The 144,179-nt window shown below is 51.0% G+C and overlaps 2 protein-coding genes across 3 annotated transcripts; one reads left to right on the forward strand and one right to left on the reverse strand.

Moving 5' to 3' along the window:
* Positions 1-1,317: 1,317 nt before the first annotated feature.
* Positions 1,318-21,982, reverse strand: LOC139245653 (hepatitis A virus cellular receptor 1-like). Its single transcript, XM_070871232.1, has 5 exons — positions 21,804-21,982; positions 7,818-7,925; positions 3,884-3,991; positions 3,229-3,380; positions 1,318-1,326 (listed from the first exon to the last, which is right to left on the reverse strand). Exons 1-5 carry the CDS (start codon positions 21,865-21,867, stop codon positions 1,318-1,320), a joined length of 441 nt encoding a protein of 146 aa, XP_070727333.1. The 5' UTR covers positions 21,868-21,982.
* A 9,028-nt stretch (positions 21,983-31,010) lies between these two features.
* gapdhs (glyceraldehyde-3-phosphate dehydrogenase, spermatogenic) lies at positions 31,011-62,642 on the forward strand. Of its 2 annotated transcripts, none has more exons than XM_070871230.1 (11): positions 31,011-31,083; positions 38,522-38,581; positions 40,255-40,351; positions 43,820-43,926; positions 47,238-47,328; positions 48,604-48,722; positions 50,300-50,381; positions 51,885-52,036; positions 59,675-59,837; positions 60,315-60,412; positions 62,222-62,642. In XM_070871230.1, the coding sequence occupies exons 2-11, from the start codon at positions 38,553-38,555 to the stop codon at positions 62,292-62,294; spliced, it is 1,011 nt and encodes a 336-aa protein (XP_070727331.1). In that variant the 5' UTR covers positions 31,011-31,083; positions 38,522-38,552; the 3' UTR covers positions 62,295-62,642. The 2 variants fall into 2 exon arrangements, with proteins under 2 accessions (XP_070727331.1, XP_070727332.1); XM_070871231.1 differs by lacking the exon at positions 31,011-31,083 and adding an exon at positions 34,160-34,182.
* The last annotated feature ends 81,537 nt before the right edge of the window (positions 62,643-144,179 follow it).

Raw genomic sequence — 144,179 nt, forward strand, 5'->3', positions numbered from 1 at the left:
CTCCTCCAGCACCAACACCACTCCCTATTTCTGTAACCTCCTCCAAGGCCCTCGCCCCTCTCTATCTCTGTAACCTCCTCCAAGGCCCTCGCCCCTCCCTATCTCTGTAACCCCCTCCAGCCCCTACACCCCTCCCTATCTCTGTAACCTCCTCCAGCCCCTACACCCCTCCCTATATCTGTAACCTCCTCCAGCACCTACACCCCTCCCTATTTCTGTAACCTCCTCCAAGGCCCTCGCCCCTCTCTATCTCTGTAACCTCCTCCAAGGCCCTCGCCCCTCCCTATCTCTGTAACCCCCTCAAGCCCCTACACCCCTCCCTATCTCTATTACCCCCTCCAGCCCCTCCACCCCTCCCTATCTAAGTAACCTCCTCCAGCCCCAACACCCCTCCCTATCTAAGTAACCTCCTCCAACCCCTACAACACTTCCCTATCTCTTTAACCACCTCCAGTTCCAACACCTCTCCCTAGCTCTGTAACTCCCTCCAGCCCCTACACCCGTCCCTATCTCTGTCACCCCCTCGAGCCCCTACACCCCTCCCTATCTCTGTAACCTCCTCCAGCCCCTACACCCCTCCCTATCTCTGTAACCCCATCCAGCCCCTACACCCCTCCCTATCTCTGTAACCTCCTACAGCCCCAACACCCCTCCCTATCTCTGTAACCTGCACCAGCCCCTACACCCCTCCCTATCTTTGTAACATCCTCCAGCCCCAACACCCCTCCCTATCTCTGTAACCTCCTCCAGCCCCTACACCTCTCCCTATCTCTGTAACCTTCTCCAGCCCCTACACCCCTCCCCATCTCTGTAACCTCCTCCAGCCCCTACACCCCTCCCTATCTCTGTAACCCCCTCCAGACCCTACACCCCGCCCCATCTCTGTACCCTCCTCCAGCCCTTGCAACCCTCCCTATCTCTGTAACCTCCTGCAGCCCCTACACCCCTCCCTATCTCTGTAACCACCTCCAGCCCCTACCCCCCTCCCTATCTCTGTAACCCCCTCCAGCCCCGACACCCCTCCCTATCTCTGTAACCACCTCCAGCCCCTACCCCCCTCCCTATCCGCTCTCTCAGCTGGATGTAGAAGTTCTGGTCGCCAGGAAGGGCACTGTATAAATGGGAGTCTTATTTTCTTATCCTTCTGTCTGAGGGACTCCCAGACCCCTCCGACCCTGCAGCAGTGAACAAAGCAACAATGACCGAGGACGTGCTTACCCGGGAGGGTTCAATGGTCAGCAGCGAGTGTGGTCGGGACCCCAGGTGTACTGACAGCTGTCACTAAAGTTGTGTCACTGAGCACCGTCATTGGTGTGGTCATTGTACCTGAGGGGAGAGAGAAGCAGTTAGGTGAGGTCAATTTAATCCTCCTTGTTTTCAAATCCTCCATGGCCCTCGAACCCCGCTCCCTCCCTATCTCTGTAACCACCTCCAGCCCCTACACCACTCCCTATCTCTGTAACCCCCTCCAGCCCCTACACCCCTCCCTATCTCTGTAACCTCCTCCAGACCCTACACCCCACCCTATCTCTGTCACCTCCTCCAGACCCTACACCCCTCCCTATCTCTGTAACCTCCTCCAGACCCTACACCCCTCCCTATCTCTGTAACCCTCTCCAGTCGCTACACCCCTCCCTATCTCTGTAACCTCCTCCAGCCCCTACACACCTCCCTATCTCTGTAACCTCCTCCAGCACCAACACCACTCCCTATTTCTGTAACCTCCTCCAAGGCCCTCGCCCCTCTCTATCTCTGTAACCTCCTCCAAGGCCCTCGCCCCTCCCTATCTCTGTAACCCCCTCCAGCCCCTACACCCCTCCCTATCTCTGTAACCTCCTCCAGCCCCTACAACCCTCCCTATATCTGTAACCTCCTCCAGCACCTACACCCCTCCCTATTTCTGTAACCTCCTCCAAGGCCCTCGCCCCTCTCTATCTCTGTAACCTCCTCCAAGGCCCTCGCCCCTCCCTATCTCTGTAACCCCCTCAAGCCCCTGCACCCCTCCCTATCTCTATTACCCCCTCCAGCCCCTTCACCCCTCCCTATCTCTGTAACATCCTCCAGCCCCTAAATCCCTCCCTATCTCTGTAACCTCCTTCAGCCCCTACACCCCTCCCTATCTCTGTAACCTCCTTCAGCCCCTACACCCCTCCCTATCTCTGTAACCTCCTCCAGCCCCTACACCCGTCCCTATCTCTGTAACCTCCTCCAGCCCCTACACCCCTCCCTATCTCTCTAAACCCCTCCAGCCCCTACACCCCTCCCTATCACTGTAACCCCCTTCAGCCCCTACACCCCTCCCTATCTCTGTAACCCCCTCCAGCCCCTACACTTGTCCCGATCTCTGTAACCTCCTCCAGCCCCTACACCCCTCCGTATCTCAGTAACCGCCTCAGCCCCTACACCCCTCCCTATCTCTGTAACCTCCTCCAGCGCCTACACCCCTCCCTATATCTGTAACAACTCCAGCCCCTCCACCCCTCCCTATCTAAGTAACCTCCTCCAGCCCCTCCACCCCTCCCTATCTAAGTAACCTCCTCCAACCCCTACAACACTTCCCTATCTCTTTAACCACCTCCAGTTCCAACACCTCTCCCTAGCTCTGTAACTCCCTCCAGCCCCTACACCCCTCCCTATCTCTGTAACCTCCTCCAGCCCCTACACCCCTCCCTATCTCTGTAACACCATCCAGCCCCTACACCCCTCCCTATCTAAGTAACCTCCTCCAGCCCCTACACCCCTCCCTATCTCTGTAAACCCCTCCAGTCCCGACACCCCTCCCTATCTCTGTAACCTCCTCCAGGCCCTACACCCCTCCCTATCTCTGTAACCTCCTCCAGCCCCTACATCCCTCCCTATCTCTGTAACCTCCTACAGCCCCAATACCCCTCCCTATCTCTATAACCTCCTCCAGCCCCTACACCGCTCCCTATCTCTGTAACCTCCTCCAGCCCCTACACCCCTCCCTATCTAAGTAACCTCCTCCAACCCCTACAACCATCCCTATCTCTGTAACCTCCTCCAGACCCCTACACCCCTCCCTATCTCTGTAACCCCCTCCAACCCCTACACCCCTCCCTATCTCTGTAATCACCTCCAGCCCCGACCCCCCTCCCTATCCGCTCTCTCAGCTGGATGTAGAAGTTCCGGTCGTCAGGAAGGGCACTGTATAAATGGGAGTCTTATTTTCATATCCTTCTGTCTGAGGGACTCCCAGACCCCTCCGACCCTGCAGCAGTGAACAAAGCAACAATGACCGAGGTCGTGCTTACCCGGGAGGGTTGAATGGTCAGCAGTGAGTGTGGTCGAGACCCCAGGTGTACTGACAGCTGTCACTAAAGTTGTGTCACTGAGCACCGTCATTGGTGTGGTCATTGTACCTGAGGGGAGAGAGAAGCAGTTAGGTGAGGTCAATTTAATCCTCCTTGTTTTCAAATCCTCCATGGCCCTCGAACCCCGCTCCCTCCCTATCTCTGTAACCCCCTCCGGCCCCTACACCCCTCCCTATCTCTGTAACCTCCTCCAGCCACTACACCCCTCCCTATCTCTGTAAACCCCTCCAGCCACTCTACCCCTCGCTATCTCTGTAACCCCCTCCAGCCCCTACATCCCGCCCTATCTCTGTATCCCCCTCCAGCCCCTAAACCCCTCCCTATCTCTGTATCCCCCTCCAGCCCCTAAACCCCTCCCTATCTCTGTAACCCCCTCCAGTCCCTACACCCCTCCCTATCCGCTCTCTCAGCTGGATATAGAAGTTCTGGTTGCCAGGAAGGGCACTGTAAAAATGTGAGTCTTATTTTCATATCCTTCTGTCTGAGGGACTCCCAGACCCCTCCGACCCTGCAGCAGTGAACAAAGCAACAATGACCGAGGTCGTGCTTACCCGGGAGGGTTGAATGGTCAGCAGTGAGTGTGGTCGAGACCCCAGGTGTACTGACAGCTGTCACTAAAGTTGTGTCACTGAGCACCGTCATTGGTGTGGTCATTGTACCTGAGGGTAGAGAGAAGCAGTTAGGTGAGGTCAATTTAATCCTCCTTGTTTTCAAATCCTCCATGGCCCTCGACCCCGCTCCCTCCCTATCTCTGTAACCCCCTCCGGCCCCTACACCACTCCCTATCTCTGTAACCCCCTCCAGCCCCTACACCCCTCCCTATCTCTGTAACCCCCTCCAGCCCCTACACCCCTCCCTATCTCTGTAACCTCCTCCAGCCCCTACACTCCTCCCTATCTCTGTCACATCCTCCAGCCCCTACACCCCTCCCTATCTCTGTAACCACCTCCAGCCCCTACACCCCTCCCTATCTCTGTAACCTCATCCAGCCCCTACACCCCTCCCTATCTCTGTAACCTCCTCCAGCCCCTACACTCCTCCCTATCTCTGTCACATCCTCCAGCCCCTACACCCCTCCCTATCTCTGTAACCCCCTCCAGCCACTACACCCCTCCCTATCTCTGTAACCCCCTCCAGCCACTGGACCCCTCCCTATCTCTGTAAACCCCTCCAGCCCCTATACCCCTCGCTATCTCTGTAACCCCCTCCAGCCCCTACACACCTCCCTATCTCTGTAACCTCCTCCAGCCCCTACACCCCTCCCTATCTCTGTAACCCCCTCCAGCCACTAGACCCCTCCCTATCTCTGTAACCCCCTCCTACCGCTACACACCTCCCTCTCTCTGTAACCTCATCCAGCCCCTGCACACCTCCCTATCTCTGTAACCTCCTACAGCCCCAACACCCCTCCCTATCTCTGTAACCTCCTACAGCCCCTACACCCCTCCCTATCTCTGTAACCTCCTCCAGCTCCTACACCCCTCCCTATCTCTGTAACCTTCTCCAGCCCCTACACCCCTCCCTATCTTTGTAACCTCCTACAGCCCACCCCTCCCTATCTCTGGAAGCCCCTCCAGCTCCTACACCCCTCCCTATCTCTGTAACCTCCTCCAGCCACTACATCCCTCCCTATCTCTGTAACCCCTCCAGCCCCTAAACCCCTCCCTATCTCTGTAACCCCCTCCTACCGCTACACACCTCCCTCTCTCTGTAACCTCCTCCAGCACCTGCACCCCTCCCTATCTCTGTAACCTCATCCAGCCCCTACACCCCTCCCTATCTCTGTAACCTCCTCCAGCCCCGACACTCCTCCCCATCTCTGTCACATCCTCCAGCCCCGACACCCCTCCCTATCTCTGTAACCACCTCCAGCCCCTACACCCCTCCCTATCCCTGTAACCTCCTCCAGCCCCAACACCCCTCCCTATCTCTGTAATCTCTTCCAGCCCCTACACCCCTCCCTATCTCTGTAACCTCCTCCAGCCCCTACACTCTACCCTATCTCTGTAACCCCCTCCAGTCCCTACACCCCTCCCTATCTCTGTAACCTCCTCCAGCCCCTAAATCCCTCCCTATCTCTGTAACTCACTCTAGTCGCTACACCCCTCCCTATCTCGGTAACTTCCTCCAGCCCCTACACCCCTCCATATCTCTGTAACCCCCTCCAGCCCCTACACCCCTCCCTATCTCTGTAACCCCTTTCAGCCCCTACACCCCTCCCTATCTCTGTAATCTTCTCCTGCCCCTACACCTCTCCCTATCTCTGTAACCCCCTCCAGCCCCTACACCCCTCCCTATCTCTGTAACCCCCTCCAGCCCCTAAATCCCTCCCTATCTCTGTAACCCTCTCCAGTCGCTACACCCCTCCCGATCTCGGTAACCTCCTCCAGCACTTACACTCCTCCCTATCTCTATAACCTCCTCCAGCCCCGACTCCCCTCCCTACCTCTGTAACCTCCTCCAGCCCCTAAACCCCTCCTTATCTCTGTAACCCGCTCCTACCGCTACACCCCTCCCTATCTCTGCAACCTCCTCCAGCCCCTACACCCCTCCCTATCTCTGTAACCTCCTCCAGCCCCTACACCCCTCCCTATCTCTGTCACCTCCTGCAGCCCCTACACCCCTCCCGATATCTGTAACCTCCTCCAGCCCCACACCTCTCCCTATCTCTGTAACCTCCTCCAAGGCCCTCGCCCCTCCCTATCTCTGTAACCTCCTCCAGCCCCTACACCCCTCCCTATCTCTGTAACCTCCTCCAGACCCTACACCCGACCCTATCTCTGTAACCTCCTCCAGACCCTACACCCCTCCCTATCTCTGTAACCTCCTCCAGACCCTACACACCTCCCTATCTCTGTAACCTCCTCCAGACCCTACACCCCTCCCTATCTCTGTAACCCTCTCCAGTCGCTACACCCCTCCCTATCTCTGTACCGTCCTCCAGCCCCTACACCCCTCCCTATCTCTGTAACCTCCTCCAGCCCCTACACCCCTCCCTATCTCTGTAACCTCCTCCAGCACCTACACCCCTCCCTATTTCTGTAACCTCCTCCAAGGCCCTCGCCCCTCTCTATCTCTGTAACCTCCTCCAAGGCCCTCGCCCCTCCCTATCTCTGTAACCCCCTCCAGCCTCTACACCCCTCCCTATCTCTGTAACCTCCTCCAAGGCCCTCGCCCGTCCCTATCTCTGTAACCCCCTCAAGCCCCTACACCCCTCCCTATCTCTATAACCCCCTCCAGCCCCTTCACCCCTCCCTATCTCTGTAACATCCTCCAGCCCCTAAATCCCTCCCTATCTCTGTAACCTCCTTCAGCCCCTACACCCCTCCCTATCTCTGTAACCTCCTTCAGCCCCTACACCCGTCCCTATCTCTGTAGCATCCTCCAGCCCCTAAATCCCTCCCTATCTCTGTAACCTCCTCCAGCCCCTACACCCCTCCCTATCTCTGTAACCTCCTCCAGCCCCTACACCCCTCCCTATCTCTCTAAACCCCTCCAGCCCCTACACCCCTCCCTATCTCTGTAACCTCCTCCAGCTCCTACACCCCTGCCTATCTCTGTAACCTCCTCCAGCCCCTACATCCCTCCCTATCTCTGTAACCACCTTCGGCCCCTACACCCCTCCCTATCTCTGTAAACCCCTCCAGACACAACACCCCTCCCTATATCTGTAACAACTCCAGCCCCTCCACCCCTCCCTATCTCTGTAACCACCTCCAGCCCCTACACCCCTCCCTATCTCTGTAACCTCATCCAGCCCCTACACCCCTCCCTATCTCTGTAACCTCCTCCAGCCCCTACACTCCTCCCTAGCTCTGTAACTCCCTCCAGCCCCGACACCCGTCCCTATCTCTGTAAGCTCCTCCAGCCCCTACACCCCTCCCTATCTCTGTCACCCCCTCGAGCCCCTACACCCCTCCATATCTCTGTGCACTCCTCCAGCCCCTACACCTCTCCCTATCTCTGTAACCTCTTCCAGCCCCTACACCCCTCCCTATCTAAGTAACCTCCTCCAACCCCTACAACCATCCCTATCTCTGTAACCTCCTCCAGACCCCTACACCCCTCCCTATCTCTGTAACCCCCTCCAACCCCTACACCCCTCCCTATCTAAGTAACCTCCTCCAACCCCTACAACCATCCCTATCTCTGTAACCTCCTCCAGACCCCTACACCCCTCCCTATCTCTGTAACCCCTCCAACCCCTACACCCCTCCCTATCTCTGTAACCCCCTCCAACCCCTACACCCCTCCCTATCTCTGTAACCTCCTCCAGCCCCTAAACCCCTCCCTATCTCTGTAATCACCACCAGCCCCTACCCCCCTCCCTATCCGCTCTCTCAGCTGGATGTAGAAGTTCTGGTTGCCAGGAAGGGCACTGTAAAAATGCGAGTCTTATTTTCTTATCCTTCTGTCTGAGAGACTCCCAGACCCCTCCGACCCTGCAGCGGTGAAGGAAGCAACAATGACCGAGGTCGTGCTTACCCAGGAGGACTGAATGGTCAGCAGTGAGTGTGGTCGAGACCCCAGGTGTACTGACAGCTGTCACTAAAGTTGTGTCACTGAGCACCGTCATTGGTGTGGTCATTGTACCTGAGGGGAGAGAGAAGCAGTTAGGTGAGGTCAATTTAATCCTCCTTGTTTTCAAATCCTCCATGGCCCTCGAACCCCGCTCCCTCCCTATCTCTGTAACCTCCTCCAGCCCCGACACCCCTCCCCATCTCTGTAACCCCCTCCAGCCCCTACACCCCTCCCTATCTCTGTAACCACCTCCAGCCCCTACACCCCTCCCTATCTCTGTAACCTCATCCAGCCCCTACACCCCTCCCTATCTCTGTAACCTCCTCCAGCCCCTACACTCCTCCCTATCTCTGTCACATCCTCCAGCCCCTACACCCCTCCCTATCTCTGTAACCACCTCCAGCCCCTACACCCCTCCCTATCCCTGTAACCTCCTCCAGCCCCTACACCCCTCCCTATCTCTGTCACCACCTCCATCCCCTACACCCCTCCCTATCTCTGTATCCTCCTCCAGCCGCTACACCCCTCCCTATCTCTGTAACCCCCTCCAGCCCCTACACCCCTCCCTATCGCTGTAACCTCCTCCAGACCCCTACACCCCTCCGTATCTCTGTAACCTCCTCCAGCCACTACACCCTTCCCTATCTCTGTAACCCCTCCAGCCCCTAAACCCCTCCCTATCTCTGTAACCCCCTCCTACCGCTACACACCTCCCTCTCTCTGTAACCTCCTCCAGCCCCTGCACACCTCCCTATCTCTGTAACCTCCTCCAGCCCCTACACACCTCCCTATCTCTGTAACCCCCTCCAGCCACTACACCCCTCCCTATCTCTGTAACCCCTCCAGCCCCTAAACCCCTCCCTATCTCTGTAACCCCCTCCTACCGCTACACACCTCCCTCTCTCTGTAACCTCCTCCAGCCCCTGCACACCTCCCTATCTCTGTAACCTCCTCCAGCCCCTACACACCTCCCTATCTCTGTAACCTCCTACAGCCCCAACACACCTCCCTATCTCTGTAACCTCCCCCAGCCCCTATACCCCTCCCTATCTCTGTAACCTCCTCCAGCTCCTACACCCCTCCCTATCTCTGTAACCTTCTCCAGCCCCTACACCCCTCCCTATCTTTGTAACCTCCTAAAGCCCACCCCTCCCTATCTCTGGAACCCCCTCCAGCCCCGACACCCCTCCCTATCTCTGTAACCTCCTCCAGCCACTACATCCCTCCCTATCTCTGTAACCCCTCCAGCCCCTAAACCCCTCCCTATCTCTGTAACCCCCTCCTACCGCTACACACCTCCCTCTCTCTGTAACCTCCTCCAGCACCTGCACACCTCCCTATCTCTGTAACCTCCTCCAGCCCCTACACCCCTCCCTATCTCTGTAACCTCCTCCAGCCCCTACACCCCTCCCTATCTCTGTAACCACCTCCAGCCCCTACACCCCTCCCTATCTCTGCAACCTCATCCAGCCCCTACACCCCTCCCTATCTCTGTAACCTCCTCCAGCCCCTACACTCCTCCCTATCTCTATCACATCCTCCAGCCCCTACACCCCTCCCTATCTCTGTAACCACCTCCAGCCCCTACACCCCTCCCTATCCCTGTAACCTCCTCCAGCCGCTACACCCCTCCCTATCTCTGTAACCTCTTCCAGCCCCTACACCACACCCTATCTCTGTAACCTCCTCCAGCCCCTACACCCTACCCTATCTCTGTAACCCCCTCCAGTCCCTACACCCCTCCCTATCTCTGTAACCTCCTCCAGCCCCTAAATCCCTCCCTATCTCTGTAACTCACTCTAGTCGCTACACCCCTCCCTATCTCGGTAACTTCCTCCAGCCCCTACACCCCTCCCTATCTCTGTAACCCCCTCCAGCCCCTACACCCCTCCCTATCTCTGTAACCCCCTTCAGCCCCTACACCCCTCCCTATCTCTGTAATCTTCTCCTGCCCCTACACCTCTCCCTATCTCTGTAACCCCCTCCAGCCCCTACACCCCTCCCTATCTCTGTAACCCTCTCCAGTCGCTACACCCCTCCCGATCTCGGTAACCTCCTCCAGCACTTACACTCCTCCCTATCTCTGTAACCTCCTCCAGCCCCTACTCCCCTCCCTACCTCTGTAACCTCCTCCAGCCCCTAAACCCCTCCCTATCTCTGTAACCCGCTCCTACCGCTACTCCCATCCCTATCTCTGCAAGCTCCTCCAGCCCCTACACCCCTCCCTATCTCTGTAACCTCCTCCAGCCCCTACACCCCTCCCTATCTCTGTCACCTCCTACAGCCCCTACACCCCTTCCGATATCTGTAACCTCCTCCAGCCCCACACCTCTCCCTATCTCTGTAACCTCCTCCAAGGCCCTCGCCCCTCCCTATCTCTGTAACCTCCTCCAGCCCCTACACCCCTCCCTATCTCTGTAACCTCCTCCAGCCCCTACACCCCTCCCTATCTCTGTAACCCCATCCAGCCCCTTCACCCCTCCCTATCTCTGTACCCTCCTCCAGCCCCTACACCCCTCCCTATCTCTGTAACCCCCTCCAGCCCATACACCCCTCCCTATCTCTGTAACCCCCTCCAGTCCCTACACCCCTCCCTATCTCTGTAACCCACTCCAGCCCCTAAACACCTCCCTATCTCTGTAACCTCCTCCAGCCCCACACCTCTCCCTGTCTCTGTAACCTCCTCCAAGTCCCTCGCCCCTCCCTATCTCTGTAACCTCCTCCAGTCCCTACACCTCTCCCTATCTCTGTAACCTCCTCCAGTCCCTACACCTCTCCCTATCTCTGTAACCCCCTCCACCCCCTACACCCCTCCCTATCTCTGTACCCTTCTCCAGCCCCTGCACCCCACCCTATCTCTGTAACCCCCTCCAGTCCCTACAGCCCTCCCTATCTCTGTAACCCCCTCCAGCCCCTAAATCCCTCCCTATCTCTGTAACCCTCTCCAGTCACTACACCCCTCCCTATCTCTGTAACCTCCTCCAGCCCCTAAACCCCTCCCTATCTCTGTAACCCCCTCCTACCGCTACACCCCTCCCTCTCTCTGTAACCTCCTCCAGCACCTGCACCCCTCTCTATCTCTGTAACCTCCTCCAGCCCATACACCCCTCCCTATCTCTGTAACCCCCTCCAGCCCCGACACCCCTCCCTATCTCTGTATCCTTCTCCAGCCCCTACACCCCTCCCTATCTCTGTAAACAACTCCAGCCCCTAATACCCTCCCTATATCTGTAACCCCTTCTAGCCACTACGCCCCTCCCTATCTCTGCAACACCCTCTCACCGCTCAACCCCTCTAATTCTGCCCTCCTGACCATCCCTGATTAACATCGCTCCACCATCGGTGGCCGTACCGTCAGCTGCCTGGGCCCCAAGGTCTGGAACTCCCTCTCTAAACCTCTCCGTCTCTCTCTCCTCTCTAAGATGACGGGCAGTACTGAGGGAGCACCGCACTGTCGGAGGGGCAGTACTGAGGGAGCACCGCACTGTCGGAGGGGCAGTACTGAGGGAGCACCGCACTGTCGGAGGAGCAGTACTGAGGGAGCACCGCACTGTCGGAGGGGCAGTACTGAGGGAGCGCCGCACTGTCGGAGGGGCAGTACTGAGGGAGCACCGCACTGTCGGAGGAGCAGTACTGAGGGAGCACCGCACTGTCGGAGGGGCAGTACTGAGGGAGCGCCGCACTGTCGGAGGGGCAGTACTGAGGGAGCACCGCACTGTCGGAGGGGCAGTACTGAGGGAGCTCTCGGGTGGATGTAAAAGATCCCGGGGCCACTATTTGGAAGAAGAGCAGGGGGAGTTCTCCCCGGTGTCCTGGGGCCAATATTTATCCCTCAACCAAGATCACTAACACAGACGATCTGGGTCATTATCACATTGGCTGTGTGTGGAATCTTGCTGTGCGCAAATTGGCTTTTCCCACATTACAACAGCGAGCACACTTGGAAAAAGTGCTTCATTGGCTGTGAGGCGCTTTGGCACGTCCTGAGCTGATTGAAGGCTCTATATGAATGCAAGACTCTCTTTCGCTTCCTGATATTGGTGATATATCGTGTGCGTGAGCCTGTTTGAAATGTTGCGAAGTCGCCTTCAACCATCTGTGCATGGCTGACTCGATGAGAGGCCCCAGCCACTGGAACGTTTAGCAATCAGCCTGCCTTGTGTGATCAGGGCCTGTTGTTCCTTGCAACACTACGCTGTCTTACATTGGCGACAATTGCACAGACACAGGCCGGTGTTTAAGCTCCCCACGAGCCTTCTCCCTCACCCTCTCCATCTCCCTCCTTACCCACATCCTTCTATTCCTTTCTCCCCCGTGTGTTTCTATTCATAGGCAGTCCCTCGGAATCGAGGAAGACTTGCCTCCACTCTTAACACGAGTCCTGAGGTGGCTGAACAGTCCAATACGGGAACCACAGACCCTGTCACAGGTGGGACAGATAGACGTTGAGGGAAGGGGAGGGTGGGACAGATAGACGTTGAGGGAAGGGGAGGGTGGGACAGACAGACGTTGAGGGAAGGGGAGGGTGGGACAGATAGACGTTGAGGGAAGGGGAGGGTGGGACAGACAGACGTTGAGGGAAGGGGAGGGTGGGACAGACAGACATTGAGGGAAGGGGAGGGTGGGACAGATAGACGTTGAGGGAAGGGGAGGGTGGGACAGATAGACGTTGAGGAAAGGGGAGGGTGGGACTGGTTTGCCGCACGCTCCTTCCGCTGCCTGCGCTTGGTTTCTGCACGCTCTCGGCGACGAGACTCGAGGTGCTCAGCGCCCTCCCGGATGCACTCCCTCCACTTAGGGCGGACTGGTCTTTGGGCCCAGGGACTCCCAGGTGTCGGTGGGGATGTTGCACTTTATCAGGGGGGCTTTGAGGGTGGTCCCTTGTAACGTTTCCTCTGCCCACCTTTGGCCCGTTTGCCTGAGAAGGAGTTCCGAGTAGAGCGCTTGCTTTGGGGAGTCTCGTGTCTGGGGGACATGCGGACAATGTGGCCCTGCCCAGCGGGGCTGGTCGAGTGTGGTCAGTGCTTCGATGCTGGGGATGTTGGGCCTGGTCGAGGACGCTAATGTTGGTGCGTCTGTCCTCCCGGGAGATTTGCAGGATCTTGCGGAGACATCGTTGGTGGTATTTCTCCAGCGACTTGAGGTGTCTACTGTACATGGTCCATGTCTCTGAGCCATACAGGAGGGCGGGTATCACTACAGCCCTGTAGACCATGAGCTCAGTGGTGGATTTGAGGGCCTGGTCTTCAAACACTCTTATCCTCGAAGGCTGCACTGGCGCACTGGAGGCGGTGTTGGATCTCGTCATCAATGTCTGTTGAGAGGAGGCTTCTACAGTTTCCCCCTTAACTGCAGGTCTGCTGTCAACATCATTATTTAAGGAGGGATATACTTGCATTGGAGGCAGTTCAGAGAAGGTTCACTCGGTTGATTCCGGGGATGAGGTGGTTGACTTATGAGGAAAGGTTGAGGAGGTTGGGCCTCTACTCATTGGAATTCAGAAGAATGAGAGGTGATCTTATCGAAACGTATCAGATTATGAGGGGACTCGACAAGGAGGATGCAGAGAGGATGTTCCCACTGATGGGGGAGACTAGAACTAGGGGGCATGGTCTTAGAATAAGGGGCCGCCCATTTAAAACTGAGATGAGGAGGAATTTCTTCTCTCAGAGGGTTGTAAATCTGTGGAATTCTCTGCCCCAGAGAGCTGTGGAGGCCGGGACATTGAATATATTTAAGGTGGAGATAGACAGATTTTTGAGCGATAAGGGAGTGAAGGGTTATGGGGAGTGGGCAGGGAAGTGGAGCTGAGTCCATGATCGGATCAACCATGATCATATTAAATAGTGGAGCAGGCTCGAAGGGCCGAATGGCCAACTCCTGCTTCTATTTCTTATGTTCGTAAAAACCGATCTCTTCGACCAAGATTACTTGTCCAAAGATTAACATGTGGCTTGCTGTCAAAGTTTATTCGATAATTGCTTCTGTGAAGCATCTTGGGACGTTTCAGTACATTACAGGCTCCATATAAATTCAACTTGTTGTTGTAAAAGTCGGACAAGTGTTGGGGAGCGGCTGGAGTTGGAGAATTGGACTATGGTCTGAACCACCCGTGAACAGAGGAGGCTGAGGGGAGACCTGATTGAGGTGTATAAAATGATGAGGGGCCTGGATAGAGTGGATAGGACGGACCTGTTTCCCTGGGCAGAGGGGTCAACAACCAGGGGGCGTGGATTGAAAGTAATTGGGGGGAGGTTTAGAGGGGGTTTGAGGGGAAATGTCTTCACCCAGAGGGTGGTGAGGGTCTGGGGGGGAACTCACTGCCTGAAAGGGTGGTAGAGGCAGAAACCCTCACCACATTTGGATGTACACTTGAAGTGCTGTAACCTGCAGGGCTACGGACCGAGAGCTGGAAAGTGGGATTAGGCTGGGTAGCTCATGGTCGGCCGGCACAACACGAACACGATGGGCCGAATGGCCTCCCTCTGTGCTATAAATTTCTCTGGTTGTATATGGAGTATCGGTGTTAGAATGTGGTATCTGTCGTGTTGAATGTATCTATGCAGTGACTACATCAGTCAAAGTCTTGTCATTGAATGGGTAACTCAGACTGCTGGTTCGAAACTTCAATCCCATTCTTTGTGATTGTAACATTGGCTTTGCAATGTCATTGGATTTGGCTACCACTGGCTCCCAGATATTCCTGGGGATCGGGACACATGAATATTCCTGATACACTGTATCATCATAAAGCAATCACACGTCAGATACAAAGTAGTGAGATAGAGAGTAAAGCTCCCTCTACACTGTCCCATCAAACACTCCCAGGGCAGGTACAGGGGGTTAGATACAGAGTAAAGCTCCCTCTACACTGTCCCATCAAACACTCCCAGGGCAGGTACAGGGAGTTAGATACAGAGTAAAGCTCCCTCTACACTGTCCCATCAAACACTCCCAGGGCAGGTACAGGGGGTTAGATACAGAGTAAAGCTCCCTCTGCACTGTCCCATCAAACACTACCAGGGCAGGTACAGGGGGTTAGATACAGATTAAAGCTCCCTCTACATTGTCCCATCAAACACTCCCAGGGCAGGTACAGCACGGGATTAGATACAGAGTAAAGCTCCCTCTACACTGTCCCATCAAACACTCCCAGGGCAGGTACAGGGGGTTAGATACAGAGTAAAGCTCCCTCTACACTGTCCCATCAAAAACTCCCAGGGCAGGTACAGGGGGTTAGATACAGGGTAAAGCTCCCTCCACACTGTCCCATCAAACACTTCCAGGGCAGGTACAGGGGGTTAGATACAGAGTAAAGCTCCCTCTACACTGTCCCAGCAAACACTCCCAGGGCAGGTACAGCACGGGGTTAGATACAGAGTAAAGCTCCCTCTACACTGTCCCATCAAACACTCCCAGGGCAGGTACAGGAGGTTAGATACAGAGTAACGCTCCCTCTACACTGTCCCCATCAAACACTCCCAGGACAGGTACAGCACAGGGTTAGATACAGAGTTAAGCTCCCTCTACACTGTCCCCATCAAACACTCCCAGGGCAGGTACAGGGGGTTAGGTACAGAGTAAAGCTCCCTCTACACTGTCCCATCAAACACTCCCAGGGCAGGTACAGGGGGTTAGATACAGAGTAAAGCTCCCTCTACACTGTCCCATCAAACACTCCCAGGGCAGGTACAGGGGGTTAGATACAGAGTAATGCTCCCTCTACACTGTCCCATCAAACACTCCCAGGGCAGGTACAGGGGGTTAGATACAGAGTAAAGCTCCCTCTACACTGTCCCATCAAACACTCCCAGGGCAGGTACAGGGGGTTAGATACAGAGTAAAGCTCCCTCTACACTGTCCCATCAAACACTCCCAGGGCACTCCCCTCCACCCCCTACACCCCTCCCTATCTCTGTACCCTTCTCCAGCCCCTGCACCCCACCCTATCTCTGTAACCCCCTCCAGTCCCTACAGCCCTCCCTATCTCTGTAACCCCCTCCAGCCCCTAAACCCCGCCCTATCTCTGTAACCCTCTCCAGTCACTATACCACTCCCTATCTCTGTAACATCCTCCAGCCCCTAAACCCCTCCCTATCTTTGTAACCCCCTCCTACCGCTACACCCCTCCCTCTCTCTGTAACCTCCTCCAGCCCCTACACCCGTCCCTATCTCTGTAACCTCCTCCAGCCCCTACACCTCTCCCTATCTCTGTAACCCCCTCCAGCCCCTACACCCCTCCCTATCTCTGTAACCTCCTCCAGCCCCTACACCTCTCCCTATCTCTGTAACCCCCTCCAGCCCCGACACCCCTCCCTATCTCTGTAACCTCCTCCAGCCCCTACACCCCTCCCTATCTCTGTAACCCCCTCCAGCCCCGACACCCCTCCCTATCTCTGTAACCTCCTCCAGCCCCTACTACCCTCCCTATCTCTGCAACACCCTCTCACCGCTCAACCCCTCTAATTCTGCCCTCCTGACCATCCCTGATTCACATCGCTCCACCATCGGTGGCCGTACCGTCAGCTGCCTGGGCCCCAAGGTCTGGAACTCCCTCCCTAAACCTCTCCGCCTCTCTCTCCTCCCTAAGATGACGGGCAGTACTGAGGGAGCACCGCACTGTCAGAGGGGCAGTACTGAGGGAGTGCCGCACTGTCGGAGGGGCAGTACTGAGGGAGTGCCGCACTGTCGGAGGGGCAGTACTGAGGGAGCGCCACACTGTCGGAGGGGCAGTACTGAGGGAGCGCCGCAATGTCGGAGGGGCAGTACTGAGGGAGCGCCGCACTGTCGGAGGAGCAGTGCTGAGGGAGTGCCGCACTGTCGGAGGGGCAGTACTGAGGGAGCGTCGCACTGTCACAGGGGCAGTACTGAGGGAGCACCGCATTGTTGGAGGGGCAGTACTGAGGGAGTGCCGCACTGTCGGAGGGGCAGTACTGAGGGAGCGCCGCACTGTCGGAGGGGCAGTACTGAGGGAGTGCTGCACTGTCGGAGGGGCAGTACTGAAGGAGCGCCGCAATGTCGGAAGGGCAGTACTGAGGGAGTGCCGCACTGTCGGAGGGGCAGTACTGAGGGAGCGCCGCACTGTCGGAGGGGCAGTACTGAGGGAGTGCCGCACTGTCGGAGGGGCAGTACTGAGGGAGCACCGCACTGTCGGAGGGGCAGTACTGAGGGAGCACCGCACTGTTGGAGGGGCAGTACTGAGGGAGCACCGCACTGTCGGAGGGGCAGTACTGAGGGAGCGCCGCACTGTCGGAGGGGCAGTACTGAGGGAGCTCTCGGGTGGATGTAAAGGATCCCGGGGCCACTATTTGGAAGAAGAGCAGGGGGAGTTCTCCCCGGTGTCCTGGGGCCAATATTTATCCCACAACCAACATCACGAAAAACAGACGATCTGGGTCATTATCACATTGGCTGTGTGTGGAATCTTGCTGTGCGCAAATTGGCTTTTCCCACATTACAACAGCGAGCACACTTGGAAAAAGTGCTTCATTGGCTGTGAGGCGCTTTGGCACGTCCTGAGCTGATTGAAGGCTCTATATGAACGCAAGACTGTCTTTCGCTTCCTGATATTGGTGATATATCGTGTGCGTGAGCCTGTTTGAAATGTTGCGAAGTCGCCTTCAACCATCTGTGCATGGCTGACTCGATGAGAGGCCCCAGCCACTGGAACATTTAGCAATCAGCCTGCCTTGTGTGATCAGGGCCTGTTGTTCCTTGCAACACTACGCTGTCTTACATTGGCGACAATTGCACAGACACAGGCCGGTGTTTAAGCTCCCCACGAGCCTTCTCCCTCACCCTCTCCATCTCCCTCCTTCCCCATATCCTTCTATTCCTTTCTCCCCCGTGTGTTTCTATTCATAGGCAGTCCCTCGGAATCGAGGAAGACTTGCCTCCACTCTTAACACGAGTCCTGAGGTGGCTGAACAGTCCAATACGGGAACCACAGTCCCTGTCACAGGTGGGACAGACAGACGTTGAGGGAAGGGGAGGGTGGGACAGATAGACGTTGAGGGAAGGGGAGGGTGGGACAGATAGACGTTGAGGGAAGGGGAGGGTGGGACAGATAGACGTTGAGGGAAGGGGAGGGTGGGACTGGTTTGCCGCACGCTCCTTCCGCTGCCTGCGCTTGGTTTCTGCACGCTCTCGGCGACGAGACTCGAGGTGCTCAGCGCCCTCCCGGATGCACTCCCTCCACTTAGGGCGGACTGGTCTTTGGGCCCAGGGACTCCCAGGTGTCGGTGGGGATGTTGCACTTTATCAGGGAGGCTTTGAGGGTGGTCCCTTGTAACGTTTCCTCTGCCCACCTTTGGCCCGTTTGCCCGTGAAGGAGTTCCGAGTAGAGCGCTTGCTTTGGGGAGTCTCGTGTCTGGGGGACATGCGGAGCTGGTCGAGTGTGGTCAGTGCTTCGATACTGGGGATGTTGGCCTGGTCGAGGACGCTAACGTTGGTGCGTCTGTCCTCCCGGGGGATTTGCAGGATCTTGCGGAGACAGCGTTGGTGGTATTTCTCCAGCGACTTGAGGTGTCTACTGTACATGGTCCATGTCTCTGAGCCATACAGGAGGGCGGGTATTACTACAGCCCTGTAGACCAGGAGCTCGGTGGTGGATTTGAGGTACTGGTCTTCAAACACTCTTTTCCTCGAAGGCTGCACTGGCGCACTGGAGGCGGTGTTGGATCTCGTCATCAATGTCTGTTGAGAGGAGGCTTCTACAGTTTCCCCCTTAAATGCAGCTCTGCTGTCAACATCATTATTTAAGGAGGGATATACTTGCATTGGAGGCAGTTCAGAGAAGGTTCACTCAGTTGATTCCTGAGATAAAGGGGCTGACTTATGAGGAAAGGTTGAGGAGGTTGGGCCTCTACTCATTGGAGTTTAGAAGAATGAGAGGTGATCTTATCGAAATGTATCAGATTCTGAGGGGACTGGACAGGATATATGCAGATAGGATGTTTCCACTGATGGGGGAGACTAGAACTAGGGGGCACAGTCTCAGAATAAGGGGCTGCCCATTTAAAACTGAGATGAGGAGGAATTTCTTCTCTCTGAGAGTTGTAAATCTGTGGAATTCTCTGCCCCAGAGAGCTGTGGAGGCTGGGTCATTGAATATATTTAAGGTGGAGATAGACAGATTTTTGAGCGATAAGGGAGTGAAGGGTTATGGGGAGCAGGCGGGGAAGTGGAGCTGAGTCCATTATCGGATCAGCCATGATGGTATTAAATGGCGGAGCAGGCTCAAGGGGCCGAATGGCCAACTGCTGCTCCTATTTCTGATGTTCTTAAAAACCGATCTCTTCGACCAAGATTACCTGTCCAAAGATTAACATGTGGCTTGCTGTCAAAGTTTATTCGATAATTGCTTCTGTGAAGCATCTTGGGACGTTTCAGTACATTACAGGCTCCATATAAATTCAACTTGTTGTTGTAAAAGTCGGACAAGTGTTGGGGAGCGGCTGGAGTTGGAGAATTGGACTATGGTCTGAACCACCCGTGAACAGAGGAGGCTGAGGGGAGACCTGATTGAGGTGTATAAAATGATGAGGGGCCTGGATAGAGTGGATAGGACGGACCTGTTTCCCTGGGCAGAGGGGTCAACAACCAGGGGGCGTGGATTGAAAGTAATTGGGGGGAGGTTTAGAGGGGGTTTGAGGGGAAATGTCATCACCCAGAGGGTGGTGGGGGTCTGGGGGGGAACTCACTGCCTGAAAGGGGGGTAGAGGCAGAAACCCTCACCACATTTGGATGTACACTTGAAGTGCTGTAACCTGCAGGGCTACGGACCGAGAGCGGGAAAGTGGGATTAGGCTGGGTAGCTCTTGGTCGGCCGGCACAACACGAACACGATGGGACGAATGGCCTCCCTCTGTGCTGTAAATTTCTCTGGTTGTCTATGGAGTATCGGTGTTAGAATGTGGTATCTGTCATGTTGAATGTATCTATGCAGTGACTACATCAGTCAAAGTCTTGTCATTGAATGGGTAACTCAGACTGCTGGTTCCAAACTTCAATCCCATTCCTTGTGATTGTAACATTGGCTTTGCAATGTCATTGGATTTGGCTACCACTGGCTCCCAGATATTCCTGGGGATCGGGACACATGAATATTCCTGATACACTGTATCATCATAAAGCAATCACACGTCAGATACAAAGTAGTGAGATAGAGAGTAAAGCTCCCTCTACACTGTCCCATCAAACACTCCCAGGGCAGGTACAGGGGGTTAGATACAGAGTAAAGCTCCCTCTACACTGTCCCATCAAACACTCCCAGGGCAGGTACAGGGGGTTAGATACAGAGTAAAGCTCCCTCTACACTGTCCCATCAAACACTCCCAGGGCAGGTACAGGGGGTTAGATACAGAGTAAAGCTCCCTCTACACTGTCCCATCAAACACTCCCAGGGCAGGTACAGGGAGTTAGATACAGAGTAAAGCTCCCTCTACACTGTCCCATCAAACACTCCCAGGGCAGGTACAGGGGGTTAGATACAGAGTAAAGCTCCCTCTGCACTGTCCCATCAAACACTACCAGGGCAGGTACAGGGGGTTAGATACAGATTAAAGCTCCCAAACATTGTCCCATCAAACACTCCCAGGGCAGGTACAGCACGGGATTAGATACAGAGTAAAGCTCCCTCTACACTGTCCCATCAAACACTCCCAGGGCAGGTACAGGGGGTTAGATACAGAGTAAAGCTCCCTCTACACTGTCCCATCAAAAACTCTCAGGGCAGGTACAGGGGGTTAGATACAGAGTAAAGCTCCCTCCACACTGTCCCATCAAACACTCCCAGGGCAGGTACAGGGGGTTAGATACAGAATAAAGCTCCCTCTACACTGTCCCAGCAAACACTCCCAGGGCAGGTACAGCACGGGGTTAGATACAGAGTAAAGCTCCCTCTACACTGTCTCATCAAACACTCCCAGGGCAGGTACAGGGGGGTTAGATACAGAGTAACGCTCCCTCTACACTGTCCCCATCAAACACTCCCAGGACAGGTACAGCACAGGGTTAGATACAGAGTAAAGCTCCCTCTACACTGTCCCCATCAAACACTCCCAGGGCAGGTACAGGGGGTTAGGTACAGAGTAAAGCTCCCTCTACACTGTCCCATCAAACACTCCCAGGGCAGGTACAGGAGGTTAGATACAGAGTAAAGCTCCCTCTACACTTTCCCATCAAACACTCCCAGGGCAGGTACAGGGGGTTAGATACAGAGTAAAGCTCCCTCTACACTATCCCATCAAACACTCCCAGAGCAGGTACAGGGGGTTAGATACAGAGTAAAGCTCCCTCGACACTGTCCCCATCAAACACTCCCAGGACAGGTACAGCACAGGGTTAGATACAGAGTAAAGCTCCCTCTACACTGTCCCATCAAATACTCCCAGGGCAGGTACAGGGGGTTAGATACAGAGTAAAGCTCCCTCTACACTGTCCCATCAAACACTCCCAGGGCAGGTACAGGGGGTTAGATACAGAGTAAAGCTCCCTCTACACTGTCCCATCAAACACTCCCAGGGCAGGTACAGGGGGTTAGGTACAGAGTAAAGCTCCCTCTACACTGTCCCCATCAAACACTCCCAGGGCAGGTACAGGAGGTTAGATACAGAGTAAAGCTCCCTCTACACTGTCCCATCAAACACTCCCAGGGCAGGTACAGGGGGTTAGATACAGAGTAAAGCTCCCTCTGCACTGTCCCATCAAACACTCCCAGGGCAGGTACAGAGGGTTAGATACAGAGTAAAGCTCCCTCTACACTGTCCCATCAAACACTCCCAGGGCAGGTACAGGGGGTTAGATACAGAGTAAAGCTCCCTCTACACTGTCCCATCAAACACTCCCAGGGCAGGTACAGGTGGTTACATACAGAGTAAATGAGGAAGCTGACAATTACTGCACTCTGATACCCTGAGAACCTCACTCTGGTCAAGCTGACAATCTTACCAGCTCCCTCCATGGACACACATGTCACGATGATCGCCCAGATCAATCTCCTGGAGACCACCATGGCCTTGAGGTTATGAAGAGGCCCTGATCCTGACCCACGACCTTGCTGCACTCTCTCGGGTCTGATGCTCTGTCCTGCAATGGCTCCGTCGATGAATTGGAGTCCAGTGTGTGCACCAGAGCAGGTTCTCTCTCCAGTCCCTTATCAGTCTCCACCATGACATGGCAGCAGGCTTTCCTGGAAGGGTGTAACTCCTTAAAGCACTCTCCCCGATTCCTCAGTAATCACATTTCTCTCGCTAATATATTGCTCACAGCGTTTAAAAAACTTTCCCATTTCTGGTGCGCCTTTCAGCAGCTGGGCAAGTTCCAATGCGCTTCTCAGATAACGAAGTATTTTATTTTTAAGTGTGTTTGCTGTTAACAGAGAAACATAGACAATAGGTGCAGGAGCAGGCCATTCGGCCCTTCGAGCCTGCACCACCATTCAATAAGATCATGGCTGATCATTCCCTCAGTACCCCTTTCCTGCTTTCTCTCCATACCTCTTGATCCCTTTAGCCGTAAGGGCCACATCTAACTCCCTTTTAAATATATCTAACGAACTGGCCCCAACAACTTTCTGCGGTAGAGAATTCCACAGGTTCACCACTCTCTGGGTGAAGAAGTTTCTCCTCATCTCGGTCCTAAATATCTTACCCCTTATCCTTAGACTGTGACCTCTGGTTCTGGACTTCCCCAACATCAGGAACATTCTTCCTGCATCTAACCTGTCCAATCCCGTCATAATTTTATATGTTTCAATGAGATCCCTTCTCATCCTTCTAAATTCCAGTGAATACAAGCCCAGTCGATCCAGTCTTTCTTCATATGTCAGTCCTGCCATCCCGGGAATCAGTCTGGTGAACCTTCGCTGCACTCCTTCAATAGCAAGAATGTCCTTCCTCAGGTTAGGAGACCAAAACTGAACACAATATTCCAGGTGAGGTCTCACCAAGGTCCTGTACAACTGCAGTAAGATCTCCCTGCTCCTATACTCAAATCCTTTCGCTATGAAGGCCAACATATCATTTGCCTTCTTAACCGCCTGCTGTACCTGCATGCCAACTTTCAATGACTGATGTACCATGATACCCAGGTCTCGTTGTACCTCCCCTTTTCTTATTCCGTCGCCATTCAGATAATATTCTGCCTTCATGTTTTTGCCCCCAAAGTGGATAACCTCACATTTATCCACATTATACTGCATCTGCCATGCATTTGCCCACTCACCTAACCTGTCCAAGTCACCCTGCAGCCTCTGAGCATCCTCCTCACAGCTCACACCACCACCCAGCTTAGTGTCATCTGCAAACTTGGAGATATTTCTTCATCTAAATGATTGATGTATATTGTAAATAACTGGGGTCCCAGCACTGAACCCTGCGGCACTCCACTAGTCACTGTCTGCCATTCTGAAAAGGATCCATTTATCCCGATTCTTTGCTTCCTGTCTGCCAACCAGTTCTCTATCCATGTCAGTATATTACCCCCAATACCATGTGCTTTAATTTTGCATACCAATCTCTTGTGTGGGACCTTGTCAAAACCCTTTTGAAAGTCCAAATACACCACATCCACTGGTTCTCCCTAGTCCACTCTACTAGTTACATCCTCAAAAAATTCCAGAAGATTTGTCAAGCATGATTTCCCTTTCATAAATCCATGCTGACTTGGACCGATCCTGTCACGGTTTTCCAAATGCGTTGCTATTTCATCTTTAATAATTGATTCCAATATTTTCCCCACCACCTATGTCAGGCTAACCGGTCTATGAAAGAACATCAGAAATAGGAGCAGGAGTCCGCAATATGGCCCCTCGAGCCTGCTCCGCCTTTCAATGAGATCATGGCATTGACGACTTTTATGTATGTAAACATTGTAACTGTGTAAGACTTGCCACCAGAGGGCGCAACTGTTGGAGGCCCAAGGGTCACCTGCACGCCTCGTGCAAGGGACTATAAATGTTTGTCTGCCATGCTGCTTAGGCACTCTGGAGTTGTATTAAAGAGACTAAGGTCACATCAGTTTTAGCTCACAGTACTCAGTCTTGTTGAGTTCTTCCATACCTAACAATTGGCGACGAGGATGGGCTTACGAAATTTCACGCGGTGGTGGCTGCTGTTGGTATTTTAGAGAGATTTCTAGAGGGTGAAGATTGGGAAGCCTTCGTTGAGCATCTCAACGAGCTGGCTGGGAAGATTTGATGGAACTGGGACGACATCAAAGCACTATCTTCAGTGGATGATGCCTCGTGCGCCCAAGTGCTGAGTAAGTTTCCGTCGCTACTTGAACCAGGCATCGGCAACTTCACAGGCACCAAGGTGCAGATCCATCTAGTCCCCGATGCAAGGCGTGTTCGTCGCGAGCCTCGAGCGGTTCCATATATGATGAGGGAGAAAGTCGAGATCGAACTGGACAGTCTTCAACGAGAGAGAATCATATCGCCAGTCGAGTTCAACAAGTGGGCCAGTCCGATTGTTCCTGTGTTGAAAAGCGATGGCACGGTCAGAATCTGCGGAGACCACAAGGTAACGATCAACCGAGTCTCGATACAGGACCAGTATCCGCTACCCAAGGTGGATGACCTGTTCGCAACCTTAGCAGGGGGGAAGTCATTCACCAAGTTGGACCTAACCTCCGCCTACATGAAACAGGAGCTGGGTGAATCTTCGAAAAGTTTGGCGTATATCAACACGCACAAAGGACTGTTTATATACCACAGGTGCCCTTTTGGGATTCGCTCAGCTGCTGCCATCTTCCAGAGGAACATGGAGAGTTTGCTGAAATCGGTTCCGCGCACCGTTGTGTTTCAAGGCGACATCCTGATCACCGGTCGTGACACCATCGAACACCTGCACAACCTGGAAGAGGTTGTAAGTCGACTGGACAGAGTGGGACTCAGGCTGAAACGCTCCAAGTGTGTTTTCCTATCGGCAGAGGTCGAATTTTGGGGGAGAAAGATTGCGGCAGACGGCATCAGACCCACGGGCTCCAAGGCAGAGGCCATCAAGAATGCACCCAGACCACAGGATGTGACGGAGCTGTGTTCGTTCCTGGGACTCCTCAACTCTTTTGGTCACTTTCTACCGGGGTTAAGCACTTTGCTGGAACCGTTGCACATGTTGCTACGTAAGGGTGATGACTGGGTTTGGGGTAAATCTCAAGAGACTGCCTTTGAGAAGGCCAGAAACCTACTTTGTTCTAATAAGTTACTTGTACTGTATCATGTTTAACTAATTTACTGGAATTCTTTGAGGATATAACGAGCATGGTGGATAGAGGTGTACCGATGGATGTGGTGTATTTAGATTTCCAAAAGGCATTCGATAAGGTGCCACACAAAAGGTTACTGCAGAAGATAAAGGTACGCGGAGTCAGAGGAAATGTATTAGCATGGATAGAGAATTGGCTGGCTAACAGAAAGCAGAGAGTCGGGATAAATGGGTCCTTTTCGGGTTGGAAATCGGTGGTTAGTGGTGTGCCACAGGGATCGGTGCTGGGACCACAACTGTTTACAATATACAGAGATGACCTGGAAGAGGGGACAGAGTGTAGTGTAACAAAATTTGCAGATGACACAAAGATTAGTGGGAAAGCGGGTTGTGTAGAGGACACAGAGGCTGCAAAGAGATTTAGATAGGTTCAGCGAATGGGCTAAGGTTTGGCAGATGGAATACAATGTCGGAAAGTGTGAGGTCATCCACCTTGGGGAACAAAAACAGTAAGAGGGAATATTATTTGAATGGGGAGAAATTACAACATGCTGTGGTGCAGATGGACCTGGGGGTCCTTGTGCATGAAACTCTTTTGAGTTCCTTGTGCATGAATCCCAAAAAGTTAGTTTGCAGGTGCAGCAGGTAATCAGGAAGGCGAATGGGATGTTGGCCTTCATTGTGAGAGGGATGGAGTACAAAAGCAGGGAGGTCCTGCTGCAACTGTATAGGGTATTGGTGAGGCCGCACCTGGAGTACTGCGTGCAGTTTTGGTCACCTTACTTAAGGAAGGATATATTAGCTTTGGAGGGGGTACAGAGACGATTCACTAGGCTGATTCCGGAGATGAGGGGGTTACCTTATGATGATAGATTGAGTAGACTGGGTCTTTACTCCTTGGAGTTCAGAAGGATGAGGGGTGATCTTATAGAAACATTTAAAATAATGAAAGGGATAGACAAGATCGAGGCAGAGAGGTTGTTTCCACTGGTCGGGGAGACTAGAACTAGGGGGCACAGCCTCAAAATACGGGGGAGCCAATTTAAAACCGAGTTGAGAAGGAATTTATTTTGCCAGATGGTTGTGAATCTGTGGAATTCTCTGCCCAAGGAAGCAGTTGAGGCTAGCTCATTGAATGTATTCAAGTCACAGATAGATAGATTTTTAACCAATAAGGGAATTAAGGATTATGGGGAGCGGGCGGGTAAGTGGAGCTGAGTCCACGGCCAGATCAGCAAGGATCTTGTTGAATGGCGGAGCAGGCTCGAGGGGCTAGATGGCCTCCTCCTGTTCCTAATTCTTATGTTCTTATGTATGACCTGTGTAAACGACTAGTGCTAGCTTGTGATGCATCTTCGTACGGGGTTGGCTGTGTGTTACAGCAAACCAATGTATCGGGCAAACCTCTATCGGGTGCATACGTGTCTAGAAGTCTGTCTAAGGCTGAGAGAGCCTACAGTATGGTGGAGAAAGAGGCGTTAGCATGTGTATATGGGGTTCAGAAAATGCACCAGTACCTAATTGGACTTCGGTTTGAGCTTGAAACCGACCACAAACCACACATTTCGCTGTTTTCAGAAAGCAAAGGTATAAACACCAATGCTTCATCCCGCATCCAAAGATGGGCACTAACATTGTCCGCCTATGACTATGTTATCCGCCACAGACCAGGCACGGAGAACTGTGCCGATGCCCTCAGTCGGCTACCATTGCCCACGACCGGGCTGGAAATGGCACAGCCCGCAGTCTTGCTTCTGGTCACGGATGCTTTTGAGAGCGTAGGGGCCACCCGTCACTGCTCACCAGATCAGGACCTGGACCAGCCAGGATCCTGTGCTATCACTTGTAAAATGTTACGTTCTCAAGGGGAGCTGGTCGGCCGTTCCTGGGGAGATGGAAGACGAAATTAAGCCGTTTCACCGACGCAAAGATGAAATGTCCATCCAGTCGGATTGTGGGGTAATCGAGTGGTTTTGCCAAAAACAGGCAGGGAAATGTTCATACGCGACCTCCACAATACCCACCCAGGCATAGTCATGATGAAGGCTATAACCAGGTCGCATGTTTGGTGGCCCGGCATTGACTCGGACTTGGAGTCATGCATACACCAGTGCAACACGTGCTGGTAACTGAGCAATGCACCAAGGGAGGCCCCATTGAGTCTGTTGTCATGGCTCTCCAAACCACGGTCAAGGATCCACGTAGATTTTGCCGGCCCCTTTCGAGGAAAGATGTTTTTAGTTGTAGTGGAGGCTCACTCCAAATGGATTGAATGCGTAATCATGTCATCCAGCACATCCACTGCCACCATTGAAAGTCTCGGGGCCATGTTCACCACCCATGGCTTGCCCGACGTCCTTGTCAGTGACAATGGACCGTGTTTCACCAGCTCGGAATTCAGCGAGTTTATGACCCGCAGTGGCATCGAGCATGTCAGGTCTGCCCCGTTTAAGCCCGCATCCAACGGTCAAGCGGAGCGGGCAGTCCAAACTATCACGCAGAGCTTGAAACGCGTGATGGAAGGCTCCTTGCAGACCCGGTTATCTCGGGTTCTGCTCAGCTACTGGACGTGACCCCACTCGCTCACTGGGGCTCCCCCGGCAGAATTGTTAATGAAGCGAGCACTCAAAACCAGGCTCTCCCTAGTCCACCCGGATCTAAAGAATCATGTGGAAAGCCGGCGTCATCGGCAAAACATGGACCACGATCGCGCGGCTGTATCACGTGACATTGATGTTAACGGCCCTGTGTTTGTCCCGGATTAGGGTCATGGTCCCAAATGGGTTGCTGCCACTGTCTTGGCCAAGGAGGGGAACAGAGTGTTTAGAGTCAAACTACTGAATGGACAAACGTGCAGAAAGTATTTGGATCAGACCAAACTGCGGTTCACCAACAACCAGGACCAACCTGAAGAGGACATCACCATCATCGACCCACCAACACACACCCGACCAGCAATCGACCGCGCTGTCAATCACAAGGATGAAGCCACCATTCCCAACAGTCCCGTCAGACCAGCCGGGCCGCAGTGCAGCAATGGGCCGACCAACTCACCCAGGCCAGAGTTTGAACTCAGACGATCGACCAGGGAGCGTAGAGCCCCGGATCGTCTCAACTGGTAAATAATTTTGTATCAAAGACTTGGGGGGTGGTGGGGAGTGATGTTATGTATGTAAACATTGTAACTGTGCAAGACTTGCCACCAGAGGGCGCAACTGTTGGAGGCCCAAGGGTCACCTGCACGTCTCGTGCAAGGGAGTATCAAAGTTTGTCTGACATGCTGCTTAGGCACTCGAGTTGTATTAAAGAGACTAAGGTCACATCAGTTTCAGCTCACAGTACTCGGTCTTGTGGAGTTCTTCAATGCCTAACATTCACCAGACTGATTCCCGGGATGAACTGGACTGACATATGAGGAGAGACTGGATCGACTGGGCCTGTATTCACTGGAGTTTAGAAGGATGAGAGGGGATCTCATTGAAACATATAACATTCTGACGAGACTGGACAGGTTGGATGCGGGAAGATTGTTCCCGATGTTGGGGAAGTCCAGAACCAGGGGTCACAGTCGAAGGATAAGGGGTAAGCCATTTAGGACCGAGATGAGGAGAAACTTCTTCACTCAGAGAATTGTGAATCTGTGGAATTCCCTGCCGCAGAGAGTTGTGGAGCTCAGTTCGTTGGATATATTGAAGAGGGAGTTAGATGTGGGCCTTACGGCTAAAGGGATCAGGGGGTATGGAGAGAAAGTAGGAATGGGGTTCTGAGGGAATGATCAACCAATGATCTTATTGAATGGTGGTGCAGGCTCGAAGGGCCGAATGGCCTACTCCTGCACCTATTGTTTATGTTTCTATGTTTCTATCAATGGAAACATCCTCTCTGCATCCACCTTGTCAAGCCTCCTCATAATCTTATACGTTTTATACGTAGGAGGCTGAGGGGAGACCTGATTGAGGTGTATAAAAAGATGAGGGGCCTGGATAGAGTGGATAGGACATAAGAACATAAGAATTAGGAACAGGAGTAGGCCATTTAGCCCCTCGAGCCTGCTCCGCCATTCAACAAGATCATGGCTGATCTGGCCGTGGACTCAGCTCCACTTACCCACCCGCTCCCCGTAACCCTTAATTCCCTCATTGGTTAAAAATCTATCTATCCGTGACTTGAATACATTCAATGAGCTAGCCTCAACTGCTTCCTTGGGCAGAGAATTCCACAGATTCACAACCCTCTGGGAGAAGAAATTCCTTCTCAACTCGGTTTTAAATTGGCTCCTCCGTATTTTGAGGCTGTGCCCCCTAGTTCTAGTCTCCCCGACCAGTGGAAACAACCTCTCTGCCTCTATCTTGTCTATCCCTTTCATTATTTTAAATGTTTCTATAAGATCACCCCTCATCCTTCTGAACTCCAACGGGTAAAGACCCAGTCTACTCAATCTATCATCATAAGGTAACCCCCTCATCTCCGGAATCAGTCTAGTGAATCGTCTCTGTACCCCCTCCAAAGCTAGTATATCCTTCCTTAAGTAAGGTGACCAAAACTGCACGCAGTACTCCAGGTGCAGCCTCACCAATACCCTGTACAGTTGCAGCAGGACCTCCCTGCTTTTGTACTCCATCCCTCTCGCAATGAAGGCCAACATCCCATTCACCTTCCTGATTACCTGCTGCACCTGCAAACTAACTTTTTGGGATTCATGCACAAGGACCCCCAGGTCCCTCTGCACCGCAGCATGTTGTAATTTCTCCCCATTCAAATAATATTCCCTTTTACTGTTTTTTTTTCCAAGGTGGATGACCTCACACTTTCCGACATTGTATTCCATCTGCCAAACCTTAGCCCATTCGCTTAACCTATCCAAATCTCTTTGCAGCCTCTCTGTGTCCTCTACACAACCCGCTTTCTCACTAATCTTTGTGTCATCTGCAAATTTTGTTACACTACACTCTGTCCCCTCTTCCAGGTCATCTCTGTATATTGTAAACAGTTGTGGTCCCAGCACCGATCCCTGTGGCACACCACTAACCACAAGCGCAGGCAGCGGAAGGAGCGTGCGGCAAACCAGTCCCACCCTCCCCTTCCCTCAACGTCTGTCTGTCCCACCCTCCCCTTCCCTCAACGTCTGTCTGTCCCACCCTCCCCTTCCCTCAACGTCTATCTGTCCCACCCTCCCCTTCCCTCAACGTCTGTCTGTCCCACCTGTGACAGGGACTGTGGTTCCCGTATTGGGCTGTTCAGCCACCTCAGGACTCGTGTTAAGAGTGGAGGCAAGTCTTCCTCGATTCCGAGGGACTGCCTCTGGTGATATTGCATAAATAACGGTGGTAGAGGCAGAAACCCTCACCACATTTGGATGTACACTTGAAGAGCTGTAACCTGCAGGGCTACGGACCGAGAGCTGGGAAGTGGGATTGGGCCGGGGGGCTCTTGGTCAGCCGGTGAAAGGCGGACACGATGGGCCGAATGGCCTCCTCCCGCGCTGTAACATTTCTCTGGTTCCACAATTCGTTTCTGGGGCCTGCAAGAAAAAAAGAAGCTGAATTCCTCTCAATTGAAGCAAAAATGAAGGAATTGCAAAGCGGTGAGTGGGTGCACACGGTCCCACTGCCCCACACGCGGTCCCACTGCCCCACACAGGTCCCACTGCCCCACACGCGGTCCCACTGCCCCACACAGGTCCCACTGCCCCACACAGGTCCCACTGCCCCACACGCGGTCCCACTGCCCCACACACAACCCTGGCCTGTGTCCTGCTCAGGGGCCTCTGCAAGGGGCTGAATGCAAAGGGAGAGGCTGGATGCAGAGCCCGGGGTGCGGGCCTGTTTGGGTGACTTTGCAGAAATGTGGAGCCAGTTCCAGGGATTGGAGGCCAGGACTACAACTCCCAGCAGGCCCCGCGGCCCCAGCTTCTGGAATCCTCTGCCGGCCGGCGCTAGGCAACGTGAGGACGTCATGGCAGCGATGCTATAAAGGGCTGCTGGTGGTGGAGCACCGGATCCAGAGACTGCGGCAATTGCTCGGTGAGTGTAGGGGGAGGGGCTCATTGCAAACCAGGGAGAGGGGGTGCATTGCAAACCAGGGAGAGGGGGTGCATTGCAAACCGAGGAGAGGGGGTGCATTGCAAACCGAGGAGAGGGGGTGCATTGCAAACCAGGGGGAGGGGGTGCATTGCAAACCGAGGAGAGGGGGTGCATTGCAAACCGAGGAGAGGGGGTGCATTGCAAACCGAGGAGAGGGGGTGCATTGCAAACCAGGGGGAGGGGGTGCATTGCAAACCGAGGGGAGGGGTGCATTGCAAACCGAGGGGAGGGGTGCATTGCAAACCGAGGGGAGGGGGTGCATTGCAAACCGAGGGGAGGGGGTGCATTGCAAACCTAGGGGTAGGGGTGCATTGCAAACCGAGGGGGAGGGGGTTCATTGCAAACCTAGGGGGAGGGGGTTTATTGCAAACCGAGGGGAGGGGTGCATTGCCTGGGAAGGTGTCTGATTGAGGGGTGCATTGAATGCCTGCAGTGTGATTGAGGTATGGAGAGAGATATTGGGGAGGGATTGAAGGGACGGGGTGGGGGGAAAGAGGAGCAGGTTTTGGGGTGGGGGGGGAACACTGATACACGGGCAGGGTTTGAGGGGTGGGGTACCCGGGCAGGGTTTGAGGGAGGGTACAGTGGGGTACCTGGGCAGGGTTTGAGGGAGGGTACAGTGGCGTACACGGGCAGGGTTTGAGGGAGGGGTACAGTGGGGTACCTGGGCAGGGTTTGAGGGAGGGGTACCCGGGCAGGGTTTGAGCGAGGGTACAGTGGGGTACCCGGGCAGGGTTTGAGGGGAGAGGTACCCGGGCAGGGTTTGAGCGAGGGTACAGTGGGGTACACAGGCAGGGTTTGAGGGGTGGGATACCAGGCAGGGTTTGAGGGAGGGTACAGTGGGGTACCCGGGCAGGGTTTGAGGGGTGGGATACCTGGGCAGGGTTTGAGGGAGGGGTACCCGGGCAGGGTTTGAGGGAGGGTACATGGGGTACCCAGTCAGGGTTTGAGGGGTGGGATACCTGGGCAGGGTTTGAGGGAGGGTACAGTGGGGTACATGGGCAGGGTTTGAGGGAGGGTACAGTGGGGTACCCAGGCAGGGTTTGAGGGGTGGGGTACCCGGGCAGGGTTTGAGGGAGGGGTACCAGGGCAGGGTTTGAGGGAGGGTACAGTGGGGTACCCGGGCAGGGTTTGAGGGAGGGGTACAGTGGGGTACACGGGCAGGGTTTGAGGGAGGGGTACACTGGGGTACACGGGCAGGGTTTGAGGGGAGGGGTACCCGGGCAGGGTTTGAGGGAGGGGTACCCGGGCAGGGTTTGAGGGAGGGTACAATGGGGTACATGGGCAGGGTTTGAGGGAGGGTACAGTGGGGTACCCGGGCAGGGTTTGAGGGAGGGGACAGTAGGGTACACGGGCAGGGTTTGAGGGAGGGTACAGTGGGGTACCCGGGCAGGGTTTGAGGGCAGGGTTTGAGGGAGGGTACAGTGGGGTACCCGGGCAGGGTTTGAGGGAGGGGTACATGGGCAGGGTTTGAGGGAGGGTACAGTGGGGTACCCGGGCAGGGTTTGAGGGAGGGGACAGTAGGGTACACGGGCAGGGTTTGAGGGAGGGTACAGTGGGGTACCCGGGCAGGGTTTGAGGGCAGGGTTTGAGGGAGGGTACAGTGGGGTACCCGGGCAGGGTTTGAGGGAGGGGTACCTGGGCAGGGTTTGAGGGAGGGGTACACTGGGGTACACGGGCAGGGTTTGAGGGAGGGTACAGTGGGGTACCCGGGCAGGGTTTGAGGGAGGGTACAGTGGGGTACACGGGCAGGGTTTGAGGGGAGGGGTACCCGGGCAGGGTTTGAGGGAGGGGTACCCGGGCAGGGTTTGAGGGAGGGTACAGTGGGGTACACGGGCAGGGTTTGAGGGAGGGTACAGTGGGGTACCCAGGCAGGGTTTGAGGGGAAGGGTACCCGGGCAGGGTTTGAGGGAGGGTACAGTGGGGTACCCGGGCAGGGTTTGAGGGAGGGGTACCCGGGCAGGGTTTGAGGGAGGGTACAGTGGGGTACACGGGCAGGGTTTGAGGGAGGGTACAGTGGGGTACCCGGGCAGGGTTTGAGGGAGGGGTACCCGGGCAGGGTTTGAGGGGTACAGTGTAATATTGGAGAAGCTGACACTGGGGATGGTTTGATGTGTGTGGGGTGTGCAGTGGGGATTTGAGCTGCTGTTTCTGGGATATTAATAACCCAGAAAGCTGCAGACTAAGTGATGCAGTATCAGAGCGCCTGTGTGCTGACTCTCCGTGTTGGGGGTGGGGGGGTTTACAGCTGTTTTGTGTGGAGTCCGAGGGGTCCCAGATGTTACGCCCAACAGCAGCTTTGCAAACTGCCTTGCTCCAATTACCCTTCCCCAGAAAGCCGGACTCACCCCCGGGGTGTGAGGGATGTGAAGCTCGATCTGTGAGTATCGAGGTCACTTTGCAAGCTTCATACTCGCAGCAGCCTCGAGGCACAGTGCCACCTCAGCCCTCCAACTCCCATCCCTCGTCATCGACCTATAAACTGACCGACCGAGGCAGAGACATTCGGCCCATCGCTTCTCTGGCTCTCTGAGACCGATCCAATTTTGCTTTTGTGTGTTCCCGGGATGTGGGCATCGCTGGCATTTATTGCCCATCCTTCGTCGCCCCGTGAGAAGGTGGTGAGCCTCCTTCTTGAACCGCTGCAGTCCCGTGTGGTGAAGGTGCTCCCACAGTGCTGTTAGGGAGGGAGTCCCAGGATTGTGAGCCAGCGATGATGCAGGAACGGCCGATATATTCCCAAGTCGGGAAGGTGTGTGACTGGGAGGGGAACGTCTTCCCACGTGCCCGCCGTTCCCACGCGGGGACTGGTCGCGGGTTTGGAGAGGTGCTGATGAAGAATTAATCTCCCTTCACACTGCACCCACCCCCTCTATTCCCCCCCTCACAGGGTTAAGGCTAATGCTTTTTTGGTGACTTAATAAAGTTGCATTGTTAATTAATGGGTTAAAAATGAAACTGCAACATGATCGGTGTTTCTGGGAGTTGGGTTTAATTTTTAATCTCTTGCTTGAAGGTCGTTGTGGCTCTTCCCTGAAGGTGAGTTTGTGTGTCTGTGTGTGTGTGTCTGTGTCTGTCACTGAGAGATGGAGTGAGGTGCACCAGTTATCGGATACAATCTAACATGAATACATTGTATTAATTATTGGCCACTTTCTGCCTCTGGAACAATTCTCTGATACAATCCAATACTTTTGTATCCAGTCACAGGAACAGGAGGAGGCCCATTCAGCCCCTCGAGCCTGTTACACAGGAACAGGAGGAGGCCCATTCAGTCCCTCGAGCCTGTTACACAGGAACAGGAGGAGGCCCATTCAGCCCCTCGAGCCTGTTACACAGGAACAGGAGGAGGCCCATTCAGCCCCTCGAGCCTGTTACACAGGAACAGGAGGAGGCCCATTCAGCCCCTCGAGCCTGTTACACAGGAACAGGAGGAGGCCCATTCAGCCCCTCGAGCCTGTTACACAGGAACAGGAGGAGGCCCATTCAGCCCCTCGAACCTGTTACACAGGAACAGGAGGAGGCCCATTCAGCCCCTCGAGCCTGTAACACAGGAACAGGAGGAGGCCCATTCAGCCCCTCGAGCCTGTTACACAGGAACAGGAGGAGGCCCATTCAGCCCCTCGAGCCTGTTACACAGGAACAGGAGGAGGCCCATTCCGCCCCTCGATCCTGTTACACAGGAACAGGAGGAGGCCCATTCAGCCCCTCGAGCCTGTTACACAGGAACAGGAGGAGGCCCATTCAGCCCCTCGAGCCTGTTACACAGGAACAGGAGGAGGCCCATTCCGCCCCTCGATCCTGTTACACAGGAACAGGAGGAGGCCCATTCGGCCCCTCGAGCCTGACAGGAGGAGGCCCATTCGGCCCCTCGAGCCTGTTCTACCATTCAGAGATCATGGCTGATCTGCGACCTAACTCCATCTACCTGGCTTTTACACAGGATTACACGGGATATACGGTCCAGAAACAGGCCATTGGGCCCAACCAGTCCATGCCGGCGTCTATGCCCCACTCGAGCCGCCTCCTGTCTTTCCCCATCTAACTCTTATCACCATAACCCTCTAGTCCCTTCTCCCCCATGTGTTTATCCAGCTTCCCCTTAAATGTATCTCTGCTCCTCGCCTCGACCCCTCCCTGTGGGAGCGAGTCCCACATTCTCAGCCCTCTCTGGGTAAAGAAGTTTCTCCTGAATTCCCCATTGGATTTATTAGTGACTGTCGTATATTGATGGCCCCTAGTTCTGGTCTCCCCCACAAGTGGAAACATTCTCTCTGTATCCACTCGATCCAAACCTTTCATTATTTTAAAGACCTCTATTAGGTCACCCCTCAGCCTTAAGAGAAAAGAGACCCGGCCTGTTCATCCTTTCCTGATATGTACACCCTCGCAATTCTGGTATCGTCCTTGTAAATCTTCTCTGCATCCTCTCAAGTGTCTCTATATCCTTTTTATAATATGGAGACCAGAACTGTGCACGGTGCTCCCAGTGTGGTCTAACCCACGTATATGGAGACCAGAACTGTGCACGGTGCTCCCAGTGTGGTCTAACCCAGGTATATGGAGACCAGAACTGTGCACGGTGCTCCCAGTGTGGTCTAACCCACGTATATGGAGACCAGAACTGTGCACGGTGCTCCCAGTGTGGTCTAACCAAGGTATATGGAGACCAGAACTGTGCACGGTGCTCCCAGTGTGGTCTAACCCAGGTATCCTCGCGATAAGATCACCTCTCATTCTTCTGAATTCCAATGAGTAGAGACCCAACCTCCTCAACCTTTCCTCATAAGTCAACCCCCTCATCCCCGGAATCAATCGAGTGAACCTTCTCTGAACTGCCTCCAAAGCAAGTATATCCTTTGGTAAATACGCAGACCAAAACTGCACGCAGTACTCCAGGTGTGGCCTCACCAATACCCTGTATAACTGTAGCAAGACTTCCCTGCTTTTCTACTCCATCCCCTTTGCAATAAAGGCCAAGATACCATTGGCCTTCCTGATCACTTGCTGTTCCTGCAATAGGTTGGGCCTCTACTCATTGGAAAGCAGAAGAATGAGAGGTGATCTTATTGAAACGTATCAGATTATGAGGGGGCTCGACAAGGTGGATGCAGAGAGGATGTTTCCACTGATGGGGGAGACTAGAACTAGGGGGCATGGTCTTAGAATAAGGAGCCGCCCATTTAAAACTGAGATGAGGAGGAATTTCTTCTCTGAGGGTTGTAAATCTGTGGAATTCGCTGCCCCAGAGAGCTGTGGAAGCCGGGACATTGAATAAATTTAAGACAGAGATAGACACTAGTTTGAATGTATGAGGCCATTCAGCCCCTCGAGTCTGCACCATTCAATATGATCATGGCTGATCCTCTATCTCAACACCATATTCCCGCTTTCTCCCCATACCCCTTGATGCCTTTTGTGTCCAGAAATCTATCTATCTCCCTCTTAAATATATTCAGTGACTTGCCCTCCACAGCCTTCGGTGGTAGAGAATTCCACAGGTTCACCACCCTCTGAGTGAGAACATTTCTCCTCATCTCGCTCCTAAATTTCCCGCCCCGTATCCTGAGACTGTGTGAGCCCTTGTTCTAGATTTCCCAGCCCCGGGGAAACATCCTCCCCACATCCAGTCTGTCCAACCCCGTCAGAATTTTATACCTTTCAATGAGATCCCCTCTCATTCTTCTAAACTCCAGTGAATACAGGCCCAGTCGACCCAATCTCTCCTCATACCGACAGTCCTGACATCCCAGGAATCAGTCTGGTGAACCTTCGCTGCACTCCCTCTGTGGCAAGTATATCCATCCTTAGGTAAGGAGACCAAAACTGAACACAATACTCCAGGTGTGGTCTCACCAGGGCCCTGTATAACTGGAGTAAGACATCCTTGCTCCTGTACTCAAACCCTCTTGCAATGAAGGCCAACATACCCTTGGCCTTCCTAACTGCTTGCTGCCCCGACATGTTTGCTTTCAGTGACTGGTGTACAAGGACACCCAGGTCCCGCTGTACATCCACACTTCCCAAGCTATCACCATTTCAATAATACTTTGTCCTTATGTTTTTCCAACCAAAGTGGCTAACTTCACATTTATCCACGTTATACTGCATCTGCCATGTGTTTGCCCACTCACATAACCGATCTAAATCATCTTGCAGTATCTTTGCATCCTCCTCACAACTCTCAATCCCACCGAGTTTTGTGTCGTGAGAAAAGGGAGGTGCAACGAGACCTGGGTGTCATGGTACATCAGTCATTGAAAGTTGGCCATGCAGGTACAGCAGGCGGTGAAGAAGGCAAATGGCATGTTGGCCTTCATAGCGAGAGGATTTGAGTATAGGAGCAGGGAGGTCTTGCTGCAGTTGTACAGGGCCTTGGTGAGGCCACACCTGGAATATTGTGTTCAGTTTTGGTCTCCTAATCTGAGGAAGGATGTTCTTGCTCTTGAGGGAGTGCAGCGAAGGTTCGCCAGACTGATTCTCGGGATGGCAGGACTGACATATGAAAGACTGGATCGACTAGGCTTATATTCACTGGAGTTTAGACGAATGCGAGGATCTCAAAGAAACATAAAATTCTGACGGGACTGGACAGGTTAGATGCAGGAAGAATGTTCCCGATGTTGGGGAAGTCCAGAACCAGGGGTCACATTCTAAGGATAAGGGGTAAGCCATTTAGGACCGAGATGTGGAGAAACTTCTTCACTCAGAGAATTGTGAACCTGTGGAATTCTCTACCACAGAAAGTTGTTGGGGGCCAGTTCGTTGGATATATTCAAAAGGGAGTTAGATGTGGCCCTTACGGCTAAAGGGATCAAGGGTTATGGAGAGAAAGCAGGAATGGGATACTGAGGGAATGATCAGCCATGATCATATTGAATGGTGGTGCAGGCTCGAAGGGCTGAATGGTCTACTCCTGCACCTATTGTCTATGTCAGCAAACTTGGAAATATTACATTTGATTCCTTCATCCACATAATAGCTGGGGTCCCAGCACTGATCCCTGCGGTACCCCACTAGTCACTGCCCGCCACCCTGAAAAAGACCTGTTTATTCCTACTCTCTGTTTCCTGTTGGTTAACCAATTTTCAATCCGTGCCATCTATCGGAAAAGTCGTTTCTCAGTGCATGGGTATCACTAGCCGAGAACTGGCGTTTGTGGGGCTGCCTCTGGTCCTTGCACACACCGTACGCGCCCAGAGAGGCTCCAATTTTCTGTGTGCACCTCCATTGATTGAGTGGATGGAAGAGGCTTTGGGATATGCCAAGACTGGGGATGAGACGTGTGGTATAAAGGCACGTTAAATTCTTGGGCCGATCTCCCGGAGTAGCTCGGTAGGCCCTCAACTCTTTGTTTTTTGTCTATTTTGTGTTCCAGATTTCTCCAACTCACTTACCAAGAACCAACAATGGGCGAGCTAGCGATTGGAATCAATGGGTAAGTGAACTTGTGAAATCGTGTCGTCCTCACCATAGGCAGTCCCTCGGAATCGAGGAAGACTTCCCTCCACTCTTAACACAAGTCCTGAGGTGACTGAACAGCCCAATACAGGAACCACAGTCCCTGTCACAGGTGGGACAGATAGACGTTGAGGGAAGGGGAGGGTGGGACAGATAGACGTTGAGGGAAGGGGAGGGTGGGACTGGTTTGCCGCACGCTCCTTCCGCTGCCTGCGCTTGGTTTCTGCACGCTCTCGGCGACGAGACTCGAGGTGCTCAGCGCCCTCCCGGATGCACTCCCTCCACTTAGGGCGGACTGGTCTTTGGGCCCAGGGACTCCCAGCTGTCGGTGGGGATGTTGCACTTTATCAGGGAGGCTTTGAGGGTGGTCCCTGTAACGTTTCCTCTGCCCACCTTTGGCCCGTTTGCCCGTGAAGGAGTTCCGAGTAGAGCGCTCGCTTTGGGGAGTCTCGTGTCTGGGGGACATGCGGACAATGTGGCCCTGCCCAGCGGAGCTGGTCGAGTGTGGTCAGTGCTTCGATGCTGGGGATGTTGGCCTGGTCGAGGACGCTAACGTTGGTGCGTCTGTCCTCCCGGGGGATTTGTAGGATCTTGCGGAGACACCGTTGGTGGTATTTCTCCAGCGACTTGAGGTGTCTACTGTACACGGTCCATGTCTCTGAGCCATACAGGAGGGCGGGTATCACTACAGCCCTGTAGACCATGAGCTCGCTGGTGGATTTGAGGGCCTGGTCTTCAAACACTCTCTTCCTCAGGCATAGCCTCTTGCAGGAGGAGGACATTGAGCCTGTGGTGTGCTGGCTCTGGATGGATCTCGCTCTCACAGTCCCACTTTCCACCTGGTCTTCCCCACAGCCCAGCACATTTTCCCCTTCCAGTATTTATCCAATTCTACATTTGACAGTTACTGTTGAACCTTTTGGAATGAAGTTTCCCCTGAATTCCCCATTGGATTTATTGGTGACTGTCGTCTATTGATGGCCCCTAGTTCTGGTCTGCCCCACAAGTGGGAACATCTTCTCTATATCTACCCTATCGAACCCTTTCATAATCTACACACCACCTAATTCGTGGCACCCAAGTGCCAGGCAGTGACCATTGTAAGCGGTTTTGATCTTAGCCGGATTGTGAGACGGACAGTTCCCATCGCCCTCGCCTGACGCAAGTTCTAGACCCGAGTAAATGAAATGAGTCACGGACAGGAATACTTTGGTGAAAAACCGTACGTATATTTATTTGGTCCAACACGCACTGGCTAAAACGTGCACGACTAAACGCAATCACTGTCTCTGGGGAATAAAATGCAGGTTACAAACAGCAATACGGACCGTACCGAAGTGAGGCCCAGTAACACGGTCATTTGCTGGTGGATTCTAACTGTACCCCTCCCCAGAATCACCCTGAAAAGCTCCACTTCTGAGAAAAACCCTGGAGCCCTGACACCTCGCCCTTGGGACACTCAGGACCGTGCTCACACGCACCCAGTCACAATCGCTCTTCTCCAGAACTGTGGCTTCTCCGGCAACGCGAGAGGGAGAAGAGAAACTCCTTCCTTTCTCACTCTCGCTCCCTTTCGCTCTGTGCACAGCCAATGTCTCTGTTCGGGCCGTTGGTCTCACTCTCTCTCTCTCTCTGACCCGTGTCTTGCAGATTTGGCCGTATTGGACGTCTGGTCCTCCGGGCCTGTCTCGATAAGGGAATCAACGTGGTGGCTATTAACGACCCTTTCATTGACTTAAACTACATGGTAAGTGTGTGTGTGTGTGAGCGATCTCGAGGGGGGGGTGTGTGTGTGAGCGATCCCGAGGGGGGTGTGTGTGTGTGAGCGATCTCGAGGGGGGGGGGGTGTGTGTGTGAGTGATCTCGAGGGGGGGGGGTGTGTGATCTCGAGAGGGGGGGGTGTGTGTGTGTGTGTGATCTCGAGAGGGGGGGGTGTGTGTGTGTGTGTGATCTCGAGGGGGGGGTGTGTGTGTGAGTGATCTCGAGGGGGGGGTGTGTGTGTGTGAGCGATCCCGAGGGGGGGTGTGTGTGTGTGAGTGATCTCGAGGGGGGGTGTGTGTGTGTGAGTGATCTCGAGGGGGGGGTGTGTGTGTGATCTCGAGAGGGGGGGGTGTGTGTGTGTGTGTGATCTCGAGGGGGGTGTGTGTGTGTGATCTCGAGGGGGGTGTGTGTGTGTGTGATCTCGAGGGGGGTGTGTGTGTGTGAGTGATCTCGAGGGGGGGGGGGTGTGTGAGCGATCCCGAGGGGGGGGGGGTGTGTGAGCGATCCCGAGGGGGGGGGGTGTGTGTGAGTGATCTCGAGGGGGGGTGTGTGTGTGTGAGCGATCCCGAGGGGGGGGGGTGTGTGTGAGTGATCTCGAGAGGGGGGGGGGTGTGTGATCTCGAGAGGGGGGGGGGTGTGTGATCTCGAGAGGGGGGGGGGTGTGTGATCTCGAGAGGGGGGGGGGTGTGTGATCTCGAGAGGGGGGTGTGTGTGTGTGAGCGATCCCGAGGGGGGTGTGTGTGCGAGTGATCCCGAGGGGGGTGTGTGTGTGAGTGATCCCGAGGGGGGGGGTGTGTGTGTGTGTGTGTGTGATCTCGGGGGGGGGGGGGGGGGGTGTGTGTGTGTGTGTGTGTGAGTGATCCCGAGGGGGGGGGTGTGTGTGTGTGAGTGTGTGATCTCGGGGGGGGGGGGGGGGTGTGTGTGTGTGTGAGTGATCCCGAGGGGGGGGGTGTGTGTGTGTGTGATCCCGAGGGGGGGGGTGTGTGTGTGTGAGTGATCCCGAGGGGGTGTGTGTGTGTGTGTGTGTGAGTGATCCCGAGGGGGGGGGTGTGTGTGTGTGTGATCTCGAGGGGGGGGTGTGTGTGTGTGTGTGATCTCGAGGGGGGGGTGTGTGTGTGTGTGTGTGAGTGATCCCGAGGGGGGGGGGGGGTGTGTGTGTGTGAGTGATCCCGAGGGGGGGGGGGGGTGTGTGTGTGTGAGTGATCCCGAGGGGGGGGGGTGTGTGTGAGTGAGTGATCTCGAGGGGGGGGTGTGTGTGTGTGTGTGTGTGATCTCGAGGGGGGGGTGTGTGTGTGTGTGTGTGTGTGTGTGTGTGATCTCGAGGGGGGGGTGTGTGTGTGAGTGATCTCGAGGGGGGGGGGGGTGTGTGTGAGTGATCTCGAGGAGGGGGGGTGTGTGTGAGTGATCTCGAGGGGGGGGGTGTGTGTGAGTGATCTCGGAGGGGGGGGGTGTGTGTGAGTGATCTCGAGGGGGGGGGGTGTGTGTGTGTGTGTGTGTGATCTCGAGGGGGGGGTGTGTGTGTGTGTGTGATCTCGAGGGGGGGGTGTGTGTGAGTGATCTCGAGGGGGGGGTGTGTGTGTGAGTGATCTCGAGGGGGGGGTGTGTGTGTGATCTCGAGGGGGGGGGGGGGGTGTGTGAGTGATCTCGAGGGGGGGGGTGTGTGTGTGTGTGTGGTCTCGAGGGGGGGGGTGTGTGTGTGTGTGGTCTCGAGGGGGGGGGTGTGTGTGTGAGTGATCTCGAGGGGGGGTGTGTGTGTGAGCGATCCCGAGGGGGGGGTGTGTGTGTGTGTATGAGTGATCTCGAGGGGGGGTGTGTGTGTGTGTGTGAATGATCTCGACGGGGGTGTGTGTGTGTGGTCTCGAGGGGGTGTGTGTGTGTGTGTGTGATCTCGAGGGGGGTGTGTGTGTGTGTGGTCTCGAGGGGGGGGTGTGTGTGTGAGTGATCTCGAGGGGGGGGGGTGTGTGTGTGTGTGAGTGATCTCGAGGGGGGGGTGTGAGTGATCTCGAGGGGGGGGGGGGTGTGTGTGTGTGTGTGAGTGATCTCGAGGGGGGGGGGTGTGTGTGTGTGGTCTCGAGGGGGGGTGTGTGTGTGTGTGAGTGGTCTCGAGGGGGGGGTGTGTGTGTGAGTGATCTCGAGGGGTGCGAGTGATCTCGAGGGGGCTGGCTGGTAGGATGGGGGAGGGCCAGAAGCTAATTCTGCTCAACAACAACCTGTATTTGTATAGCGCCTTTACCGGAGTGAAACATCCCCAGGTGCTTCACAGGAGCAATTATAAGATGGGGTCTATTTCCATTGGAGGGGTCAGTTACGAGGGGGCATAGTTTTAAGGTGTTTGGTGGAAGGTTTAGAGGGGATTTGAGGGGGGGGCTTTACGCAGAGGGTTGTGGGGATCTGGAACTCGCTGCCTGGAAGAGTGGTGGATGCAGAAACCCTCACCACTTTTAAGAGATGGTTGGATGGGCACTTAAAGTGCTGTAACCTGCAGGGTTACGGACCTAGAGCTGGTAATTGGGATTAGACTGGATGGCCTTTTGTTGGACGGAGCAGATATAACGGTAAGTACTGCAGGGGATCGAATACGGCCAGGGGGATCTCCTGGTCAAGTGTCGATCGCCTGGACGGGTCAGAGAGGAATTTTCCCTGATTTTTTTTCTCCCTGTATTGTCCTGGGTTTTTATCTGGTTTTTGCCTCCCAGGAGATCACATGACTCCGGTTGGGGTGGAGTGTAGAATGTTTCAGTATCAGGAGTGTCGCAGTTGTGTGAGGCGGACTGGGTGCTCTTTGCCTTTCCGTCATTGTTCATCGGTTTATATGTAACCTTCAGGGCTGCTGACCGAGGGCCGTGTGGCTCTGTCGGCCGGGGCGGACACGATGGGCCGGAATGGCCTCCTTCTGTGCTGTAAATCTCTCTGTTTTTATAAACACTGAGCCACATCAGGAGAAATTAGCGCAGTTTTCCAAAAGCTGGGTCACAGAGGTGGGTTTTAAGGAGCGTCTTGAAGGAGGAGAGAGAGAGAGGCGGAGAGGTTCAGGGAGGGAGTTCCAGAGCTTGGGGCCCAGGCAGCTGAAGGCACGGCCACCGATGGTGGAGCGATGGGAATCGGGGATGGTCAGGGGGGCAGAATTAGAGGAGCGTGGGGCACTGAGGGAGGGGGCGGCACTGAGGGAGGGGGCGGCACTGAGGGAGGGGGCGGCACTGAGGGAGGGGGCGGCACTGAGGGAGGGGGCGGCACTGAGGGAGGGGGCGGCACTGAGGGAGGGGGCGGCACTGAGGGAGGGGGCCGGCACTGAGGGAGGGCCGGCACTGAGGGAGGGCCGGCACTGAGGGAGGGCCACACTGAGGGAGGGGCGGCACTGAGGGAGGGCCACACTGAGGGGGTAGGGTTGTGTACCCATTCCCTGAACGCTGGAGCCCAGCACTGACTGACGTCCCACAATGCTCGCTGTTTCCAGGCCTACATGTTCAAGTACGACTCGACCCACGGCCGATACCAGGGACAGGTGGAAGCGGAGGGCGGGAAGCTGGTGGTGGATGGAAATCCCATCAGCGTCTTCCAGAGGTAGGTACCCGGGATGTGGGGGAGGGGAAACGGGAGTGTGGGGGAGGGGCCAGTGGGCCAGCCAATGACGGGGGTGCTTGAGCTGCCTGGTGCCTTTGTTCCAAGAGTTACAAAAACCCAGAGGCCCTACATTGGCGGTGAGGTGTTTGGGGACGTTCTGGGGGTTGGGGGTGGGGGGGGGTTGAAAGGCCTTGTAGCAATGGGCTGTCCTTCCGTTCGATGGCTGGTGAGAGTGGGGAGGATTTGTTGGGTCGAGAGGTGTCGGAGGAAGACATTTTGCTCACCGCTCCATTCCACCGGGTTTCATAACCTTTGGGAGCAGGAGTCGGTCATTCGGCCCCTCGAGCCTGATCCGCCATTTAATACCATCATTGGCTGATCTTCAACCTCAACTCCACTTTCCCGCCCCATCCCCTCATCCCTCCATTCCCCTTCAGTCCAAAAATCTATCATCGGAGGCAGTCCCTCGGAATCGAGGGAGACTCGCCTCCACTCTTAACACGAGTCCTGAGGTGACTGAACAGTCCAATACGAGAACCACAGTCCCTGTCACAGGTGGGACAGATAGACCTTGAGGGAAGGGGAGGGTGGGACAGATAGACGTTGAGGGAAGGGGAGGGTGGGACAGATAGACGTTGAGGGAAGGGGAGGGTGGGACAGGTTTGCCTCACGCTCCTTCCGCTGCCTGCGCTTGGTTTCTGCACGCTCTCGGCGACGAGACTCGAGGTGCTCAGCGCCCTCCTGGATGCACTCCCTCCACTTAGGGCGGACTGGTCTTTGGCCCAGGGACTCCCAGGTGTCGGTGGGGATGTTGCACTTTATCAGGGAGGGCTTTGAGGGTGGTCCCTTGTAACGTTTCCTCTGCCCACCTTTGGCCCGTTTGCCCGTGAAGGAGTTCCGAGTAGAGCGCTTGCTTTGGGGAGTCTCGTGTCTGGGGGACATGCGGACAATGTGGCCCTGTCCAGCTGAGCTGGTCGAGTGTGGTCAGTGCTTCGATGCTGGGGATGTTGGGCCTGGTCGAGGACGCTAACGTTGGTGCGTCTGTCCTCCCGGGGGATTTGCAGGATCTCGCGGAGACATCTCGGCCTTGAATATACTCAACGACTGAGCCCCCACAGCCCTCTGGGGCAGACAATTCCACAGATTCACCCCCCTCTGAGTGAAGGAATTCCTCCTCATCTCAGTCCTCAATGGCCGAGCCCTTATCCTGAGACTGTGACCCCTGGTTCTAGACTCCCCAGCCCGGGGGGAAACACCCTCCCTGTATCTACCCTGTCGAGCCCCCTCAGAATCTTGCGCGTTTCAATGAGATCGTCTCATTCTCCTAACCGGGGCGTATGGGCCCATTCTCCCCAATCTGTAGCAACTCTCCCACAACAAGCCAATCTGACCAGGCCGCCCTCGGCAAGGTGATGGGGGAGGGGAGTATGGGACAGAGGTTTGTTCACTCAAAGCCACAACTGAGTTTTTAACAATCGGCCTTCGACAAACAAAGGGGGTGGCTTACGGTCACCATGGTGATGGGCGCCTTGGGATTGCTGGAGTCACGTACACAGCAGCGACAGAGACAACAGTTTGAGTGGGAGCCAGGCCTCGCTGTGTTCCGATACTGAGTGTAGTGATGCGAGCCGATCGTTGTTGGTCCACTGCGGCTCGATGGGTTTAGTGCTCGCTCACTCGCTCTCGCCTTGTCACAAGGTCATGGGTTCAACCCAACCCCCCCTCTCCCCCCACACTCCAGAGCCCCGTAATCCAGGCCGTCACTCCCCCATCGCCAGTACTGAGGGAGCCCCGTACTGCGCTATCGGAGGGGCAGTTCTGAGGGAGCCCCGCACTGCGCTGTCGGAGGGGCAGTACTGAGGGAGAGCCGCACTGCGCTGTCGGAGGGGCAGTACTGAGGGAGAGCCGCACTGCGCTGTCAGAGGGGCAGTACTGAGGGAATGCCACACTGTCGGAGGGCCAGTACTGAGGGAGAGCCGCACTGTCGGAGGGGCAGTACTGAGGGAGCGCCGCACTGCGCTATCGGAGGGGCAGTACTGAGGGAGAGCCGCACTGCGCTGTCGGAGGGGCGGTACTGAGGGAGCACCGCACTGTCGGAGGGGCAGTACTGAGGGAGCTCTCAGGTGGATATAAAAGATCCCGGGGCCACTGTTTGGAAGAAGAGCAGGGGGAGTTCTCCCCGGTGTCCTGGGGCCAATATTTATCCTTCAATCAACATCACTAAAACAGACGATCCGGGTCATTATCACATCGCTGTGTGTGGGAGCTTGCTGTGCGCAAACTGGCGTTTCCCACATTACAACAGTGACTACTTCATTAAAAATAAAGTGCTTGAATGGGTGTGAGGCGCTTTGGGAGGTCCTGAGTGGGTGAAAGGCCTGGTGGGAATGGGAATCCTTGCGTTGAAGGGTAAGGGTTGTCTTGCGTCTGTGGGAACCACGGGCTTGGCTATATGTTTGACCCATGACCTCGTCGCTGTGAGCCAAATATTTATTTTCAAGCCCTGAATTATCATCAGAGGCAGTCCCTCGGGATCGCGGGAGACTTGCCTCCACTCTTAACACGAGTCCTGAGGTGACTGAACAGTCCAATACGGGAACCACAGTCCCGGTCACAGGTGGGACAGATAGACCTTGAGGGAAGGGGAGGGTGGGACAGATAGACGTTGAGGGAAGGGGAGGGTGGGACTGGTTTGCCGCACGCTCCTTCCGCTGCCTTCGCTTGGTTTCTGCACGCTCTCGGCGACGAGACTCGAGGTGCTCAGCGCCCTCCTGGATGCACTCCCTCCACTTAGGGCGGACTGGTCTTTGGGCCAGGGACTCCCAGGTGTGGGTGGGGATGTTGCACTTTATCAGGGAGGCTTTGAGGGTGGTCCCTTGTAACGTTTCCTCTGCCCACCTTTGGCTCGTTTGCCCTTGAAGGAGTTCCGAGTAGAGCGCTTGCTTTGGGGAGTCTCGTGTCTGGGGGACATGCGGACAATGTGGCCCTGCCCAGCGGAGCTGGTCGAGTGTGGTCAGTGCTTCGATGCTGGGGATGTTGGGCCTGGTCGAGGACGCTAACGTTGGTGCGTCTGTCCTCCCGGGGGATTTGCAGGATCTTGCAGAGACATCGTTGGTGGGATTTCTGCAGCGACTTGAGGCGTCTACTGTGCTAACTCTCTGAAAATCTGTTGTCGCGGGTCGTACTCTTGTACTCCAACCCACCTCTTGCAATAAAGGCCATCGTACCATTTGCCTTCCTCGTTGTGTGCTGTACCTGTCCCGTGTCTTCACCTCTGCTCACTCTCTTCCCCCTCCCCTCCCACCCTGCAGCATGAAGCCAGCTGACATTCCCTGGGGCGATTCCGGTGCTCTGTATGTGGTTGAATCGACTGGTGTGTTCCTGAGTGTGGAGAAGGCTTCGGTAAGTAGGAGGGTTCTGTGTGTGTGTGGGGGGCTTGTGGGAGATGAGACTGAAACCGCCTTCACCCCGGGTCCTGCCACTGATGTAATCCCAACAGTAACAATATAATTGGGAGCAGGAGTGGGCCATTCGGCCCCTCGAGCTTGCTCCGCCATTTAATACGATCATGGCTGATCCGATCATGGACTCAGCTCCACTTCCCCGCCCGCTCCCTTATCCCCTTATCGGTTAAGAAACTGTCTATCTCTGTCTTAAATATATTCAATGTCCCGGCTTCCACAGCTCTCTGGGGCAGAGAATTCCACAGATTTACAACCCTCTGAGAGAAGAAATTCCTCCTCATCTCAGTTTTAAATGGGCGGCCCCTTATTCTAAGACCATGCCCCCTAGTTCTAGTCTCCCCCATCAGTGGGAACATCCTCTCTGCATCCACCTTGTCGAGCCCCCTCATAATCTGATACGTTTCGATAAGATCACCTCTCATTCTTCTGAATTCCAATGAGTAGAGGCCCAACCTACTCAACCTTTCCTCATAAGTCAACCCCCTCATCCCCGGAATCAACCGAGTGAACCTTCTCTGAACTGCCTCCAAAGCAAGTATATCCTTTGGTAAATATGGAAACCAAAACTGCACACAGTACTCCAGGTGTGGCCTCACCAATACCCTGTATAACTGGAGCAAGACTTCCCTGCTTTTATACTCCATTCCCCTTTGCAATAAAGGCCAAGATACCATTGGCCTTCCTGATCACTTGCTGTACCTGCATACTAACCTTTTATGTTTCATGTACAAGTAACCCCCAGGTCCCGCTGTACTGCAGCACTTTGCAATCTTTCTCCATTTAAATAATTTGCTTTTTTATTCTTTCTACCAAAATGGATGACCTGACACTTTCCCACATTATACTCTCATCTGCCAAATGTTTGCCCACTCACTTAGCCTGTCTCTGTCCTTTTGCAGATTTTTTGTGTCCTCCTCACACATTGCTTTTCCTCCCATCTTTGTATCGTCAGCAAACTTGTCTACGTTACACTCAGTCCCTTCTTCCAAGTGGTTAATATAGATTGTAAATAGCTGGGGTCCCAGCACTGATCCCTGCGGCACCCCACTAGTTACTGATTGCCAATCGGAACATGACACAACTACCCCGACTCGATGCTTTCTGTTAGTTGACCCCTTTTGTAGATTCTCTGTGACCTCCTCCCAACTGTCGCCCACTGTTTCTCTGTTGTGAGCGTGTTGGAGTGAGTGACTTTGTGCTGTTTGTGTTTCAGCTGCACTTGCAGGGAGGGGCGAAACGAGTGGTGGTTACCGCCCCCTCTCCAGATGCTCCCATGTTCGTCATGGGGGTCAACGAGGACAAATATGACCCATCCAGTATGAATATCGTCAGGTGAGGATCGGTCTTGAAATGTGTTGGAGGTCAGCGTGACAACCCTTAACTAAAGACGTGATGGTATTTGGCGTGGGGGGGGGGGGGGCAGAAATTAGGTTGGTGTTCGAGTTTGCAGGAAGAGTAATTCTCAAATATGTACCCAAGAAGTTCGCCTGCAGGTACAGCAAGTGATCAGCAAGGCCAATGGTATCTTGGCCTTTATTGCAAAGGGGATGGAGTATAAAAGCAGGGAAGTCTTGCTACAGTTATACAGGGTATTGGTGAGGCCACACCTGGAGTACTGCGTGCAGTTTTGGTCTGCGTATTTACGAAAGGATATACTTGCTTTGGAGGCAGTTCAGAGAAGGTTCACTCGGTTGGTTCCTGAGATGAAGAAAGACTGGATCGACTGGGCTTATATTCACTGGAGTTTAGAAGAATGAGAGGGAATCTCACAGAAACATATAAAATTCTGACGGGAGTGGACAGGTTAGATGCAGGAAGAATGTTCCCGATGTTGGGGAATTCCAGAACCCGGGGTCACAGTCTAAGGATAAGGGGTAAGCCATTTAGGACCGAGATGAGGAGAAACTTCTTCACCCAGAGAATTGTGAACCTGTGGAATTCTCTACCACAGAAAGTTGTTGATGCCAGTTCGTTAGATATATTCAAAAGGGAGTTGGATGTGGCCCTTATGGCTAAAGGGATCAAGAGGTATGGAGAGAAAGCAGGAAAGGGGTACTGAGGTGAATGATCAGCTGTGATCATATTGAATGGTGGTGCAGGCTCGAAGGGCCGAATGGCCTACTCCTGCACCTATTGTCTATGTTTCTATGAAGGAGTTGTCTTATGAGGAAAGGTTGAGGAGGTTGGGCCTCTACTCATTGGAGTTCAGAAGAATGAGAGGTGATCTTATCGAAACTTATCAGATTATGAGGGGGCTTGACAAGGTGGATGCAGAGAGGATGTTTCCACTGATGGGGGAGACTAGAACTAGGGGGCATGGTCTTGGAATAAGGGGCCGCCCATTTAAAACTGAGATGAGGAGGAATTTCTTCTCTCTGAGGGTTGTAAATCTGTGGAATTCCCTGCCTCAGAGAGCTGTGGAGGCCGGGACATTGAATATATTTAAGGTGGAGATAGACAGATTTTTGAGCGATTTAAGGGAGTGAAGGGTTATAGGGAGCGGGCGGGGAAGTGGAGCTGAGTCCATGATGGGATCAGCCATGATGGTGTTAAATGGCGGAGCAGGCTCGAGGGGCCGAATGGCCCACTCCTCCTGTTTCTGACGTTCTTCTGAATGAACTTTGCAGTGGGGTGAGTGTCGGGGCAGTTCGCTCCCATCTTTGTATTGTCGGCAAACTTGGCTACATTACACTCGGTCCCTTCATCCAAGTCGCTCATCTAGATTGTAAATAGTTGAGGAGGGTAGGGGGCTGGGAGAGAATGAACTTGTAGTGACTGGGACAGTTGGTGAACTGGCTTGGGAAGGGGAGAGCCTGGGGGTGGGAACATTGACGAGGAAGTGATGTTGGGTAAACTTGGGTGTCTCAATGCTGACTAGCTTCCCTTTCTCTCTCTCTCTCTCTCTGCAGCAACGCATCCTGTACCACCAACTGTCTCGCTCCCCTAGCAAAGGTCATTGAGGATAACTTCGGAATCGTCGAGGGGCTGATGGTATGTCCGATTACAAGCTGCAGGGCCCGCCCTCACCCTTTCCCATTTCACTTGACGCAATGAGTTAATCGGACCAGAAATGTTCCAGGGTGGCTGTTCGTGCAATGTGGCAAGCTCGCTCACCACACTGCGTTTAGCCGTGGGTTCGGACCCAGAATTGGCCAACGCTTTAACTAGAAGGGGAACTGTTCACCGACAGTCAGTGGGTCTCTGTCTCTGTCTCTCTCTCTCTCTCTGTGTCTCTAGTCAGAGGGTTGTGGGTTCAAGTGCCACTCCAGGGACTTGAGCACAAAATCGGTACTGAGGGAGCGCCGTACTGTAACAGGCTCGAGGGGCTGAATGGGTCTCCTCCTGTTCCTGTGTAACAGGCTCGAGGGGCTGAATGGGCCTCCTCCTGTTCCTGTGTAACAGGCTCGAGGGGCTGAATGGGCCTCCTCCTGTTCCTGTGTAACAGGCTCGAGGGGCTGAATGGGCCTCCTCCTGTTCCTGTGTAACAGGCTCGAGGGGCTGAATGGGCCTCCTCCTGTTCCTGTGTAACAGGCTCGAGGGGCTGAATGGGCCTCCTCCTGTTCCTGTGTAACAGGCTCGAGGGGCTGAATGGGCCTCCTCCTGTTCCTGTGTAACTGGCTCGAGGGGCTGAATGGGCCGCCTCCTGTTCCTGTGTAACTGGTTCGAGGGGCTGAATGGGCCTCCTCCTGTTCCTGTGTAACAGGCTCGAGGGGCTGAATGGGCCTCCTCCTGTTCCTGTGTAACAGGCTCGAGGGGCTGAATGGGCGTCCTCCTGTTCCTGTGTAACAGGCTCGAGGGGCTGAATGGGCCTCCTCCTGTTCCTGTGTAACTGGCTCGAGGGGCTGAATGGGCCTCCTCCTGTTCCTGTGTAACAGGCTCGAGGGGCTGAATGGGCCTCCTCCTGTTCCTGTGTAACAGGCTCGAGGGGCTGAATGGGCCTCCTCCTGTTCCTGTGTAACAGGCTCGAGGGGCTGAATGGGCCTCCTCCTGTTCCTGTGTAACAGGCTCGAGGGGCTGAATGGGCGTCCTCCTGTTCCTGTGTAACAGGCTCGAGGGGCTGAATGGGCCTCCTCCTGTTCCTGTGTAACAGGCTCGAGGGGCTGAATGGACCTCCTCCTGTTCCTGTGTAACAGGCTCGAGGGGCTGAATGGGCCTCCTCCTGTTCCTGTGTAACAGGCTCGAGGGGCTGAATGGGCCTCCTCCTGTTCCTGTGTAACAGGCTCGAGGGGCTGAATGGGCCTCCTCCTGTTCCTGTGTAACTGGCTCGAGGGGCTGAATGGGCCTCCTCCTGTTCCTGTGTAACAGGCTCGAGGGGCTGAATGGGCCTCCTCCTGTTCCTGTGTAACAGGCTCGAGGGGCTGAATGGGCCTCCTCCTGTTCCTGTGTAACAGGCTCGAGGGGCTGAATGGGCCTCCTCCTGTTGCATGCGATGTGTTTTGGTTTGAACGTGTTGGCGTCTAATCGGTTTTGTTTTTCCCGCCGCCTGGTATTCAGACCACCGTGCACGCTTACACTGCCACACAGAAGACCGTGGATGGACCCTCCGCTAAAGCCTGGCGCGATGGGCGCGGCGCCAGCCAGAACATTATTCCTGCTTCCACCGGAGCCGCCAAAGCTGTGGGCAAGGTGATCCCTGAGCTGAACGGGTAGGTGACTGGAGCTGGTGACTGGGCCTCGGCCTTGGGGAATGTCGTCAACGCTGGGTCCCACCCAATCTCCGCCCTCCCTCCCCACCTCACCAACTCTTGTAAAAACGTGAATCGGAGCAGGAGTCGGCCATTTGGCCCCTCGAGCATTCGGCCCCTCGAGCCTGCTCCGCCATTTAATACCATCATGGCTGATCCCATCATGGACTCAGCTCCACTTCCCCGCCCGCCCCCTTATCCCCTTATCGGTTAAGAAACTGTCTATCTCTGTCTTAAATATATTCAATGTCCCGGCTTCCACAGCTCTCTGGGGCAGAGAATTCCACAGATTTACAACCCTCTGAGAAGAAATTCCTCCTCATCTCAGTTTTAAATGGGCGGCCCCTTATTCTAAGACCATGCCCCCTAGTTCTAGTCTCCCCCATCAGTGGAAACATCCTCTCTGCATCCACCTTGTCGAGCCCCCTCATAATCTGATACGTCTCGATAAGATCACCTCTCATTCTTCTGAACTCCAATGAGTAGAGGCCCAACCTACTCGACCTGGAGAAGGATTCCCTGGAGTGCACAAGGGATGGTTTTCTAGACCAATATGTCGAGGAACCAACTAGGGGGGAGGCCATCTTAGACTGGGTGTTGTGTAATGAGAGAGGATTAATTAGCAATCTCATTGTGCGAGGCCCCTTGGGGAAGAGTGACCATAATATGGTGGAATTCTGCATTAGGATGGAGAATAAAACAGTTAATTCAGAGACCATGGTCCAGAACTTAAAGAAGGGTAACTTTGAAGGTATGAGGTGTGAATTGGCTAGGATAGATTGGCGAATGATACTGAAGGGGTTGAATGTGGATGGGCAATGGCAGACATTTAGAGACCGCATGGATGAATTACAACAATTGTACATTCCTGTTTGGTGTAAAAATAAAAAAGGGAAGGTGGCTCAACCGTGGCTATCAAGGGAAATCAGGGATAGTATTAAAGCCAAGGAAGTGGCAAACAAATTGGCCAGAAATAGCAGCGAACCTGGGGACTGGGAGAAATTTAGAACTCAGCAGAGGAGGACAAAGGGTTTGATTAGGGCAGGGAAAATGGAGTACGAGAAGAAGCTTGCAGGGAACATTAAGGTGGATTGCAAGAGTTTCTATAGGTATGTAAAGAGAAAAAGGTTAGCAAAGACAAATGTAGGTCCCCTGCAGTCAGAATCAGGGGAAGTCATAACGGGGAACAAAGAAATGGCAGACCAATTGAACAAGTACTTTGGTTCGGTATTCACTGAGGAGGACACAAACAACCTTCCGGTTATAAAAGGGGTCGGAGGGTCTAGTAAGGAGGAGGAACTGAGGGAAATCCATATTAGTTGGGAAATTGTGTTGGGGAAATTGATGGGATTGAAGGCTGATGAATCCCCAGGGCCTGATGGACTGCATCCCAGAATACTTAAGGAGGTGGCCTTGGAAATAGCGGATGCATTGACAGTCATTTTCCAACATTCCATTGACTCTGGATCAGTTCCTATGGAGTGGAGGGTAGCCAATGTAACCCCACTTTTTAAAAAAGGAGGGAGAGAGAAAACGGTGAATTATAGACCGGTCAGCCTGACCTCAATAGTGGGTAAAATGATGGAATCAATTATTAAGGATGTCATAACAGCGCATTTGGAAAGAGGTGACATGATAGGTCCAAGTCAGCATGGATTTGTGAAAGGGAAATCATGCTTGACAAATCTTCTGGAATTCTTTGAGGATGTTTCCAGTAAAGTGGACAAGGGAGAACCAGTTGATGTGGTATATTTGGACTTTCAGAAGGCTTTCGACAAGGTCCCACACAAGAGATTAATGTGCAAAGTTAAAGCACATGGGATTGGGGGTAGTGTGCTGACATGGATTGAGAACTGGTTGTCAGACAGGAAGCAAAGAGTAGGAGTAAATGGGTACTTTTCAGAATGGCAGACAGTGACTAGTGGGGTACCGCAAGGTTCTGTGCTGGGGCCCCAGCTGTTTACATTGTACATTAATGATTTAGAATAGGGGATTAAATGTAGTATCTCCAAATTTGCGGATGACACTAAGTTGGGTGGCAGTGTGAGCTGCGAGGAGGATGCTATGAGACTGCAGAGCGACTTGGATAGGTTAGGTGAGTGGGCAAATGCATGGCAGATGAAGTATAATGTGGATAAATGTGAGGTTATCCACTTTGGTGGTAAAAACAGAGACAGAATATTATCTGAATGGTGACAGATTAGGAAAAGGGGAGGTGCAACGAGACCTGGGTGTCATGGTACATCAGTCATTGAAGGTTGGCATGCAGGTACAGCAGGCGGTTAAGAAAGCAAATGGCATGTTGGCCTTCATAGCGAGAGGATTTGAGTATAAGAGCAGGGAGGTGTTGCTACAGTTGTACAGGGCCTTGGTGAGGCCACACCTGGAGTATTGTGCACAGTTTTGGTCTCCTAACCTGAGGAAGGACATTCTTGCTATTGAGGGAGTGCAGCGAAGGTTCACCAGACTGATTCCCGGGATGGCGGGACTGACCTATCAAGAAAGACTGGATCAACTGGGCTTGTATTCACTGGAGTTCAGAAGAATGAGAGGGGACCTCATAGAAACGTTTAAAATTCTGACGGGTTTAGACAGGTTAGATGCAGGAAGAATGTTCCCGATGTTGGGGAAGTCCAGAACCAGGGGACACAGTCTAAGGATAAGGGGTAAGCCATTTAGGACCGAGATGAGGAGAAACTTCTTCACCCAGAGAGTGGTGAACCTGTGGAATTCTCTACCACAGAAAGTTGTTGAGGCCAATTCACTCAATATATTCAAAAGGGAGTTAGATGAAGTCCTTACTACTCGGGGGATCAAGGGGTATGGCGAGAAAGCAGGAAGTGGGTACTGAAGTTTCATGTTCAGCCATGAACTCGTTGAATGGTGGTGCAGGCTAGAAGGGCCGAATGGCCTACTCCTGCACCTATTTTCTATGTTTCTATGTATAAGTACCCCAGGTCCCGCTGTACTGCAGCACTTGCCAATCTTTCTGCATTTAAATAATAACTTGCTCTTTGATTTTTTTTTTCTGCCCCTTCTCTCGACCCCTCCACGCTCTCCAAATTGTCCCGCATCCAGCTCTGGATTGGCCAAACTTTTCTCCATTGGACATAAGAACATAAGAATTAGGAACAGGAGTAGGCCATCGAGCCCCTCGAGCCTGCTCCGCCATTCAACAAGATCATGGCTGATCTGGCCGTGGACTCAGCTCCACTTACCCGCCCGCTCCCCGTAACCCTTAATTCCCTTATTGGTTAAAAATCTATCTATCTGTGATTTGAATACATTCAATGAGCTAGCCTCAACTGCTTCCCTGGGCAGAGAATTCCACAGATTCACAACCCTCTGGGAGAAGAAATTCCTTCTCAACTCGGTTTTAAATTGGCTCCCCCGTATTTTGAGGCTGAGCCCCCTAGTTCTAGTCTCCCCGACCAGTGGAAACAACCTCTCTGTCTCTATCTTGTCTATCCCTTTCATTATTTTAAATGTTTCTATAAGATCACCTCTCATCCTTCTGAACTCCAATGAGTAAAGACCCAGTCTACTCAATCTATCATCATAAGGTAACCCCCTCATCTCCGGAATCAGCCGAGTGAATCGTCTCTGTACCCCCTCCAAAGCCAGTATATCTTTCCTTAAGTAAGGCGACCAAAACTGCACGCAGTACTCCAGGTGCGGCCTCACCAATACCCTACTTTTGTACTCCATCCCTCTCGCAATTGAATGTTGGAAAGACGGAAGCCATTGTTTTCGGTCCCGGCCACGAACTCTGTTCCCTCGCCACCGGCGCTGTCCCTCTCCCCAAACTCCTATCGGAGACTGTTCGCAACCTCGGTGTTATATCTGACCCTGAAATGAGTTTCCGGCCACGTATCCCGCAGTATAACTAAACCCGCCTATTTCCCACTCCGTAACATCGCCCGTCTCCGCCCCCTGCCTCAGCTCATCCGCTGCTGAGACCCTCATCCCTGCCTCTGTTACCTCCAGACTTGACCATTCCAACACACTCCTGGCCGGCCTCCCACATTCTACCCGACGTAAACTAGAGGTGATCCAAAACTCGGCTGTCCCCGTGTCCTAACTCGCCCCGAGTCCCACTCACCCATCGCCCCCTGTGCTCACTGACCCCGTGTCCTAACTCACACCCAGTCCCACTCACCCATCACCCCCTGTGCCCGTGTCCTAACTCTCACCGAGTCCCACTCACCCATCACCCCCTGTGCTCACTGCCCCGTGTCCTAACTCACACCCAGTCCCACTCACCCATCACCCCCTGTGCCCCGTGTCCTAACTCGCACCGAGTCCCACTCACCCATCACCCCCTGTGCTCGCTGCCCCTGTGTCCTAACTCGCACCGAGTCCCACTCACCCATCACCCCCTGTGCTCACTGCCCCGTGTCCTAACTCACACCCAGTCCCACTCACCCATTACCCTCTGTGCTCACTGCCCCGTGTCCTAACTCACACCCAGTCCCACTCACCATCACCCCCTGTGCTCACTGACCCCATGTCCTAACTCACACCCAGTCCCACTCACCATCACCCCCTGTGCTCACTGACCCCATGTCCTAACTCACACCCAGTCCCACTCACCCATTACCCTCTGTGCTCACTGCCCCGTGTCCTAACTCACACCCAGTCCCACTCACCATCACCCCCTGTGCTCACTGACCTACATTGGCTCCCGGTTAAGCAATGCCTCGATTTTCAAAATTCTCAACCATGTTTTCAAATCCCTCCATGGCCCTCGCCCCCTCCCTATCTCTGTAACCCCCTCCCTGTCTCTAACCCCCTCCACCCCTCCCCATCTCTAACTCCCTCCACCCCTCCCTATCTCTGTAACCTCCTCCAGCCCCTACACCCCTCCCTATCTCTGTAACCTCCTCCAGCCCCTCCACCCCTCCCTATCTCTGTAACCTCCTCCAGCCCCTCCACCCCTCCCTATCTCTGTAACCTCCTCCTGCCCCTACACCCCTCCCTATCTCTGTAACCCCCTCCAGCCCCTACACCCCTCCCTATCTCTGTAACCTCCTCCAGCCCCACAACCCTCCAAGATCTCTGCGTCCCTCTAATTCTGCCCTCCTGACCATCCCTGATTATAATCGCTCCACCATCGGTGGCCGTGCCTTCTGTTGCCTGGGCCCCAAGCTCTGGAACTCCCTCCCTGAACCTCTCCGCCTCTCCCTCCTCCTTCAAGACGCTCCTTAAAACCCACCTCTGTGGCCCAGCTTTTGGTCGCCTGTCCCGAATATCTCCTGATGCGGCTCTCGGTCAGATTTTTATCTCCTAATCCTCCTGTGAAGCACCTTGGGATGTTTCACTACATTACAGGTGCTATATAAATACAGGTTGTTGTTGTCTCGTGGTTCCCTGGTCTTTGGTAAGCATCAGGAGCAGGAGTCGGCCATTCGGCCCCTCGAGCCTGCTCCGCCATTCAATCAGATCACGGCTGATCTTCCACCTCAACTCCACTTTCCCGCCCGATCCCTTGATTCCTTAATATCCAAAAATCTCTCGATCTCGGCCTTGAATATACTCAACGACTGAGCCCCCACAGCCCTCTGGGGCAGAGAATTCCACAGATTCACCACCCTCTGAGTGAAGAAAGTCCTCCTCATCTCAGTCCTCAATGGCCGACCCCTTATCCTGAGACTGTGTGACCCCTGGTTCTAGACTCCCCACCCCGGGGGGGGAAACACCCTCCCTGTATCTACCCTGTCAAGCCCCCTCACAATCTGGTGTGTTTCAATGGGATCCCCTCTCATTCTTCTAAACTCCAGAGAATATCGGCCCAGTCTGCTCAATCTCTCCTCATAGGACAATCCCCCCATCCCGGGAATCAGTCTGGTGAACCTTCGCTGCACTCTCTATGGCAAGTATATCCTTCCTTGGGTCAGGAGACCAGAACTGTACACAATACTCCAGGTGTGGTCTCACCAAGGCCCTGTATAACTGCAGTAAGACATCCTTGCTCCTATACTGAAACCCTCTTGCAATGAAGGCCAACATATAAAGAAACAGAGAAATTTACAGCACAGAAGGAGGCCATTCCGGCCCATCGTGTCCGCCCCGGCCGACACAGAGACACACGGCCCTCGGTCAGTAGCCCTGAAGGTTACATATAAACCTATGAACAATGACGGAAAGGCAAAGAGCACCCGGCCCAACCAGTCCGCCCCACACAACTGTGACCCCCCCCTTATACTGAATCATTCTACACTCCACCCCAACCGGAGTAATGTGACCCCCTGGGAGAGGCAAAACCCAATAAAAACCCAGACCCATTTAGGGAGAAAAAATCTGGGAAAATTCCTCTCCGACCCGTCCAGGCGATCGACACTAGTCCAGGAGATCCCCCCTGGCCGTATTCGATCCCCTGCAGTACTTACCGTGATATCTGCTCCGTCCAACAAAAGGCCATCCAGTCTAATCCCAATTACCAGCTCTAGGTCTGTAACCCTGCAGGTTACTGCACTTTAAGTGCCCATCCAACCATCTCTTAAAAGTGGTGAGGGTTTCTGCATCCACCACTCTTCCAGGCAGCGAGTTCCAGATCCCCACAACCCTCTGCGTAAAGAAGCTCCCCTCAAATCCCCTCTAAACCTTCCACCAACCACCTTAAAACTATGCCCCCTCGTAATAGCCCCCTCCACCAAATGAAATAGACCCTCACTATCCACTATGTCCAGGCCCCTCAATCCCATTTGCTTTTCCAATCACTTGCTGTACCTGAGGTTAACGTTCAGTGATTGGTGAACAAGGTCACCCAGCTCCCACCGAACACCAACATTTCACACTCAACGTTTAAAAATACTTTGCTTTTCTATTTTTCCGACCGATGTGGGTAACTTCTAAACTCCAGAGAATAGCGGCTTAGTCTACTCCAGTATTGTAGGTACAGCAAGTGATCAGGGAGGCCAATGGTCTCTTGGCCTTTATTGCAAAGGGGATGGAGTATAAAAGCAGGGAAGTCTTGCTCCAGTTATACAGGGTATTGGTGAGGCCACACCTGGAGTACTGCGTGCAGTTTTGGTTTCCATATTTACGAAAGGATATACTTGCTTTGGAGGCAGTTCAGAGAAGGTTCACTCGGTTGATTCCGGGGATGAGGGGGGTTGACTTATGAGGAAAGGTTGAGGAGGTTGGGCCTCTACTCATTGGAATTCAGAAGGATGAGAGGTGATCTTATCGAAACGTATCAGATTATGAGGGGGCTCGACAAGGTGGATGCAGTGAGGATGTTTCCACTGATGGGGGAGACTAGAACTAGGGGGCATGGACTTAGAATAAGGGGCCGCCCATTTAAAACTGAGATGAGGAGGAATTTCTTCTCTGAGGGTTGTAAATCTGTGGAATTCTCTGCCTCAGAGAGCTGTGGAAGCCGGGACATTGAATATATTTAAGACAGAGATAGACAGTTTCTTAACCGATAAGGGGATAAGGGGGCGGGTAGGGAAGTGGAGCTGAGTCCATGATGGGATCAGCCATGGTCGTATTAAATGGCGGAGCAGGCTCGAGGGGCCGAATGGCCCACTCCTGCTCCTGTTATGTTCTTATCTCTCTCTCCCACGCTAACTCTCCCTCCTTTCCTACCCTCAGGAAGTTGACCGGGATGGCTTTCCGTGTTCCCGTGGCCGATGTGTCCGTAGTTGATCTGACCTGCCGTCTCGCCAAACCTGCATCGTACGCTGAGATCAAAGAGGCCATGAAGAAAGCGTCTGAGGGACCACTGAAGGGAATTCTGGGATACACGGACCATCAGGTAGGTGCGAGGGGGCGATCGGTCCCGTGTGGCCTCGATTTCCAGGGGGACGGGGTCAAGGAGACATCACACTGGCTGCTGGAATCTCATGGGGCGGTACTGAGGGAGCTCGGTACTGAGGGAGGGGCGGTACTGAGGGAGCTCGGTACTGAGGGAGTGTCGGAGGGGCGGTACTGAGGGAGTGTCGGAGGGGCGGTACTGAGGGAGTGTCGGAGGGGCGGTACTGAGGGAGCTCGGTACTGAGGGAGGGGCGGTACTGAGGGAGTGTCGGAGGGGCGGTACTGAGGGAGTGTCGGAGGGGCGGTACTGAGGGAGTGTCGGAGGGGCGGTACTGAGGGATCTCGGTACTGAGGGAGCTCGGTACTGAGGGAGTGTCGGAGGGGCGGTACTGAGGGAGTGTCGGTACTGAGTGGGTGTAGGGTGCTGTTGAAATGGGAGTTGTTCTGATTCACCCAGTCTCAATATATTTCATTTCAGGTGGTGTCCAGTGATTTTATCGGAGATACTCATTCCTCCATCTTTGATGCTGGTGCTGGTATTTCACTCAATGACAACTTCGTGAAGCTGATATCTTGGTGAGTGTTGTACAGTCAGCTATACCTCTACTCAATCGGGTCATTGATCTGTGCACAGTTCTGATCTCCATATACCTGGGTTAGACCACACTGGGAGCACTGTGCACAGTTCTGGTCTCCATATACCTGGGTTAGACCACACTGGGAGCACTGTGCACAGTTCTGGTCTCCATATACCTGGGTTAGACCACACTGGGAGCACTGTGCACAGTTCTGGTCTCCATATACCTGGGTTAGACCACACTGGGAGCACTGTGCACAGTTCTGGTCTCCATATACCTGGGTTAGACCACACTGGGAACACTGTGCACAGTTCTGGTCTCCATATACCTGGGTTAGACCACACTTGGAGCACCGTGCACAGTTCTGGTCTCCATATACCTGGGTTAGACCACACTTGGAGCATTGTGCACAGTTCTGGTCTCCATATAACTAGAGAAGAGAAGGGTGAGGGGTGAGCTGATGGAGGTGTGTAGATTATGAAAGGGTTTGATAGGGTAGACGTAGAGATGATCCCACTTGTGGGGGAGACCAGAACTAGGGGCCATCAATATACGACAGTCACTAATAAATCCAATGGGGAATTCAGGAGAAACTTCTTTACCCAGAGACGGGTGAGAATGTGGGACTCGCTCCCACAGGGAGGGGTCAAGGCGAGGAGCAGAGATACATTTAAGGGGAAGCTGGACAAACACATGAGGGAGAAAGGAATAGAAGGATCTGGTGATGGGGTGAAATGGAGAGGGGAGGGAGGGAGGGAGGGGGCTGGTGTGGAGCTTTGAGGAAAGGTTGAGGAGGTTGGGCCTCTACTCATTGGAATTCAGAAGAATGAGAGGTGATCTTATCGAAACGTATCAGATTATGAGGGGGCTCGACAAGGTGGATGCAGAGAGGATGTTTCCACTGATGGGGGAGACTAGAACTAGGGGGCATGGTCTTAGAATAAGGGGCCGCCCATTTAAAACTGAGATGAGGAGGAATTTCTTCTCTGAGGGTTGTAAGTCTCTGGAATTCGCTGCCTCAGAGAGCTGTGGAAGCCGGGACATTGAATATATTTAAGACAGAGATAGACAGTTTCTTAACCGATAAGGGAATAAGGGGACGGGCAGGGAAGTGGAGCTGAGTCCATGATGGGATCAGCCATGATCGTATTAAATGGCAGAGCAGGCTCGAGGGGCTGAATGGGCTTCCTCCTGTTCCTGTGTAACAGGCTCGAGGGGCTGAATGGGCCGCCTCCTGTTCCTGTGTGACAGGCTTGAGGGACTGAATGGGCCTCCTCCTGTTCCTGTGTGACAGGCTCGAGGGACTGAATGGGCCTCCTCCTGTTCCTGTGTGACAGGCTCGAGGGACTGAATGGGCCTCCTCCTGTTCCTGTGTGACAGGCTCGAGGGACTGAATGGGCCTCCTCCTGTTCCTGTGTAACAGGCTCGAGGGACTGAATGGGCCTCCTCCTGTTCCTGTGTGACAGGCTCGAGGGACTGAATGGGCCTCCTCCTGTTCCTGTGTAACAGGCTCGAGGGACTGAATGGGCCTCCTCCTGTTCCTGTGTGACAGGCTCGAGGGACTGAATGGGCCTCCTCCTGTTCCTGTGTAACAGGCTCGAGGGGCTGAATGGGCCGCCTCCTGTTCCTGTGTGACAGGCTCGAGGGACTGAATGGGCCTCCTCCTGTTCCTGTGTAACAGGCTCGAGGGACTGAATGGGCCTCCTCCTGTTCCTGTGTGACAGGCTCGAGGGACTGAATGGGCCTCCTGTTCCATTTTGTGATCACCTTGCTGACTGACCTGGTTTCTCCTCTGTTCCCTCCTCAGGTACGATAACGAGTTTGCCTACAGCAATCGTGTGGCTGATCTGTTGATCTTCATGTTTAATAAGGAGAATTGAGGGGAAGGGAGGATTTGTGGAGTGGCGAGGGTGGACATACCCTGGGGTGGAGGGAGCGAATGGGGGGGTTTCGAGTGCACAGGACACTCACCGATCACTTCTGGCTGATGTGAGTGTGTGTGTAGCGTTCGATTTACAAACAGCCAGTTGGATGTGGAGTCAGTCACCTCCGATTTTAAACACTTCAACCTGTCACCATTCCAGTTCCCGTGTCGTTCTGTCTGTGTGTTTCGAGCATGTTAGTCAACGGTAATCCAGTCCCAAGCACTGTTCCTCGATCATTCCTGCGTTAGTCGATTGTGTGTTCCAAGCAAAAATAAAACCTGGCCATGAATTCATCGCTCGCTCTCGTTCCGCGTCTGTCTTCAGTTGAGTTTCATGGCTTTATTCTGAGTTACTGCACTGTCGGAGGGGCAGTACTGAGGGAGAGCCGCACTGTCGGAGGGGCAGTACTGAGGGAGTGCCACACTGTCGGAGGGGCGGTACTGAGGGAGAGCCGCACTGTCGGAGGGGCAGTACTGAGGGAGCGCTGCACTGTCGGAGGGGCCGTACTGAGGGAGTGTGGGACTGTCGGAGGGGCAGTACTGGGGGAGTGCCGGAGGGGCAGTACTGAGGGAGGAGGGAGTGCCGCACTGTCGGAGGGGCAGTACTGAGGGAGCGTCGCACTGTCTGAGGGGCAGTACTGAGGGAGTGCCGCACTGTCGGAAGGGCAGTACTGAGGGAGTGTCGCACTGTCGGAGGGGCAGTACTGAGGGAGTGCCGCACTGTCGGAAGGGCAGTACTGAGGGAGCGCCGCACTGTCGGAGGGGCGGTACTGAGGGAGTGCCGCACTGTCGGAGGGGCAGTACTGAGGGAGCCCCGCACTGTCGGAGGGGCAGTACTGAGGGAGTGCCGCACTGTCGGAGGGGCAGTACTGAGGGAGTGTCGCACTGTCGGAGGGGCAGTACTGAGGGATTGTGGGACATGACGTCTGTCGGTTGCGATGTATAGGATCCCACGGCCACTATTTCGAAGAGCAGGTGTGTTCTGCAGCAGACAATTTGCGCACAGCAAGCTCCCACAAACAGCGATGTGATAATGACCCAGAGCCTGTGTTATGTTGGTTGAGGGGGAAATAGAGGCTCGCCCCAGACCCTCTGACCCCCGCAGTCACGTACCCAATAAACCCTGGTCCCCTGCCCTGATTGGCTGAGCAGCCAATGCTGACCTGAGTATTCAGCGCCATCTGCTGGTGACCCAGTGCGATTGCTGTTCCTGTGCACCAATCAGACGGGCACGGTGCAGATTTAATAGGCCTCCCCCACGGCCAATATCGCCCCCTGGCAGTGTGTTCAAGTATTGCACCTTTACCCGCTGTGTGCTGTATGTGAACAGGAGCCGATACTGAGGCACTCGGGATCGCTCGCACGCGCTCTCTGGGGCTGCAGCTGTTCGGCCAATCGCAAGGAGGGGGCCTGGAGTCACCTGTAGGTCGGGTTGTTTGAGCTGCGAGCGGGGGGCTGTCTCTCAGGCTGTTTCTCCGCCGACGATTCTCGCGTTTCGCAGCTTCCCGGGCCGACGGTGTGACTTCCATCCCGGGGGGGAACCCTGGGGTCGCGGGGGGGGGAACCCCGGGGTCGCGGGGGGGGGGAAATCCCGGGGTCGCGGGGGGGGGAATCCCGGGGTCGCGGGGGGGGGAATCCCGGGGTCGCGGGGGGGGGAATCCCGGGGTCGCGGGGGGGAATCCCGGGGTCGCGGGGGGGAATCCCGGGGTCGCGGGGGGGAATCCCGGGGTCGCTGGGGGGGGTGTCCGAGACCTGCCAATGTTTGCGTGCCGGGTTTGCTGCTCTCTGACCTTGCGTGTGGGAGCAGGGCCAGACTGGGTAATGGGGGGGGGGGGGAAGGGTGGGTGTTGGGAGTGATCTGACCGGGACTCCCCCCCCCCCCCCACGAGGGGAAACCTCCCCTTTGCCCTGTCCAGCTCCCCGCCTCTGTACACTACGCCTCTGTCTTCTGGAGCCCAGCATCCTGTAACTTATACTGAATGTTGTACGGCGATACAATACTGTCACCAACGTTGCAGCAACCATTTGGTTATATGAATGTAAAGCTCGCTGATATAAGTCACTTACAAATGGGTTTAAAATGGAGAACGGAGAACGAGCCAAGCTTGCTGGTGAATTAACCTTTTATAAGTAACCAACGATGCGTTGAACCTGAGCATAGACTGATAGATGATGGAAACACATTCGATACAGAACAACATTTGCAGGACACAGAGTTAAGCTGTTCGGGGAACAGAGGTTATCGGATACATTGGTCATTTTGTCTCGAGTTCTTGGGAGAGGATAAGAGTCAGCACCCTGGGAAACAAAGATTAATTAACACGTCAAGAGTGGGGATAAACGGGTCCTTTTCAGAATGGCAGGCAGTGACTAGTGGGGTACCACAGGGCTCAGTGCTGGGACCCCAGCTATTTACAATATACATTAATGATTTTAGATGAAGGAATTGAATGTAATATCTCCAAGTTTGCAGATGACACTAAGCTGGGTGGCGGTGTGAGCTGTGAGGAGGATGCTAAGAGGCTGCAGGGTGACTTGGACAGGTTAGGTGAGTGGGCAAATACATGGTAGATGCAGTATAATGTGGATAAATGTGATGTTATCCACTTTGGGGACAAAAACAGGAAGGCAAAATATTATCTGAATGGTGACAGATTAGTAAATGGGGAGGTGCAACGAGACCTGGGTGTCATGGTACATCAGTCATTGAAAGTTGGCATGCAGGTACAGCAGGCGGTGAAGAAGGCAAATGGTATGTTGGCCTTCATAGCGAGAATATTTGAGTATAGGAGCAGGGAGGTCTTACTGCAGTTGTACAGGGCCTTGGTGAGGCCTCACCTGGAATATTGTGTTCAGTTTTGGTCTCCTAATCTGAGGAAGGACGTTCTTGCTATTGAGGGAGTGCAGCGAAGGTTCACCAGACTGATTCCCAGGATGGCAGGACTGACATGAGGAGAGACTGGATCGACTGGGCTTATATTCACTGGAATTTAGAAGAATGAGAGGGGGATCTCATAGAAACATGTAAAATTCTGACGGGATTGGACAAGTTAGATGCAGGAAGAATGTTCCCGATGTTGGGGAAGTCCAGAACCCGGGGTCACAGTCTAAGGATAAGGGGTAAGCCATTTAGGACCGAGATGAGGAGAAACTTCTTCACTCAGAGAATTGTGAACCTGTGGAATTCTCTACCACAGAAAGTTGTTGAGGCCAGTTTGTTAGATATATTCAAAAGGGAGTTAGATATGGCCCTTATGGCTAAAGGGATCAAGGGGTATGGAGAGAAAGCAGGAATGGGGTACTAAGGGAATGATCAGCCATGATCATATTGAATGGTGGTGCAGGCTCGAGGGGCTGAATGGCCTACTCCTGCACCTATTTTCTATGTTTCTATGAACTGAGGCTAAGTTGACAGTACTGAGCAAACACATTCTGGGAGGGTGATATGTGATGGGAGATGGACAAGTTGGGAGGACCAATCAGAGCCAGTCTGATACGGGTCAACGAATCAATGTAACTTTGCTGACAGCAGTCGGCCAATCGGTGGTTCTGTAGGAGGGTCACACACCGCGGCAAAATGTGTAACTGTTGATGTAAAATCTCTGTTTTTAGAAGGTTCATCCGTGAACACTTCCCCTACATGCTTGAATAAAAACCTGTTGAACCGAGGTTTCGTCGGAGTGATCCCGTGGTCGCAAACGAGAGGTCAAAGGGCGGGTATCGCCTCCTTATATCAGGGAGTCCCCCTCAAGGAAGCGAAACCTTTTTACCCCAACACTGAACCTTTATTGAACAAGATATACGCACACCAGAGCTGACCCGCCCACACTGAGACAGTGGGCTGTACTGACCCCGGGGAGCAAGGCAGACAAGCCGGATCACAGCCAGGAGCAAGTGCGGCATCATCTCGAACGGATTGTCCCTTTGCCAATAAAGGTGATGATGTTGCCAGCCACGGCCTCTCACACAGGGGCGGAGTTTTATCAACACACAACGTCCCAGCGAATCATCACTTCCCCTCCGTGTGACTTCACACCAGCTCAGGACAGGAAGTAACTCACAAAACAGGAACTCACAAAGAGGGAAAGTGTAGGGCCAAGGGATTGGTTTCATGGGTTTTGTGCTAAAGCATTCGTAGCGACAAATCGCCATTAACAAAAGGTCTAACAATCACACCACCGAGTTCACCCACTGGGCTCACAACTGCATACCTCATCATGGATAACCCAGGCATCAGAAATAGGAGCAGGAGTCGGCCATTCGGCCCCTCGAGCCTGCTCCGCCATTTAATACCATCATGGCTGATCCGATCATGGACTCAGCTCCACTTCCCTGCCCGCCCCCTTATCCCCTTATCGGTTAAGAAACTGTCTATCTCTGTCTTAAATATATTCAATGTCCCGGCTTCCACAGCTCTCTGGGGCAGTGAATTCCACAGATTTACAACCCTCTGAGAGAAGAAATTCCTCCTCATCTCAGTTTTAAATGGGCGGCCCCTTATTCTAAGACCATGCCCCCTAGTTCTAGTCTCCCCCATCAGTGGAAACATCCTCTCTGCATCCACCTTGTCAAGCCCCCTCATAATCTGATACGTTTCGATAAGATCACCTCTCATTCTTCTAAATTCCAATGAGTAGAGGCCCAACCTACTCAACCTTTCCTCATAAGTCAACCCCCTCAACTCCGGAATCACCCGAGTGAACCTTCTCTGAACTGCCTCCAAAGCAAGTATATCCTTTCGTAAATATGGAAACCAAAACTGCACGCAGTACTCCAGGTGTGGCCTCACCAATACCCTGTATAACTGTTGCAAGACTTCCCTGCTTTTATACTCCATCCCCTTTGCAATAAAGGCCAAGATACCATTGGCCTTCCTGATCACTTGCTGTACCTGCATACTAACCTTTTGTGTTTCATGCACAAGTACCCCCAGGTCCCGCACTTTGCTATCTTAACATAGAAACATAGAAAATAGGTGCAGGTGTAGGCCATTCAGCCCTTCAAGCCTGCACCGCCATTCAATATGATCATGGCTGATCATTCTCTCAGTACCCCTTTCCTGCTTTCTCTCCATACCCCCTGATCCCTTTAGCTGTAAGGGCCACATCTAACTCCCTTTTGAATATATCCAACGAACTGGCCTCAACAACTTTCTGTGGTAGAGAATTCCACAGGTTCACAATTCTCTCAGTGAAGAAGTTTCTGCTCATCTCGGTCCTAAATGGCTTACCCCTTATCCTTCGACTGTGACCCCTGGTTCTGGACTTCCCCAACATCGGGAACATTCTTCCTGCATCTAACCTGTCCCGTCCCGTCAGAATTTTATATGTTTCAATGAGATCCCCTCTCATTCTTCTAAACTCCAGTCAATATAAGCCCAGTTGATCCAGTCTCTCCTCATATGTCAGTCCAGCCATCCCGGGAATCAGTCTGGTGAACCTTCGCTGCACTCCCTCAATAGCAAGAATGTCCTTCCTCAGATTAGGAGACCAAAACTGAACACAATATTCCAGGTGAGGCCTCACCAAGGCCCTGTACAACTGCAGTAAGACCTCCCTGCTCCTATACTCAAATCCTCTCGCTATGAAGGCCAACGTACCATTTGCCTTCTTCACCGCCTGCTGTACCTGCATGCCAACTTTCAATGACTGATGTACCATGACACCCAGGTCTCGTTGCACCTCTCCTTTTCCTAATCTGCCGCCCTTCAGATAGTATTCTGCCTTCCTGTTTTTGCCCCCAAAGTGGATAACATCACATTTATCCACATTATACTGCATCTGCCATGCATTTGCCCACTCACCTAACCTGTCCAATCACTCTGCAGCCTCTTAGCATCCTCCTCACAGCTCACACCGCCACCCAGCTTAGTGTCATCTGCAAACTTGGAGATATTACATTCAATTCCTTCATCCAAATCATTAATGTATATTGTAAATAGCTGGGGTCCCAGCACTGAGCCCTGCGGCACTCCACTAGTCACTGCCTGCCATTTACTGAAAAGGACCCGTTTATCCCGACTCTCTGCTTCCTGTCTGCCAACCAGTTCTCTATCCACGTCAGTACATTACCCCCAATACCATGTGCTTTGATTTTGCACACCAATCTCTTGTGTGGGACCTTGTCAAAAGCCCTTTGAAAGTCCAAATACACCACATCCACTGGTTCTCCCTTGTCCACTCTGCTAGTTACATCCTCAAAAAATTCCAGAAGATTTGTCAAGCATGATTTCCCTTTCATAAATCCATGCTGACTTGGACCGATCCTGTCACTGCTTTCCAAATGCACTGCTATTTCATCTTTAATAATTGATTCCAACATTTTCCCCACTACTGATGTCAGGCTAACCGGTCTATAATTACCCGTTTTCTCTCTCTCTCCTTTTTTAAAAAGTGGTGTTACATTAGCTACCCTCCAGTCCATAGGAACTGATCCAGAGTCGATAGACTGTTGGAAAATGATCACCAATGCATCCACTATTTCAAGGGCAACTTCCTTAAGTACTCTGGGATGCAGACTCTCAGGCCCTGGGGATTTATCGGCCTTCAATCCCGTCAATTTCCCTAACACAATTTCCTGCCTAATAAGGATTTCCTTCAGTTCCTCATTCTCACTAGACCCTCGGTCCCCTAGTATTTCTGGAAGGTTATTTGTGTCTTTCTTCGTGAAGACAGAACCAAAGTATTTGTTCAACTGGTCTGCCATTTCTTTGTTTCCCATTATAAATTCACCTGATTCTGACTGCACGGGACCTATGTTTGTCTTCATAATCCTTTTTCTCTTCACATATCTATAGAAGCTTTTGCAGTCAGTTTTTATGTTCCCGGCAAGTTTCTTCTCATACTCTATTTTCCACCTTTTAATTAAACCCTTTGTCCTCCTCTGCTGAATTCTATATTTCTCCCAGTCCTGAGGTTTGCTGCTTTTTCTGGCCACTTTATATGCCTCTTCCTTGGATTTAACACTATCCCTAATTTCCCTTGTTAGCCACGGTTGAGCCACCTTCCCCGTTTTATTTTTACTCCACACAGGGATGTACAATTGTTGAAGTTCATCCATGTGATCGTTAAATGTTTGCCATTGCCTATCCACCGTCAACCCTTTAAATATCACTCGCCGGTCTATTCTAGCCAATTCACGTCTCATACCATCGAAGTTACCTTTCCTTAAGTTCAGGAAAGGTAACTTTCTCCATTGAAATAATAACTTGCTCTTTGATTTTTTTCTGCCAAAGTGCATGACCTCACACTTTCCAACATTATACTCCATCTGACAAATTTTTGCCCACTCACTTACCAGTTCATCCACTAGGCTCACAACTGCATACCTCATCGTGGCTAACCCAGGCATCAGAATTAGGAGCAGGAGTCGGCCATTCGGCCCCTCGAGCCTGCTCCACCAGCCAATGAGATCGCGGCTGATCTTCGACCTCAACTCCACTTTCCCGCCCGATCCCTCGATTCCCTTAATATCCAAAAATCTCTCGATCTCGGCCTTGAATATACTCAACGACTGAGCCCCCACAGCCCTCTGGGGCAGAGAATTCCACAGATTCACCACCCTCTGAGTGAAGGAATTCCTCCTCATCTCAGTCCTCAATGGCCGACCCCTTATCCTGAGACTGTGAGCCCTGGTTCTAGACTCCCCAGCCCCGGGGGGAAACACCTTCCCTGTATCTACCCTGTCAAGCCCCCTCAGAATTGTGTATGTTTCAATGAGGTCACCTCTCATTCTTCTAATCTCTGGAGAATATCGGCCCAGTCTGCTCAATCTCTCCTCATAGGACAATCCCCCCATCCCGGGAATCAGTCTGGTGAACCTTCGCTGCACTCCCTCTGTGGCAAGTATATCCTTCCTTAGGTAAAGAGACCGACACTGTGCACCATACTCCAGGTGTGGTCTCACCAGGGCCCGATATAATTGCAGTAAATTTGATTGACAGGAATTATTAAAAGACGCTTTGTGCTGGGTTCAGAGGCCTGTTGCTAGATTAGCCCAGGTGGGGGCTCGGGGCAGTGGTCTTCAGAACATTGAGTACACCACGTGTACAGAGCGTGCACGTACTTAGCGAGAAGGATCGGTTTGTGGATCCAGGACAGAGGGTTGCGGTTTACAGTGACCTGGAGAAGCTGCGATAAATCTCCTCAGAGCAGAGAAGGTTGAGGGGGAGATTTCAACCCAAAGACTTGGATTTATATAGCGCCTTTCACGTCCACCGGACGTATAAGAGTGCTTTACAGCCAATGAAGTATTTTTGGAGTGTAGTCACTGTTGTAATGTGGGAAACGCCAATTTGCGCACAGCAAGCTCCCACACACAGCGAAGTAGTAATGGCCCGGATCATCTGTTTTAGTGGTGTTGATTGAGGTATAAATATTGGCCCCAGGACACCGGGGAGAACTCTCAGGTAGATAAGGTGGTTCAGAAGGCATACGGAATTCTTGTCTTTATTAGGCGAGGCATGGAATACAAGAGCAGGGAGGTTATGCTTGAACTGTATAAAACACTGGTTAGGCCACACTGGAGTATTGCGTGCAGTTCTGGTCACCACATTACAGGAAGGATGTGATTGCACTGGAGAGGGTACAGAGGAGATTTACCAGGATGTTGCACTGGAGAGGGGACAGAGGAGATTTACCAGGATGTTGCACTGGAGAGGGTACAGAGGAGATTTACCAGGATGTTGCACTGGAGAGGGGACAGAGGAGATTTACCAGGATGTTGCACTAGAGAGGGTGCAGAGGAGATTTACCAGGATGTTGCACTGGAGAGGGTACAGAGGAGATTTACCAGGATGTTGCACTGGAGAGGGTACAGAGGAGATTTACCAGGATGTTGCACTGGAGAGGGTACAGAGGAGATTTACCAGGATATTGCATGGAGAGGGTACAGAGGAGATTTACTATGATGTTGCACTGCAGAGGGTACAGAGGAGATTTACCAGGATGTCGCACTGGAGAGGGTACAGAGGAGATTTACCAGGATGTTCCACTGCAGAGGGTATGTGGAGATTTACCAGGATGTTGCACGAGAGAGGGTACAGAGTAGATTGACCAAGATGTTGCACTGGAGAGGGTACAGAGGAGAGTTACCAGGATGTTGCCCTGGAGAAGATACCGAGATTTACCAGGATGTTGCACTGGAGAGGGTACAGAGGAGATTTACCAGGATGTTGCACTAGAGAGGGTACAGAGGTGATTTACCAGGATGTTGCACTGGAGAGAGTACAGAGGAGATTTACCAGGATGTTGCACTGGAGAGGGTACAGAGGAGATATACCAGGATGTTGCACTGGAGAGGGTACAGAAGAGATGTATCAGGATGTAGCACTGGAGAGGGTACAGAGATTTACCAGGATGTTGCACTGGAGAGAGTACAGAGGAGATTTACCAGGATGTTGCACTATAGAGAGTACAGAGGAGATATACCAGGATGTTGCACTGGAGAGGGTACAGAGGAGATTTACCAGGATGTTCCACTGGAGAGGGTACAGAGGAGATTTACCAGGATGTTGCACTGGAGAGGGTACAGAGGAGATTTACCAGGATGTTGCACTAGAGAGGGTACAGAGGAGATTTACCAGGATGTTGAACGAGAGAGGGTACAGAGGAGATTTACCAGGATGTTGCACTGGAGAGGGTGCTGAGGAGATATACCAGGATGTTGCACTGGAGAGGGTATAGAGGAGATTTACCAGGATGTTGCACTAGAGAGGGTACAGAGGAGATTTACCAGGATGTTGCACTAGAGAGGGTACAGAGGAGATTTACCAGGATGTTGAACGAGAGAGGGTACAGAGGAGATTTACCAGGATGTTGCACTGGAGAGGGTACAGAGGACATTTACCAGGATGTTGCACTAGAGAGGGTACAGAGGAGATTTACCAGGATGTTGAACTGGAGAGGGTACAGAAGAGATGTATCAGGATGTTGCACTGGAGAGGGTACAGAGGAGATTTACCAGGATGTTGCACTGGAGAGAGTACAGAGGAGATTTACCAGGATGTTGCACTAGAGAGAGTACAGAGGAGATATACCAGGATGTTGCACTGGAGAGGGTACAGACGAGAATTACCAGGATGTTGCACTGGAGAGGCTACAGAGGAGATTTATCAGGATGTTGCACTGGAGAGGGTACAGAGGAGATTTACCAGGATGTTGCACTGGAGAGGCTACAGAGGAGATTTACCAGGATGTTGCACTGGAGAGGGTACAGAGGAGATTTACCAGGATGTTGCACTAGAGAGGGTGCAGAGGAGATTTACCAGGATGTTGCACTGGAGAGGCTACAGAGGAGATTTACCAGGATGTTGCCCTGGAGAAGATACCGAGATTTACCAGGATGTTGCACTGGAGAGGTTACAGAGGAGATTTACCAGGATGTTGCACTGGAGAGGGTACAGAGGAGATTTACCTGGATGTTGCACTGGAGAGGGTACAGAGGAGATTTACCAGGATGTTGCACTAGAGAGGGTACACAGGAGATTTACCAGGATGTTGCACGAGAGAGGGTACAGAGGGGATTTACCAGGATGTTGCACTGGAGAGGGTGCTGAGGAGATATACCAGGATGTTGCACTGGAGAGGGTACAGAGGAGAATTACCAGGATGTTCCACTGGAGAGGGTACAGAGGAGATTTACCAGGATGTTGCCCTGGAGAAGATACCGAGATTTACCAGGATGTTGCACTGGAGAGGTTACAGAGGAGATTTACCAGGATGTTGCACTAGAGAGGGTACAGAGGAGATTTACCAGGATGTTGCACGAGAGAGGGTACAGAGGTGATTTACCAGGATGTTGCACTGGAGAGGGTGCAGAGGAGAATTACCAGGATGTTGCACTAGAGAGGGTACAGAGGAGATTTACCAGGATGTTGAACTGGAGAGGGTACAGAAGAGATGTATCAGGATGTTGCACTGGAGAGGGTACAGAGATTTACCAGGATGTTGCACTGGAGAGAGGACAGAGGAGATATACCAGGATGTTGCACTGGAGAGGGTACAGAGGAGATTTACCAGGATGTTCCACTGCAGAGGGTATAGAGGAGATTTACCAGGATGTTGCACTGGAGAGGGTACAGAGGAGATTTACCAGGATGTTGCACTAGTGAGGGTACAGAGGAGATTTACCAGGATGTTGCACTGGAGAGGGTACAGAGGAGATTTACCAGGATGTTCCACTGCAGAGGGTATAGAGGAGATTTACCAGGATGTTGCACTAGTGAGGGTACAGAGGAGATTTACCAGGATGTTGCACTGGAGAGGGTACAGAGGAGATTTACCAGGATGTTGCACTGGAGAGGGTACAGAGGAGATTTACCAGGATGTTGCACTGGAGAGGGTACAGAGGAGATTTACCAGGATGTTGCACTGGTGAGGGTAGAGAGGGGATTTCCGAGGATGTTGCACTGGAGAGGGTACAGAGGAGATTTATCAGGATGTTGCACTGGAGAGGGTACAGAGGACATTTATCAGGATGTTGCACTGGAGAGAGTGCAGAGGAGATTTACCAGGATGTTGCACTGGAGAGGGTACAGAGGAAACTTACCAGGATGTTGCACTGGAGAGGGTACAGAGGAGATTTCCCAGGATGTTGCCCTGCAGAAGATACCGAGATTTACCAGGATGTTGCACTGGAGAGGGTACAGAGGAGATTTACCAGGATGTTGCACGAGAGCGGGTACAGAGGAGATTTACCAGGATGTTGAACGACAGAGGGTACAGAGGAGATTTACCAGGATGTTGCACTGGAGAGGGTGCTGAGGAGATATACCAGGATGTTGCACTAGAGAGGGTACAGAGGAGATTTACCAGGATGTTGAATTGGAGAGGGTACAGAAGAGATGTATCAGGATGTTGCACTGGAGCGGGTACAGAGATTTACCAGGATGTTGCACTGGTGAGAGTACAGAGGAGATTTACCAGGATGTTGCACTAGAGAGGGTACAGAGGAGATTTACCAAGATGTTGCACGAGAGAGGGTACAGAGGAGAGTTACCAGGATGTTGCACTGGAGAGGGTGCTGAGGAGATATACCAGGATGTTGCACTGGAGAGGGTACAGAGGAGAATTACCAGGATGTTCCACTGGAGAGGGTACAGAGGAGATTTACCACGATGTTACCCTGGAGAAGATACCGAGATTTACCAGGATGTTGCACTGGAGAGGGTACAGAGGAGCTATACCAGGATGTTGCACTAGAGAGAGTACAGAGGAGATATACCAGGATGTTGCACTGGAGAGGGTACAGAGGAGAGTTACCAGGATGTTCCACTGGAGAGGTTACAGAGGAGATTTACCAGGATGTTCCACTGCAGAGGGTATAGAGGAGATTTACCAGGATGTTGCACGATAGAGGGTACAGAGGAGATTTACCAGGATGTTGCACAGGAGATGGTTCAGAGGAGATTTACCAGGATGTTGTACTGGAGACGGTACAGAGGAGATTTACCAGGATGTTGCACTGGAGAGGGTACAGAGGAGATTTACCAGGATGTTGCACTGGAGAGGGTAGAGAGGGGATTTCCGAGGATGTTGCACTGGAGAGGGTACAAAGGAGATTTATCAGGATGTTGCACTGGAGAGGGTAAAGAGGACCTTTATCAGGAAGTTGCACTGGAGAGAGTGCAGAGGAGATTTACCAGGATGTTGCACTGGAGAGGGTACAGAGGAAATTTACCAGGATGTTGCACTGGAGAGGGTACAGAGGAGATTTACCAGGATGTTGCCCTGGAGAAGATACCGAGATTTACCAGGATGTTGCACTGGAGAGGGTACAGAGGAGATTTACCAGGATGTTGCACTAGAGAGGGTGCAGAGGAGATTTACCAGGATGTTGAACGAGAGAGGGTACAGAGGAGATTTACCAGGATGTTGCACTGGAGTGGGTGCTGAGGAGATATACCAGGATGTTGCACTAGAAAGGGTGCAGAGGAGATTTACCAGGATGTTGCACTAGAGAGGGTACAGAGGAGATTTACCAGGATGTTGAACTGGAGAGGGTACAGAAGAGATGTATCAGGATGTTGCACTGGAGAGGTTACAGAGATTTACCAGGATGTTGCACTGGAGAGAGTACAGAAGAGATTTACCAGGATATTGCACTAGAGAGGGTACAGAGGAGATTTACCAGGATGTTGCACTGGAGAGGGTACAGAGGAGATTTACCAGGATGTTGCACGAGAGAGGGTACAGAGGAGATTTACCAGGATGTTGCACTGGAGAGTGTACAGAGGACATTTACCAGGATGTTGCACTGGAGAGAGTACAGAGGAGATTTACCAGGATGTTGCACTGGAGAGGGTACAGAGGAGATTTACCAGGATGTTGCACGAGAGAGGGTACAGAGGAGATTTACCAGGATGTTGCACTGGAGAGGGTGCTGAGGAGATATACCAGGATGTTGCACTGGAGAGGGTACAGAGGAGAATTACCAGGATGTTCCACTGGAGAGGGTACAGAGGAGATTTACCAGGATGTTGCCCTGGAGAAGATACCGAGATTTACCAGGATGTTGCATTGGAGAGGTTACAGAGGAGATTTACCAGGATGTTGCACTAGAGAGGGTACAGAGGAGATTTACCAGGATGTTGCACTGGAGAGGGTACAGAGGAGATTTACCAGGATGTTGCACGAGAGAGGGTACAGAGGAGATTTACCAGGATGTTGCACTAGAGAGGGTGCTGAGGAGCTATACCAGGATGTTGCACTAGAGAGGGTACAGAGGAGATTTACCAGGATGTTGAACTGGAGAGGGTACAGAAGAGATGTATCAGGATGTTGCACTGGAGAGGGTACAGAGATTTACCAGGATGTTGCACTGGAGAGAGTACAGAGGAGATTTACCAAGATGTTGCACTAGAGAGAGGACAGAGGAGATAAAGCAGGATGTTGCACTAGAGAGGGTACAGAGGAGATTTACCAGGATGTTGCACTGGAGAGGGTACAGAGGAGATTTACCAGGATGTTGCACTGGAGAGGGTACAGAGGAGATTTACCAGGATGTTGCACTGGTGAGGGTAGAGAGGGGATTTCCGAGGATGTTGCACTGGAGAGGGTACAGAGGAGATTTATCAGGGTGTTGCACTGGAGAGGGTACAGAGGACATTTTTCAGGATGTTGCACTGGAGAGAGTGCAGAGGAGATTTACCAGGATGTTGCACTAGAGAGGGTACAGAGGAAATTTACCAGGATGTTGCACTGGAGAGGGTACAGAGGAGATTTACCAGGATGTTGCCCTGGAGAAGATACCGAGATTTACCAGGATGCTGCACTGGAGAGGGTACAGAGGAGATTTACCAGGATGTTGAACGAGAGAGGGTACAGAGGAGATTTACCAGGATGTTGCACTGGAGAGGGTGCTGAGGAGATATACCAGGATGTTGCACTAGAGAGGGTACAGAGGAGATTTACCAGGATGTTGAACTGGAGAGGGTACAGAAGAGATGTATCAGGATGTTGCACTGGAGAGGGTACAGAGATTTACCAGGATGTTGCACTGGAGAGAGTACAGAGGAGATTTACCAGGATGTTGCACTGGAGATGGTGCTGAGGAGATATACCAGGATGTTGCACTGGAGAGGGTACAGAGGAGAATTACCAGTATGTTCCACTGGAGAGGGTACAGAGGAGATTTACCAGGATGTTGCCCTGGAGAAGATACCGAGATTTACCAGGATGTTGCACTGGAGAGGGTACAGAGGAGATTTACCGGGATGTTGCACTAGAGAGGGTACAGAGGAGATTTACCAGGATGTTGCACGAGAGAGGGTACAGAGGAGATTTACCAGGATGTTGCACTGGAGAGGGTGCTGAGGAGATATACCAGGATGTTGCACTGGAGAGGGTACAGAGGAGATTTACCAGGATGTTGCACTGGAGAGGGTGCTGATGAGATATACCTGGATGTTGCACTAGAGAGGGTACAGAAGAGATTTACCAGGATGTTGAACTGGAGAGGGCACAGAAGAGATTGATCAGGATGTTGCACTGGAGAGGGTACAGAAGAGATTTATCAGGATGTTGCACTGGAGAGGGTACAGAGGAGATTTACCAGGATGTCACACTGGAGAAGGTACAGAGGACATTTACCAGGATGTCGCACTGGAGAAGGTACAGAGGAGCTTTGCCAGGATGTTGCACTAGAGAGGGTACAGAGGAGATTTACCAGGATGTTGCACTAGAGAGGGTACAGAGGAGATTTATCAGAATGTTGCACTGGAGAGGGTACAGAGGAAATTTATTAGGACGTTGCACTTGAGAGAGTGCAGAGGAGATTTACCAGGATGTTGCATTGGAGAGAGCACAGAGGAGATTTACCAGGATGTTGCACTCGAGAGGGTACAGATAAGATTTATCAGGATGTTGCACTGGAGAGAGTACAGAGGAAATTTATCAGGACGTTGCACTGGAGAGAGTGCAGAGGAGATTTACCAGGATGTTGCACTGGAGAGGGTACAGAGGAGATTTACCAGAATGTTGCACTGGAGAGGGTACAGAGGAGATTTACCAGGATGTTGCCCGGGAGAAGATACCGAGATTTACCAGGATGTTGCACTGGAGAGGGTACAGAGGAGATTTACCAGGATGTTCCACTGGAGAGGGTACAGAGGAGATTTACCAGGATGTTGCCCTGGAGAAGATACCGAGATTTACCAGGATGTTGCACTGGAGAGGGTACAGAGGAGATTTACCAGGATGTTGCACTAGAAAGGGTACAGAGGAGATTTACCAGGATGTTGCACGAGAGAGGGTACAGAGGAGCTATACCAGGATGTTGCACTAGAGAGGGTACAGAGGAGATTTACCAGGATGTTGAACTGGAGAGGGTACAGAAGAGATGTATCAGGATGTTGCACTGGAGAGGGTACAGAGATTTACCAGGATGTTGCACTGGAGAGAGTACAGAGGAGATTTACCAGGATGTTGCACTAGAGAGAGGACAGAGGAGATATACCAGGATGTTGCACTGGAGAGGGTACAGAGGAGATTTACCAGGATGTTGCACTGGAGAGGGTACAGAGGAGATTTACCAGGATGTTCCACTGGAGAGGGTATAGAGGATATTTACCAGGATGTTGCACTAGAGAGGGTACAGAGGAGATTTACCAGGATGTTGCACTGGAGAGGGTATAGAGGAGATTTACCAGGATGTTGCACTAGAGAGGGTACAGAGGAGATTTACCAGGATGTTGCACTGGAGAGGGTACAGAGGAGATTTACCAGGATGTTGCACTGGAGAGGGTACAGAGGAGATTTACCAGGATGTTGCACTAGACAGGGTACAGAGGAGATTTACCAGGATGTTGCACTGGTGAGGGTACAGAGGAAATTTACCAGGATGTTGCACTGGAGAGGGTACAGAGGAGATTTACCAGGATGTTGCCCTGGAGAAGATACCGAGATTTACCAGGATGTTGCACTGGAGAGGGTACAGAGGAGATTTACCAGGATGTTGCACTAGAGAGGGTACAGAGGAGATTTACCAGGATGTTGAACTGGAGAGGGTACAGAAGAGATGTATCAGGATGTTGCACTGGAGAGGGTACAGAGATTTACCAGGATGTTGCTCTGGAGAGAGTACAGAGGAGATTTACCAGGATGTTGCACTAGAGAGAGTACAGAGGAGATATACCAGGATGTTGCACTGGAGAGGGCACAGACGAGAATTGCCAGGATGTTCCACTGGAGAGGTTACAGAGGAGATTTACCAGGATGTTCCACTGCAGAGGGTATAGAGGAGATTTACCAGGATGTTGCACTGGAGAGGGTACAGAGGAGATTTACCAGGATGTTGCACTGGAGAGGATACAGAGGAGATTTACCAGGATGTTGCACTGGTGAGGGTAGAGAGGGGATTTCCGAGGATGTTGCACTGGAGAGGGTACAGAGGAGATTTATCAGGATGTTGCACTGGAGAGTGTACAGAGGACATTTATCAGGAAGTTGCACTGGAGAGAGTGCAGAGGAGATTTACCAGGATGTTGCACTGGAGAGGGTACATGGAAATTTACCAGGATGTTGCACTGGAGAGGGTACAGAGGAGATTTACCAGGATGTTGCCCTGGAGAAGATACCGAGATTTACCAGGATGTTGCACTGGAGAGTGTACAGAAGAGATTTACCAAGATGTTGCACTAGAGAGGGTGCAGAGGAGATTTACCAGGATGTTGAACGAGAGAGGGTACAGAGGAGATTTACCAGGATGTTGCACTGGAGTGGGTGCTGAGGAGATATACCAGGATGTTGCACTAGAGAGGGTGCAGAGGAGATTTACCAGGATGTTGCACTAGAGAGGGTACAGAGGAGATTTACCAGGATGTTGAACTGGAGAGGGTACAGAAGAGATGTATCAGGATGTTGCACTGGAGAGGTTACAGAGATTTACCAGGATGTTGCACTGGAGAGAGTACAGAGGAGATTTACCAGGATGTTGCACTAGAGAGGGTACAGAGGAGATTTACCAGGATGTTGCACGAGAGAGGGTACAGAGGAGATTTACCAGGATGTTGCGCTGGAGAGGGTGCTGAGGAGATATACCAGGATGTTGCACTGGAGAGGGTACAGAGGAGAATTACCAGGATGTTCCACTGGAGTGGGTACAGAGGAGATTTACCAGGATGTTGCCCTGGAGAAGATACCGAGATTTACCAGGATGTTGCACTGGAGAGGTTACAGAGGAGATTTACCAGGATGTTGCACTAGAGAGGGTACAGAGGAGATTTACCAGGATGTTGCACGAGAGAGGGTACAGAGGAGATTTACCAGGATGTTGCACTGGAGAGGGTACAGAGGAGATTTACCAGGATGTTGAACTGGAGAGCGTACAGAAGAGATGTATCAGGATGTTGCACTGGAGAGGGTACAGAGATTTACCAGGATGTTGCACTGGAGCGGGTGCTGAGGAGCTCTACCAGGATGTTGCACTGGAGAGGGTACAGAGGAGATTTACCAGGATGTTGCACTGGAGAGGGTGCTGAGGAGATTTACCAGGATGTTGCACTGGAGAGGGTACAGAGGAGATTTACCAGGATGTTGCACTAGAGAGGGTACAGAGGAGATTTACCAGGATGTTGAACTGGAGAGGGTACAGAAGAGATGTATCAGGATGTTGCACTGGAGAGGGTACAGAGATTTACCAGGATGTTGCACTGGAGAGAGTACAGAGGAGATTTACCAGGATGTTGCACTAGAGAGAGGACAGAGGAGATATACCAGGATGTTGCACTGGAGAGGGTACAGACGAGAATTACCAGAATGTTCCACTGGAGAGGGTACAGAGGAGATTTACCAGGATGTTCCACTGCAGAGGGTATAGAGGAGATTTACCAGGATGTTGCACTAGAGAGGGTACAGAGGAGATTTACCAGGATGTTGCACTGGAGAGGGTGCTGAGGAGATATACCAGGATGTTGCACTAGAGAGGGTACAGAGGAGATTTACCAGGATGTTGAACTGGAGAGGGTACAGAGGAGATTTACCAGGATGTTGCACGAGAGAGGGTACAGAGGAGATTTACCAGGATGTTGCACTGGAAAGGGTACAGAGATTTACCAGAATGTTGCACTGGAGAGGGTACAGAAGAGATGTATCAGGATGTTGCACTGGAGAGGGTACAGAGATTTACCAGGATGTTGCACTGGAGAGAGTACAGAGGAGATTTACCAGGATGTTGCACTAGAGAGGGTACAGAGGAGATTTACCAGGATGTTGCACTGGAGAGGGTACAGAGATTTACCAGAATGTTGCACTGGAGAGGGTACAGAGGAGATTTACCAGGATGTTGCCCTGGAGAAGATACCGAGATTTACCAGGATGTTGCACTGGAGAGGTTACAGAGGAGATTTACCAGGATGTTGCACGAGAGAGGGTACAGAGGAGCTATACCAGGATGTTGCACTAGAGAGGGTACAGAGGAGATTTACCAGGATGTTGAACTGGAGAGGGTACAGAAGAGATGTATCAGGATGTTGCACTGGAGAGGGTACAGAGATTTACCAGGATGTTGCACTGGAGAGAGTACAGAGGAGATTTACCAGGATGTTGCACTAGAGAGAGGACAGAGGAGATATACCAGGATGTTGCACTGGAGAGGGTACAGAGGAGATTTACCAGGATGTTGCACTGGAGAGGGTACAGAGGAGATTTACCAGGATGTTCCACTGGAGAGGGTATAGAGGATATTTACCAGGATGTTGCACTAGAGAGGGTACAGAGGAGATTTACCAGGATGTTGCACTGGAGAGGGTATAGAGGAGATTTACCAGGATGTTGCACTAGAGAGGGTACAGTGGAGATTTACCAGGATGTTGCACTGGAGAGGGTAGAGAGGGGATTTCCGAGGATGTTGGACTGGAGGGGGTACAGAGGAGATTTACCAGGATGTTGCACTGGAGAGGGTACAGAGGACATTTATCAGGATGTTGCACTGGAGAGAGTGCAGAGGAGATTTACCAGGATGTTGCACTGGAGAGGGTACAGAGGAAATTTACCAGGATGTTGCACTGGAGAGGGTACAGAGGAGATTTACCAGGATGTTGCCCTGGAGAAGATACCGAGATTTACCAGGATGTTGCACTGGAGAGGGTACAGAGGACATTTACCAGGATGTTGCACTAGAGAGGGTACAGAGGAGATTTACCAGGATGTTGAACTGGAGAGGGTACAGAAGAGATGTATCAGGATGTTGCACTGGAGAGGGTACAGAGATTTACCAGGATGTTGCACTGGAGAGAGTACAGAGGAGATTTACCAGGATGTTGCACTAGAGAGAGTACAGAGGAGATATACCAGGATGTTGCACTGGAGAGGGTACAGACGAGAATTGCCAGGATGTTCCACTGGAGAGGTTACAGAGGAGATTTACCAGGATGTTCCACTGCAGAGGGTATAGAGGAGATTTACCAGGATGTTGCACTGGAGACGGTACAGAGGGGATTTCCGAGGATGTTGCACTGGAGAGGGTACAGAGGAGATTTACCAGGATGTTGCACTGGAGATGGTACAGAGGAGATTTACCAGGATGTTGCACTGGAGAGGGTACAGAGGAGATTTATCAGGATGTTGCACTGGAGAGGGTACAGAGGACATTTATCAGGAAGTTGCACTGGAGAGAGTGCAGAGGAGATTTACCAGGATGTTGCACTGGAGAGGGTACATGGAAATTTACCAGGATGTTGCACTGGAGAGGGTACAGAGGAGATTTACCAGGATGTTGCCCTGGAGAAGATACCGAGATTTACCAGGATGTTGCACTGGAGAGTGTACAGAAGAGATTTACCAAGATGTTGCACTAGAGAGGGTGCAGAGGAGATTTACCAGGATGTTGAACGAGAGAGGGTACAGAGGAGATTTACCAGGATGTTGCACTGGAGTGGGTGCTGAGGAGATATACCAGGATGTTGCACTAGAGAGGGTGCAGAGGAGATTTACCAGGATGTTGCACTAGAGAGGGTACAGAGGAGATTTACCAGGATGTTGAACTGGAGAGGGTACAGAAGAGATGTATCAGGATGTTGCACTGGAGAGGTTACAGAGATTTACCAGGATGTTGCACTGGAGAGAGTACAGAGGAGATTTACCAGGATGTTGCACTAGAGAGGGTACAGAGGAGATTTACCAGGATGTTGCACGAGAGAGGGTACAGAGGAGATTTACCAGGATGTTGCGCTGGAGAGGGTGCTGAGGAGATATACCAGGATGTTGCACTGGAGAGGGTACAGAGGAGAATTACCAGGATGTTCCACTGGAGAGGGTACAGAGGAGATTTACCAGGATGTTGCACTGGAGAGAGTGCAGAGGAGATTTACCAGGATGTTGCACTGGAGAGGGTACAGAGGAAATTTACCAGGATGTTGCACTGGAGAGGGTACAGAGGAGATTTACCAGGATGTTGCCCTGGAGAAGATACCGAGATTTACCAGGTTGTTGCACTGGAGAGGGTACAGAGGAGCTATACCAGGATGTTGCACTAGAGAGGGTACAGAGGAGATTTACCAGGATATTGAACTGGAGAGGGTACAGAGGAGATGTATCAGGATGTTGCACTGGAGAGGGTACAGAGATTTACCAGGATGTTGCACTGGAGAGAGTACAGAGGAGATTTACCAGGATGTTGCACTAGAGAGAGTACAGATGAGATATACCAGGATGTTGCACTGGAGAGGTTACAGAGGAGTTTTACCAGGATGTTCCACTGCAGAGGGTATAGAGGAGATTTACCAGGATGTTGCACGAGAGAGGGTACAGAGGAGATTTACCAGGATGTTGCACTGGAGAGGGTACAGAGGAGATTTACCAGGATGTTGCACTGGAGACGGTACAGAGGAGATTTACCAGGATGTTGCACTGGAGAGGGTACAGTGGAGATTTATCAGGATGTTGCACTGGAGAGGGTACAGAGGACATTTATCAGGAAGTTGCACTGGAGAGAGTGCAGAGGAGATTTACCAGGATGTTGCACTGGAGAGGGTACAGAGGAAATTTACCAGTATGTTGCACTGGAGAGGGTACAGAGGAGATTTAACAGGATGTTGCCCTGGTGAAGATACCGAGATTTACCAGGATGTTGCACTGGAGAGGGTACAGAGGAGATTTACCAGGATGTTGCACTAGAGAGGGTGCAGAGGAGATTTACCAGGATGTTGAACGAGAGAGGGTACAGAGGAGATTTACCAGGATGTTGCACTGGAGTGGGTGCTGAGGAGATATACCAGGATGTTGCACTAGAGAGGGTGCAGAGGAGATTTACCAGAATGTTGCACTAGAGAGGGTACAGAGGAGATTTACCAGGATGTTGAACTGGAGAGGGTACAGAAGAGATGTATCAGGATGTTGCACTGGAGAGGTTACAGAGATTTACCAGGATGTTGCACTGGAGAGAGTACAGAGGCGATTTACCAGGATGTTGCACTAGAGAGGGTACAGAGGAGATTTACCAGGATGTTGCACGAGACAGGGTACAGAGGAGATTTACCAGGATGTTGCGCTGGAGAGGGTGCTGAGGAGATATACCAGGATGTTGCACTGGAGAGGGTACAGAGGAGAATTACCAGGATGTTCCACTGGAGAGGGTACAGAGGAGATTTACCAGGATGTTGCCCTGGAGAAGATACCGAGATTTACCAGGATGTTGCACTGGAGAGGTTACAGAGGAGATTTACCAGGATGTTGCACTGGAGAGGGTACAGAGGAGATTTACCAGGATGTTGCACGAGAGAGGGTACAGAGGAGATTTACCAGGATGTTGCACTGGAGAGTGTGCTGAGGAGCTATACCAGGATGTTGCACTAGAGAGGGTACAGAGGAGATTTACCAGGATGTTGCACTGGTGAGGGTACAGAGATTTACCAGGATGTTGCACTGGAGAGAGTACAGAGGAGATTTACCAGGATGTTGCACGAGAGAGAGGACAGAGGAGAATTACCAGGATGTTCCACTGGAGAGGGTACAGAGGAGATTTACCAGGATGTTCCACTGCAGAGGGTACAGAGGAGATTTACCAGGATGTTGTACTAGAGAGGGTACAGAGGAGATTTACCAGGATGTTGCACTGGAGAGGGTACAGAGGAGAATTACCAGGATGTTCCACTGGAGAGGGTACAGAGGAGATTTACCAGGATGTTGCCCTGGAGAAGATACCGAGATTTACCAGGATGTTGCACTGGAGAGGTTACAGAGGAGATTTACCAGGATGTTGCACTAGAGAGGGTACAGAGGAGATTTACCAGGATGTTGCACGAGAGAGGGTACAGAGGAGCTATACCAGGATGTTGCACTAGAGAGGGTACAGAGGAGATTTACCAGGATGTTGAACTGGAGAGGGTACAGAAGAGATGTATCAGGATGTTGCACTGGAGAGGGTACAGAGATTTACCAGGATGTTGCACTGGAGAGAGTACAGAGGAGATTTACCAGGATGTTGCACTAGAGAGAGGACAGAGGAGATATACCAGGATGTTGCACTGGAGAGGGTACAGAGGAGATTTACCAGGATGTTGCACTGGAGAGGGTACAGATGAGATTTACCAGGATGTTCCACTGGAGAGGGTACAGAGGAGATTTACCAGGATGTTGAACTGGAGAGGGTACAGAGGAGATTTACCAGGATGTTGCACGAGAGAAGGTACAGAGGAGATTTACCAGGATGTTGCACTGGAGAGGGTACAGAGATTTACCAGAATGTTGCACTGGAGAGGGTACAGAAGAGATGTATCAGGATGTTGCACTGGAGAGGGTACAGAGATTTACCAGGATGTTGCACTGGAGAGAGTACAGAGGAGATTTACCAGGATGTTGCACTAGAGAGGGTAAAGAGGAGATTTACCAGGATGTTGCACTGGAGAGGGTACAGAGATTTACCAGAATGTTGCACTGGAGAGGGTACAGAGGAGATTTACCAGGATGTCACACTGGAGAAGGTACAGAGGACATTTACCAGGATGTCACACTGGAGAAGGTACAGAGGAGCTTTGCCAGGATGTTGCACTAGAGAGGGTACAGAGGAGATTTACCAGGATGTTGCACTAGAGAGGGTACAGAGGAGATTTATCAGGATGTTGCACTGGAGAGGGTACAGAAGAAATTTATTAGGACGTTGCACTTGAGAGAGTGCAGAGGAGATTTACCAGGATGTTGCATTGGAGAGAGCACAGAGGAGATTTACCAGGATGTTGCACTAGAGAGGGTACAGATAAGATTTATCAGGATGTTGCACTGGAGAGAGTACAGAGGAAATTTATCAGGACGTTGCACTGGAGAGAGTGCAGAGGAGATTTACCAGGATGTTGCACTGGAGAGGGTACAGAGGAGATTTACCAGAATGTTGCACTGGAGAGGGTACAGAGGAGATTTACCAGGATGTTGCCCGGGAGAAGATACCGAGATTTACCAGGATGTTGCACTGGAGAGGGTACAGAGGAGATTTACCAGGATGTTCCACTGGAGAGGGTACAGAGGAGATTTACCAGGATGTTGCCCTGGAGAAGATACCGAGATTTACCAGGATGTTGCACTGGAGAGGGTACAGAGGAGATTTACCAGGATGTTGCACTAGAGAGGGTACAGAGGAGATTTACCAGGATGTTGAACTGGAGAGGGTACAGAAGAGATGTATCAGGATGTTGCACTGGAGAGGGTACAGAGATTTACCAGGATGTTGCACTGGAGAGAGTACAGAGGAGATTTACCAGGATGTTGCACTAGAGAGAGGACAGAGGAGATATACCAGGATGTTGCACTGGAGAGGGTACAGAGGAGATTTACCAGGATGTTGCACTAGAGAGGGTACAGAGGAGATTTACCAGGATGTTCCACTGGAGAGGGTATAGAGGATATTTACCAGGATGTTGCACTAGAGAGGGTACAGAGGAGATTTACCAGGATGTTGCACTGGAGAGGGTATAGAGGAGATTTACCAGGATGTTGCACTAGAGAGGGTACAGAGGAGATTTACCAGGATGTTGCACTGGAGAGGGTACAGAGGAGATTTACCAGGATGTTGCACTGGAGAGGGTACAGAGGACATTTATCAGGATGTTGCACTGGAGAGAGTGCAGAGGAGATTTACCAGGATGTTGCACTGGAGAGGGTACAGAGGAAATTTACCAGGATGTTGCACTGGAGAGGGTACAGAGGAGATTTACCAGGATGTTGCCCTGGAGAAGATACCGAGATTTACCAGGATGTTGCACTGGAGAGGGTACAGAGGAGCTATACCAGGATGTTGCACTAGAGAGGGTACAGAGGAGATTTACCAGGATGTTGAACTGGAGAGGGTACAGAAGAGATGTATCAGGATGTTGCACTGGAGAGGGTACAGAGATTTACCAGGATGTTGCACTGGAGAGAGTACAGAGGAGATTTACCAGGATGTTGCACTAGAGAGAGTACAGAGGAGATATACCAGGATGTTGCACTGGAGAGGGTACAGAGGAGATTTACCAGGATGTTCCACTGCAGAGGGTATAGAGGAGATTTACCAGGATGTTGCACTGGAGAGGGTACAGAGGAGATTTACCAGGATGTTGCACTGGTGAGGGTAGAGAGGGGATTTACCAGGATGTTGCACTGGAGACGGTACAGAGGAGATTTACCAGGATGTTGCACTGGAGAGGGTACAGAGGAGATTTATCAGGAAGTTGCACTGGTGAGGGTAGAGAGGGGATTTCCGAGGATGTTGCACTGGAGAGGGTACAGAGGAGATTTACCAGGATGTTGCACTGGAGAGGGTACAGAGGAGATTTACCAGGATGTTGCACTGGTGAGGGTAGAGAGGGGATTTCCGAGGATGTTGCACTGGAGAGGGTACAGAGGAGATTTATCAGGATGTTGCACTGGAGAGGGTACAGAGGACATTTATCAGGAAGTTGCACTGGAGAGAGTGCAGAGGAGATTTACCAGGATGTTGCACTGGAGAGGGTACATGGAAATTTACCAGGATGTTGCACTGGAGAGGGTACAGAGGAGATTTACCAGGATGTTGCCCTGGAGAAGATACCGAGATTTACCAGGATGTTGCACTGGAGTGGGTACTGAGGAGATATACCAGGATGTTGCACTAGAGAGGGTGCAGAGGAGATTTACCAGGATGTTGCACTAGAGAGTGTACAGAGGAGATTTACCAGGATGTTGAACTGGAGAGGGTACAGAAGAGATGTATCAGGATGTTGCACTGGAGAGGTTACAGAGATTTACCAGGATGTTGCACTGGAGAGAGTACAGAGGAGATTTACCAGGATGTTGCACTAGAGAGGGTACAGAGGAGATTTACCAGGATGTTGCACGAGAGAGGGTACAGAGGAGATTTACCAGGATGTTGCGCTGGAGAGGGTGCTGAGGAGATATACCAGGATGTTGCACTGGAGAGGGTACAGAGGAGAATTACCAGGATGTTCCACTGGAGAGGGTACAGAGGAGATTTACCAGGATGTTGCCCTGGAGAAGATGCCGAGATTTACCAGGATGTTGCACTGGAGAGGTTACAGAGGAGATTTACCAGGATGTTGCACTAGAGAGGGTACAGAGGAGATTTACCAGGATGTTGCACGAGAGAGGGTACAGAGGAGATTTACCAGGATGTTGCACTGGAGAGGGTACAGAGGAGATTTACCAGGATGTTGAACTGGAGAGCGTACAGAAGAGATGTATCAGGATGTTGCACTGGAGAGGGTACAGAGATTTACCAGGATGTTGCACTGGAGAGGGTGCTGAGGAGCTCTACCAGGATGTTGCACTGGAGAGGGTACAGAGGAGATTTACCAGGATGTTGCACTGGAGAGGGTGCTGAGGAGATTTACCAGGATGTTGCACTGGAGAGGGTACAGAGGAGATTTACCAGGATGTTGCACTAGAGAGGGTACAGAGGAGATTTACCAGGATGTTGAACTGGAGAGGGTACAGAAGAGATGTATCAGGATGTTGCACTGGAGAGGGTACAGAGATTTACCAGGATGTTGCACTGGAGAGAGTACAGAGGAGATTTACCAGGATGTTGCACTAGAGAGAGGACAGAGGAGATATACCAGGATGTTGCACTGGAGAGGGTACAGACGAGAATTACCAGAATGTTCCACTGGAGAGGGTACAGAGGAGATTTACCAGGATGTTCCACTGCAGAGGGTATAGAGGAGATTTACCAGGATGTTGCACTAGAGAGGGTACAGAGGAGATTTACCAGGATGTTGCACTGGAGAGGGTACAGAGGAGATTTACCAGGATGTTGCACTGGAGAGGGTACAGAGGAGATTTACCAGGATGTTGCACTGGAGAGGGTACAGAGGAGATTTACCAGGATGTTGCACTGGAGAGGGTACAGAGGAGATTTACCAGGATGTTGCCCTGGCGAAGATACCGAGATTTACCAGGATGCTGCACTGGAGAGGGTACAGAGGAGATTTACCAGGATGTTGAACGAGAGAGGGTACAGAGGAGATTTACCAGGATGTTGCACCTGAGAGGGTGCTGAGGAGATATACCAGGATGTTGCACTAGAGAGGGTACAGAGGAGATTTACCAGGATGTTGAACTGGAGAGGGTACAGAGGAGATTTACCAGGATGTTGCACGAGAGAGGGTACAGAGGAGATTTACCAGGATGTTGCACTGGAGAGGGTACATAGATTTACCAGAATTTTGCACTGGAGAGGGTACAGAAGAGATGTATCAGGATGTTGCACTGGAGAGGGTACAGAGATTTACCAGGATGTTGCACTGGAGAGAGTACAGAGGAGATTTACCAGGATGTTGCACTAGAGAGGGTACAGAGGAGATTTACCAGGATGTTGCACTGCAGAGGGTACAGAGATTTACCAGAATGTTGCACTGGAGAGGGTACAGAGGAGATTTACCAGGATGTTGCACTAGAGAGGGTACAGAGGAGATTTACCAGGATGTTGCACGAGAGAGGGTACAGAGGAGCTATACCAGGATGTTGCACTAGAGAGGGTACAGAGGAGATTTACCAGGATGTTGAACTGGAGAGGGTACAGAAGAGATGTATCAGGATGTTGCACTGGAGAGGGTACAGAGATTTACCAGGATGTTGCACTGGAGAGAGTACAGAGGAGATTTACCAGGATGTTGCACTAGAGAGAGGACAGAGGAGATATACCAGGATGTTGCACTGGAGAGGGTACAGAGGAGATTTACCAGGATGTTGCACTGGAGAGGGTACAGAGGAGATTTACCAGGATGTTCCACTGGAGAGGGTATAGAGGATATTTACCAGGATGTTGCACTAGAGAGGGTACAGAGGAGATTTACCAGGATGTTGCACTGGAGAGGGTATAGAGGAGATTTACCAGGATGTTGCACTAGAGAGGGTACAGAGGAGATTTACCAGGATGTTGCACTGGAGAGGGTACAGAGGAGATTTACCAGGTTGTTGCACTGGTGAGGGTAGAGAGGGGATTTCCGAGGATGTTGGACTGGAGAGGGTACAGAGGAGATTTATCAGGATGTTGCACTGGAGAGGGTACAGAGGAGATTTATCAGGATGTTGCACTGGAGAGGGTACAGAGGACATTTATCAGGATGTTGCACTGGAGAGAGTGCAGAGGAGATTTACCAGGATGTTGCACTGGAGAGGGTACAGAGGAAATTTACCAGGATGTTGCACTGGAGAGGGTACAGAGGAGATTTACCAGGATGTTGCCCTGGAGAAGATACCGAGATTTACCAGGATGTTGCACTGGAGAGGGTACAGAGGAGCTATACCAGGATGTTGCACTAGAGAGGGTACATAGGAGATTTACCAGGATGTTGCACTGGAGAGGGTACAGAGATTTACCAGGATGTTGCACTGGAGAGAGTACAGAGGAGATTTACCAGGATGTTGCACTAGAGAGAGTACAGAGGAGATATACCAGGATGTTGCACTGGAGAGGGTACAGACGAGAATTGCCAGGATGTTCCACTGGAGAGGTTACAGAGGAGATTTACCAGGATGTTCCACTGCAGAGGGTATAGAGGAGATTTACCAGGATGTTGCACTGGAGGGGGTACAGAGGAGATTTACCAGGATGTTGCACTGGTGAGGGTAGAGAGGGGATTTACCAGGATGTTGCACTGGAGACGGTACAGAGGAGATTTACCAGGATGTTGCACTAGAGAGGGTACAGAGGAGATTTACCAGGATGTTGCACTGGAGAGGGTACAGAGGAGATTTACCAGGATGTTGCACTGGAGAGGGTACAGAGGAGATTTACCAGGATGTTGCACTGGAGAGGGTGCTGAGGAGATTTACCAGGATGTTGCTCTGGAGAGGGTACAGAGGAGATTTACCAGGATCTTGCACTAGAGAGGGTACAGAGGAGATTTACCAGGATGTTGAACTGGAGAGGGTACAGAAGAGATGTATCAGGATGTTGCACTGGAGAGGGTACAGAGATTTACCAGGATGTTGCACTGGAGAGAGTACAGAGGAGATTTACCAGGATGTTGCACTAGAGAGAGGACAGAGGAGATATACCAGGATGTTGCACTGGAGAGGGTACAGACGAGAATTACCAGAATGTTCCACTGGAGAGGGTACAGAGGAGATTTACCAGGATGTTCCACTGCAGAGGGTATAGAGGAGATTTACCAGGATGTTGCACTAGAGAGGGTACAGAGGAGATTTATCAGGATGTTGCACTGGAGAGGGTACAGAGGAGATTTACCAGGATGTTGCCCTGGAGAAGATACCGAGATTTACCAGGATGTTGCACTGGAGAGGGTACAGAGGAGCTATACCAGGATGTTGCACTAGAGAGGGTACAGAGGAGATTTACCAGGATGTTGCACTGGAGAGGGTACAGAGATTTACCAGGATGTTGCACTGGAGAGAGTACAGAGGAGATTTACCAGGATGTTGCACTAGAGAGAGTACAGAGGAGATATACCAGGATGTTGCACTGGAGAGGGTACAGACGAGAATTGCCAGGATGTTCCACTGGAGAGGTTACAGAGGAGATTTACCAGGATGTTCCACTGCAGAGGGTATAGAGGAGATTTACCAGGATGTTGCACTGGAGGGGGTACAGAGGAGATTTACCAGGATGTTGCACTGGTGAGGGTAGAGAGGGGATTTACCAGGATGTTGCACTGGAGAGGGTACAGAGGAGATTTACCAGGATGTTGCACTGGTGAGGGTACAGAGGAGATTTACCAGGATGTTGCACTGGTGAGGGGAGAGAGGGGATTTCCGAGGATGTTGCACTGGAAAGAGTGCAGAGGACATTTATCAGGAATTTGCACTGGAGAGAGTGCAGAGGAGATTTACCAGGATGTTGCACTGGAGAGGGTACAGAGGAGATTTACCAGGATGTTGCACTGGAGAAGATACCGAGATTTACCAGGATGTTGCACTGGAGAGTGCACAGAAGAGATTTACCAAGATGTTGCACTGGAGAGGGTGCTGAGGAGATATACCAGGATGTTGCACTAGAGAGGGTGCTGAGGAGATATACCAGGATGTTGCACTAGAGAGGGTACAGAGGAGATTTACCAGGATGTTGCACTGGAGTGGGTGCTGAGGAGATATACCAGGATGTTGCACTAGAGAGGGTGCAGAGGAGATTTACCAGGATGTTGCACTAGAGAGGGTACAGAGGAGATTTACCAGGATGTTGAACTGGAGAGGGTACAGAAGAGATGTATCAGGATGTTGCACTGGAGAGGTTACAGAGATTTACCAGGATGTTGCACTGGAGAGAGTACAGAGGAGATTTACCAGGATGTTCCACTGCAGAGGGTATAGAGGAGATTTACCAGGATGTTGCACTAGAGAGGGTACAGAGGAGATTTACCAGGATGTTGCACTGGAGAGGGTACAGAGGAGATTTACCAGGATGTTGCACTGGAGAGGGTACAGAGGAGATTTACCAGGATGTTGCACTGGCGAAGATACCGAGATTTACCAGGATGCTGCACTGGAGAGGGTAGAGATGAGATTTACCAGGATGTTGCACTGGAGAGGGTGCTGAGGAGATATACCAGGATGTTGCACTAGAGAGGGTACAGAGGAGATTTACCAGGATGTTGAACTGGAGAGGGTACAGAGGAGATTTACCAGGATGTTGCACGAGAGAGGGTACAGAGGAGATTTACCAGGATGTTGCACTGGAGAGGGTACAGAGATTTACCAGAATGTTGCACTGGAGAGGGTACAGAAGAGATGTATCAGGATGTTGCACTGGAGAGGGTACAGAGATTTACCAGGATGTTGCACTGGAGAGAGTACAGAGGAGATTTACCAGGATGTTGCACTAGAGAGGGTACAGAGGAGATTTACCAGGATGTTGCACTGGAGAGGGTACAGAGATTTACCAGAATGTTGCACTGGAGAGGGTACAGAGGAGATTTACCAGGATGTTGCCCTGGAGAAGATACCGAGATTTACCAGGATGTTGCACTGGAGAGGTTACAGAGGAGATTTACCAGGATGTTGCACTAGAGAGGGTACAGAGGAGATTTACCAGGATGTTGCACGAGAGAGGGTACAGAGGAGATTTACCAGGATGTTGCACTGGAGAGGGTACAGAGGAGATTTACCAGGATGTTGAACTGGAGAGGGTACAGAAGAGATGTATCAGGATGTTGCACTGGAGAGGGTACAGAGATTTACCAGGATGTTGCACTGGAGAGAGTACAGAGGAGATTTACCAGGATGTTGCACTAGAGAGAGGACAGAGGAGATATACCAGGATGTTGCACTGGAGAGGGTGCAGACGAGAATTACCAGGATGTTCCACTGGAGAGGGTAGAGAGGAGATTGACCAGGATGTTCCACTGCAGAGGGTACAGAGGAGACTTACCAGGATGTTGCACTAGAGAGGGTACAGAGGAGATTTACCAGGATGTTGCACTGGAGAGGGTACAGAGGAGATTTACCAGGATGTTGCACTGGAGAGGGTACAGAGGAGATTTACCAGGATGTTGCACTGGTGAGGGTAGAGAGGGGATTTCCGTATATGTTGCACTGGAGAGGGTACAGAGGAGATTTATCAGGATGTTGCACTGGAGAGGGTACAGATGACATTTATCAGGATGTTGCACTGGAGAGAGTGCAGAGGAGATTTACCAGGATGTTGCACTGGAGAGGGTACAGAGGAAATTTACCAGGATGTTGCACTGGAGAGGGTACAGAGGAGATTTACCAGGATGTTGCCCTGGAGAAGATACCGAGATTTACCAGGTTGTTGCACTGGAGAGGGTACAGAGGAGCTATACCAGGATGTTGCACTAGAGAGGGTACAGAGGAGATTTACCAGGATATTGAACTGGAGAGGGTACAGAGGAGATGTATCAGGATGTTGCACTGGAGAGGGTACAGAGATTTACCAGGATGTTGCACTGGAGAGAGTACAGAGGAGATTTACCAGGATGTTGCACTAGAGAGAGTACAGATGAGATATACCAGGATGTTGCACTGGAGAGGTTACAGAGGAGTTTTACCAGGATGTTCCACTGCAGAGGGTATAGAGGAGATTTACCAGGATGTTGCACGAGAGAGGGTACAGAGGAGATTTACCAGGATGTTGCACTGGAGAGGGTACAGAGGAGATTTACCAGGATGTTGCACTGGAGACGGTACAGAGGAGATTTACCAGGATGTTGCACTGGAGAGGGTACAGAGGAGATTTATCAGGATGTTGCACTGGAGAGGGTACAGAGGACATTTATCAGGAAGTTGCACTGGAGAGAGTGCAGAGGAGATTTACCAGGATGTTGCACTGGAGAGGGTACAGAGGAAATTTACCAGGATGTTCCACTGGAGAGGGTACAGAGGAGATTTAACAGGATGTTGCCCTGGAGAAGATACCGAGATTTACCAGGATGTTGCACTGGAGAGGGTACAGAGGAGATTTACCAGGATGTTGCACTAGAGAGGGTGCAGAGGAGATTTACCAGGATGTTGAACGAGAGAGGGTACAGAGGAGATTTACCAGGATGTTGCACTGGAGTGGGTGCTGAGGAGATATACCAGGATGTTGCACTAGAGAGGGTGCAGAGGAGATTTACCAGGATGTTGCACTAGAGAGGGTACAGAGGAGATTTACTAGGATGTTGAACTGGAGAGGGTACAGAAAAGATGTATCAGGATGTTGCACTGGAGAGGTTACAGAGATTTACCAGGATGTTGCACTGGAGAGAGTACAGAGGAGATTTACCAGGATGTTGCACTCGAGAGGGTACAGAGGAGATTTACCAGGATGTTGCACGAGACAGGGTACAGAGGAGATTTACCAGGATGTTGCGCTGGAGAGGGTGCTGAGGAGATATACCAGGATGTTGCACTGGAGAGGGTACAGAGGAGAATTACCAGGATGTTCCACTGGAGAGGGTACAGAGGAGATTTACCAGGATGTTGCCCTGGAGAAGATACCGAGATTTACCAGGATGTTGCACTGGAGAGGTTACAGAGGAGATTTACCAGGATGTTGCACTAGAGAGGTTACAGAGGAGATTTACCAGGATGTTGCACGAGAGAGGGTACAGAGGAGATTTACCAGGATGTTGCACTGGAGAGTGTGCTGAGGAGCTATACCAGGATGTTGCACTAGAGAGGGTACAGAGGAGATTTACCAGGATGTTGCACTGGTGAGGGTACAGAGATTTACCAGGATGTTGCACTGGAGAGAGTACAGAGGAGATTTACCAGGATGTTGCACGAGAGAGAGGACAGAGGAGAATTACCAGGATGTTCCACTGGAGAGGGTACAGAGGAGATTTACCAGGATGTTCCACTGCAGAGGGTACAGAGGAGATTTACCAGGATGTTGCACTAGAGAGGGTACAGAGGAGATTTACCAGGATGTTGCACTGGAGAGGGTACGGAGGAGAATTACCAGGATGTTCCACTGGAGAGGGTACAGAGGAGATTTACCAGGATGTTGCCCTGGAGAAGATACCGAGATTTACCAGGATGTTGCACTGGAGAGGTTACAGAGGAGATTTACCAGGATGTTGCACTAGAGAGGGTACAGAGGAGATTTACCAGGATGTTGCACGAGAGAGGGTACAGAGGAGATTTACCAGGATGTTGCACTGGAGAGGGTACAGAGGAGATTTACCAGGATGTTGAACTGGAGAGGGTACAGAAGAGATGTATCAGGATGTTGCACTGGAGAGGGTACAGAGATTTACCAGGATGTTGCACTGGAGAGGGTGCTGAGGAGCTATACCAGGATGTTGCACTGGAGAGGGTACAGAGGAGATTTACCAGGATGTTGCACTGGAGAGGGTGCTGAGGAGATTTACCAGGATTTTGCACTGGAGAGGGTACAGAGGAGATTTACCAGGATGTTGCACTAGAGAGGGTACAGAGGAGATTTACCAGGATGTTGAACTGGAGAGGGTACAGAAGAGAGGTATCAGGATGTTGCACTGGAGAGGGTACAGAGATTTACCAGGATGTTGCACTGGAGAGAGTACAGAGGAGATTTACCAGGATGTTGCACTAGAGAGAGGACAGAGGAGATATACCAGGATGTTGCACTGGAGAGGGTACAGACGAGAATTACCAGAATGTTCCACTGGAGAGGGTACAGAGGAGATTTACAAGGATGTTCCACTGCAGAGGGTATAGAGGAGATTTACCAGGATGTTGCACTAGAGAGGGTACAGAGGAGATTTACCAGGATGTTGCACTGGAGAGGGTACAGAGGAGATTTACCAGGATGTTGCACTGGAGAGGGTACAGAGGAGATTTACCAGGATGTTGCACTGGTGAGGGTAGAGAGGGGATTTCCGAGGATGTTGCACTGGAGAGGGTAGAGAGGAGATTTATCAGGATGTTGCACTGGAGAGGGTACAGAGGACATTTATCAGGATGTTGCACTGGAGAGGATACAGAGGAGATTTACCAGGATGTTGCCCTGGAGAAGATATCGAGATTTACCAGGATGCTGCACTGGAGAGGGTACAGAGGAGATTTACCAGGATGTTGAACGAGAGAGGGTACAGAGGAGATTTACCAGGATGTTGCACTGGAGAGGGTGCTGAGGAGATATACCAGGATGTTGCACTAGAGAGGGTACAGAGGAGATTTACCAGGATGTTGAACTGGAGAGGGTACAGAGGAGATTTACCAGGATGTTGCACGAGAGAGGGTACAGAGGAGATTTACCAGGATGTTGCACTGGAGAGGGTACAGAGATTTACCAGAATGTTGCACTGGAGAGGGTACAGAAGAGATGTATCAGGATGTTGCACTGGAGAGGGTACAGAGATTTACCAGGATGTTGCACTGGAGAGAGTACAGAGGAGATTTACCAGGATGTTGCACTGGAGAGGGTACAGAGGAGATTTACCAGGATGTTGCACTGGAGAGGGTACAGAGATTTACCAGAATGTTGCACTGGAGAGGGTACAGAGGAGATTTACCAGGATGTTGCCCTGGAGAAGATACCGAGATTTACCAGGATGTTGCACTGGAGAGGTTACAGAGGAGATTTACCAGGATGTTGCACTAGAGAGGGTACAGAGGAGATTTACCAGGATGTTGCACGAGAGAGGGTACAGAGGAGATTTACCAGGATGTTGCACTGGAGAGGGTACAGAGGAGATTTACCAGGATGTTGAACTGGAGAGGGTACAGAGGAGATTTACCAGGATGTTGAACTGGAGAGGGGACAGAAGAGATGCATCAGGATGTTGCACTGGAGAGGGTACAGAGATTTACCAGGATGTTGCACTGGAGAGAGTACAGAGGAGATTTACCAGGATGTTGCACTAGAGAGAGGACAGAGGAGATTTACCAGGATGTTGCACTGGAGAGGGTACAGACGAGAATTACCAGGATGTTCCACTGGAGAGGGTACAGAGGAGATTTACCAGGATGTTCCACTGCAGAGGGTATAGAGGAGATTTACCAGGATGTTGCACTAGAGAGGGTATAGAGGAGATTTACCAGGATGTTGCACTGGAGAGGGTACAGAGGAGATTTACCAGGATGTTGCACTGGAGAGGATACAGAGGAGATTTACCAGGATGTTGCACTGGTGAGGGTAGAGAGGGGATTTCCGAGGATGTTGCACTGGAGAGGGTACAGAGGAGATTTATCAGGATGTTGCACTGGAGAGGGTACAGAGGACATTTATCAGGATGTTACACTGGAGAGAGTGCAGAGGAGATTTACCAGGATGTTGCACTGGATAGGGTACAGAGGAAATTTACCAGGATGTTGCACTGGAGAGGGTACAGAGGAGATTTACCAGGATGTTGCCCTGGAGAAAATACCGAGATTTACCAGGATGTTGCACTGGAGAGGGTACAGAGGAGCTATACCAGGATGTTGCACTAGAGAGCGTACAGAGGAGATTTACCAGGATGTTGAACTGGAGAGGGTACAGAGGAGATGTATCAGGATGTTGCACTGGAGAGGGTACAGAGATTTACCAGGATGTTGCACTGGAGAGAGTACAGAGGAGATTTACCAGGATGTTGCACTAGAGAGAGTACAGATGAGATATACCAGGATGTTGCACTGGAGAGGGTACAGACGAGAATTACCAGGATGTTCCACTGGAGAGGTTACAGAGGAGTTTTACCAGGATGTTGCACGAGAGAGGGTACAGAGGAGATTTACCAGGATGTTGCACTGGAGAGGGTATAGAGGAGATTTACCAGGATGTTGCACGAGAGAGGGTACAGAGGAGATTTACCAGGATGTTGCACTGGAGAGGGTACAGAGGAGATTTACCAGGATGTTGCACTGGAGACGGTACAGAGGAGATTTACCAGGATGTTGCACTGGAGAGGGTACAGAGGAGATTTACCAGGATGTTGCACTGGTGAGGGTAGAGAGGGGATTTCCGAGGATGTTGCACTGGAGAGGGTACAGAGGAGATTTATCAGGATGTTGCACTGGAGAGGGTACAGAGGACATTTATCAGGAAGTTGAACTGGAGAGAGTGCAGAGGAGATTTACCAGGATGTTGCACTGGAGAGGGTACAGAGTAAATTTACCAGGATGTTGCACTGCAGAGGGTACAGAGGAGATTTACCAGGATGTTGCCCTGGAGAAGATACCGAGATTTACCAGGATGTTGCACTGGAGAGGGTACAGAGGAGATTTACCAGGATGTTGCACTAGAGAGGGTGCAGAGGAGATTTACCAGGATGTTGAACGAGAGAGGGTACAGAGGAGATTTACCAGGATGTTGCACTGGAGTGGGTGCTGAGGAGATATACCAGGATGTTGCACTAGAGAGGGTGCAGAGGAGATTTACCAGGATGTTGCACTAGAGAGGGTACAGAGGAGATTTACCAGGATGTTGAACTGGAGAGGGTACAGAAGAGATGTATCAGGATGTTGCACTGGAGAGGTTACAGAGATTTACCAGGATGTTGCACTGGAGAGAGTACAGAGGAGATTTACCAGGATGTTGCACTAGAGAGGGTACAGAGGAGATTTACCAGGATGTTGCACGAGAGAGGGTACAGAGGAGATTTACCAGGATGTTGCACTGGAGAGGGTACAGAGGAGATTTACCAGGATGTTGCACTGGAGAGGGTACAGAGGAGATTTACCAGGATGTTGCGCTGGAGAGGGTGCTGAGGAGATATACCAGGATGTTGCACTGGAGAGGGTACAGAGGAGAATTACCAGGATGTTCCACTGGAGAGAGTACAGAGGAGATTTAACAGGATGTTGCCCTGGAGAAGATACCGAGATTTACCAGGATGTTGCACTGGAGAGGTTACAGAGGAGATTTACCAGGATGTTGCACTAGAGAGGGTACAGAGGAGATTTACCAGGATGTTGCACGAGAGAGGGTACAGAGGAGATTTACCAGGATGTTGCACTGGAGAGTGTAATGAGGAGCTATACCAGGATGTTGCACTAGAGAGGGTACAGAGGAGATTTACCAGGATGTTGCACTGTTGAGGGTACAGAGATTTACCAGGATGTTGCACTGGAGAGAGTACAGAGGAGATTTACCAGGATGTTGCACGAGAGAGAGGACAGACGAGAATTACCAGGATGTTCCACTGGAGCGGGTACAGAGGAGATTTACCAGGATGTTCCACTGGAGAGGGTACAGAGGAGATTTACCAGGATGTTGCACTCGAGAGGGTACAGAGGAGATTTACCAGGATGTTGCACTAGAGAGGGTACAGAGGAGATTTACCAGGATGTTGCACTGGAGAGGGTACAGAGGAGATTTACCAGGATGTTGCACTGGAGAGGGTACAGAGGAGATTTACCAGGATGTTGCACTGGTGAGGGTAGAGAGGGGAGTTCCGGGGATGTTGCACTGGAGAGGGTAGAGAGGAGATTTATCAGGATGTTGCACTGGAGAGGGTACAGAGGACATTTATCAGGATGTTGCACTGGAGAGAGTGCAGAGGAGATTTACCAGGATGTTGCACTGGAGAGGGTACAGAGGAAATTTACCAGGATGTTGCACTGGAGAGGGTACAGAGGAGATTTACCAGGATGTTGCCCTGTAGAAGATACCGAGATTTACCAGGATGCTGCACTGGAGAGGGTACAGAGGAGATTTACCAGGATGTTGAACGAGAGAGGGTACAGAGGAGATTTACCAGGATGTTGCACTGGAGAGGGTGCTGAGGAGATATACCAGGATGTTGCACTAGAGAGGGTACAGAGGAGATTTACCAGGATGTTGAACTGGAGAGGGTACAGAAGAGATGTATCAGGATGTTGCACTGGAGAGGGTACAGAGATTTACCAGGATGTTGCACTGGAGAGAGTACAGAGGAGATTTACCAGGATGTTGCACTAGAGAGGGTACAGAGGAGATTTACCAGGATGTTGCACGAGAGAGGGTACAGAGGAGATTTACCAGGATGTTGCACTGGAGAGGGTGCTGAGGAGATATACCAGGATGTTGCACTGGAGAGGGTACAGAGGAGAATTACCAGTATGTTCCACTGGAGAGGGTACAGAGGAGATTTACCAGGATGTTGCCCTGGAGAAGATACCGAGAATACCAGGATGTTGCACTGGAGAGGTTACAGAGGAGATTTACCAGGATGTTGCACTAGAGAGATTACAGAGGAGATTTACCAGGATGTTGCACGAGAGAGGGTACAGAGGTGATTTACCAGGATGTTGCACTGGAGAGGGTGCTGATGAGATATACCAGGATGTTGCACTAGAGAGGGTACAGAAGAGATTTACCAGGATGTTGAACTGGAGAGGGTACAGAAGAGATTGATCAGGATGTTGCACTGGAGAGGGTACAGAAGATATTTATCAGGATGTTGCACTGGAGAGGGTACAGAGGAGAGTTACCAGGATGTTACACTGGAGAAGGTACAGAGGAGATTTACCAGGATGTCGCACTGGAGAAGGTACAGAGGAGCTTTGCCAGGATGTTGCACTAGAGAGGGTACAGAGGAGATTTACCAGGATGTTGCACTAGAGAGGGTACAGAGGAGATTTACCAGGATGTTGCACTGGAGAGGGTACAGAGGGGATTTACCAGGATGTTGCACCAGAGAGGGTACAGAGGAGATTTATCAGGATGTTGCACTGGAGAGGGTACAGAGGAAATTTATCACGACGTTGCACTTGAGAGAGTGCAGAGGAGATTTACCAGGATGTTGCACTGGAGAGAGCACAGAGGAGATTTACCAGGATGTTGCACTAGAGAGGGTACAGATAAGATTTATCAGGATGTTCCACTGGAGAGAGTACAGAGGAAATGTATCAGGACGTTGCACTGCAGAGAGTGCAGAGGAGATTTACCAGGATGTTGCACTGGAGAGGGTACAGAGGAGATTTACCAGGATGTTGCACTGGAGAGGGTACAGAGGAGATTTACCAGGATGTTGCCCGGGAGAAGATACCGAGATTTACCAGGATGTTGCACTGGAGAGGGTACAGAGGAGATTTACCAGGATGTTGCACTAGAGAGGGTACAGAGGAGATTTACCAGGATGCTGCACGAGAGAGGGTACAGAGGAGATTTACCAGGATGTTGCACGAGAGAACGTACAGAGGAGATTTACCAGGATGTTGCACTGGAGAGGGTGCTGAGGAGATATACCAGGATGTTGCACTGGAGAGGGTACAGAGGAGAATTACCAGGATGTTCCACTGGAGAGGGTACAGAGGAGATTTATCAGGATGTTGCACTGGAGAGGGTACAGAGGAAAATTATCAGGACGTTGCACTTGAGAGAGTGCAGAGGAGATTTACCAGGATGTTGCACTGGAGAGAGCACAGAGGAGATTTACCAGGATGTTGCACTAGAGAGGGTACAGATAAGATTTATCAGGATGTTCCACTGGAGAGAGTACAGAGGAAATTTATCAGGACGTTGCACTGCAGAGAGTGCAGAGGAGATTTACCAGGATGTTGCACTGGAGAGGGTACAGAGGAGATTTACCAGGATGTTGCACTGGAGAGGGTACAGAGGAGATTAACCAGGATGTTGCCCGGGAGAAGATACCGAGATTTACCAGGATGTTGCACTGGAGAGGGTACAGAGGAGATTTACCAGGATGTTGCACTAGAGAGGGTACAGAGGAGATTTACCAGGATGCTGCACGAGAGAGGGTACAGAGGAGATTTACCAGGATGTTGCACGAGAGAAGGTACAGAGGAGATTTACCAGGATGTTGCACTGGAGAGGGTGCTGAGGAGATATACCAGGATGTTGCACTGGAGAGGGTACAGAGGAGAATTACCAGGATGTTCCACTGGAGAGGGTGCAGAGGAGATTTATCAGGATGTTGCACTGGAGAGGGTACAGAGGAAATTTATCAGGACGTTGCACTTGAGAGAGTGCAGAGGAGATTTACCAGGATGTTGCACTGGAGAGAGCACAGAGGAGATTTACCAGGATGTTGCACTAGAGAGGGTACAGATAAGATTTACCAGGATGTTGCACTGGAGAGGGTGCTGAGGAGATATACCAGGATGTTGCACTGGAGAGGGTACAGAGGAGAATTACCAGGATGTTCCACTGGAGAGGGTACAGAGGAGATTTATCAGGATGTTGCACTGGAGAGGTTACAGAGGAGATTTACCAGGATGTTGCACTGGAGAGGGTACAGAGGAGATTTACCAGGATGTTGCACTGGAGAGGGTACAGAGGAGATTTACCAGGATGTTGCACTGGAGAGGGTACAGAGGAGATTTACCAGGATGTTGCCCTGGAGAAGATACCGAGATTTACCAGGATGTTGCACTGGAGAGGTTACAGAGGAGATTTACCAGGATGTTGCACTAGAGAGGGTACAGAGGAGATTTAACAGGATGTTGCACGAGAGAGGGTACAGAGGAGATTTACCAGGATGTTGCACTGGAGAGGGTGCTGAGGAGCTATACCAGGATGTTGCACTAGAGAGGGTACAGAGGAGATTTACCAGGATGTTGAACTGGAGAGGGTACAGAAGAGATGTATCAGGATGTTGCGCTGGAGAGGGTACAGAGATTTACCAGGATGTTGCACTGGAGAGAGTACAGAGGAGATTTACCAGGATGTTGCACTAGAGAGAGGACAGAGGAGATATACCAGGATGTTGCACTGGAGAGGGTACAGACGAGAATTACCAGGATGTTCCACTGGAGAGGGTACAGAGGAGATTTACCAGGATGTTCCACTGCAGAGGGTATAGAGGAGATTTACCAGGATGTTGCACTAGAGAGGGTACAGAGGAGATTTACCAGGATGTTGCACTGGAGAGGGTACAGAAGAGATTTATCAGGATGTTGCACTGGAGAGGGTACAGAGGAGATTTACCAGGATGTTACACTGGAGAAGGTACAGAGGAGATTTACCAGGATGTCGCACTGGAGAAGGTACAGAGGAGTTTTGCCAGGATGTTGCACTAGAGAGGGTAAAGAGGAGATTTACCAGGATGTTGCACTAGAGAGGGTACAGAGGAGATTTACCAGGATGTTGCACTGGAGAGAGCACAGAGGAGATTTACCAGGATGTTGCACTAGAGAGGGTACAGATAAGATTTATCAGGATGTTGCACTGGAGAGGGTACAGAGGAGATTTACCAGGATGTTGCACTAGAGAGTGTACAGAGGAGATTTACCAGGATGTTGAACTGGAGAGGGTACAGAAGAGATGTATCAGGATGTTGCACTGGAGAGGGTACAGAGATTTACCAGGATGTTGCACTGGAGAGAGTACAGAGGAGATTTACCAGGATGTTGCACTAGAGAGGGTACAGAGGAGATTTACCAGGATGTTGCACGAGAGAGTGTACAGAGGAGATTTACCAGGATGTTGCACTGGAGAGGGTGCTGAGGAGATATACCAGGATGTTGCACTGGAGAGGGTACAGAGGAGAATTACCAGTATGTTCCACTGGAGAGGGTACAGAGGAGATTTACCAGGATGTTGCCCTGGAGAAGATACCGAGATTTACCAGGATGTTGCACTGGAGAGGTTACAGAGGAGACTTACCAGGATGTTGCACTAGAGAGATTACAGAGGAGATTTACCAGGATGTTGCACGAGAGAGGGTACAGAGGTGATTTACCAGGATGTTGCACTGGAGAGGGTGCTGATGAGATATACCAGGATGTTGCACTAGAGAGGGTACAGAAGAGATTTACCAGGATGTTGAACTGGAGAGGGTACAGAAGAGATTGATCAGGATGTTGCACTGGAGAGGGTACAGAAGAGATTTATCAGGATGTTGCATTGGAGAGGGTACAGAGGAGAGTTACCAGGATGTTACACTGGAGAAGGTACAGAGGAGATTTACCAGGATGTCGCACTGGAGAAGGTACAGAGGAGCTTTGCCAGGATGTTGCACTAGAGAGGGTACAGAGGAGATTTACCAGGATGTTGCACTAGAGAGGGTACAGAGGAGATTTACCAGGATCTTCCACTGGAGAGGGTGCAGAGGAGATTTATCAGGATGTTGCACTGGAGAGGGTACAGAGGAAATTTATCAGGACGTTGCACTTGAGAGAGTGCAGAGGAGATTTACCAGGATGTTGCACTGGAGAGAGCACAGAGGAGATTTACCAGGATGTTGCACTAGAGAGGGTACAGATAAGATTTACCAGGATGTTGCACTGGAGAGGGTGCTGAGGAGATATACCAGGATGTTGCACTGGAGAGGGTACAGAGGAGAATTACCAGGATGTTCCACTGGAGAGGGTACAGAGGAGATTTATCAGGATGTTGCACTGGAGAGGTTACAGAGGAGATTTACCAGGATGTTGCACTGGAGAGGGTACAGAGGAGATTTACCAGGATGTTGCACTGGAGAGGGTACAGAGGAGATTTACCAGGATGTTGCACTGGAGAGGGTACAGAGGAGATTTACCAGGATGTTGCCCTGGAGAAGATACCGAGATTTACCAGGATGTTGCACTGGAGAGGTTACAGAGGAGATTTACCAGGATGTTGCACTAGAGAGGGTACAGAGGAGATTTAACAGGATGTTGCACGAGAGAGGGTACGGAGGAGATTTACCAGGATGTTGCACTGGAGAGGGTGCTGAGGAGCTATACCAGGATGTTGCACTAGAGAGGGTACAGAGGAGATTTACCAGGATGTTGAACTGGAGAGGGTACAGAAGAGATGTATCAGGATGTTGCGCTGGAGAGGGTACAGAGATTTACCAGGATGTTGCACTGGAGAGAGTACAGAGGAGATTTACCAGGATGTTGCACTAGAGAGAGGACAGAGGAGATATACCAGGATGTTGCACTGGAGAGGGTACAGACGAGAATTACCAGGATGTTCCACTGGAGAGGGTACAGAGGAGATTTACCAGGATGTTCCACTGCAGAGGGTATAGAGGAGATTTACCAGGATGTTGCACTAGAGAGGGTACAGAGGAGATTTACCAGGATGTTGCACTGGAGAGGGTACAGAAGAGATTTATCAGGATGTTGCACTGGAGAGGGTACAGAGGAGATTTACCAGGATGTTACACTGGAGAAGGTACAGAGGAGATTTACCAGGATGTCGCACTGGAGAAGGTACAGAGGAGTTTTGCCAGGATGTTGCACTAGAGAGGGTAAAGAGGAGATTTACCAGGATGTTGCACTAGAGAGGGTACAGAGGAGATTTACCAGGATGTTGCACTGGAGAGAGCACAGAGGAGATTTACCAGGATGTTGCACTAGAGAGGGTACAGATAAGATTTATCAGGATGTTGCACTGGAGAGGGTACAGAGGAGATTTACCAGGATGTTGCACTGGAGAGGGTACAGAAGAGATTTATCAGGATGTTGCACTGGAGAGGGTACAGAGGAGATTTACCAGGATGTTACACTGGAGAAGGTACAGAGGAGATTTACCAGGATGTCGCACTGGAGAAGGTACAGAGGAGCTTTGCCAGGATGTTGCACTAGAGAGGGTAAAGAGGAAATTTACCAGGATGTTGCACTAGAGAGGGTACAGAGGAGATTTACCAGGATGTTGCACTGGAGAGGGTACAGAGGGGATTTACCAGGATGTTGCACCAGAGAGGGTACAGAGGAGATTTATCAGGATGTTGCACTGGAGAGGGAACAGAGGAAATTTATCAGGACGTTGCACTTGAGAGAGTGCAGAGGAGATTTACTAGGATGTTGCACTGGAGAGAGCACAGAGGAGATTTACCAGGATGTTGCACTAGAGAGGGTACAGATAAGATTTATCAGGATGTTGCACTGGAGAGAGTACAGAGGAAATTTATCAGGACGTTGCACTGGAGAGAGTGCAGAGGAGATTTACCAGGATGTTGCACTGGAGAGGGTACAGAGGAGATTTACCAGGATGTTGAACGAGAGAGGGTACAGAGGAGATTTACCAGGATGTTGCACTAGAGAGTGTACAGAGGAGATTTACCAGGATGTTGAACTGGAGAGGGTACAGAAGAGATGTATCAGGATGTTGCACTGGAGAGGGTACAGAGATTTACCAGGATGTTGCACTGGAGAGAGTACAGAGGAGATTTACCAGGATGTTGCACTAGAGAGGGTACAGAGGAGCTTTGCCAGGAGGTTGCACTAGAGAGGGTAAAGAGGAGATTTACCAGGATGTTGCACTAGAGAGGGTACAGAGGAGATTTACCAGGATGTTGCACTGGAGAGAGCACAGAGGAGATTTACCAGGATGTTGCACTAGAGAGGGTACAGATAAGATTTATCAGGATGTTGCACTGGAGAGAGTACTGAGGAAATTTATCAGGACGTTGCACTGGAGAGAGTGCAGAGGAGATTTACCAGGATGTTGCACTGGAGAGGTTACAGAGGAGATTTACCAGGATGTTGCACTGGAGAGGGTACAGAGGAGATTTACCAGGATGTTGCCCGGGAGAAGATACCGAGATTTACCAGGATGTTGCACTGGAGAGGGTACAGAGGAGATTTACCAGGATGTTCCACTGGAGAGGGTACAGAGGAGATTTACCAGGATGTTGCCCTGGAGAAGATACCGAGATTTACTTGGATGTTGCACTGGAGAGGTTACAGAGGAGATTTACCAGGATGTTGCACTAGAGAGGGTACAGAGGAGATTTACCAGGATGTTGCACGAGAGAGGGTACAGAGGAGATTTACCAGGATGTTGCACTGGAGAGGGTGCTGAGGAGCTATACCAGGATGTTGCACTAGAGAGGGTACAGAGGAGATTTACCAGGATGTTGAACTGGAGAGGGTACAGAAGAGATGTATCAGGATGTTGCACTGGAGAGGGTACAGAGATTTACCAGGATGTTGCACTGGAGAGAGTACAGAGGAGATTTACCAGGATGTTGCACTAGAGAGAGGACAGAGGAGATATACCAGGATGTTGCACTGGAGAGGGTACAGACGAGAATTACCAGGATGTTCCACTGGAGAGGGTACAGAGGGGATTTACCAGGATGTCGCACTGGAGAAGGTACAGAGGAGCTTTGCCAGGATGTTGCACTAGAGAGGGTAAAGAGGAGATTTACCAGGATGTTGCACTAGAGAGGGTACAGAGGAGATTTACCAGGATGTTGCACTGGAGAGGGTACAGAGGGGATTTACCAGGATGTTGCACCAGAGAGGGTACAGAGGAGATTTATCAGGATGTTGCACTGGAGAGGGTACAGAGGAAATTTATCAGGACGTTGCACTTGAGAGAGTGCAGAGGAGATTTACTAGGATGTTGCACTGGAGAGAGCACAGAGGAGATTTACCAGGATGTTGCACTAGAGAGGGTACAGATAAGATTTATCAGGATGTTGCACTGGAGAGAGTACAGAGGAAATTTATCAGGACGTTGCACTGGAGAGAGTGCAGAGGAGATTTACCAGGATGTTGCACTGGAGAGGGTACAGAGGAGATTTACCAGGATGTTGCACTGGAGAGGGTACAGAGGAGATTTACCAGGATCTTGCCCGGGAGAAGATACCGAGATTTACCAGGATGTTGCACTGGAGAGCGTACAGAGGAGATTTACCAGGATGTTGCACTAGAGAGGGTACAGAGGAGATTTACCAGGATGTTGCACGAGAGAGGGTACAGAGGAGATTTACCAGGATGTTCCACTGGAGAGGGTACAGAGGAGATTTATCAGGATGTTACACTGGAGAGGGTACAGAGGAAATTTATCAGGACGTTGCACTTGAGAGAATGCAGAGGAGATTTACCAGGATGTTGCACTGGAGAGAGCACAGAGGAGATTTACCAGGACGTTGCACTAGAGAGGGTACAGATAAGATTTATCAGGATGTTGCACTGGAGAGAGTACAGAGGAAATTTATCAGGACGTTGCACTGGAGAGAGTGCAGAGGAGATTTACCAGGATGTTGCACTGGAGAGGGTACAGAGGAGATTTACCAGGATGTTGCCCGGGAGAAGATACCGAGATTTACCAGGATGTTGCACTGGAGAGGGTACAGAGGAGATTTACCAGGATGTTCCACTGGAGAGGGTACAGAGGAGATTTACCAGGATGTTGCCCTGGAGAAGATACCGAGATTTACCAGGATGTTGCACTGGAGAGGTTACAGAGGAGATTTACCAGGATGTTGCACTAGAGATGGTACAGAGGAGATTTACCAGGATGTTGCACGAGAGAGGGTACAGAGGAGATTTACCAGGATGTTGCACTGGAGAGGGTGCTGAGGAGCTATACCAGGATGTTGCACTAGAGAGCGTACAGAGGAGATTTACCAGGATGTTGAACTGGAGAGGGTACAGAAGAGATGTATCAGGATGTTGCACTGGAGAGGGTACAGAGATTTACCAGGATGTTGCACTGGAGAGAGTACAGAGGAGATTTACCAGGATGTTCCACTGGAGAGGGTATAGAGGAGATTTACCAGGATGTTGCACTAGAGAGGGTACAGAGGAGATTTACCAGGATGTTGCACTAGAGCGAGGACAGAGGAGATTTACCAGGATGTCGCACTGGAGAAGGTACAGAGGAGCTTTGCCAGGATGTTGCACTAGAGAGGGTAAAGAGGAGATTTACCAGGATGTTGCACTAGAGAGGGTACAGAGGAGATTTACCAGGATGTTGCACTGGAGAGGGTACAGAGGGGATTTACCAGGATGTTGCACCAGAGAGGGTACAGAGGAGATTTATCAAGATGTTGCACTGGAGAGGGAACAGAGGAAATTTATCAGGACGTTGCACTTGAGAGAGTGCAGAGGAGATTTACTAGGATGTTGCACTGGAGAGAGCACAGAGGAGATTTACCAGGATGTTGCACTAGAGAGGGTACAGATAAGATTTATCAGGATGTTGCACTGGAGAGAGTACAGAGGAAATTTATCAGGACGTTGCACTGGAGAGAGTGCAGAGGAGATTTACCAGGATGTTGCACTGGAGAGGGTACAGAGGAGATTTACCAGGATGTTGCACTGGAGAGGGTACAGAGGAGATTTACCAGGATCTTGCCCGGGAGAAGATACCGAGATTTACCAGGATGTTGCACAGGAGAGGGTACAGAGGAGATTTACCAGGATGTTGCACTAGAGAGGGTACAGAGGAGATTTACCAGGATGTTGCACGAGAGAGGGTACAGAGGAGATTTACCAGGATGTTGCACGAGAGAAAGTACAGAGGAGATTTACGAGGATGTTGCACTGGAGAGGGTGCTGAGGAGATATACCAGGATGTTGCACTGGAGAGGGTACAGAGGAGAATTACCAGGATGTTGCACTGGAGAGGGTACAGAGGAGAATTACCAGGATGTTGCACTGGAGAGGGTACAGAGGAGATTTACCAGGATGTTGCCCGGGAGAAGATACCGAGATTTACCAGGATGTTGCACTGGAGAGGGTACAGAGGAGATTTACCAGGATGTTCCACTGGAGAGGGTACAGAGGAGATTTACCAGGATGTTGCCCTGGAGAAGATACCGAGATTTACCAGGATGTTGCACTGGAGAGGTTACAGAGGAGATTTACCAGGATGTTGCACTAGAGAGGGTACAGAGGAGATTTACCAGGATGTTGCACGAGAGAGGGTACAGAGGAGATTTACCAGGATGTTGCACTGGAGAGGGTGCTGAGGAGCTATACCAGGATGTTGCACTAGAGAGGGTACAGAGGAGATTTACCAGGATGTTGAACTGGAGAGGGTACAGAAGAGATGTATCAGGATGTTGCACTGGAGAGGGTACAGAGATTTACCAGGATGTTGCACTGGAGAGAGTACAGAGGAGATTTACCAGGATGTTGCACTAGAGAGAGGACAGAGGAGATATACCAGGATGTTGCACTGGAGAGGGTACAGACGAGAATTACCAGGATGTTCCACTGGAGAGGGTACAGAGGAGATTTACCAGGATGTTGCACTGGAGAGGGTACAGAAGAGATTTATCAGGATGTTGCACTGGAGAGGGTACAGAGGAGATTTACCAGGATGTTACACTGGAGAAGGTACAGAGGAGATTTACCAGGATGTCGCACTGGAGAAGATACAGAGGAGCTTTGCCAGGATGTTGCACGAGAGAGGGTAAAGAGGAGATTTACCAGGATGTTGCACTAGAGAGGGTACAGAGGAGATTTACCAGGATGTTGCACTGGAGAGAGCACAGAGGAGATTTACCAGGATGTTGCACTAGAGAGGGTACAGATAAGATTTATCAGGATGTTGCACTGGAGAGAGTACTGAGGAAATTTATCAGGACGTTGCACTGGAGAGAGTGCAGAGGAGATTTACCAGGATGTTGCACTGGAGAGGTTACAGAGGAGATTTACCAGGATGTTGCACTGGAGAGGGTACAGAGGAGATTTACCAGGATGTTGCCCGGGAGAAGATACCGAGATTTACCAGGATGTTGCACTGGAGAGGGTACAGAGGAGATTTACCAGGATGTTCCACTGGAGAGGGTACAGAGGAGATTTACCAGGATGTTGCCCTGGAGAAGATACCGAGATTTACTTGGATGTTGCACTGGAGAGGTTACAGAGGAGATTTTCCAGGATGTTGCACTAGAGAGGGTACAGAGGAGATTTACCAGGATGTTGCACGAGAGAGGGTACAGAGGAGATTTACCAGGATGTTGCACTGGAGAGGGTGCTGAGGAGCTATACCAGGATGTTGCACTAGAGAGGGTACAGAGGAGATTTACCAGGATGTTGAACTGGAGAGGGTACAGAAGAGATGTATCAGGATGTTGCACTGGAGAGGGTACAGAGATTTACCAGGATGTTGCACTGGAGAGAGTACAGCGGAGATTTACCAGGATGTTGCACTAGAGAGAGGACAGAGGAGATATACCAGGATGTTGCACTGGAGAGGGTACAGACGAGAATTACCAGGATGTTCCACTGGAGAGGGTACAGAGGGGATTTACCAGGATGTCGCACTGGAGAAGGTACAGAGGAGCTTTGCCAAGATGTTGCACTAGAGAGGGTAAAGAGGAGATTTACCAGGATGTTGCACTAGAGAGGGTACAGAGGAGATTTACCAGGATGTTGCACTGGAGAGGGTACAGAGGGGATTTACCAGGATGTTGCACCAGAGAGGGTACAGAGGAGATTTATCAGGATGTTGCACTGGAGAGGGTACAGAGGAAATTTATCAGGACGTTGCACTTGAGAGAGTGCAGAGGAGATTTACTAGGATGTTGCACTGGAGAGAGCACAGAGGAGATTTACCAGGATGTTGCACTAGAGAGGGTACAGATAAGATTTATCAGGATGTTGCACTGGAGAGAGTACAGAGGAAATTTATCAGGACGTTGCACTGGAGAGAGTGCAGAGGAGATTTACCAGGATGTTGCACTGGAGAGGGTACAGAGGAGATTTACCAGGATGTTGCACTGGAGAGGGTACAGAGGAGATTTACCAGGATGTTGAACTGGAGAGGGTACAGAGGAAATTTATCAGGACGTTGCACTTGAGAGAATGCAGAGGAGATTTACCAGGATGTTGCACTGGAGAGGGTACAGAGGAGATTTACCAGGATGGTGCATTAGAGAGGGTACAGAGGAGATTTACCAGGATGTTGCACGAGAGAGGGTACAGAGGAGATTTACCAGGATGTTCCACTGGAGAGGGTACAGAGGAGATTTATCAGGATGTTGCACTGGAGAGGGTACAGAGGAAATTTATCAGGACGTTGCACTTGAGAGAATGCAGAGGAGATTTACCAGGATGTTGCACTGGAGAGAGCACAGAGGAGATTTACCAGGACGTTGCACTAGAGAGGGTACAGATAAGATTCATCAGGATGTTGCACTGGAGAGAGTACAGAGGAAATTTATCAGGACGTTGCACTGGAGAGAGTGCAGAGGAGATTTACCAGGATGTTGCACTGGAGAGGGTACAGAGGAGATTTACCAGGATGTTGCCCGGGAGAAGATACCGAGATTTACCAGGATGTTGCACTGGAGAAGGTACAGAGGAGATTTACCAGGATGTTCCACTGGAGAGGGTACAGAGGAGATTTACCAGGATGTTGCCCTGGAGAAGATACCGAGATTTACCAGGATGTTGCACTGGAGAGGTTACAGAGGAGATTTACCAGGATGTTGCACTAGAGATGGTACAGAGGAGATTTACCAGGATGTTGCACGAGAGAGGGTACAGAGGAGATTTACCAGGATGTTGCACTGGAGAGGGTGCTGAGGAGCTATACCAGGATGTTGCACTAGAGAGCGTACAGAGGAGATTTACCAGGATGTTGAACTGGAGAGGGTACAGAAGAGATGTATCAGGATGTTGCACTGGAGAGGGTACAGAGATTTACCAGGATGTTGCACTGGAGAGAGTACAGAGGAGATTTACCAGGATGTTCCACTGGAGAGGGTATAGAGGAGATTTACCAGGATGTTGCACTAGAGAGGGTACAGAGGAGATTTACCAGGATGTTGCACTAGAGAGAGGACAGAGGAGATTTACCAGGATGTTCCACTGGAGAGGGTATAGAGGAGATTTACCAGGATGTTGCACTAGAGAGGGTACAGAGGAGATTTACCAGGATGTTGCACTAGAGAGAGGACAGAGGTGATTTACCAGGATGTTGCACTAGAGAGGGTACAGAGGAGATTTACCAGGATGTTGCACTGGAGAGGGTACAGAGGAGATTTACCAGGATGTTGCACTGGAGAGGGTGCAGAGGAGATTTACCTGGATGTTGCACTCGAGATGGTACAGAGGAGATTTACCAGGATGTTGCACTGGAGAGGGTACAGAAGAGATGTATCAGGATGTTGCACTGGAGAGGGTACAGAGATTTACCAGGATGTTGCACCAGAGAGGGTACAGAGGATATTTATCAGGATGTTGCACTGGAGAGGGTACAGAGGAAATTTATCACGACGTTGCACTTGAGAGAGTGCAGAGGAGATTTACCAGGATGTTGCACTGGAGAGGGTACAGCGGAGATTTACCAGGATGTTGCCCGGGAGAAGATACCGAGATTTACCAGGATGTTGCACTGCAGAGGGTATAGAGGAGATTTACCAGGATGTTGCACTAGAGAGGGTACAGAGGAGATTTACCAGGATGTTGCACTAGAGAGGGTACAGAGGAGATTTACCAGGATGTTGCACGAGAGAGGGTACAGAGGAGATTTACAAGGATGTTGCACGAGAGAAGGTACAGAGGAGATTTACCAGGATGTTGCACTGGAGAGGGTGCTGAGGAGATATACCAGGATGTTGCACTGGAGAGGGTACAGAGGAGAATTACCAGGATGTTCCACTGGAGAGGGTACAGAGGAGATTTATCAGGATGTTGCACTGGAGAGGGTACAGAGGAAATTTATCAGGACGTTGCACTTGAGAGAGTGCAGAGGAGATTTACCAGGATGTTGCACTGGAGAGAGCACAGAGGAGATTTACCAGGATGTTGCACTAGAGAGGGTACAGATAAGATTTATCAGGATGTTGCACTGGAGAGAGTACAGAGGAAATTTATCAGGACGTTGCACTGGAGAGAGTGCAGAGGAGATTTACCAGGATGTTGCACTGGAGAGGGTACAGAGGAGATTTTCCAGGATGTTCCACTGCAGAGGGTATAGAGGAGATTTACCAGGATGTTGCACTAGAGAGGGTACAGAGGAGATTTACCAGGATGTTGCACTGGAGAGGGTACAGAAAAGATTTATCAGGATGTTGCACTGGAGAGGGTACAGAGGAGATTTACCAGGATGTTACACTGGAGAAGGTACAGAGGAGATTTACCAGGATGTCGCACTGGAGAAGGTACAGAGGAGCTTTGCCAGGATGTTGCACTAGAGAGGGTAAAGAGGAGATTTACCAGGATGTTGCACTAGAGAGGGTACAGAGGAGATTTACCAGGATGTTGCACTGGAGAGAGCACAGAGGAGATTTACCAGGATGTTGCACTAGAGAGGGTACAGATAAGATTTATCAGGATGTTGCACTGGAGAGAGTACAGAGGAAATTTATCAGGACGTTGCACTGGAGAGAGTGCAGAGGAGATTTACCAGGATGTTGCACTGGAGAGGTTACAGAGGAGATTTACCAGCATGTTGCACTGGAGAGGGTACAGAGGAGATTTACCAGGATGTTGCCCGGGAGAAGATACCGAGATTTACCAGGATGTTGCACTGGAGAGGGTACAGAGGAGATTTACCAGGATGTTCCACTGGAGAGGGTACAGAGGAGATTTACCAGGATGTTGCCCTGGAGAAGATACCGAGATTTACCAGGATGTTGCACTGGAGAGGTTACAGAGGAGATTTACCAGGATGTTGCACTAGAGAGGGTACAGAGGAGATTTACCAGGATGTTGCACGAGAGAGGGTACAGAGGAGATTTACCAGGATGTTGCACTGGAGAGGGTGCTGAGGAGCTATACCAGGATGTTGCACTAGAGAGGGTACAGAGGAGATTTACCAGGATGTTGAACTGGAGAGGGTACAGAAGAGATGTATCAGGATGTTGCACTGGAGAGGGTACAGAGATTTACCAGGATGTTGCACTGGAGAGAGTACAGAGGAGATTTACCAGGATGTTGCACTAGAGAGAGGACAGAGGAGATATACCAGGATGTTGCACTGGAGAGGGTACAGACGAGAATTACCAGGATGTTCCACTGGAGAGGGTACAGAGGAGATTTACCAGGATGTTCCACTGCAGAGGGTATAGAGGAGATTTACCAGGATGTTGCACTAGAGAGGGTACAGAGGAGATTTACCAGGATGTTGCACTGGAGAGGGTACAGAAGAGATTTATCAGGATGTTGCACTGGAGAGGGTACAGAGAAGATTTACCAGGATGTTACACTGGAGAAGGTACAGAGGAGATTTACCAGGATGTCGCACTGGAGAAGGTACAGAGGAGCTTTGCCAGGATGTTGCACTAGAGAGGGTAAAGAGGAGATTTACCAGGATGTTGCACTAGAGAGGGTACAGAGGAGATTTACCAGGATGTTGCACTGGAGAGGGTACAGAGGGGATTTACCAGGATGTTGCACCAGAGAGGGTACAGAGGAGATTTATCAGGATGTTGCACTGGAGAGGGTACTGAGGAAATTTATCAGGACGTTGCACTTGAGAGAGTGCAGAGGAGATTTACTAGGATGTTGCACTGGAGAGAGCACAGAGGAGATTTACCAGGATGTTGCACTAGAGAGGGTACAGATAAGATTTATCAGGATGTTGCACTGGAGAGAGTACAGAGGAAATTTATCAGGACGTTGCACTGGAGAGAGTGCAGAGGAGATTTACCAGGATGTTGCACTGGAGAGGGTACAGAGGAGATTTACCAGGATGTTGCACTGGAGAGGGTACAGAGGAGATTTACCAGGATCTTGCCCGGGAGAAGATACCGAGATTTACCAGGATGTTGCACTGGAGAGGGTACAGAGGAGATTTACCAGGATGTTGCACTAGAGAGGGTACAGAGGAGATTTACCAGGATGATGCACGAGAGAGGGTACAGAGGAGATTTACCAGGATGTTGCACGAGAGAAAGTACAGAGGAGATTTACGAGGATGTTGCACTGGAGAGGGTGCTGAGGAGATATACCAGGATGTTGCACTGAAGAGGGTACAGAGGAGAATTACCAGGATGTTCCACTGGAGAGGGTACAGAGGAGATTTATCAGGATGTTGCACTGGAGAGGGTACAGAGGAAATTTATCAGGACGTTGCACTTGAGAGAATGCAGAGGAGAATTACCAGGATGTTGCACTGAAGAGAGCACAGAGGAGATTTACCAGGACGTTGCACTAGAGAGGGTACAGATAAGATTTATCAGGATGTTGCACTGGAGAGAGTACAGAGGAAATTTATCAGGACGTTGCACTGGAGAGAGTGCAGAGTAGATTTACCAGGATGTTGCACTGGAGAGGGTACAGAGGAGATTTACCAGGATGTTGCCCGGGAGAAGATACCGAGATTTACCAGGATGTTGCACTGGAGAGGGTACAGAGGAGATTTACCAGGATGTTCCACTGGAGAGGGTACAGAGGAGATTTACCAGGATGTTGCCCTGGAGAAGATACCGAGATTTACCAGGATGTTGCACTGGAGAGGTTACAGAGGAGATTTACCAGGATGTTGCACTAGAGAGGGTACAGAGGAGATTTACCAGGATGTTGCACGAGAGAGGGTACAGAGGAGATTTACCAGGATGTTGCACTGGAGAGGGTGCTGAGGAGCTATACCAGGATGTTGCACTAGAGAGGGTACAGAGGAGATTTACCAGGATGTTGAACTGGAGAGGGTACAGAAGAGATGTATCAGGATGTTGCACTGGAGAGGGTACAGAGATTTACCAGGATGTTGCACTGGAGAGAGTACAGATAAGATTTATCAGGATGTTGCACTGGAGAGAGTGCAGAGGAGATTTACCAGGATGTTGCACTGGAGAGGTTACAGAGGAGATTTACCAGGATGTTGCACTGGAGAGGGTACAGAGGAGATTTACCAGGATGTTGCCCGGGAGAAGATACCGAGATTTACCAGAATGTTGCACTGGAGAGGGTACAGAGGAGATTTACCAGGATGTTCCACTGGAGAGGGTACAGAGGAGATTTACCAGGATGTTGCCCTGGAGAAGATACCGAGATTTACCAGGATGTTGCACTGGAGAGGTTACAGAGGAGATTTACCAGGATGTTGCGCTAGAGAGGGGACAGAGGAGATTTACCAGGATGTTGCACGAGAGAGGGTACAGAGGAGATTTACCAGGATGTTGCCCTGGAGAAGATACCGAGATTTACCAGGATGTTGCACTGGAGAGGTTACAGAGGAGATTTACCAGGATGTTGCACTAGAGAGGGTACAGAGGAGATTTACCAGCATGTTGCACTAGAGAAGGTACAGAGGAGATTTACCAGGATGTTGCACTGGAGAGGGTACAGAGGAGATTTACCAGGATGTTGCACTAGAGAGGGTACAGAGGAGATTTACCAGGATGTTGAACTGGAGAGGGTACAGAAGAGATGTATCAGGATGTTGCACTGGAGAGGGTACAGAGATTTACCAGGATGTTGCACTGGAGAGAGTACAGAGGAAATTTACCAGGATGTTGCACTAGAGAGAGGACAGAGGAGATATACCAGGATGTTGCACTGGAGAGGGTACAGATGAGAATTACCAGGATGTTCCACTGGAGAGGGTACAGAGGAGATTTACCAGGATGTTCCACTGCAGAGGGTATAGAGGAGATTTACCAGGATGTTGCACGAGAGATGGTACAGAGGAGATGTACCAGGATGTTGCACTGGTGAGGGTAGAGAGGGGATTTCCGAGGATGTTGCACTGGAGAGGGTACAGAGGAGATTTATCAGGATGTTGCACTGGAGAGGGTACAGAGGACATTTATCAGGATGTTGCACTGGAGAGAGTGCAGAGGAGATTTACCAGGATGTTGCACTGGAGAGGGTACAGAGGAAATTTACCAGGATGTTGCACTGGAGAGGGTACAGGGGAGATTTACCAGGATGTTGCCCTGGAGAAGATACCGAGATTTACCAGGATGCTGCACTGGAGAGGGTACAGAGGAGATTTACCAGGATGTTGAACGAGAGAGGGTACAGAGGAGATTTACCAGGATGTTGCACTGGAGAGGATGCTGAGGAGATATACCAGGATGTTGCACTAGAGAGTGTACAGAGGAGATTTACCAGGATGTTGAACTGGAGAGGGTACAGAAGAGATGTATCAGGATGTTGCACTGGAGAGGGTACAGAGATTTACCAGGATGTTGCACTGGAGAGAGGACAGAGGAGATTTACCAGGATGTTCCACTGCAGAGGGTATAGAGGAGATTTACCAGGATGTTGCACTGGAGACGGTACAGAGATTTACCAGAATGTTGCACTGGAGAGGGTACAGAGGAGATTTGCCAGGATGTTGCCCGGGAGAAGATACCGAGATTTACCAGGATGTTGCACTGGAGAGGGTACAGAGATTTACCAGAATGTTGCACTGGAGAGGGTACAGAGGAGATTTACCAGGATGTTGCCCTGGAGAAGATACCGAGATTTACCAGGATGTTGCACTGGAGAGGTTACAGAGGAGATTTACCAGGATGTTGCACTAGAGAGGGTACAGAGGAGATTTACCAGGATGCTGAACTGGAGAGGGTACAGAAGAGATGTATCAGGATGTTGCACTGGAGAGGGTACAGAGATTTACCAGGATGTTGCACTGGAGAGAGTACAGAGGAAATTTACCAGGATGTTGCACTAGAGAGAGGTCAGAGGAGATATACCAGGATGTTGCACTGGAGAGGGTACAGATGAGAATTACCAGGATGTTCCACTGGAGAGGGTACAGAGGAGATTTACCAGGATGTTCCACTGCAGAGGGTATAGAGGAGATTTACCAGGATGTTGCACTAGAGAGGGTACAGAGGAGATTTATCAGGATGTTGCACTGGAGAGGGTACAGAGGACATTTATCAGGATGTTGCACTGGAGAGAGTGCAGAGGAGATTTACCAGGATGTTGCACTGGAGAGGGTACAGAGGAGATTTACCAGGATGTTGCACTGGAGAGGGTACAGAGATTTACCAGAATGTTGCACTGGAGAGGGTACAGAGGAGATTTACCAGGATGTTGCCCGGGAGAAGATACCGAGATTTACCAGGATGTTGCACTGGAGAGGGTACAGAGGAGATTTACCAGGATGTTCCACTGGAGAGGGTACAGAGGAGATTTACCAGGATGTTGCCCTGGAGAAGATACCGAGATTTACCAGGATGTTGCACTGGAGAGGTTACAGAGGAGATTTACCAGGATGTTGCACTAGAGAGGGTACAGAGGAGATTTACCAGGATGTTGCACTAGAGAGTGTACAGAGGAGATTTACCAGGATGTTGCACTGGAGAGGGTGCTGAGGAGCTATACCAGGATGTTGCACTAGAGAGGGTACAGAGGAGATTTACCAGGATGTTGAACTGGAGAGGGTACAGAAGAGATGTATCAGGATGTTGCACTGGAGAGGGTATCGAGGAGATTTACCAGGATGTTGCACTGGACTGGATAGAGAGGAGATTTATCAGGATGTCGCACTGGAGAGCGTACAGAGGAGATTTACCAGGATGTTGCACTGGAGAGGGTACAGAGGAGATTTACCAGGATGTTGCACTGGAGAGGGTACAGAGGCTATTTACCAGGATATTGCACTGGAGAGGGTACAGAGGAGATTTACCAGGATGTTGCACTGGAGAGGGTACAGAGATTTACCAGGATGTTGCACTGGAGAGGGTACAGACGAGATTCACCAGGATGTTGCACTGGAGAGAGTACAGAGGAGATTTATCAGGATGTTGCACTGGAGAGGGTACAGAGGAGATTTATCAGGACGTTGCACTGGAGGGGGTGCAGAGGAGATTTACCAGGATGTTGCACTGGAGAGGGTTCAGAGGAGATTTACCAGGATGTTGCACTGGAGAGGGTTCAGAGGAGATTTACCAGAATGTTGCACTGGAGAGGGTACAGAGGAGATTTACCAGGATGTTGCACTGGAGAGGGTTCAGAGGAGATTTACCAGAATGTTGCACTGGAGAGGGTACAGAGGAGATTTACCAGGATGTTGCACTGGAGAGGGTTCAGAGGAGATTTACCAGAATGTTGCACTGGAGAGGGTACAGAGGGGTTTTACCAGCATGTTGCCCTGGAGAAGATACCGAGATTTTCCAGGATGTTGCACTGGAGAGGGTACAGAGGAGATTTACCAGGATGTTGCACTAGAGAGGGTACAGAGGAGATTTACCAGGATGTTGCACGAGAGAGGGTACAGAGGAGAATTCCGTGATGTTGCATTCTAGACGGTACAGAGGAGATTTACCAGGATTTTGCACTGGAGAGTGTACAGAGGAGATTTACCAGGATGATGCACTGGAGAGGGTACAGAGGAGATTTACCAGGATGTCGCACTGGAGCGGGTACAGAGGAGATTACCAGGATGTTGCACTGCAGAGGGTACAAAGGGGATTTACCAGGATGTTGAACGAGAGAGCGTACAAAGGAGATTTACCAGGATGTTGCACTGGAGAGGGTACAGAAGAGATTGATCAGGATGTTGCACTGGAGAGGGTACAGAGAAGATTTACAAGAATGTTGCACAAGAGAGGGTACAGAGGAGATTTACCAGGATGTTGCACTGGAGAGGGTACATGGGAGATTTACCAGGATGTTCCACTGGAGAAGATACAGAGGAGATTTATCAGCATGTTGCCTGGAGAGGGTACAGAGGAGATTGACCAGGATGTTGCACTAGCGAGGTTACAGAGATTTGCCAGGATGTTGCACTGGAGAGGGTACAGACGAGATTTACCAGGATGTTGCACTGGAGAGGGTACAGAGGAGATTTATCAGGATGCTGCACTGGAGAGGGTACAGAGGAGATTTATCAGGACGTTGCACTGGAGGGAGTGCAGAGGAGATTTACCAGGATGTTGTACTGGAGAGTGTTCAGAGGAGATTTACCAGAATGTTGCACTGGAGAGGGTACAGAGGAGTTTTACCAGCATGTTGCCCTGGAGAAGATACCGAGATTTACCAGTATGTTGCACTGAGAGGGTGCAGAGGAGATTTACCAGGATGTTACACTGGAGAGGGTACAGAGGAGATTTACCAGGATGTTTCAATGGAGATTGTACAGAGGAGATTTACCAGGATGTTGCACCAGTGAGGGTACAGAGGAGATTTACCAGGATATTGCACGGGAGAGGGTACAGAGGAGATTTACCAGGATGTCGCACTGGAGAGGGTACAGAGGAGATTTACCAGGATGTTGCACTGGACTGGATACAGAGGAGATGTACCAGGATGTTGCACTGGAGAGGGTACAGAGGAGATTTACCAGCATGTTGCACTGGAGAGGGTACAGAGGCTATTTACCAGGATGTTGCACTAGAGAGGGTACAGAGGAGATTTACCAGGATATTGCTCTAGAGAGGGTACACAAGAGATTTACCAGGATGTGCACTGGAGAGGGTACAGGGGAGATTTATCAGGATGATGCACTGGAGAGGGTACAGAGAAGATTTACCAGGATGTTGCACGAGAGAGGGTACAGAGGAGATTTACCAGGATGTTGCACTCGAGAGAGGGTACCGAGGAGATTTACCAGGATGTTGCACTGGAGAGGGTACAGAGGAGATTTACCAGGATGTTGCACTGGAGAGGGTACAGAGGAGATTTACCAGGATGTTGCACGAGAGAGTGTGATGAGGGGATTTACCAGGATGTTGCACTGGAGAGGGTACAGAGGAGATTTACCAGGATGTTGCACTGGAGAGGTTACAGAGGAGATTTACCAGGATGTTGCACTGGACAGGGGACAGAGGAGATTTACCAGGATGTTGCACTGGAGAGGGTACAGAGGAGATTTACCAGGATGTTGAACGAGAGAGGGTACAGAGGAGATTTACCAGGATGTTGCACTGGAGAGGATGCTGAGGAGATATACCAGGATGTTGCACTAGAGAGGGTACAGAGGAGATTTACCAGGATGTTGAACTGGAGAGGGTACAGAAGAGATGTATCAGGATGTTGCACTGGAGAGGGTACAGAGATTTACCAGGATGTTGCACTGGAGAGAGTACAGAGGAGATTTACCAGGATGTTGCACTAGAGAGGGTACAGAGGAGATTTACCAGGATGTTGCACTGGAGAGGGTACAGAGGAGATTTATCAGGACGTTGCACTGGAGGGGGTGCAGAGGAGATTTACCAGGATGTTGCACTGGAGAGGGTTCAGAGGAGATTTACCAGAATGTTGCACTGGAGAGGGTACAGAGGAGTTTTACCAGCATGTTGCCCTGGAGAAGATACCGAGATTTTCCAGGATGTTGCACTGGAGAGGGTACAGAGGAGATTTACCAGGATGTTGCACTAGAGAGGGTACAGAGGAGATTTACCAGGATGTTGCACGAGAGAGGGTACAGAGGAGAATTCCGTGATGTTGCATTCTAGACGGTACAGAGGAGATTTACCAGGATTTTGCACTGGAGAGGGTACAGACGAGATTTACCAGGATGATGCACTGGAGAGGGTACAGAGGAGATTTACCAGGATGTCGCACTGGAGCGGGTACAGAGGAGATTACCAGGATGTTGCACTGCAGAGGGTACAAAGGGGATTTACCAGGATGTTGAACGAGAGAGCGTACAAAGGAGATTTACCAGGATGTTGCACTCGAGAGGGTACAGAGGAGATTTACCAGGATGTTGCACTGGAGAGGGTACAGAGGAGATTTACCAGGATGTTGCACTGGAGAGGGTACAGAGGGGATTTACCAGGATGTTCCACTGGAGAGGGTACAGAGGAGATTTACCAGGATGTTCCACTGGAGAAGATACAGAGGAGATTTATCAGCATGTTGCCTGGAGAGGGTACAGAGGAGATTGACCAGGATGTTGCACTAGAGAGGTTACAGAGATTTGCCAGGATGTTGCACTGGAGAGGGTACAGACGAGATTTACCAGGATGTTGCACTGGAGAGGGTACAGAGGAGATTTATCAGGATGCTGCACTGGAGAGGGTACAGAGGAGATTTATCAGGACGTTGCACTGGAGGGAGTGCAGAGGAGATTTACCAGGATGTTGTACTGGAGAGTGTTCAGAGGAGATTTACCAGAATGTTGCACTGGAGAGGGTACAGAGGAGTTTTACCAGCATGTTGCCCTGGAGAAGATACCGAGATTTACCAGTATGTTGCACTGAGAGGGTGCAGAGGAGATTTACCAGGATGTTACACTGGAGAGGGTACAGAGGAGATTTACCAGGATGTTGCAATGGAGATTGTACAGAGGAGATTTACCAGGATGTTGCACCAGTGAGGGTACAGAGGAGATTTACCAGGATATTGCACGGGAGAGGGTACAGAGGAGATTTACCAGGATGTCGCACTGGAGAGGGTACAGAGAAGATTTACCAGGATGTTGCACTGGAGAGGGTACAGAGGCTATTTACCAGGATGTTGCACTAGAGAGGGTACAGAGGAGATTTACCAGGATATTGCTCTAGAGAGGGTACACAAGAGATTTACCAGGATGTGCACTGGAGAGGGTACAGGGGAGATTTATCAGGATGATGCACTGGAGAGGGTACAGAGAAGATTTACCAGGATGTTGCACGAGAGAGGGTACAGAGGAGATTTACCAGGATGTTGCACTCGAGAGAGGGTACCGAGGAGATTTACCAGGATGTTGCACTGGAGAGGGTACAGAGGAGATTTACCAGGATGTTGCACTGGAGAGGGTACAGAGGAGATTTACCAGGATGTTGCACGAGAGAGTTTGATGAGGGGATTTACCAGGATGTTGCACTGGAGAGGGTACAGAGGAGATTTACCAGGATGTTGCACTGGAGAGGTTACAGAGGAGATTTACCAGGATGTTGCACTGGACAGGGGACAGAGGAGATTTACCAGGATGTTGCACTGGAGAGGGTACAGAGGAGATTTACCAGGATGTTCCCTGGAGAGGTTACAGAGGAGATTTACCAGGATGATGCACTGGCCAGGTTACAGAGGAGATTTACCAGGATGTTGCACTGGAGATGGTACAGAGGCGATTTACAAGCATGTTGCACTGGGGAGGGTACAGAGGAGATTTACCAGGATGTTGCACTGGAGATTTACCAGAATGTTGCACTGGAGAGGGTACAGAGGAGGTTTACCAGGATGTCGCACTGGAGAGGGTACAGAGGTGATTTACCAGGATGTTGCACTAGAGAGGGGACAAAAGAGATTTACCTGGATGTAGCACTGGACAGGGTACAGAGGAGATTTACCAGCATGTTGCACTGGAGAGGGTACAGAGGAGATTTACCAGGATGTTGCACTGGAGAGGCTACAGTGGAGATTTACCAGGATGTCTCACTGGAGAGGGTACAGAGGAGATTTACCAGGATGTTGCACTAGAGAGAGTGCAGAAGAGATTTACCAGGTTGTTGCACTGGAGAGGGTACAGAGGAGATTTACCAGGATGTTGCACTGGAGAGGGTAAAGAGGAGATTTACCAGGATGTTGCACTAGAGAGGGTACAGAGGAGATTTACCAGGATGTTGCACTGGAGAGAGTGCAGAGGATATTTACCAACATGTTGCCTGGAGAGGGTACAGAGATTTACCAGGATGTTGCACTGGAGAGCGTACAGAGGAGATTTACCAGGATGTTGCACTGGAGAGGGTACAGAGGAGATTTACCAGCTTGATGCACTGGAGAGGGTACAGGGGAGATTTACCAGGATGTTGCACTGGAGAGGGTACAGTGGAGATTTACCAGGATGTTACACTGGAGAGGGTACAGAGGAGATTTACCAGGATGTTACACTGGAGAGGGTACAGAGGAAATTTGCCTGGATGTGATTGCACTGGAAAGGGTATAGAGGAGATTTACCAGGATGTTGCACTGGGGAGGGTATAGAGGAGCTTTATCAGGATGTTGCACCAGAGAGGGTACATGAAAGATTTACCAGGATGTTGCACTGGAGAGGGTACAGAGGAGATTTACCAGGATGTTGCACTAGAGAGGGTACAGAGGAGATTTACCAGGATGTTGCACTGGAGAGGGTACAGAGGAGATTTACCAGGATGTTGCACTGGAGAGGGTATAGAGGAGCTTTACCAGGATGTTGCACCAGAGAGGGTACAGAAGAGATTTACCAGGATGTCGCAATGGAGAGGGTACAGAGGAGATTTACCAGGATGTTGCACTGGAGAGTGTACAGAGGAGATTTACCAGGATGTCGCACTGGAGAGGGTGCAGAGGACATTTACCAGGATGTTGCCTGGAGAGGTTACAGAGTAGATTTACCACGATGGTGCACTGGAGAGGGTACAGCGATTTACCAGGATGTTGCACTGGAGAGGGTACAGACGAGATTTACCAGGATGTTGCACTGGAGAGGGTAGAGACGAGATTTACCAGGATGTTGCACTGGAGAGGGTACAGACGAGATTTACCAGGATGTTGCACTGGAGAGTGTACAGAGGAGATTTATCAGGATGTTGCACTGGAGAGGGTACAGAGGAGATTTATCAGGACGTTGCACTGGAGGGGGTGCAGAGGAGATTTACCAGGATGTTGCACTGGAGAGGTTTCAGAGGAGATTTACCAGAATGTTGCACTGGAGAGGGTACAGAGGAGTTTTACCAGCATGTTGCCCTGGAGAAGATACCGAGATTTACCAGGATGTTGCACTGGAGAGGGTACAGAGGAGATTTACCAGGATGTTGCACTAGAGAGGGTACAGAGGAGATTTACCAGGATGTTGCACGAGAGAGGGTACAGAGGAGAATTCCATGATGTTGCATTCTAGACGGTACAGAGGAGATTTACCAGGATGTTGCACTGGAGAGGGTACAGAGGAGATTTACCAGGATGATGCACTGGAGAGGGTACAGAGGAGATTTACCAGGATGTCGCACTGGAGCGGGTACAGAGGAGATTACCAGGATGTTGCACTGCAGAGGGTACAAAGGGGATTTACCAGGATGTTGAACGAGAGAGCGTACAAAGGAGATTTACCAGGATGTTGCACACGAGAGGGTACAGAGGAGATTTACCAGGATGTTGCACTGGAGAGGGTACAGAAGAGACTGATCAGGATGTTGCACTGGAGAGAGTACAGAGGAGATTTACAAGAATGTTGCACAAGAGAGGGTACAGAGGAGATTTACCAGGATGTTGCACTGGAGAGGGTACAGAGGGGATTTACCAGGATGTTCCACTGGAGAGGGTACATGGGAGATTTACCAGGATGTTCTACTGGAGAAGATACAGAGGAGATTTATCAGCATGTTGCCTGGAGAGAGTACAGAGGAGATTGACCAGGATGTTGCACTAGAGAGGTTACAGAGATTTGCCAGGATGTTGCACTGGAGAGGGTACAGACGAGATTTACCAGGATGTTGCACTGGAGAGGGTACAGAGGAGATTTATCAGGATGTTGCACTGGAGAGGGTACAGAGGAGATTTATCAGGACGTTGCACTGGAGGGAGTGCAGAGGAGATTTACCAGGATGTTGTACTGGAGAGTGTTCAGAGGAGATTTACCAGAATGTTGCGCTGGAGAGGGTACAGAGGAGTTTTACCAGCATGTTGCCCTGGAGAAGATACCGAGATTTACCAGTATGCTGCACTGAGAGGGTGCAGAGGAGATTTACCAGGATGTTACACTGGAGAGGGTACAGAGGAGATTTACCAGGATGTTGCACTGGAGATTGTACAGAGGAGATTTACCAGGATGTTGCACCAGTGAGGGTACAGAGGAGATTTACCAGGATATTGCACGGGAGAGGGTACAGAGGAGATTTACCAGGATGTCGCACTGGAGAGGGTACAGAGGAGATTTGCCAGGATGTTGCACTGGACTGGATACAGAGGAGATGTACCAGGATGTTGCACTGGAGAGGGTACAGAGGAGATTTACCAGCATGTTGCACTGGAGAGGGTACAGAGGCTATTTACCAGGATGTTGCACTACAGAGTGTACAGAGGAGATTTACCAGGATATTGCTCTAGAGAGGGTACACAAGAGATTTACCAGGATGTGCACTGGAGAGGGTACAGGGGAGATTTATCAGGATGATGCACTGGAGAGGGTACAGAGAAGATTTACCAGGATGTTGCACGAGAGAGGGTACAGAGGAGATTTACCAGGATGTTGCACTGGAGGGGGTACAGAGGAGATTTAACAGGATGTTGCACTGGAGAGGGTACAGAGGCTATTTACCAGGATATTGCACCGGAGAGGGTACAGAGGAGATTTACCAGGATGTTGCACTGGAGAGGGTACAGAGGAGATTTACCAGGATGTTGCACGAGAGAGGGTACAGAGGAGATTTACCAGGATGTTGCACTGGAGAGGGTACAGAGGAGATTTACCAGGATGTTGCACTGGAGAGGGTACAGAGGCTATTTACCAGGATATTGCACTGGAGAGGGTACAGAGGAGATTTACCAGGATGTTGCACTGGAGAGTGTACAGAGGAGATTTACCAGGATGTTGCACTGGAGAGGGTACAGAGGCTATTTACCAGGATATTGCACTGGAGAGGGTACAGAGGAGATTTACCAGGATGTTGCACTGGAGAGGGTACAGAGGAGATTTACCAGGATGTTACACTGGAGAGGTTACAGAGGAGATTTACCAGGATGTTGCACTGGAGAGGGTATATAGGAGATTTACCAGGATGTTGCACTGTACAGGGTACAGAGGCTATTTACCAGCATGTTGCACTGGAGGGGTACACAGGAGATTTACCAGGTTGTTGCACTGGAGTGGGTACAGAGGAGATTTGCCAGGATGTTGCACTGGAGAGGGTACAGAGTAGATTGACCAGGATGTTGCACTCGAGAGGGTACAGAAGAGATTTACCAGGATGTTGCACTGGAGAGTGTATAGAGGAGATTTACCAGGATGTCGCACTGGAGAGGGTACAGAGGAGATTTACCAGGATGTTGTACTGGAGAGTGTTCAGAGGAGATTTACCAGAATGTTGCACTGGAGAGGGTACAGAGGAGTTTTACCAGCATGTTGCCCTGGAGAAGATACCGAGATTTACCAGTATGTTGCACTGAGAGGGTGCAGAGGAGATTTACCAGGATGTTACACTGGAGAGGGTACAGAGGAGATTTACCAGGATGTTGCAATGGAGATTGTACAGAGGAGATTTACCAGGATGTTGCACCAGTGAGGGTACAGAGGAGATTTACCAGGATATTGCATGGGAGAGGGTACAGAGGAGATTTACCAGGATGTCGCACTGGAGAGGGTACAGAGGAGATTTACCAGGATGTTGCACTGGACTGGATACAGAGGAGATGTACCAGGATGTTGCACTGGAGAGGGTACAGAGGAGATTTACCAGCATGTTGCACTGGAGAGGGTACAGAGGCTATTTACCAGGATGTTGCACTAGAGAGGGTACAGAGGAGATTTACCAGGATATTGCTCTAGAGAGGGTACACAAGAGATTTACCAGGATGTGCACTGGAGAGGGTGCAGGGGAGATTTATCAGGATGATGCACTGGAGAGGGTACAGAGAAGATTTACCAGGATGTTGCACGAGAGAGGGTACAGAGGAGATTTACCAGGATGTTGCACGAGAGAGGGTACAGAGGAGATTTACCAGGATGTTGCACTGGAGAGGGTACACAGGAGATTTACCAGTATGTTGCACTGGAGAGGGTACAGAGGAGATTTACCAGGATGTTGCACGAGAGAGTGTGATGAGGGGATTTACCAGGATGTTGCACTGGAGAGGGTACAGAGGAGATTTACCAGGATGTTGCACTGGAGAGGTTACAGAGGAGATTTACCAGGATGTTGCACTGGACAGGGGACAGAGGAGATTTACCAGGATGTTGCACTGGAGAGAGTACAGAGGAGATTTACCAGGATGTTCCCTGGAGAGGTTACAGAGGAGATTTACCAGGATGATGCACTGGCCAGGTTACAGAGGAGATTTACCAGGATGTTGCACTGGAGATGGTACAGAGGCGATTTACAAGCATGTTGCACTGGGGAGGGTACAGAGGAGATTTACCAGGATGTTGCACTGGAGATTTACCAGAATGTTGCACTGGAGAGGGTACAGAGGAGGTTTACCAGGATGTCGCACTGGAGAGGGTACAGAGGTGATTTACCAGGATGTTGCACTAGAGAGGGGACAAAAGAGATTTACCTGGATGTAGCACTGGACAGCGTACAGAGGAGATTTACCAGCATGTTGCACTGGAGAGGGTACAGAGGAGATTTACCAGGATGTTGCACTGGAGAGGCTACAGTGGAGATTTACCAGGATGTCTCACTGGAGAGGGTACAGAGGAGATTTACCAGGATGTTGCACTAGAGAGAGTCCAGAAGAGATTTACCAGGTTGTTGCACTGGAGAGGGTACAGAGGAGATTTACCAGGATGTTGCACTGGAGATTTACCAGAATGTTGCACTGGAGAGGGTACAGAGGAGGTTTACCAGGATGTCGCACTGGAGAGGGTACAGAGGTGATTTACCAGGATGTTGCACTAGAGAGGGGACAAAAGAGATTTACCTGGATGTAGCACTGGACAGCGTACAGAGGAGATTTACCAGCATGTTGCACTGGAGAGGGTACAGAGGAGATTTACCAGGATGTTGCACTGGAGAGGCTACAGTGGAGATTTACCAGGATGTCTCACTGGAGAGGGTACAGAGGAGATTTACCAGGATGTTGCACTAGAGAGAGTCCAGAAGAGATTTACCAGGTTGTTGCACTGGAGAGGGTACAGAGGAGATTTACCAGGATGTTGCACTGGAGAGCGTACAGAGGAGATTTACCAGGATGTTGCACTGGAGAGGGTACAGAGGAGATTTACCAGCTTGATGCACTGGAGAGGGTACAGAGGAGATTTACCAGGATGTTGCACTGGAGAGGGTACAGTGGAGATTTACCAGGATGTTACACTGGAGAGGGTACAGAGGAGATTTACCAGGATGTTACACTGGAGAGGGTACAGAGGATATTTGCCTGGATGTGATTGCACTGGAAAGGGTACAGAGGAGATTTACCAGGATGTTGCACTGGAGAGGGTACAGAGGAGATTTACCAGGATGTTGCACTGGAGAGGGTATAGAGGAGCTTTACCAGGATGTTGCACCAGAGAGGGTACAGAAGAGATTTACCAGGATGTCGCAATGGAGAGGGTACAGAGGAGATTTACCAGGATGTTGCACTGGAGAGTGTACAGAGGAGATTTACCAGGATGTCGCACTGGAGAGGGTGCAGAGGACATTTACCAGGATGTTGCCTGGAGAGGTTACAGAGTAGATTTACCACGATGGTGCACTGGAGAGGCTACAGCGATTTACCAGGATGTTGCACTGGAGAGGGTACAGACGAGATTTACCAGGATGTTGCACTGGAGAGGGTAGAGACGAGATTTACCAGGATGTTGCACTGGAGAGGGTACAGACGAGATTTACCAGGATGTTGCACTGGAGAGTGTACAGAGGAGATTTATCAGGATGTTGCACTGGAGAGGGTACAGAGGAGATTTATCAGGACGTTGCACTGGAGGGGGTGCAGAGGAGATTTACCAGGATGTTGCACTGGAGAGGGTTCAGAGGAGATTTACCAGAATGTTGCACTGGAGAGGGTACAGAGGAGTTTTACCAGCATGTTGCCCTGGAGAAGATACCGAGATTTACCAGGATGTTGCACTGGAGAGGGTACAGAGGAGATTTACCAGGTTGTTGCACTAGAGAGGGTACAGAGGAGATTTACCAGGATGTTGCACGAGAGAGGGTACAGAGGAGAATTCCATGATGTTGCATTCTAGACGGTACAGAGGAGATTTACCAGGATGTTGCACTGGAGAGGGTACAGAGGAGATTTACCAGGATGATGCACTGGAGAGGGTACAGAGGAGATTTACCAGGATGTCGCACTGGAGCGGGTACAGAGGAGATTACCAGGATGTTGCACTGCAGAGGGTACAAAGGGGATTTACCAGGATGTTGAACGAGAGAGCGTACAAAGGAGATTTACCAGGATGTTGCACTCGAGAGGGTACAGAGGAGATTTACCAGGATGTTGCACTGGAGAGGGTACAGAAGAGACTGATCAGGATGTTGCACTGGAGAGGGTACAGAGGAGATTTACAAGAATGTTGCACAAGAGAGGGTGCAGAGGAGATTTACCAGGATGTTGCACTGGAGAGGGTACAGAAGGGATTTACCAGGATGTTCCACTGGAGAGGGTACATGGGAGATTTACCAGGATGTTCCACTGGAGAAGATACAGAGGAGATTTATCAGCATGTTGCCTGGAGAGGGTACAGAGGAGATTGACCAGGATGTTGCACTAGAGAGGTTACAGAGATTTGCCAGGATGTTGCACTGGAGAGGGTACAGACGAGATTTACCAGGATGTTGCACTGGAGAGGGTACAGAGGAGATTTATCAGGATGTTGCACTGGAGAGGGTACAGAGGAGATTTATCAGGACGTTGCACTGGAGGGAGTGCAGAGGAGATTTACCAGGATGTTGTACTGGAGAGTGTTCAGAGGAGATTTACCAGAATGTTGCGCTGGAGAGGGTACAGAGGAGTTTTACCAGCATGTTGCCCTGGAGAAGATACCGAGATTTACCAGTATGTTGCACTGAGAGGGTGCAGAGGAGATTTACCAGGATGTTACACTGGAGAGGGTACAGAGGAGATTTACCAGGATGTTGCACTGGAGATTGTACAGAGGAGATTTACCAGGATGTTGCACCAGTGAGGGTACAGAGGAGATTTACCAGGATATTGCACGGGAGAGTGTACAGAGGAGATTTACCAGGATGTCGCACTGGAGAGGGTACAGAGGAGATTTACCAGGATGTTGCACTGGACTGGATACAGAGGAGATGTACCAGGATGTTGCACTGGAGAGGATACAGAGGAGATTTACCAGCATGTTGCACTGGAGAGGGTACAGAGGCTATTTACCAGGATGTTGCACTACAGAGTGTACAGAGGAGATTTACCAGGATATTGCTCTAGAGAGGGTACACAAGAGATTTACCAGGATGTGCACTGGAGAGGGTACAGGGGAGATTTATCAGGATGATGCACTGGAGAGGGTACAGAGAAGATTTACCAGGATGTTGCACGAGAGAGGGTACAGAGGAGATTTACCAGGATGTTGCACTGGAGGGGGTACAGAGGAGATTTAACAGGATGTTGCACTGGAGAGGGTACAGAGGCTATTTACCAGGATATTGCACCGGAGAGGGTACAGAGGAGATTTACCAGGATGTTGCACTGGAGAGGGTACAGAGGAGATTTACCAGGATGTTGCACGAGAGAGGGTACAGAGGAGATTTACCAGGATGTTGCACTGGAGAGGGTACAGAGGAGATTTACCAGGATGTTGCACTGGAGAGGGTACAGAGGCTATTTACCAGGATATTGCACTGGAGAGGGTACAGAGGAGATTTACCAGGATGTTGCACTGGAGAGTGTACAGAGGAGATTTACCAGGATGTTGCACTGGAGAGGGTACAGAGGCTATTTACCAGGATATTGCACTGGAGAGGGTACAGAGGAGATTTACCAGGATGTTGCACTGGAGAGGGTACAGAGGAGATTTACCAGGATGTTACACTGGAGAGGTTACAGAGGAGATTTACCAGGATGTTGCACTGGAGAGGGTATATAGGAGATTTACCAGGATGTTGCACTGTACAGGGTACAGAGGCTATTTACCAGCATGTTGCACTGGAGGGGTACACAGGAGATTTACCAGGTTGTTGCACTGGAGAGGGTACAGAGGAGATTTGCCAGGATGTTGCACTGGAGAGGGTACAGAGTAGATTGACCAGGATGTTGCACTCGAGAGGGTACAGAAGAGATTTACCAGGATGTTGCACTGGAGAGTGTATAGAGGAGATTTACCAGGATGTCGCACTGGAGAGGGTACAGAGGAGATTTACCAGGATGTTGCACTCGAGAGGGTACGGAAGAGATTTGCCAGGTTGTTGCACTGGAGAGGGTACAGAGGAGATTTACCAGGATGTTGCACTGAAGAGGGTACAGAGGCTATTTACCAGGATATTGCACTGGAGAGGGTACACAGGCGATTTACTAGGTTGTTGCACTGGAGAGCGTACAGAGGAGATTTACCAGGATGTTGCACTGGAGGGTACAGAGGAGATTTACCAGGATGTTGCACGAGAGAGGGTACAGAGGAGATTTACCAGGATGTTGCACTGGAGAGGGTACAGAGGAGATTTACCAGGATGTTGCACTGGAGAGGGTACAGAGGCTATTTACCAGGATATTGCACTGGAGAGGGTACAGAGGAGATTCACCAGGACGTTGCACTGGAGAGGGTACAGAGGAGATTTACCAGGATGTTACACTGGAGAGGGTACAGAGGAGATTTACCAGGATGTTGCACTGGAGAGGGTACAGAGGAGATTTACCAGGATGTTGCACTGGAGATGGTACAGAGTCCATTTACCAGGATATTGCACTGGAGAGGGTACACAGGAGATTTACCAGGTTGTTGCACTGGAGAGGGTACAGAGGAGATTTGCCAGGATGTTGCACTGGAGAGGGTACATAGGAAATTTACCAGGATGTTGCACTGTAGAGGGTACAGAGGCTATTTACTAGGATGTTGCACTGGAGAGGGTACAGAGGAGATTTACCAGGATGTTGCACTGGAGAGGGTACAGAGGCTATTTACCAGGATATTGCACTGGAGAGGGTACAGAGGAGATTTACCAGGATGTTGCACTGGAGAGGGTATATAGGAGATTTACCAGGATGTTGCACTGTACAGGGTACAGAGGCTATTTACCAGCATGTTGCACTGGAGGGGTACACAGGAGATTTACCAGGTTGTTGCACTGGAGTGGGTACAGAGGAGATTTGCCAGGATGTTGCACTGGAGAGGGTACAGAGTAGATTGACCAGGATGTTGCACTCGAGAGGGTACAGAAGAGATTTACCAGGATGTTGCACTGGAGAGTGTATAGAGGAGATTTACCAGGATGTCGCACTGGAGAGGGTACAGAGGAGATTTACCAGGATGTTGTACTGGAGAGTGTTCAGAGGAGATTTACCAGAATGTTGCACTGGAGAGGGTACAGAGGAGTTTTACCAGCATGTTGCCCTGGAGAAGATACCGAGATTTACCAGTATGTTGCACTGAGAGGGTGCAGAGGAGATTTACCAGGATGTTACACTGGAGAGGGTACAGAGGAGATTTACCAGGATGTTGCAATGGAGATTGTACAGAGGAGATTTACCAGGATGTTGCACCAGTGAGGGTACAGAGGAGATTTACCAGGATATTGCATGGGAGAGGGTACAGAGGAGATTTACCAGGATGTCGCACTGGAGAGGGTACAGAGGAGATTTACCAGGATGTTGCACTGGACTGGATACAGAGGAGATGTACCAGGATGTTGCACTGGAGAGGGTACAGAGGAGATTTACCAGCATGTTGCACTGGAGAGGGTACAGAGGCTATTTACCAGGATGTTGCACTAGAGAGGGTACAGAGGAGATTTACCAGGATATTGCTCTAGAGAGGGTACACAAGAGATTTACCAGGATGTGCACTGGAGAGGGTGCAGGGGAGATTTATCAGGATGATGCACTGGAGAGGGTACAGAGAAGATTTACCAGGATGTTGCACGAGAGAGGGTACAGAGGAGATTTACCAGGATGTTGCACGAGAGAGGGTACAGAGGAGATTTACCAGGATGTTGCACTGGAGAGGGTACACAGGAGATTTACCAGTATGTTGCACTGGAGAGGGTACAGAGGAGATTTACCAGGATGTTGCACGAGAGAGTGTGATGAGGGGATTTACCAGGATGTTGCACTGGAGAGGGTACAGAGGAGATTTACCAGGATGTTGCACTGGAGAGGTTACAGAGGAGATTTACCAGGATGTTGCACTGGACAGGGGACAGAGGAGATTTACCAGGATGTTGCACTGGAGAGAGTACAGAGGAGATTTACCAGGATGTTCCCTGGAGAGGTTACAGAGGAGATTTACCAGGATGATGCACTGGCCAGGTTACAGAGGAGATTTACCAGGATGTTGCACTGGAGATGGTACAGAGGCGATTTACAAGCATGTTGCACTGGGGAGGGTACAGAGGAGATTTACCAGGATGTTGCACTGGAGATTTACCAGAATGTTGCACTGGAGAGGGTACAGAGGAGGTTTACCAGGATGTCGCACTGGAGAGGGTACAGAGGTGATTTACCAGGATGTTGCACTAGAGAGGGGACAAAAGAGATTTACCTGGATGTAGCACTGGACAGCGTACAGAGGAGATTTACCAGCATGTTGCACTGGAGAGGGTACAGAGGAGATTTACCAGGATGTTGCACTGGAGAGGCTACAGTGGAGATTTACCAGGATGTCTCACTGGAGAGGGTACAGAGGAGATTTACCAGGATGTTGCACTAGAGAGAGTCCAGAAGAGATTTACCAGGTTGTTGCACTGGAGAGGGTACAGAGGAGATTTACCAGGATGTTGCACTGGAGATTTACCAGAATGTTGCACTGGAGAGGGTACAGAGGAGGTTTACCAGGATGTCGCACTGGAGAGGGTACAGAGGTGATTTACCAGGATGTTGCACTAGAGAGGGGACAAAAGAGATTTACCTGGATGTAGCACTGGACAGCGTACAGAGGAGATTTACCAGCATGTTGCACTGGAGAGGGTACAGAGGAGATTTACCAGGATGTTGCACTGGAGAGGCTACAGTGGAGATTTACCAGGATGTCTCACTGGAGAGGGTACAGAGGAGATTTACCAGGATGTTGCACTAGAGAGAGTCCAGAAGAGATTTACCAGGTTGTTGCACTGGAGAGGGTACAGAGGAGATTTACCAGGATGTTGCACTGGAGAGCGTACAGAGGAGATTTACCAGGATGTTGCACTGGAGAGGGTACAGAGGAGATTTACCAGCTTGATGCACTGGAGAGGGTACAGAGGAGATTTACCAGGATGTTGCACTGGAGAGGGTACAGTGGAGATTTACCAGGATGTTACACTGGAGAGGGTACAGAGGAGATTTACCAGGATGTTACACTGGAGAGGGTACAGAGGATATTTGCCTGGATGTGATTGCACTGGAAAGGGTACAGAGGAGATTTACCAGGATGTTGCACTGGAGAGGGTACAGAGGAGATTTACCAGGATGTTGCACTGGAGAGGGTATAGAGGAGCTTTACCAGGATGTTGCACCAGAGAGGGTACAGAAGAGATTTACCAGGATGTCGCAATGGAGAGGGTACAGAGGAGATTTACCAGGATGTTGCACTGGAGAGTGTACAGAGGAGATTTACCAGGATGTCGCACTGGAGAGGGTGCAGAGGACATTTACCAGGATGTTGCCTGGAGAGGTTACAGAGTAGATTTACCACGATGGTGCACTGGAGAGGCTACAGCGATTTACCAGGATGTTGCACTGGAGAGGGTACAGACGAGATTTACCAGGATGTTGCACTGGAGAGGGTAGAGACGAGATTTACCAGGATGTTGCACTGGAGAGGGTACAGACGAGATTTACCAGGATGTTGCACTGGAGAGTGTACAGAGGAGATTTATCAGGATGTTGCACTGGAGAGGGTACAGAGGAGATTTATCAGGACGTTGCACTGGAGGGGGTGCAGAGGAGATTTACCAGGATGTTGCACTGGAGAGGGTTCAGAGGAGATTTACCAGAATGTTGCACTGGAGAGGGTACAGAGGAGTTTTACCAGCATGTTGCCCTGGAGAAGATACCGAGATTTACCAGGATGTTGCACTGGAGAGGGTACAGAGGAGATTTACCAGGTTGTTGCACTAGAGAGGGTACAGAGGAGATTTACCAGGATGTTGCACGAGAGAGGGTACAGAGGAGAATTCCATGATGTTGCATTCTAGACGGTACAGAGGAGATTTACCAGGATGTTGCACTGGAGAGGGTACAGAGGAGATTTACCAGGATGATGCACTGGAGAGGGTACAGAGGAGATTTACCAGGATGTCGCACTGGAGCGGGTACAGAGGAGATTACCAGGATGTTGCACTGCAGAGGGTACAAAGGGGATTTACCAGGATGTTGAACGAGAGAGCGTACAAAGGAGATTTACCAGGATGTTGCACTCGAGAGGGTACAGAGGAGATTTACCAGGATGTTGCACTGGAGAGGGTACAGAAGAGACTGATCAGGATGTTGCACTGGAGAGGGTACAGAGGAGATTTACAAGAATGTTGCACAAGAGAGGGTGCAGAGGAGATTTACCAGGATGTTGCACTGGAGAGGGTACAGAAGGGATTTACCAGGATGTTCCACTGGAGAGGGTACATGGGAGATTTACCAGGATGTTCCACTGGAGAAGATACAGAGGAGATTTATCAGCATGTTGCCTGGAGAGGGTACAGAGGAGATTGACCAGGATGTTGCACTAGAGAGGTTACAGAGATTTGCCAGGATGTTGCACTGGAGAGGGTACAGACGAGATTTACCAGGATGTTGCACTGGAGAGGGTACAGAGGAGATTTATCAGGATGTTGCACTGGAGAGGGTACAGAGGAGATTTATCAGGACGTTGCACTGGAGGGAGTGCAGAGGAGATTTACCAGGATGTTGTACTGGAGAGTGTTCAGAGGAGATTTACCAGAATGTTGCGCTGGAGAGGGTACAGAGGAGTTTTACCAGCATGTTGCCCTGGAGAAGATACCGAGATTTACCAGTATGTTGCACTGAGAGGGTGCAGAGGAGATTTACCAGGATGTTACACTGGAGAGGGTACAGAGGAGATTTACCAGGATGTTGCACTGGAGATTGTACAGAGGAGATTTACCAGGATGTTGCACCAGTGAGGGTACAGAGGAGATTTACCAGGATATTGCACGGGAGAGTGTACAGAGGAGATTTACCAGGATGTCGCACTGGAGAGGGTACAGAGGAGATTTACCAGGATGTTGCACTGGACTGGATACAGAGGAGATGTACCAGGATGTTGCACTGGAGAGGATACAGAGGAGATTTACCAGCATGTTGCACTGGAGAGGGTACAGAGGCTATTTACCAGGATGTTGCACTACAGAGTGTACAGAGGAGATTTACCAGGATATTGCTCTAGAGAGGGTACACAAGAGATTTACCAGGATGTGCACTGGAGAGGGTACAGGGGAGATTTATCAGGATGATGCACTGGAGAGGGTACAGAGAAGATTTACCAGGATGTTGCACGAGAGAGGGTACAGAGGAGATTTACCAGGATGTTGCACTGGAGGGGGTACAGAGGAGATTTAACAGGATGTTGCACTGGAGAGGGTACAGAGGCTATTTACCAGGATATTGCACCGGAGAGGGTACAGAGGAGATTTACCAGGATGTTGCACTGGAGAGGGTACAGAGGAGATTTACCAGGATGTTGCACGAGAGAGGGTACAGAGGAGATTTACCAGGATGTTGCACTGGAGAGGGTACAGAGGAGATTTACCAGGATGTTGCACTGGAGAGGGTACAGAGGCTATTTACCAGGATATTGCACTGGAGAGGGTACAGAGGAGATTTACCAGGATGTTGCACTGGAGAGTGTACAGAGGAGATTTACCAGGATGTTGCACTGGAGAGGGTACAGAGGCTATTTACCAGGATATTGCACTGGAGAGGGTACAGAGGAGATTTACCAGGATGTTGCACTGGAGAGGGTACAGAGGAGATTTACCAGGATGTTACACTGGAGAGGTTACAGAGGAGATTTACCAGGATGTTGCACTGGAGAGGGTATATAGGAGATTTACCAGGATGTTGCACTGTACAGGGTACAGAGGCTATTTACCAGCATGTTGCACTGGAGGGGTACACAGGAGATTTACCAGGTTGTTGCACTGGAGAGGGTACAGAGGAGATTTGCCAGGATGTTGCACTGGAGAGGGTACAGAGTAGATTGACCAGGATGTTGCACTCGAGAGGGTACAGAAGAGATTTACCAGGATGTTGCACTGGAGAGTGTATAGAGGAGATTTACCAGGATGTCGCACTGGAGAGGGTACAGAGGAGATTTACCAGGATGTTGCACTCGAGAGGGTACGGAAGAGATTTGCCAGGTTGTTGCACTGGAGAGGGTACAGAGGAGATTTACCAGGATGTTGCACTGAAGAGGGTACAGAGGCTATTTACCAGGATATTGCACTGGAGAGGGTACACAGGCGATTTACTAGGTTGTTGCACTGGAGAGCGTACAGAGGAGATTTACCAGGATGTTGCACTGGAGGGTACAGAGGAGATTTACCAGGATGTTGCACGAGAGAGGGTACAGAGGAGATTTACCAGGATGTTGCACTGGAGAGGGTACAGAGGAGATTTACCAGGATGTTGCACTGGAGAGGGTACAGAGGCTATTTACCAGGATATTGCACTGGAGAGGGTACAGAGGAGATTCACCAGGACGTTGCACTGGAGAGGGTACAGAGGAGATTTACCAGGATGTTACACTGGAGAGGGTACAGAGGAGATTTACCAGGATGTTGCACTGGAGAGGGTACAGAGGAGATTTACCAGGATGTTGCACTGGAGATGGTACAGAGTCCATTTACCAGGATATTGCACTGGAGAGGGTACACAGGAGATTTACCAGGTTGTTGCACTGGAGAGGGTACAGAGGAGATTTGCCAGGATGTTGCACTGGAGAGGGTACATAGGAAATTTACCAGGATGTTGCACTGTAGAGGGTACAGAGGCTATTTACTAGGATGTTGCACTGGAGAGGGTACAGAGGAGATTTACCAGGATGTTGCACTGGAGAGGGTACAGAGGCTATTTACCAGGATATTGCACTGGAGAGGGTACAGAGGAGATTTACCAGGATGTTGCACTGGAGAGGGTACAGAGGAGATTTACCAGGATGTTACACTGGAGAGGGTACAGAGGAGATTTACCAGGATGTTGCACTGGAGAGGGTATATAGGAGATTTACCAGGATGTTGCACTGTACAGGGTACAGAGGCTATTTACCAGCATGTTGCACTGGAGGGGTAGACAGGAGATTTACCAGGTTGTTGCACTGGAGAGGGTACAGAGGAGATTTGCCAGGATGTTGCACTGGAGAGGGTACAGAGTAGATTGACCAGGATGTTGCACTCGAGAGGGTACAGAAGAGATTTACCAGGATGTTGCACTGGAGAGTGTATAGAGGAGATTTACCAGGATGTCGCACTGGAGAGGGTACAGAGGAGATTTACCAGGATGTTGCACTCGAGAGGGTACGGAAGAGATTTGCCAGGTTGTTGCACTGGAGAGGGTACAGAGGAGATTTACCAGGATGTTGCACTGAAGAGGGTACAGAGGCTATTTACCAGGATATTGCACTGGAGAGGGTACACAGGCGATTTACTAGGTTGTTGCACTGGAGAGCGTACAGAGGAGATTTACCAGGATGTTGCACTGGAGGGTACAGAGGAGATTTACCAGGATGTTGCACGAGAGAGGGTACAGAGGAGATTTACCAGGATGTTGCACTGGAGAGGGTACAGAGGAGATTTACCAGGATGTTGCACTGGAGAGGGTACAGAGGCTATTTACCAGGATATTGCACTGGAGAGGGTACAGAGGAGATTTACCAGGACGTTGCACTGGAGAGGGTACAGAGGAGATTTACCAGGATGTTACACTGGAGAGGGTACAGAGGAGATTTACCAGGATGTTGCACTGGAGAGGGTACAGAGGAGATTTACCAGGATGTTGCACTGGAGATGGTACAGAGTCTATTTACCAGGATATTGCACTGGAGAGGGTGCACAGGAGATTTACCAGGTTGTTGCACTGGAGAGGGTACAGAGGAGATTTGCCACGACGTTGCACTGGAGAGGGTACATAGGAAATTTACCAGGATGTTGCACTGTAGAGGTTACAGAGGCTATTTACTAGGATGTTGCACTGGAGAGGGGACAGAGGAGATTTACCAGGATGTTGCACTCGAGAGGGTACAGAAGAGATTTGCCAGGTTGTTGCACTGGAGAGGATGAAGAGGAGATTTACCAGGATGTTGCACTGGAGAGGGTACAGAGGAGATTTACCAGGATGTTGCACTGGACAGTGTACAGAGGAGATTTACGAGGATATTGCACTGGAGAGGGTACACAGGCGATTTACCAGGTTGTTGCACTGGAGAGGGTACAGAGGAGATTTACCAGGATGTTGCACTGGAGGGTACAGAGGAGATTTACCAGCATGTTGCACTGGAGAGGGTACAGAGGAGATTTACCAGGATGTTGCACTGGAGAGGGTACAGAGGAGATTTACCAGGATGTGTCACTGGAGAGGGTACAGAGGAGATTTACCAGGATGTTGCACTAGAGAGAGTACAGAAGAGATTTACCAGGTTGTTGCACTGGAGAGGGTACAGAGAAGATTTACCAGGATGTTGCACTGGAGAGGGTACAGAGGAGATTTACCAGGATGTTGCACTAGAGAGGGTACAGAGGAGATTTACCAGGATGTTGCACTGGAGAAGTACAGAGGAGATTTACCAGCATGTTGCCTGGAGAGGGTACAGAGATTTACCAGGATGTTGCACTGGAGAGGGTACAGAGGAGATTTACCAGTATGTTGCACTGGGGAGGGTACAGAGGAGATTTACCAGCAGGTTGCACTGGAGAGGGTACAGAGGAGATTTACCAGCATGTTGCACTGGAGAGGGTACAGAGGAGATTTACCAGGATGTTACACTGGAGAGGGTACAGAGGAGATTTACCAGGATGTTACACTGGAGAGGGTACAGAGGAAATTTGCCTGGATGTGATTGCACTGGAAAGGGTACAGAGGAGATTTACCAGGATGTTGCACTGGAGAGGGTATAGAGGAGCTTTACCAGGATGTTGCACCAGAGAGGGTACAGAAAAGATTTACCAGGATGTTGCACTGGAGAGGGTACAGTGGAGATTTACCAGGATGTTGCACTAGAGAGGGTACAGAGGAGATTTACCAGGATGATGCACTGGAGAGGGTACAGAGGAGATTTACCAGGATGTTGCACCAGAGAGGGTACAGAAGAGATTTACCAGGATGTTGCACTGGAGAGGTTACAGAGATTTACCAGGATGTCGCAATGGGGAGGGTACAGAGGAGATTTACCAGGATGTTGCACTGGAGAGGGTACAGAGGAGATTTACCAGGATGTTGCACTGGAGAGGGTACAGAGGAGATTTACCAGGATGTTGCACTGGAGAGGGTACAGAGGAGATTTACCAGGATGTTACACTGGAGAGGGTACAGAGGAGATTTACCAGGATGTTGCACTGGAGAGGGTATATAGGAGATTTACCAGGATGTTGCACTGTACAGGGTACAGAGGCTATTTACCAGCATGTTGCACTGGAGGGGTAGACAGGAGATTTACCAGGTTGTTGCACTCGAGAGGGTACGGAAGAGATTTGCCAGGTTGTTGCACTGGAGAGGGTACAGAGGAGATTTACCAGGATGTTGCACTGAAGAGGGTACAGAGGCTATTTACCAGGATATTGCACTGGAGAGGGTACACAGGCGATTTACTAGGTTGTTGCACTGGAGAGCGTACAGAGGAGATTTACCAGGATGTTGCACTGGAGGGTACAGACGAGATTTACCAGGATGTTGCACGAGAGAGGGTACAGAGGAGATTTACCAGGATGTTGCACTGGAGAGGGTACAGAGGAGATTTACCAGGATGTTGCACTGGAGAGGGTACAGAGGCTATTTACCAGGATATTGCACTGGAGAGGGTACAGAGGAGATTTACCAGGACGTTGCACTGGAGAGGGTACAGAGGAGATTTACCAGGATGTTACACTGGAGAGGGTACAGATGAGATTTACCAGGATGTTGCACTGGAGAGGGTACAGAGGAGATTTACCAGGATGTTGCACTGGAGATGGTACAGAGTCTATTTACCAGGATATTGCACTGGAGAGGGTACACAGGAGATTTACCAGGTTGTTGCACTGGAGAGGGTACAGAGGAGATTTGCCACGACGTTGCACTGGAGAGTGTACATAGGAAATTTACCTGGATGTTGCACTGTAGAGGTTACAGAGGCTATTTACTAGGATGTTGCACTGGAGAGGGTACAGAGGAGATTTACCAGGTTGTTGCACTGGAGAGGGTACAGAGGAGATTTGCCAGGATGTTGCACTGGAGAGGGTACACAGTAGATTGACCAGGATGTTGCACTCGAGAGGGTACACAAGAGATTTACCAGGATGTTGCACTGGAGAGGGTACAGAGGAGATTTACCAGGATGTTGCACTAGAGAGGGTACAGAATAGATTTGCCAGGTTGTTGCACTGGAGAGGATGAAGAGGAGATTTACCAGGATGTTGCACTGGAGAGGGTACAGAGGAGATTTACCAGGATGTTGCACTGGACAGTGTACAGAGGAGATTTACGAGGATATTGCACTGGAGAGGGTACACAGGCGATTTACCAGGTTGTTGCACTGGAGAGAGTACAGAGGAGATTTACCAGGATGTTGCACTGGAGGGTACAGAGGAGATTTACCAGCATGTTGCACTGGAGAGGGTACAGAGGAGATTTACCAGGATGTTGCACTGGAGAGGGTACAGAGGAGATTTACCAGGATGTGTCACTGGAGAGGGTACAGAGGAGATTTACCAGGATGTTGCACTAGAGAGAGTACAGAAGAGATTTACCAGGTTGTTGCACTGGAGAGGGTACAGAGGAGATTTACCAGGATGTTGCACTGGAGAGGGTACAGAGGAGATTTACCAGGATGTTGCACTAGAGAGGGTACAGAGGAGATTTACCAGGATGTTGCACTGGAGAGAGTACAGAGGAGATTTACCAGCATGTTGCCTGGAGAGGGTACAGAGATTTACCAGGATGTTGCACTGGAGAGGGTACAGAGGAGATTTACCAGGATGTTGCACTGGGGAGGGTACAGAGGAGATTTACCAGCAGGTTGCACTGGAGAGGGTACAGAGGAGATTTACCAGCATGTGGCACTGGAGAGGGTACAGAGGAGATTTACCAGGATGTTACACTGGAGAGGGTACAGAGGAGATTTACCA

This window comes from Pristiophorus japonicus, unplaced genomic scaffold (genome assembly GCF_044704955.1).
Source record: "Pristiophorus japonicus isolate sPriJap1 unplaced genomic scaffold, sPriJap1.hap1 HAP1_SCAFFOLD_228, whole genome shotgun sequence".
Classification (NCBI taxonomy): Eukaryota; Metazoa; Chordata; class Chondrichthyes; family Pristiophoridae; genus Pristiophorus; species Pristiophorus japonicus.

Excerpts from the sequence above, each read along its gene's own strand:
- LOC139245653 (XM_070871232.1), bottom strand. The coding sequence starts at position 21,867 with ATGGTGGTCTCCAGGAGATTGATCTGGGCGATCATCGTGACATGTGTG. Across the intron at positions 7,926-21,803 it reads TGTGTCCATGGAGGGAGCTG|GTACAATGACCACACCAATG; the intron begins GTAAGATTGTCA and ends CTCTCCCCTCAG. Across the intron at positions 3,381-3,883 it reads TGACCATTCAACCCTCCCGG|GTACAATGACCACACCAATG; the intron begins GTAAGCACGACC and ends CTCTCCCCTCAG.
- gapdhs (XM_070871230.1), top strand. The coding sequence starts at position 38,553 with ATGGGCGAGCTAGCGATTGGAATCAATGG. Across the intron at positions 47,329-48,603 it reads TGAGTGTGGAGAAGGCTTCG|CTGCACTTGCAGGGAGGGGC; the intron begins GTAAGTAGGAGG and ends TTTGTGTTTCAG. Across the intron at positions 60,413-62,221 it reads TTCGTGAAGCTGATATCTTG|GTACGATAACGAGTTTGCCT; the intron begins GTGAGTGTTGTA and ends TTCCCTCCTCAG.